This window comes from Theobroma cacao, chromosome 3 (assembly GCF_000208745.1).
Source record: "Theobroma cacao cultivar B97-61/B2 chromosome 3, Criollo_cocoa_genome_V2, whole genome shotgun sequence".
NCBI classification, from domain to species: domain Eukaryota; kingdom Viridiplantae; phylum Streptophyta; class Magnoliopsida; order Malvales; family Malvaceae; genus Theobroma; species Theobroma cacao.
In genome coordinates this window covers 23,542,460-23,644,038 of record NC_030852.1, presented here as the reverse complement: position 1 = coordinate 23,644,038, position 101,579 = coordinate 23,542,460, and the positions used below count along the sequence as shown (strand labels likewise).

The 101,579-nt window shown below is 32.3% G+C and overlaps 7 protein-coding genes, 1 long non-coding RNA gene and 1 other non-coding gene across 10 annotated transcripts; 6 read left to right on the top strand and 3 right to left on the bottom strand.

The window, feature by feature from the left end:
• Window positions 3,792-11,018, top strand: LOC18604856 (protein LONGIFOLIA 1). Its single transcript, XM_018118027.1, has 5 exons — window positions 3,792-5,040; window positions 5,703-5,773; window positions 6,112-8,196; window positions 8,273-8,423; window positions 9,932-11,018. Exons 1-5 carry the CDS (start codon window positions 4,896-4,898, stop codon window positions 10,765-10,767), a joined length of 3,288 nt encoding a protein of 1,095 aa, XP_017973516.1. The 5' UTR covers window positions 3,792-4,895; the 3' UTR covers window positions 10,768-11,018.
• Window positions 11,630-11,701, top strand: TRNAT-CGU. The gene has a single exon. It is a non-coding gene; the product is annotated as a tRNA-Thr (tRNA).
• Window positions 28,857-31,243, bottom strand: LOC18604854 (transcription factor TCP5). The gene is made up of 2 exons (XM_007037531.2): window positions 30,985-31,243; window positions 28,857-30,408 (listed from the first exon to the last, which is right to left on the bottom strand). The coding sequence occupies exon 2, from the start codon at window positions 30,375-30,377 to the stop codon at window positions 29,268-29,270; it is 1,110 nt and encodes a 369-aa protein (XP_007037593.1). The 5' UTR covers window positions 30,378-30,408; window positions 30,985-31,243; the 3' UTR covers window positions 28,857-29,267.
• On the bottom strand, window positions 44,307-47,489 carry LOC18604851. Its single transcript, XM_007037528.2, has 2 exons — window positions 47,021-47,489; window positions 44,307-44,615 (listed from the first exon to the last, which is right to left on the bottom strand). The coding sequence occupies exon 1, from the start codon at window positions 47,402-47,404 to the stop codon at window positions 47,024-47,026; it is 381 nt and encodes a 126-aa protein (XP_007037590.2). The 5' UTR covers window positions 47,405-47,489; the 3' UTR covers window positions 44,307-44,615; window positions 47,021-47,023.
• Window positions 55,277-57,820, top strand: LOC18604850. Its single transcript, XR_001926945.1, has 3 exons — window positions 55,277-55,460; window positions 55,536-55,597; window positions 57,521-57,820. It is a non-coding gene; the product is annotated as an uncharacterized LOC18604850 (long non-coding RNA).
• On the top strand, window positions 63,219-68,503 carry LOC18604848 (ras GTPase-activating protein-binding protein 1). Of its 2 annotated transcripts, none has more exons than XM_007037524.2 (9): window positions 63,219-63,363; window positions 64,068-64,253; window positions 64,683-64,980; window positions 65,068-65,294; window positions 65,387-65,561; window positions 65,808-65,929; window positions 66,032-66,091; window positions 67,337-67,400; window positions 67,977-68,503. In XM_007037524.2, the coding sequence occupies exons 2-9, from the start codon at window positions 64,068-64,070 to the stop codon at window positions 68,201-68,203; spliced, it is 1,359 nt and encodes a 452-aa protein (XP_007037586.1). In that variant the 5' UTR covers window positions 63,219-63,363; the 3' UTR covers window positions 68,204-68,503. The 2 variants fall into 2 exon arrangements, with proteins under 2 accessions (XP_007037586.1, XP_017973494.1); XM_018118005.1 differs by having other exon boundaries at window positions 63,220-63,363; window positions 66,029-66,091.
• LOC18604847 lies at window positions 68,825-70,147 on the bottom strand. The gene is made up of 2 exons (XM_007037522.2): window positions 69,689-70,147; window positions 68,825-69,317 (listed from the first exon to the last, which is right to left on the bottom strand). Exons 1-2 carry the CDS (start codon window positions 69,854-69,856, stop codon window positions 68,889-68,891), a joined length of 597 nt encoding a protein of 198 aa, XP_007037584.1. The 5' UTR covers window positions 69,857-70,147; the 3' UTR covers window positions 68,825-68,888.
• Window positions 70,359-72,864, top strand: LOC18604846 (mitochondrial import receptor subunit TOM5 homolog). The gene is made up of 2 exons (XM_007037521.2): window positions 70,359-70,600; window positions 72,498-72,864. The coding sequence occupies exons 1-2, from the start codon at window positions 70,514-70,516 to the stop codon at window positions 72,573-72,575; spliced, it is 165 nt and encodes a 54-aa protein (XP_007037583.1). The 5' UTR covers window positions 70,359-70,513; the 3' UTR covers window positions 72,576-72,864.
• LOC18604845 (ninja-family protein AFP3) lies at window positions 88,693-92,534 on the top strand. Its single transcript, XM_018116968.1, has 3 exons — window positions 88,693-88,852; window positions 89,178-89,812; window positions 91,915-92,534. Exons 2-3 carry the CDS (start codon window positions 89,230-89,232, stop codon window positions 92,334-92,336), a joined length of 1,005 nt encoding a protein of 334 aa, XP_017972457.1. The 5' UTR covers window positions 88,693-88,852; window positions 89,178-89,229; the 3' UTR covers window positions 92,337-92,534.

The window sequence follows — 101,579 nt, the reverse complement described above, 5'->3', positions numbered from 1 at the left end:
CATTAGGTTTGAATAAAAGATTGCCTATGAAAAATATTATAATAATAAAAATATAAAAATATATAAAATAAAAATAGTATAATAAAAAAATATATAAAATTTTTGTTCACTAAAATAACATAGAATTATAAACAATTTGTCTAATTATAAATGAAAAACATAAAAACTTAGAAAAAAAAATGTAAAGTATAAAAAAAAATAATAATAAGAAATAAGAATAGAAAATATGATAATAAAAAATATAATAAAATAAAAATAATAATTAATTAATAATAACTAAAAAATATAGATAATTGCATTAGCATAGCATATATATATATATATTGCATCATACATATCATTGCATATAAATATTTTTGTTTTCGAGTTTAAGCCCCGATGATGGGATCTTCTGAGGATCTTGCGAAGGCGGCTATTCCTCGAAAAGTTCCTTAGGTGAAAAGGTATCCCCGGGTCCCACCAGTATGATGGGAGGACTCGAGAGACATCTTTAATAAAAGGCTTTCGCTCGAATTAGGTTCATTATGCACAAAAACATTATTTTTAAATAAAAACGTACTATAACTCCGATGATGGGAATTATTCGTAAAATTTGCGAAGGTGAATTTCTCGGATAATTCCCTAGGTGAGAGAATACCCCGAGTCCCACCAGTATGATGGGCGGATTCGAGAAAATATCCTCGATAAAAAGTTATTCGTCCGACATTTTTTTCACACCATGCATCTTGCCTTGCATTTGCATTCAATTTTAAGGTCAAATAGGAGATAAAAATAAGTGAATAATAATTAAGGAAACATAGTGAAATTAAAAATTAAAGCCCAATAAGATAATCTAAAAATGGTACCGTTCATGGAACGGGCGTCCCGGGGGTGCTAATCCTTCCCCGGACGTAACCGTACTCCCGAACCTAGATCTAGAAAATCGTAAACCAGTTTCATGTTCTTTTCGGTGGGCTTAAAATTAATTTAAGTTTTCATCGATTAGAATCGAGTCAATAGGTGACGAATCGCACATAGTAAAAAAAGATTGGTGGCGACTCATAGTTTAATTTTTTAGTGAGTTTTCACATCCGCGTCTGGCGGTCGGGTTTCCGAACCCGCACGTTACGACACAAGTAGAACAAGTAAAACATTACTTCACGCAGAACAACTAGAGTATTATTCTATATGGAACAACTAATACAAGTAAAACAGTCACTTCACATAAAATAACCATTTCACATGGATGACAGTAAAAGTAATCCAGAATAAGTGGCAGGATTCATAGGTTACTTTCATATTGAGATGTTTATGAGAGTTTAGCTTGATGACTTAGATATGACGATAGTTAAGAAGTCTTCCTCTTAACCTTTTTTTGAAGTATAAGTGTTTCACATTTCTATCTTATTCTTACATACATGTTCACATGCACTTTCTTCTCTTGTACCTATTTACGTACAGCTTCTTCTTGTGTCTCTATTTATGTATAGCTTCTTCTTTTGTATGTTTCACGTATAACTCTTCTCTGTTACCTTCTACTCGAGAACAAGTCTTATTACACCTAATTACTTCAATAGTCACATAATAGGTTTCTAACCATTACTCGCCATTAATTCTTAGTAACGGTTACCCAACATTAAAGTTATTCTTAATAATATTATTTCATTACGTACATTAAAATCTTATTAAGTAAATGCTACTTTTGACACCGTATATAGAATCTTTACAATTCATTGGAGGATCTTCTCTTTGGCTACGAGCTAACACATTTTCCTCTAGAACTTCTCTCTCTAAATTATCTTTATAATTCTCTTTTACTCTCTAATTCTCTTCCACTTACCACAACACTAAATATTTCATGAACTACCCCGATCTTTCTCTCTACCGCCTTTGATACATTCTTTATTTCTTTACAACACTTCCTCTTCCTATCACAAAAACCTTCTTTACACATGGCTTCTGCAGCATGAAGGAGACATTGCTTTTATATATGACAAAGAGAGAAAAGGAGAAGGAATTAATGGGTGAATGGTGAAATACAGGCAGAAGGGGAGTGGTGGGCAGCCATGTGCTAAAGGAATCTGAAATAGCATTTTCTCAGTTATGTGCTTTGCTAGCTGATGGAAATTAATTTACAAGCCTTTTAAATTCCATTCTTAAATTTTGGGGCACTCCCAAAATATATACAACATTAGATAAATGGTACCCGCAAAGGACACCACGCATAGGCTAAATTTCCATGTGTTAGACACTTGCTCTCCATGGACTTTCCCAACTGACACCACTGCCCTTCAGCAATGAAACTGTTAATTAATCCCCCTTCTTATCCTTTCTCTAACAGACAATTAGTCTTTGACTTGAAAAAGAATTTTCAGCATCAACAATATTATAGTCATTGAAAAGTAACAAAAACTAGTGTAGGACATAGTGGCCTCCATGTATATATATACACGGTGATGTGAGCACCCTATTTACTGCCATTTTAATTTTTTTTTGGTTCCAACTACTTTATTTAAAATTTCATTAATTTAAACCCTCAAAGCATAATGAAATTAACAGAGAGAAGTAAAATATTTAAGAAAAAGAAACCTGCCTGCTATCATGGCCAGCCGGCCCTTGTTATCTTTCCAAGAATTGACAAATCACAAGTTCTTCACACTTTGGGGTTCTCATGTATAGTTTTGAAGGTTTAGCTCTTTTCCCTCGTCACCTTCACTGCTGTCATTATCATCTTTAATCTATTATTGATTCTTTTAGGGTAAAATGAATGATTTAGAGAGGTAAAATTGTGCTTCAGTTTTGGTGACCACAAAGTTGTAAATGTGGAAATTACAAGTTAAAGATTCACTTGTCTTTTGTTTTCATGTGGTTGATATTCTTGCAACCAAAGAAACAAAGGAATTGCTTGCCATACATGGTTCTTTAGGTTACATAAACATTCTTGCTCAACATATACCCTGGAATAAGAATGTAAACATGAACCTTCATTCCTATATCTAAGAATAAAAATCTACTCTGTTCTTGTAACACTTAATTTTTAAAGTGTTAATAACATTTGCTTATTTTCGTAGTATTGTTCTGTATGTTGTCTTCCCGCCTAATGCTATCATATTGCTGGTTTAATTAGTGTGAAGCACTTTTTTTTCTTTCTATTTTCTGCTTTTTATAATTGGCTTTAGTTGGCAAAGATGCAAGGACAATACAAGAATGTCCAAAGTCCATGTTCTTCTTTCCCATTTTTCTAAACCTTCAATATCTTAAATATATAATCTAACTCCAATTGTGCAAGTTGGATTTCATTACATGAGAAACACATATAACAACTTAAAGAAGTAGAAAACCATAAATCATCTCATTTCCTATTAAAATTTCCCATAAATTCATGCATATGTTTTGTAAACTTGTATTAAGTTGTACAGTTAAACAACAGCGTCCATAATTTGATGACATTAATAAGCGGCAGCTTAGAGCAGGGCTTGTTATATGTGATGTGAGGTGAATCTGTAGCTGAAAACCTGATTTGAGAGATGGGAGGGTCAAAGGCGAGAAGCAAAAGGGGCGTAGTTTGGAAAATCATTGGGTGACAAGTCTTTGAACAAGTCTACTTGTAGTTTGTAGGTAAGAGGGGGAATGCTTCTTTTCTTTCTTCTTTCTCTTTCTTTCTCTCTCCTGACAAAATCACATGCCATGCAGACAGCTATAGACCCACTCACATACTCATCCCACATGGATGTGTGAGATAGAGCCTGGATGACATCTGACCCACGAATACTCCCAAACACTCGTCTCTCATTTCTCTCTCTCTCCCTCACATACACAAATTTTTTTTTTTTTATTTGCAAACTCTCTGGCTATGTGACCACCACAATGGTTTTTTACATGGCATAATAACAAACCTTCCTATCTCTTCTGGATTTGTCTCAGGGGAACACCAAGACATTTCTTTTTAACTTTTTTTTTTCTTCTTGGATCTGAAGAGATTCCTTTTACAGTTTCTCTTACAATACTTTGTTTTAGTTTCTTAGAGTTAGAAGCAAACTGGAGTTAGTTTTGCTGCAAAGTGTTGATTTTGTGTTCATATTGTGAAATGGGGTACTGGGTCCCTTCCTCTCTTTTTTTTCTTTTTGGTTGTATTATGAGATTAACATAAGGCATTGTCTGGTTTGCCTGCGAATTCTCAATAAGGTATCTTTGATGTATATATTCATTAGAGATAATTTTATGGTTTATAAGTTGTTTTTCGTTTCTCTTGGAGTTTTGCTTGGTTGTTTGAAAAAGGTTTGAGCTATGGAGGATTTCATGGAAAAGCCAATAAAGGGTCTTAATGTTGATAGAAGAAATCTTGTGGGCTTTGAGTTTTGATTGCAAAAGACAATCTTTATATTGTGGGAGGCCAACTTTTATGGTTTTTGAGCGGTAATTAGTTGTGTAAAAACTGGGTTCAAAAGTATGAGGACTTTTAGACATGCAGACGGAAGCAATCTGAAATTTTGATGAATTCTGTTTTTATCTGTCCAGTGTTTGTAGTTAATGGGGGAAGTGCTTCAGTTTTTTTTTAAGGCTTTTTAATAAAAATATAATCTGTGGTTTGAAATTTGGACATTTTTGAAGGGTAATGGTGGAAGATGTAAAAAGAGACAAGAGAGTTCACATTTTTTGGTTCTTGAATTATATTCTGGTTTCTGAGGTATCTAATGGAATTGATTCTCAATTTGCTCCTTGAAGAGTTGCTGAGGCATCTGATAGTTCATACAGCATGGAAACTGGTTTTAATAGCACTATTGAATAGCCTTACAATCTGATTTTATGGTGAAAGAGGAAATAATGGTTGCAATTCTTTTGTATGGAGAAAAGATGATGAAGTTATAGGAATTAGGAAGTAGGAGGAGTATTAGGTTCTGATAGTTGAGGGGAAGATGGCTGCAAAGCTTCTACATTCTTTGGCAGATGAAAATCCAGATTTGCAGAAGCAAATAGGATGCATGACTGGGATTTTTCAAATCTTTGATCGTCATCATATGCTTACCACTAAGCGCTTGAGCCATAGGAGGCTTCCTGCAGGTAGTTCTCTTAGGGATGTTGCTTAATCTATAACATCTCCTCTAAAAGTAATTCTTATAATACTCATCACGATTGCTGCAATATACATATAAGGCTGAAATTGTGTCAATGCCTTTTTAATTTCAATCATTTAATTCATAGCCAGCATTGGCCATATCCAACAGCTTTAATATACATTTGCATCTGTATTTTTATGTTTCTGTCTAATTTTATTGTTAGGTGCTGTGTTTTAATGGAAATATTATGAAGATATTTATGATAATTTTATATTCAAGTATTACTTTTATGCAGCGGCCTATGCTCCAATAAAATGTCTTGATTTCAACTGCTTTCTATCTGTACATAGATGAATGCAGGTGGATTCTTCCAACTTTTGATCTTATGCTGTTGTCTGAATTCTTATTGAAGAGTTACATGTAGATGTAGATTAATTATTATACATTCTTAGGTGGCAAAGCATAACTATAGTTTTCTGATAAAGAATGTTGATTACCCCTTATTTCTGGTTGCTGATTTCTTCATAATTTTTTCAAATCTGAGTTCTTGTTTAAAGCACAATCTCATCCATTGCTTTTCCTTATTTGGCATTTTGTGAACTCAAACATTAAAACACAATGGAAGTGCAGTCTAAAGGACAATCTAATCCTTTCACACCCTTGCAGGTATTTCCTTCTTGAACAATGGAATCCTGGAAGAGGATTCAAATAATGCATACCATCGACAAGCAGCAACTGTAAGTCCCCCGCAATTTGATCTGTGTTTCATCTTCCCCTCCCCTTCCCTCCCCATTCTACCTCCTTTTTTGGGACATGTAAGACTGGTTGGTTTTGTGGATCATTTCTTCAGTAAATAGTTGCCTTTCTAAAATATAAATCATTCTCAATATTGATGATTCCATCCTGTGCCTGGGCTGTGACTATGTAAACGAGAAACTTTCCAAAATCTGATTGTGCATAGTTTTTGGCCCTGGATGGATGCTGAGTACTCAAATTGCCTCAATAAATACAAACAGTTAATAAGGTGATGCCAAGTTATTGTTAGAATCTGTCCTTACAGACATTTTCTTTTCAGGAAATGAATATAAACAGAAGCGGGAATGAGAAACAAAGAATTTCCACAGAATCTTCAAGAGCCTCTTTTTCATCCTCATGTTCATCTTCCTTGTCATCACTGGATTGTAACAAGACAGCTCAGCAAGATGCCTCTTCCTTTGACAGAATCCTTATTCCTGAAACTCCCTCTAGGGAACCAGCGATGAACCAACTAAGTACTTCTCCTCATTTAGGGTCAGCATGCCTTGACCTTCGAGATGTGGTCAAGGACTCAATGTATAGAGAAGCCAGAGGACTATCGGTTAGAACAACAACAAGAGAGGAAGTATCAGGCAGTACTGTGAAGCATAAAGGTTCACCAAGGCCGTTTCCACTTCCTACATCAGTGGATGGGTCTTATGGTGCTGGGATCAATGGAAAGCAAAATGTTCCTGCTGATCTGAAGGAGTCTCTTAGAGTACTTGCACAACTTAGGGAGGCACCTTGGTATTACAACAATGAAGCTAGAGAACTTCAAAGCTCATCACATGAAGCAAATGGCTCAAGGAATTCAATATCAAGGGATGCTCCTCGATTTTCTTATGATGGAAGAGAGATTAATCGTTTATCGTTTGAATCACGAGAAACCTTCAAATCAACACCAAAGCTTAAAGAGCTGCCAAGACTTTCTTTGGATAGTAGAGAAAGGTCGATGAGAGGTTCAAATTACCTTACTAAAAGTTTTCATAATAGTGGCAACTTGAACAGCAGAGTCACTGATCCACCACAATCACTGGGAGGCCAGAAGCGCCCTCCTAATGTTGTTGCCAAGTTGATGGGCTTGGAACCATTGCCAGATTCTTCCTCAGCTGGTGATCGGCAGTTGGGTGTTATTAAAACCTGCTCTGTTGAAGATAACAATCCTTTCTCGCGGTCACTAAGAGCAAATGATCTGAACAGGCGAACCAGAACTTCTAACTCTTCAAGAAACTCATTGAAGGAGCCAACATCACCTCGGTGGAAAAACCCTGATTTGGTCATGAAGCCTATTTCCAGTTCAAGGTTCCCAATTGAGCCAGCACCATGGAGACATGTGGATGGAAGTCGAGGTTCACAAAAACAACCTCTCAAACAATTTAAAGTTCCAGCCAAGACTCCAAACTCTTTCCCTTCAGTTTATAGGGAGATTGAGAAAAGACTGAAAGATCTAGAGTTTCAACAATCTGGAAAGGATCTCAGAGCTCTTAAACAGATACTAGAAGCAATGCAAGCAAAGGGACTCCTTGAAAGTAGGAAAGAAGAACAAGCAGCAAACTTGGTGACTCAAAGAGACCATGAACCAAAATGTACAAGCCCCGGTCAGAATCTGAGAGGCCAGCGAAGCCCACAGAACACGCGAATCAACACTTCAACTACTAGGGGTTCAGATTCTATTAGACCATATGAATCTCCGATTGTGATCATGAAACCAGCAAAACTTGTTGAGAAGGTTGATATTCCTGCTTCAACAGTAATTCCAATAGATGACTTTTCCAGGCTCCCCAAGATTCATGGTGGGGGATCTGTAGATAATAAAACAGGTTCGATAAACAGTCGAACAGTTGGAGATCATACTGCCAGAAACAGTCGTAGAGATTTTGCTGCTAGCTCTAGTGATAAGAGAGCTAGTAGCAGGAGTATTAAGTCCATACAGTCTTCAATCAAACCTTCAAAAGAAAGCACTGCAACTTTAGTAAAGAATTCAGGATCTGTAAGCCCAAGACTGCAGCAGAAAAAGCTTGAGTTGGACAGGCGATCTCGTCCACCTACTCCACCATCTGATCCAAGCAAACCCAGAAGGCAACACAGCTGGCATTCGTCGGAGTCAGGTTCCCCTGCTGGTAAACATAGACCAAAATCTCACAACATACTGCAGTCTGATGACCAGCTGAGTCAGGTAAGTAATGAATCACGAACTTCAAGTCACCAAGGAGATGACACTTCTTTGCAATCAGACTGCAATATTATCTTGGAGTCCAAGTTGGATGTGGAAGTCACCAGTAATGAAAGATCCATTGAGATCAATGGTAGTCAAAGTCCATCCATGAAGGCTGCCAAGTACTCAATTTCCGGCATCATGCAGAAGGTAGGTGATCTTAATATTCAGCATTTATCCAATTGTTCGTTTTGGTTACCTTACCTATTATGTTTTGCTTTGTTAGAAATCAATTGCAAGACTGGTTGAGGATGGATCGGTGGCAGAACTTGCTATGGTTGCTCTAGAACATCCAAGTCCGGTTTCCGTTCTTGACACCTCAGTATATACAGATGATGCACCATCCCCAGTAAAGCAGATACTAAACACTCCTGGAGGTAATTATTCTGTTTTCCAAGAACACCTGATTTGGACATAAACTGTTGTGAATTGAATGAAGATGCAAATGTTGTTGGGTTGACCCCTTTTTTTTTTAATTTTCTTTGTCAAACATTTTGTTGCAAGAGTAGACAAATTTAAAGAGCACCTACCAATTATTATTGTTATGAAAAATTGCCCAAGAAACAACAAAAATAAAAATCCAGGGAAATCAAGCAAATAGAAACATACAAGAATTTTCATGGTTTGGCCTTTTGTCTATGTCCAAGAAATGAAACAGTCCTACTATTGAGAAATTAAAATACAATAAAATCTCTCAATAGTTTCCCCTAACGAACCAAAGATCCCATATACCCCTTATACACACTCTCTCTCAATAGCCTCACAAAGAACACTCACCCACACCTACTCTAACTCCACTTAGAGCAAAAGACAGAGTTACAAGGTGTTCCCTCTCTAGAGCTCCCAAAAGCGCTCTTTCACTTCTAAAGGCTAAAGACCCACTTTTATAATACAAAAGTTCAAAGTAGAATAGAATTAGGACTCAATGTGCGACAAGAAATTTAAAACTGTACAACTGCTCAAAGTTGTCCACTGACGAAAATTCTAATCAAATAAGATTTTGAATTCCAGTCAATACAAAACTCAACAATCATCTTACTACATATTTTTAACATGATTCTTTTGGAGTGGGTTTTTTTTTTTTTTTTTTTTGGAGGGGGGGGGGGGGGGGGTGGTGTTGTTTGCACGTTAATTCAAGTTTACCTCTTGCTCCCTGTTTAATGTGCATTGTGTGGGATTTGATCCTGCATCATTTTAAAGTGAATTTTAATCCATGTTTCCTTATCCAGTAACTTTTCTAGAAAATTTACATTTAGCTACCAAAATTTGTAGTTTTCTGACTGTAATGCATTTCCACTGTGCATATGCACATGTTCATTGAACATCCAGGCAATAACTAAAAAGTGCACAAACAAAAAGTAAAAAGAAAAAAGAGGAAAGAAGAAAGAAGAAAGAAGGAAATTATATCATCATCATTTTTCATTGTTGTTTCTGCCATTGCTATTGTTGTCATGGAGTAAATCTAAGTACTTTTGGAGCATTCATACCCTTTCCTGCCTGCATGATCCCAAAAGAGAGAAAATAATAGTGATGAAATAAACAAATTGAGCAAATAGAAAGAGAAAGAAGTTACTCATCGGCAGCATGAATATATTTCCAATATTATCTAACGCAAGGTCTGGTGCCTCTAGGTTATATAGACAGATTGCAGTTGTATTGGGATGCATAAAGTGCAGGCCATCAACTTAATTCTATTTAGCTATGAGTCTTATATTGGCTATAAACCAAAACTGCCCTGTGCACACGTTTAAAATTATCTCTCTATTAGCAAATGGTGATTAAATTAAAAATGAACAAATACTTCTAATCTCGTTGTCGTTTTCTTATACTTAAAGATGTGAAGGGATCTATGAACTATATCTCACTTGAATATTTATTATGTCAGGTAATGGTGCTCAAGGTTTCAATGACAATCACAATGAAGAGCAATGGAACCCTGCAGATAACTGCTTGTCTAACAACGTGGGCTCTGGTCTTACCTCAGAGATTAGTCGCAAGAAACTACAGAACATTGAGCATTTGGTTCAAAAACTTCGAAGACTGAACTCCAATCATGATGAAGCCAGTACAGATTACATTGCGTCACTTTGTGAGAATACAAACCCTGATCACAGATACATTTCTGAGATATTATTAGCCTCTGGCCTTCTACTGAGAGATCTCAGTTCTGGCTTGACAACATTTCAGCTCCATCCATCAGGCCATCCCATCAACCCAGAGCTGTTCTTTGTTTTGGAGCAAACCAAAGCAAGCTCCATACTATCAAAAGAAGAGAGTAACTCTGGAAAGGTTCCCCATTCAAAGCCAGACCATGAGAAATTCCACCGAAAGCTTATATTTGATTCTGTTAATGAGATTCTTGTTGGAAAGTTAGCTCTAGTTGGGGCCTCTCCAGAGCCTTGGGTAAAGTCTGGAAAACTAGCAAAGAAGACCCTCAGTGCACAAAAGCTTCTAAAAGAATTGTGCTTGGAGATAGAGCAGCTTCAAGCCAAGAAATCAAAGTGCAACCTGGAGGAAGAGGAGGATGGTCTGAAAAGTATCTTGTGGGAAGATGTATTGTGTCGGTCAGAGAGTTGGACAGATTTTCACTGTGAGATTTCTGGGATGGTGCTAGATGTTGAAAGGCTGGTCTTTAAGGATTTAGTTGATGAGATTGTGATTGGTGAAAGAGTTGGTTTACGAGCCAAGCAAAGTAGGCGGCGACAGCTGTTTTCCAAGTAAACTATTTGCAAAATGTCTTCTAATTCTTCTTCATTCACCTTTGTTCTTCCTCTGTTTGTTATGATTTAAATTTTTTGATTTTGCGTGAAAGCATAATAATTCGTGGATCAGAATTAAGAACTGCAGTCCTGTGTTATATCATAAAAAAGTTACCTTCTCAGATTATGACATATACATATTTGTAAGAACAAGTATATGAGATCCTTTGTATATGAGGTCATGTTTTATGCTAATCTTATTCCTGGTGATCAGCTTATAGTCCATGTTTTGTGCTTTGTCTTGTAAGCTAAAGCACAATTTAAAGTACCATTTCAATCAGTGACCAAATTTGGGTTACTTTACTTTGTAAGAGAAAAAAATACAGCACTGGAGAAAAGTGCAAAAAGAGTTGCCATTTCTGAAATGAAAGAGAGTAGTAAGTTCCCTACTAATATTTCCTTCTTCAAGATGGGAAAATTTTCATGCAAATGCAGGTCACTGTCCTACTTCAAGGGGACGGCGTGTTACAGTCATGTAGCAATACAGCTCTTTGTCATTTATCAAGCAGAAGGCACAAAATTTTGCTTTTCTTCCTCTTGTAAGTTCATTTCCACCCAAGAACGTAAAACATTGGATATGTACAATTTCTTTGCTGTATGCAATTATTTGGATAATTTAAAAAAGATTATTATTATTCTTTTTTTGAGAAAAAAATTAGGTGATTATTAATTCCAATAGACTAGTGATGTCTTCAATTACTTCAATAAGCCTGTTCTTTTTGTACAAAAAGAGCATGCGCAAACGATAGCGAGAGATATGTTAGAATTGATATTTACCTATATAGTGGAAATATTGCAACAATACCCTTTACAGCATGGTGATAGCCTTCGTAGCATAGTGGTAGTGCGTTCGCTTCGTAAGCGAAAGGTCGCGAGTTCGATCCTCGCCGGGGGCTTCAACGGATGTTTTTGGGCCTAAGAAGAGGTTGCTTTAATAGGTTTTTTTGGGCCTAAGAAGAGGTTCGACTAGCTCGGATAATTTTTTTGTTTTATTGATGAAAAAAATCATTAAGTATATATAACAATTTTTCTAAAAATAAAAATAATATTTAAAATATTTTGTTTTCCATAAAATATAATTTTTTTTGTTTTATTGATGAAAAAAATAGTTATGTATATATAACAATTTTTGCTAAAAATAATACTTAAAATATTTTGTTTTTCCATCATGAAAAATAAAATTGGTTCCCTTTCTAAGTGTCAACAATTTTTATGTAAATTTAGTTGAAATATGTAAGTTTATCACTAAATGTCAAAATATGTATTTTTTTAATACTTAAAATATTTTGCTTTTCCATGAAAAGTAATCCTTTTTGTTTTATTGATGAAAATATAGTTATGTATGCATAACAATTTTTTGCTAAAAATGATACTTAAAATATTTTGTTTTTCCATGAAAAATAAAATTGGTTCCTTTTCTAAGTGTCAACAATTTTGACATTGGGGTGTTGTAAAGACACTTAGACGTTGTAAAAGTCACTAATCGTGGCCAGGTTAGAAACCCTACTAAAGTGAATCACCAATCTTGACAAAATTGAAAACCCCATTAAGGTGAAAAATAACAAAAATTCCACTTGGGTTGGCTAGGTCAAAGATACTAAAAATCTCTTACTCTTTTGAAAGAGCCTAGAGAAAATAAACACTTTTACTTAAGAAATATTCTTTATTAATTCTCAACTTGAATGTCTTATAATTAAGTCTAAGGGTCCTATTTATAGTATTATAGGCGTACATCTTAATAAAACTCTACTTCTAGTTGTCTAATACAATTAGAATAGTTAACAAGAGACTTAAATAAAATACAACATGACTAGCCTAATTAAATAATAATCCTTAAAATTATTAAAATCCTAATAAAAATAAGGAAAGAATCTTAATCTAAATAGAATAAAGAAAACAAATCATAAATCGACTAAAATTAGAAAAAAACTAAATTAAATAAAATTCAATCCTAGATGCTTCTGCATTAAATTTTTAGGCCAATAGTTTTTAGGTGAATTTAGTTGAAAATATGTAAGTTTATCTCTAAATGTAAAAATATGTATAATTTTTTTCTCTCACAAAGAAAGTGTAGTGTAGGCTAAAATTGATTTGGAAACCTAAACATAACTTGGAAAAAAGGATTTAGTGTAGACTAAGATTGAAATAGCATATGATCATATTTATTTGCATGGATGAATAAGTTGATTTGTGTATAGGATATGAATATACCTATATACTGTATGTAACCAAAATTAGAGTCTTAACATAATAAATCTGTTTTAATTTCAATTTACATAGGAATATAATATTTTGATTAAAATAAATATTTTTATAAGAATTTCGGGAGAACCTTATAAATAATTGAAGACTCTAGGCTAACAATTTAATCCATTAAAATAAGTTAAGAGAGAGAGAGAGGTAAGATTTAGATGAATTATAAGGAATATTATAATCCTAGGCTTATTTAGATTGATTTTTATTTAATTATTTTTGTTGTGATTTTTGGTTTAGTTTGTTGTGATTTAGTTTTATTTAATTTTTAGTTTAATTAATGGATTTCGACTGTTTGGATAAGACTAAATTGTTATAATTTTAATACTTAACAAAATTTAAGATCAATTCTTTGTAGGATCGATATTCTGCTTACCGAGATATTATCTGTTCGATACATATACTTTCATAGGTAAAAAATTAGACAATAGACTGCTACAGATGCAATGGAGGTCCGGTTCATAAGGGATAAGATTTGCAAGGACCACCTCAAGGACTTATTAGGGGATGAGTGCGAGAAGGCCAAGAGGGAAGGAGGCGACCTCAATATCGATCTCGTATTGACGAAAGGTAAGTTACAACCCGAGATCATTGCTGAGGTATGGGACTAGTTAATTGATGATGTAGTCTAAGCCCTAGTGACAGTCACGCTCCTGCAAGGCTAGGCAAAATTGCCTAATCAAGAAAGACGACAGTGTGCCAAAACATAATAGCGGTTCCTTGCTTTTCACCCTGCAACAAAAGCGACTAGTATGTGCTTTTATTTTAATACTACAAAAATCATTTACTTTAATAATACAATTGTTTATATTGTTAACGTGTTTTTATAATTATAGAAAGAGGAAAAACAACACCAAGTCACATTCTCTGAGCTTTTCGAATGCATTTACAAGTTACAGAAGGGTACCAGAGAATTTGTGGACAACAGGACAAAGAATATCTGTGTAAGTAATGCGTGTGTTTATATATATATTCGATATATATATTGCTTACCGATTAAATAACTTAATAATTTTTAATTACATTTTTATTTGTAGAAATTATACGCTTTGGCTATATCGTAGAAGTACAGTGATGAGCTGTCAACCTAACCGGATTTTGATCCAAAGGCATGGACTGAGGCCATTGAAGAGCACACCGGCACTAGGACCCACATTTACGGATTTGGCATCAGAGTCCCTGCTTCAAGACTTATAATTACATCTGTGACGTTTGAGTTTGTTTGTGGCCTTACCGTTACACCACATCCTCTAAATCCTATGTTTGAGCTCGAAGGTTATAGGGATTGGTTACCAATGTCAAGGACTTGAAAACATCTTTTAACAGACTTAGTGGCTTGTTGATGGAGGTAATTGGATCAAGGAGATTGTTAGACACCTCCAGGCCTTCCTCATTACAACCGTCAACTCCGCAACCTCCACCATAGCAATAATAATAGCCATCCCCACCCCTTTAGTGACATTTGTATTTATATTGGATGTTTACATTTGGATTATTATAAGATGTTTACAATATTTGTATTACATTTTCATTTTATATATATATATATTATTATTATATATTATATATATATATATATATATACATGGCAAGGCCNTATATATATATATATATATATATATATATATATATATATACATGCATTTTTGTGTTTGCTATATGTTAATTTTATCAATAACAACATCATATAATGATTTTATTATGAACATGAGAAAATTTGATCCCAAAAAAAATTGTTTTCTATAGGTATTACTGACGGATTTCATCATTTAGCAACGAAATCACCGACAGAATTCATTCCTTACTGACAAAATTGATATAAAATATTGATGGAATACCGATGAAATTATTGCCATTTGTCATCTGATAATGCTTGTAAGCTTCCAAGAATGATTTATCAGTAATTTCGTCGGTATCTTTCAATGGAATTGCCAACTAAATAGTTTCATTAGTAACCACCAATGGAATTTTCGATGAGTTTAAATTTGTTGATATTCTTACCGAAGGAATTTACCAATTGATTTCGTTCTTTACCGACGACATTCTAGTTTACGATTCCAAGTCTTTACCTATGGAATTCTTGACAAAATTTTTAGTCGGTAAGTTAAGTTATCGACAAAATATTTTGTTATCGATGGATTTGCCTTTATCGATGAAAGTATTTCTGATTGACAATCGATGAAAAATTTCGTTGAGAATTTCGTCAATAATTTCTGTTATCGATGGAATCATAAGGATTAACGACAAAAATTTTCGTCGATAATACTTTGTTTTTTTTTTGTAGTGATTCCAACAAGTTTACTCACACCCTTAACCTTTGGTAAACACATAATGTTTTTCCAAATGTTTGACATTTTTTCCTTTTGAGTGCATGGTGGTAACCAATGTAACATCCATCCCCACCCACCCACTCATATTTTTCACACAAAAGTCTTTTCCATAAAGCTCCCTCATCTTTACCATATCTCCATAACCATTTACATAATAATCCCAAATATTTTTTGACCAAACTAGCTATCCTTATTCCTCCACTCTTCTTTGTTTTGTGCACCTCACTCCATCTCACTTTAGCTACTTTTCCTATTCTCATTGCCCCTCTTCCCATAAAAACGCACTCCGTATAGCTTCTCTAATTGCCTCAAATCCTCACAAATGTTCTTTTCTTCTTGTATTGTTTTCATTACACATTCTTTTCTTTTGTAATACTTTATCATGGTGTACTTTAAGGACTGCAAAATTGATCTTGTTATTCTTTCCAAGAATGATGAATACATTAAAAAGGCTAATCTTCAATGTGAACTTCATGAAGGCTTATGATTATATGAATTGGGCTTTTGGAGCGAGTGATGCAAAAGATGGAGTTTGAGTATCGATGGAAAAAATGGATCAAAGCATCATACTTCTTCAGTTTTCATTTTGGTGTTTGTGAATGATACACCCACGAGACAATTCAAAATGGATAATGATTATGACAAGGGTGCGCTTTTGCCCATTTTCTTTTCCATTTGGTAGCAAAAGGTTTTAGTGTGCTGATGAAGATGGCGATTGAGGTTGAACTTTGCAAACCTATTAAAGTGGGGAGATATGAGTTCAATATATCACACATTTAATACGCTAATAACACCTTGATAATTTGTAAATTAGAATTTGAGAGCTTACAAAATGTTAGAAGAGTGTTAAGGTGTTTCAAGGAATATATCTGGATAGAAGATTAACTTTCAAAAAAATCATTTCTTCGGAATCAAGGTGAGCAATTAGGTGGTAACAGAATGGGCAGACATGATTTCCTATAGGTTAGGTAACTTACTCGTCAGATTTTTAAGTCTCTTTTTAGGGACAAACTAGAGCTCCAAAAAATTTGGAGGTCGGTGGTAGAGAGAATGGGAGCAAGGCTAGCATGTTGGAAGTTTATGATGCTATCCACGGGTGGAAGGATGACTTTAATCAAATCGATTTTGAGAAGTTTACCAATCTTTTTCATGTCACTATCCCAAATCCCATAAACAGTGAAGGAAGAACTATACAAAATACAAAGGAGATTTTTATGGAGTGGTTTGATCTTCTCAAGGCAAAAAATTCATTAGATTGATTGGGGAACAATGGGTGAGGAAAAAAATGGTGGGGTATTAGGTATAATTGATTTTGGATTAAAAAATTGAGCATTGTTAAATAAATGGATTTGGAGATATGGTAGTAAACATAATAGCTTATAGAGGAACATTATCATTTAGAAGACAAGTTACCCTCTTGAAAATCTAATATTGACAATTACAAATAACAAGAAAAGCTTTACTATATGCAAATATATTATTAATCCAATATACCTGGACAATAGGTACTTCCAATCGATAGCTTAGGGGTTTAGTTTGATGATTGGGAAAGGAAACAAGATATCCTTTTAATAGGAAGAGTGAATTAAAGGTAAGGTTCTACAACATGAGTTCTCGAGAATCTTTACCTAAATAGTAAATAGGATAGGCAAGGTCAACAATTACAGGAAATTGGAGAACAATATATGAAAGTGGGATATTGAACTGGGGAGAGAATTATTTGATTGGAAAATTGAATAGTGGATAAAGTTACATTAGGTTCTTGCCGTCATTTTTCTAGTAGAGGAGAAATTTGATAGATTTGTGTGGAAAGGTGCCAATAGAGTATACACATCTAGCTATTTTTATAAAAGCAACTGGGAGGGAATCTTGATGAAAAATTAATATGAAAAAATATATGGGTTTGTTTGGCTCCACCTCTTTTTTACGTGCAACGTGGCATAAAAAGTGTGGGCCATGTTGTATAATTCATGGGAAGTTAGTTGGATAATGTCAAAAGAGTTGTTAAAATACCTTTTAGCTTGGAATGCAACAATTGGAATGGTGGGAGTATGATAACTCTATGATATAGAGTTATTTGTTCTAAATTTTAGCTATTAAATTGCAAGGTTCTTGAGTTTCAACATAAGATTTAGGTGTTTTTAGTTATTTATTTAATTATAGTTAATTATGTCGGGTCAATTGAATTTAAATTATTTTAGGCTAAGTTAAATGTTAAATTGCTTAAGAAAAGTTACTATTGATTAAATTGTGCTTTTGAAGGTGCGCTTTGAAGGACTTTTAATTGAACTAGGAGAGTGCATTCTAGGTGTAGACTTCCTTCGCACATGTTTTGGTATTTCGACCATAACTCTCTCTACAAGACTCCAAATGAGATAATGGTTAAACCATTGAAAAGCTAAAAGGTAGAGATACAACTTTTATTTTTACCACTTTGCTTAGTTCAACTTGAAATAAGGAGAAAAATGCACCACAAATCGATGCTGTGGCACTTCAAAGTAGTGTCACGATGCCTCGGGTTTGTAAAGACGCCTTTTCGAAGTTGAGAGTTCGAATTGGATTGAAATTGTGTTTGTGAGCCTTATAAATACATCTTTATGAAGCCAAATTGAAAGGGAGGCTAGAGGGAATCGGTTTTAGGTTATTAAGGTCAACCATGAAAGATTGGAGATTGAAGATCACCAATCTCTAGTTTTCTTGTTTCTTTTGTTTGAGATAGCTAAACTCCACTGTTTTATGTTCTTTATTTTCATTATCATTAGTTAATTTCTTTTCTCTAGGATTACAATTGAACTCACATATAATTTAAATTTTTAATCTGTTTCTTACTTATTTTCAATGGAATTGAATTGTTTATTCCAATTTATTCTTCATGCTTTTAATTGTCTAGCCACCAATTAAATTGATATAGAAACCTAAACATAACTTGAGAAAGGGAGTTTAGAGTAGGCTAAAATTGAAATAACATATGATAATATTTATTTGCTTGAATGAATTAATTGATTTGTGTATAGAATAGAGATATACCTATGTGCCATATGTAACTAGTATTAGAGTATGAAACTAATGAGTTTGTTGAAATTTCAATTCACATAAAGATAATTATTTTGATTAAAATAGATATTTTTATAAGAGTATCGGGAGAGTCTTATAAATAATTGAGGACTCTAGGTTAGTAATTCAACCCATTGGAATAAGTTAAGAAAAAGAGGTAAGATTTAGATGAAGTGTGAGGGATATTGCAATCCTAGGCTTGTTTGACTTGATTTCTATTCAACATATTCTTGCTTTGAATTTTTAATTGTTATTAATTAGTTTTTGTTAATTAATTTCTTGTTTAATTAGTTATTTACTTTTGCTTGTTTGGATAAGATTAAATTATGTTAATTTTAGTAATTAGTAAAATTTTATATCAATTCTCTGTGGAATCGATACTCTACTTACTATTATATTATCTTTTCGATACGTATACTTGCATGGATAGAAAATTTGAACAATAAAGGGGGTATGGTGTGGCACATGGCATTATTGACGATCCTTTGACCAGTTTGGCTAATGAGAAATGAGATTCTTTTTAATATAAAAGTTTGGGACAACTTACAAGTATATGATATTAGAAGGTTAAGGGTGGTATTGTGGATGAAAGCAAAATGGTCGAAAGAAAATATATCCATAGTGGAGATGTTCAAGCAGCAAATGCTTGCCAAGGTAAGGAAAAATAGACACCAAAGAAGAGGGTGGTAGAATGGAAGTAACCCAAGGAGGGTTGGCTCAAATTTAATGATAATGGGGCGACAAGGAACCCATGGGATGCGAGAATAGGGGGATTGCTACGAGACAACAATGAATTAATAAAAGTTTAGTTTTCAAAATCAATTTGAAAGGGTGATGCTAATCTAGGAGAAATTATGGTCATTAAGGTGGCTTTTAAGATCCTTGCAACATAAAAGTGAGTCAAGTCCCATGGTTTAATGATGGAAAGTGATTCAATTAATGTAGTAAAATGGGTTTCTAAAACAGAGTTAGTTGTATGGAAAGTGCAGAATATTAACATACATATTGAAGATCTTAAGACACTGATGAATAGTTAGGAAATAAAGCACACATTCAAAGAGCCAAATGGCATTGCAAATAGCTTGGCAAAAGCGGGAGTGCAAAGGCTGCAAGACATGTTGTTGGTATATGAAGAAGGGTATCCATGGTACTTCCTTGAAAAAAAAAAAAAGAAAAATGGGGAGAGGAAAGGAATTTTCATCTTGTTGTTAAAGTATTCCTTGAGAAGGGATTTTAGGAAGAACAAGGTTGAAGGTGGGGTATATTAGGAAAGAGAGTGGTGGATTTGCAAATTATTGATTCTTAATGACTATTCTAAAATATGTTGTTAAGGAATATGTCTTATTGCAATTCTGTTTTTGAGTGTGTAGTTTAAGGAAATCAAAAGAGTAGGTAGTGTAAATAGGTTTTGAGGGGTTGATCAACAAGTGATGAACGTCAATTGACAATTGGATTGTCATATTTGGATCTAACAAAAGATTATTTGTTAGTCTAAGTTAGCATTGGCACTGTTTATGAACTGAAATTCATAAGGGTTAGGTGAGTAGGGAGAGGGAAATGTATAGTCAAATTAAGCTTGTGGGGTTGCTTTGCCACCTCTCATGAAATGAGATTCTTGAGCCAAGTGAGGTTGAAGGGGGAAGAGAGTATAAGTTAGGCTTGTGTGAGAACTCATTATTTTTCTCTTAATCTGAAAGGCATTTAAGCTAAGTAAGGATTAAGAGGATAAAAGTTTAGAGTAAACTTTAAAATGTACGCCAAGGTAGATTTGATTTGCAGGTCCTAATAGTTTGGAAGACTCGTTGAATGGTAAATTGGAATGGGGCAAGTAAAATGATTACATTCTTGGAACAAAAAGAAAAAAAAAATAACGAAGAGAAAGTGATAAACTACTTTGTTCTTGAGCACCTTTTAAGAAAGGCCACTTAGGGGTTAAAATAGTTTTGGTAAGGAATATAGGAGATAGAGAGGTGGATGGCTAGTGGTTAAACCTTGTAGGATTTAACAAGAAAACCAGATTCGATGGCTCAACAAAAGATGATAATGGTTGAGTGTTGTTTGTCAATTTGTGTGCTTTTGTGATTCCATTATTGAATATTGACGTTGTAGACTTGAGAAAGTACCAGACTTGCTACCTTGTGTGATCTCTTTTCCTTTTATCACGAAATGATAAATTTGTAGGCTAAGTAAAAAAGTGATTTATAGAGGTGTTCACTGAGACTGAGCGTTAGGTGATAGTTTAAGGCAATTGAGTGTGGTGATATATTGATAAGAGATGTAAATACATTGTCGAGATAAGATGTTTGTCTTTTACAGGGTATACAAGACCTTGCTAGTTGACCCTGAGTCTTGGTGTCTTTGAAGATGGTAGGAAACCATATGTTTCGAGAGGTTAAATTTTGTGTTATGCATTTAGTGCCCATATATGATGTGATATTGAGATGTGGACAGGGGCTAAAAATGTCTAAAGTGGATCAAACTTAATGCTCGCCATGTAAATTGTTTTCTCGTTAATGATATCAAACCATCTTTCAAAAAAAAAAAAAACTAATTATAGTTAAGCCTTTATAAATTAATACACTTGGAACCATAAAAATTTATTAATGAATCGAGATACTATTTAATCGTTAAATTAATAATTTATTAATTTATCAAAAGTTTTTGGAAAGTTATGAAATTTGGACCTCAAATCTAGAGAAGATAAATGTTTTAGATGCAATAAATCTTGCTATCTCGGTTTGGACAATAGATGTTCAAGCAAGTACAATTGCAAATTGTTTTCAACATTGTAAAATTAGGTTTATAGATAACATGACTTCAAAGAATTTGGATAAATACTCTAATGATGAAGGCATTCAACAATTGTATGTTTTAATCAAAGAGTTGAAGCATCATGATACAATGGATGTTGAGTGCCTTTCGAACTACTTAAGAGAAAACAAGACAGCTTCAGAGTTGTTGAGTGACGAGCAAATTATTGAGAATGTTATGGAAAATGACAAAGAGAATGAAGTTAAAGATGATAGTTCTGTACTAAAGCCTATCTTGCACAAAGATGCATTTAAAGCAACAATCACATTGTATAATATTCTCTTGCAATACGAGAATACTATACCAGAGATTTTTAATGTATTAAGAAAATTAGAGATGAGGTATAAGGAGATGTCAATTTCAAGAGAAAATAAGTAATATTAGAGTCATATTTTACAATTTAATTGAGTCTGTATATATGTAATTTTGATGTATTAGAATATTACTAATTATATATCAAGTGGAACCTATGTATTTTTTTTAAAATGTATTATCTTACAAATTTAGCGAATTTTTAATTTATCACATTAATTTCAAGTCGAAATTGATCAAAAATATTATTTAATTGAGATTATTAATTTATAAAAATTGTATTGTAATTTATATATTATGCAAATTAAGAGTTGTTCCTCCGTGAAGTTAAATCCACGCTCTATGTGAAGCGAGTGGAACATGAATTTTGTTCTAACAGTACATCCAATTCTCTATTCTTTTGTAGACATTATAAAAATTATAATTTTATTAATTAAAAATCATAAACAAAAAATAAATAAAAATGACAAAAATAATAAAGAAAAAAAGGGGTGGAGAGAGGTACGACTGGCAGGGTACGGATGCACCCTGCCAGGCACCTCCCTCACCCTGCCAAACGTGAATTTAGTGGAACGTGCCCCCTTTAGAGGCCAAGAACCGAGTATAAAGGAGAGGGGGCACTGTAACAATCGAGAGGGGGGATCCTGCAAGCCAAAGAAAACAAGCACAACCAAATATTCCTAAGTCTCTAGCAGCCACAACAATCCACACAAAAAAAAAAAACCAAGAAAAATACATCAAAAAGAGATACCAAAAAATAAAAAAAAAATGCGTAATGAGAGGAGGAAAAAGCGGATCGGTAGAGAGAGAGAGTGAAAAGGGGCTCGAGTTTACGTCGATAGGAGAAGAGTGAGAGAGAGGAAGCCCTATCGGCGTTGGATCTGGTGTTTGGGTTGTCGCCGGTCAGAGTGGGTAGAGGGAGAGAAAGAAGATGGCATTGGATCTAGTGCTTGGGTTGCCGTCGGTTAGCGTGGGTAGAGGGAGAGAGAGAAGCCGGCGCTGGATCTGGTGCTTGAGTTGCCGTTGGTTAACCTGGGTAGAGGGAGAAAGAAAAGCCGGTGCTGGATTTGGTGCTTGGGTTGCCGCCATTTAGCTGGTGAAATCTTAGAAAGAAGGTAGAGAGATTTATGTCTAGAGAGAGAAAACGGTGAAGCAAATGAAGAAGAGAGAAGGAAAAGAATGGTTTTATACTTAAGGCTTTGTGGCAAAACGACGTAGTTTTGGGAGAATTCAAAAAAAAAGAAAAAAAACCTTTCCCAAGCATTCGAAACGACAGCGTTTTGATCTTTGAAGGAGACTGCTAAAGTGGGTCGACCCAAACCCCAGAGGAGTCATTGGTTTCCTTGGACGTTGGGCTTCAATAGTCCAAATTCGATATGAACTCTTTTGGACCTTACTGTTTGGATTGCTATTGTGTTATTGGTTTATTGTTCATTGGGCCATTTAATTTTTATTAATTTAGTTTTTGGGTTATTTGCCTATTATATTTATTGGGCCATTTATTTTTAGTATTAATTCTAATTTAGGTCTCTAAATTTTAAAAAGGCTTGCTTTTAGTTTAATTCAAGGTCACTAATCAAAATAATGACTTATTATTTAGATAGTATCGATGATGAGATGATTGGTCGGGGACGCGATAAGTTGTAATCTCGGGCTAATTTTTCTTAGGTTCGGAATCTGAATTAAGGCTCCACCAGTACGATGGGAGGGCCTCCATTTCGAGATCTCAAAATTTTTAATAAATAAAGAATTCGACTATACAAAAAAAATTAATTACTTAATAAAAATAACAAATAAATAACAATAGATAAAAAAAGAGGATAAAAATAATAAATAAAAAAATAATTCAAATATACAATAAAATAATAAATTTATAAAAAATGCAATATAAATAACAATTAAATAATAATAAATTATAAAAAAAATATAATAAAAAATAATAATAAAAAATCTAAAACAACAAAAACTAAGCATTAAATATCAAGTGGCACAAGCTATGAATTAATAAATATTATAAAAAAATACGAAGACAAAGATAAGAAAAAAAAGAATTAAATATAGATATATAAAATAAGATTTTAGGTTTTAGGTTTGGATAAAAAATTGTTTACGAAAAAATATAATAATAATAATAATATAAAAATATAAAAAATACAAAAATATAAAATAAAATAAAAAAATATAAAATTTTTGTCATTAAAGTAACATGGAATCATAAACAATTTATCTAATTATAAAAGGAAAATATAAGAGTAACTTAAAATAAAAAATGTAAAGTATAAACAATAATAATTAGAAATAAAATAGAAAATATGATAATAAAAAAATAAAATAAAATGAAAATAATAATTAATAATAAAAAATGGACAATTGCATTAGAATAGTATGTACATATATATTGCATCATGCATATCATTGCATATAATATTTTTGTTTTCAAGTTTAAGCCCCGATGATGGGATCTTCCGAGGATCTTGTGAAGGCGAGTATTCCTCGAAAAGTTTCCTAGGTGAAAAGGTGTCCCCGAGTCCCACCAGTATGATGAGAGGGCTCGAGAAACATCTTTAATAAAAAGGCTTTTGCTCGTATTAAGTTCATTAGTAACAAAAACATTATTTTAAAAAAAAAACGTACGATAACTCCGATTATGGGAATTATTTATCAAATTTGCGAAGGCGAATTTCTCGTATAATTCCCTAGGTGAGAGAATACCCCGAGTCCCACCAGTATGATGGGTGGATTCGAGAAAATATCCTCGATAAAAAGTCATTCGTCCGACATTTTTTTTTTATCTCACGCCATACATCTCATCTTGCCCCCCATTTGCATTCTATTTTAGGTTAAATAAAAGATAAAATAAGAGAATAATGACTAAGAAAATATAGTGAAATTAAAAATTAAAGCCTAATAGGATAATCTAAGAATGGTACCGTTCATAGAACGTGCGTTTTAGGGGTGCTAATCCTTCCCTGGGCGTAATCATACTCTCGAGCCTAGATCTAAAAAATCGTAGACCAGTTTAAGATTCTTTTCGGTGGGCTTAAAATTAATTTAAGACTTTATCGATTAAAATCGAGTCAATAGGTGGTCAATCGCACTTAGTAAAAAAGATTGATGGCGATTTCTAATTTTAAATTTTTGTAAAGTTTTTACATCATGTCTGGCGGTCGAGTTCGTGGACCCGCACGTTACGACATCTTTAGTATTTCAATTCCAAGAATAGGACCACAAATAGGGGAAGAGAAACCTTTTTCTTTGATGCCAACTTTAAAGGGTCCTTTAAATCAATAAAATCCCAACTGGCAAGAGTCCTTTATTAATGTTTTCTTGGATCCTCAGACAATCAGACTCAGACTGTTCAATTTTACTCTGTCCATCTCAGAAAGAATTGCAGATTTATATTCTACTGTTACTGTATATCATGCCACCGTAACGCTGCTTTGAAACGGAGTCCACTTATATAATACAGCAGTTCTACTTAATTAAGTGGCCAAGGATCGAGCAAGACTTTTGATTCGTCTTTGTGGTTTTGTGTTTTTTCTTTCCTGAGCTGATTTATGTTAATTTAAAGTCACTAGAAGAGTTAAGTTCTAACAGCGTTGTGTTATATGTTGTCTTTGATGGGTGTTTGGGTTTTCTGGCTTCTGATATTTGGTTCTGGCTAGGGTTTGAGAAGTTGGGGGGGAGGGTCCCTTTTTTTTTTGAGAAAATGACCTTTGATAGCAGGCTGTTGATACTGAGGCTAAAACATGTGGCGCTTTCGTACAGTAGGTCCGCGTGCATTGCTCCATCCGCGTGAAATAGATAGCGCTTGTGCCTATTGCCGACGAAAGAGAGGTAACCCTTTTTTCTTTCAATTCCAAGTCCACTCACATGCTTTGAATTGAGTTCAGCAGAAAGAATATTCAGAATTTTAATTTTTGCCGACAAGACAAATTCAATCAAATTATCATTCTTTACAGGTTGCCATGAAAAACTATGATGGATTATATTCTGCCTCCGTCGTGTACTACGGTACAACATTTTAGGTAAGATAAGATTAATTTAAAGACGAAAAAAATAATATATACATACATATGTATGTCTATCATTATTTTTCATAAACAAAATTTAAGTCCAATTACTTTTCCATTTAATAATAACATTAACTGCATGTGGAAGTGGAGTTTCATTATTAATTATATTTTATTTAGCATTACATTTATGATCAAATATAATGGTTTTCAATTAACTAGTAGTACAACTGGAAATGCAATATCAGGTAGAGTTTATGTTGTAATATGTAGTATGAGTTTGTATGGCAATAAAAAAATATTATCCTCGAGAATGTATTAAAATAGTACAATCTGATAGGAGAATTTATTTTTATTAATTGTTGTGCCTGGCTCAAGTGTCAGAACACTCAGAGCATGCCTGCAGCTCAAACCAACTCCGCCAGCCCACAATTACTGTTTTTGGCATGATTTAGTGCTGTAAAATATAATTTTGGTTGCATTAATTACATGTTTTATGAGCACTCTTCAATCTTTATCATAATGGATCCATGGAAGACAATCAAGAAAAACGTTCATTTTAAGTCTCGTATGAAAAGTTTTGTAATTGTAATTAATCAAGCTAGTTGGTTAAGAGATGTGATGCAGACAGCTTATTATGTTGTAAATATTAATTACAAGTAATAAAACTTATCCTCCCTTTTGTTAAACAAAAAACCCCACTTGAATCAAGTCCAACCAAAAAGGAAAAACTACAAACAATTAACAAAAATGGGACTAAGCTTTAGGTTCGATTTAACCAAAAATATATTAGTAGAATATCATATAAATTATTAAAAAAAAAGATTAGTTACAAAATTGTACTGCATCTTAAATTTCATTTTTTTCTCTAAAATTAGATATACATAAAATCTTTTTTCTCGGTTACTTATCACATTAATTCTTGTCTACTTCAACTTACATAGTTTAAACATAAATTTGCAGAGACGTATTCAAACCTCCCTCATCTTTCTAGAGCAGTACTGTTCTACTACCACGTTGGATGACTTTTGAAAAGTTATATCTGTAAAGTAATGGAAAAAAAACTATCGATTTAAAAAAAAAATGATTGTGCATTACGCGAAGATTTGGACTACTTAGCTGGTAGAAAGGTATGGTGACCTAATAATGACTGCTAGAGCAACATCAGGCTCAACGTTTACCTCTCTGAAGTTTCCTTCATTCCACCAAGAAGGTTTTTCTTTTTCTTTTTTAATTTTGTAATTTTTTTATATTACAGTAAAAACAAATCCATTACAAAAAGAAAGCTGCATGGTACAACAAGCCATTTGCTTGAACCAACAAGGCTTTTGAAGTTTTTTTTTTTTGTTTTTGTTTTTGCATGCAGACACTGAAACTAACACGAAAGTACAAAAAAGAAAAAATGATTTAAGGCATGCAAAGATTCATTCAGAAGGCGCAATTGCATATACAACAAAGGTGCGGATGATGAGAAAGAAAGAATAATGCAATCTCATGCATATAGAAAATGAAAGAAAAGGTTTATAGGAGGATGAGAAAGACTTATTGTTATTATTGCTTGTATAATTCATGTTCAATGGATTTCTTACAAAGAAAATATACACAATAAAGATGCAGGGAAAGAGAAACACATGCATATACTACGAAGGTTTGGTTGGAAAGTTGTGTTATTTGCTTGGGGGTGTTTGTATTAAGGGTTGCTTTTCTGCTTCTTCTTTTATTTTACTATATTAGCAGTCCTCTACTATTATGTTAACTTTGTAGGATTGATTTTCATACGAAAATTTATATATATAACGTTTAACAAAGCATGTAGTTTGTTTAATCTAGCTTGGCTCATGCAACTCCCTGTGCACTACGGCTACGTACGCGCGAACATTTTCCACACACCAGTGTAGATTCGGTTTCCCAACTAAACCCAAATTAAGGCCAATTAATTTGTTGGCGTCCAAAGCTTAAACTATGGAGTCTCAGCTCAGCTCAGCTCTATCAAACAGTGACGGCACCTATTAATCTACCCTATCTTATACTTGCATTCAAGTATAACCCTAGCATACAACTCATTTCCGGTGTGTATTTAATTTAAGGAGGGCAATGTAAATTCAATTCTTTTAAGAGAATATTTGCACTTATTATTGAAACAAATAATTGGTTGTTATATATTTACTTAAGTGTTAATGTAATTTTCAACAAAATGTAGATTTTTATTATTATTATTTTAACTTTAAAATTATTACCACAAATTAACTTGATTTTTAACATTATTTTTGGAAATTTGGCTAGCTACTAAAAAATTCCATTGATTAGTTAGTAAATATTTAATATAGGTAGGATGTGATTGCTATACAGCACATAATCTGCTACTAGTAAATCATACTAAAGGAGTGGTTTGAGTAAAAATATTGTTGAATATAAGCTGTGGTGGTTTGTAATATACATATTTTCCAATTGTTGCTAATTGATAATACTCTACCTAATTTCTTTCTTTCTTCCCCTGTTAGGCTCTAGATATACTTTTAAAGATAATTTATTATTATTATTATTATTGCTCTCTTAGGTTTGACTTGGCATGTTAGTAGAAAAAAAATCGGATGATATATTTGATATTAAAATTTTACATTCCTTCCATGTTCAACAAATGAGTAGTTTTTAGTGTCAAAATGTAATAATAATAATAATAATAATAAGATAATCATTAAAAATTAGTATAAAAAAGTACAAAGATAAGTGTTCAACATAAATAGATGATGTAATTTTACAATGTCCTAAAAAAGTAAGGAAAAAGAAAATGAGACTTGAATTTTCGTCTATATTTCTTAAATAACACAAGATGGTATTTGTGGTAATTAGTAGTAGTTAGTAGTTGTTCAATGCATTGTACTCCTATATAGATAAATTTTCAAAAAAAAAAAGATTTATACTATATAATTCACTTCTAATCATGGTTGTTGTTAGATAATTTCATTACCAAATACCAATCACTCACAATTAACTTAATTAATTTGGTATATATATATATAAACAGACACATGGAGAGTATAGAGAAGATCATTACTTCTATGCTTATATATATATATATGAACAATTAATATGTTTGAATAAAATTAATCATCAAAGTTCTATGGAAAATGGCTTTCCCATGAGAACTAATGTATTTAAATAAAAGCATTTCCTTATGTATATGACAGTGATTTGCAGTTATTGAAAATGCATCCAGGCTAACGATATCTATTTATGAAACGAGCGTATTATATATATATATAACGAAATACAGAAAGTTAACACACAAGAATCAATATTGCCATTCTGTAGAAAATTAAAGTACAAAATAACTTTCATTTCACCTACCTAATTAAAACTCTGTCTATAAATAATAATAATAATAATAAGAATAATATGCATTTAGAATAGCCAGAAAGTATTATAGCACCTTACCTGTATTGTAGAATTAATTAATCCCACCTAAAGAAGTTGAAAATAACTGTCAACTGTCAAGGCAATTTCTCTTCTTTCTTCTGGTTGATACATTCAACATATCCATTCTGATGTATTTGAAACAAAATGTAATGACCAGCAAAACATATGAAATACCTCTAATAATTCTGCCAAATTCATGCCGATCCATGAATGCAGTCCAAGAAATCAAATTATATCAATTTGAAGTCTTGAACCAGCCACCAGGATCTCTTTCAAGAATCGATATTATCCTCATCTGCGTGACTTTCATCATCATTTTGTGTATGAGTTCTGAGGCCAGCATTTACGTTCAATGAGAAAGGCTTCATGGAAGGACTCATTGTGACAGAATTTGGTAGAATATGTTGGGAACTTGAGCTCAGTAATTGGAAATGATTGATTTGCCTGGAATCACTACTATCCCCTGGAGTAGTAGTAACATATGGAGGATATGAGGGAAACAGTGAAGGCATTGTTGATGGTGGACAGAAAAATAGCTGGGGTGCATGCGCAGATGGAAGAGCCAGTGAAGATGGCAATGGCACAGTAGTGTTACCATGGAGGAAATTTTCAGTTTGGGACAGAAATCCATGATTTCCAAATTGGGATAAAGATAGGCTTGAAGGCTCCCAATGGTAGTAGGAATTGAAGGGCATGGCAGTGTTTGACAAGCCAGGTAATGAGGAATGATTGGCTACTGGAAAATGCTTTTGAGATGAAGCCTGTCCACTATAATCACCAATTCCATCTTGATTTTCATGTTGTTCAGTTACTTTGATCCACTTTCCCTTCTCCGCAGCAGTCGTACTTTCCCTTTCAACTTCCTTGCTTTTTGCTCTCAATGCGGCGTCCATATCCCAGTATCTTTTTGCCGCTATGCTTGGGTCTTCCCCGTCCTTCATGAACATAGAATTTGCCTCAAAGAAAGGAGCAAGAGAGGATTGAGAGGAATTTGATTCATGGGGTACTAGCATTTGCTGATGGAACTGACCAAATCCTGGTGGCATCTGAAGTGGTGGAAGCTTATCAATATCAGTTTTAGTAGCATCAAGCAACCAATCAATTACCTTGCTAGGCTGACTAAGCCCAAGCCTTTCTTGCAAATCATATAACTGAATTGCAGTAGGTACAGAAAGCCTAATCCGCCGGTCCCTTAATCCCCTTATAGTGCAAACTTTGCTATGCCTATCTTTTCCTCCAAAAGAACGCGAAACTCTGACAATCCTTGGATTTCTAAATCCTGACCACTGCCTTGAACTTGATGACCCCTTGGAGAACTTGCCGTCATTGGTTTCTCCCTCTTGCTTTGCTTGAAAATCTTTTTCCCTTGGACTTGAGATCATCTTACTCCTCTCATCATTCAAAAGGTATCATCTGAAACAAGCAGTAAATTAATCTGTTAATCAGTAAATGTTCTATCTTCATTTTTTTTTCCTTGTAACTAGTTACCCTAAATTGTACCAACTTGAGAAAAATTTTGCTACAAGATTCATATAATTAAGGATATGAATATAAGGTCAACAGCTAGCCAAAACTATACAGTAACAACCGTACTACTTGATTGTTCATGAATATTGAAGGATGTTTCTGCACTTCCGGAGACATATATACAAAATTTCAAGGTTCTAGGTTTCTTCCAACCTAGATATATGTATATAGTCGGTGAAATCAAAGTTCAAACGAATAGTTGAATTAGGTTTTCTTTGAAAATTGTATTTTTCATAGAGCTTGTTGCTCCAATTAAAAGTTGAGTGAAATTCCCAAAAAAAAAAAGGAAAGGAAGTTTAAGGCAATACAATTGAAGCTAGAGACAACTGAAATATACGTTGATCAAATCAATTTGATTCATGAATATCAAATCATAGAAACAGTTTCTAGGAAAACGGTTAGACAAACCTTATTCCTGTACTTTTTATTCTAAAAACCAGACGGATGCACAATAAAACTTACAATAAATTAAGAGAAAATGTTGCACAGCTTGCAGCAGATCAGTTTAATTTGGTTCTTGACTGTCAAGGCTGAGGATGGAGGGGAAGGAGAAGTAGGAGAAGGTCGCAAAACTGGAGAAGCTACTTTAACTATTCTCTTCAGCTTAGTCTTAGCTATAGAACTGCATAGAAGGGCATAAGCTTAAAGCAATAATTCTGCTGAGAATAAACCTAGCAAAGAATTCACAGCTGTAGGAAAGAAAAGATGCCGGAATTTTACTGCAACATGTTGCATGGTAATGGAAAAAGAAAAAGGTATGGCGCATCGGCGTCCATGTGGCATCCACACGCGTTGACACATCAATTGGAAGAGCAACATGTAAATTTCATAAATTTTTCATACCACATACTGAACAATCACTAGTTTAATTATTGGTATGTTGGTCATCTTTGCGTTTTCATTCAAGTTTTGAGTAGCACACAGGGTAGAAGGTGAACTTCATATTGGGGACCATTCAATTCATACTAGAAAAAGAGGGCTTATGCTTTATCGGCAACTACAAATGGCTTTATAATGCATGCCTAGCTAGCTGAGTAGAAAAATTTTTTTTAAATAAAAATAAAAATGGGAATTAGCATAAATTTATTTGAAACCTACCCTTGGATGTTGTTTCTCTTTCTACCATACATATTGTTTTATCAACATTTTAATGCTACATTAAAAAGTTAACTTTAATTCAGCAAATGAGACTTCAAACCTGACAAGATTAATTTTATCTGCATAATGTCTTTGGCCTAGGTAGTATAGGAAATAACTTCCTCCCTCTTATTCCTTCTAATCAGCTAGACTTTCATGTTGGGGAAAAGGAGTTGTAAGTAGAATTAGTTTCATATGGAAGGAAAAGTTATTAGATTTGTGGTGTATGCATGGTGGAGTTTGGTTAGCAGGATTACATCATAGATAACTTGGCTACGTTGTAGAGGAGGGACCAACATATATATAGCTTCTTTAAAGCATCTACAGTGAGTAAAAACAAGGACCACACCCATCTAGGGAAGCACTGAGATTTGCACGAGACAACTTGGACTTTATAACTCTAGTGATTCATATAACTTCTATTTCAATACAATACACTATACGATATGTGCACTTCACCATTTAACTTCAGTTTGCAAAGGATTTCATGATTTCTTTTTCTCATTGGAAAACGTGTTTTTAAGTTCAGGAGACAACACTTAAACGTACATTCATCACTGTAGAAATGATATGCCTACGTTGAAATTTTATAATCAAAGGCATTTGTCAACCAGAGCTGGGCGCTCCTCCCAACTATCTAGACAACATCTCATGGAATATGGAGTTTAAAAGACGAAGAGAAAGACCTGAAAAACAGTGCTTCCCTTTGGAACCGAGACGAAAAGTTTTCGAAATGAAGAACTCTGGGTTTGTCGCATACCTGCCTCTAAGCTTTACTTCAAGAATATGGCCTTGTAATAAGGAAGCCAAAAAGATTGAGGCACCAGCATTTACATGCAGCCTCTAACAAGAAAGAGATAAAGTTGTATCTTCGTTTTGAGAAATTGCATGTGTAACTGTTAGCATACCAAAATGCTTCCGATAGTAGTGAAAGATAACACCAGCAATTGAGATAATGCCACTTTTCTTCATTCTCTGCTCTCGATCTACATATAAGGGAAAAGGGGTTCAAACATTTATCCAGAAAAAGAAAAAAAAAGGCGATCAAACAAAAGAAAGAAACAACATCCAATAACATGATAACGTAAAGACTCCAGAGTGTGTATGTGTATTTATGTTTGTGCGAGGCGAGTGATGGGGAAAGGAAGAGAGAGAGATAAGACTGCAACCCTTTTGTTTGAGTAACCTTAAGAATCTAGGAAATGGGAATCTTCCACCAAGATTAAAGAAGCTCTAAATCTAATAGATCAGTGCAGTTGCAGTTGCACCAGTTCAAAAGCTGAACTCAACTTTTTATACCCTATTATTCTATCGAGACAAGAAAAAACCTAACAATTTTGATGAACCCTATGAAGTCTAAACCTGCCGCAATCCTCAGCTTTGCAGGTAAAATTCAATGTTCATTGGCAATACATATAGAATCTAGACAGCAAAATGACCCTTCTACTATTTCTCAAGTGAAGAGGCAAAGCCAATATGTCTTTTAGTAGGGCTTCAAGCCTTTAAATTTTGTTAAAGAGAAGTGGAAAAAAAACAATGAACTCTAAGGACAATGCCTCTTTATTTCACATGTATAAACGTTTGTTGAAAGTACTTAATGATTTATTGTCTCCCTATTTTCAGGTTTGTAATCAGACTTTGTATTTATAAATAGAAATTTGTCTTGAGTTATCCCTTTCTTGCAGGAAAAAAAATGGTGGGCATCACGAGAAAGGATTTACGTACTGTGCTCTGATTTTCTTTCAAGGCACCTCCATAATTATCAGATTAAATTGGTCCCAAATCTCAGACAGACACTGTTGCATGTCTTTCACACAGCCATTAATCTCCTCACTATGAGTTGAAATTTAGTGTTTCTCCAAAATAGAAGGGATAAGACATCTGATGCAAGTGCTCGAATCACGAGCATAATCACTTTAGAAATATTATTTAGTCTTCTTTTCAAATGATTTCAGGATTCATCTTGCTATCAAAATGTACAAACTTGAAGGAACCAAGTTAAACTTATGAACCAAAATGAAGAATTGTCTTAGTTGATTGAATGCTTGTAATTTTAAGGCCTAGCACATTAAATCCTCTAAAACATAATTAATTACAAATAACTTTTCTTCTTCTCAAGAAAGCTATGTGTGTAACAGTTAATTTTAATTGAATTACGATGAACTCAGATTGGTCAAATAATACATACTAAGCTAGGTTGGCTTTAATCGGCTACCTACTATCTAAAGTGAAGTACCTAACCTGCTAAACCGCTAAACCTGTCTAAGGTATATGGTTAGTACTTGAGACAGGTACAAAGCATAGCTATAGCTTTAATAAAATTTTCTTTTTGGATAATTAGGTTTCTTTTAAAATACAACTTTCAGCTAGCTTTATCTCCTAGACTTGATCAATCTGTTAACAGCAACTACTTCGACGGTCTCTGCGAAACCACTGTTGATGGTAACTTTGATTGCGTAAAGCAATGCTGCTGAATATTAAATAGCCCTCAACTCCTCGATTGAATGCATCCAAATTATTTAAAAATGTTAAACCTGGTGGTAAATTGATTGCATAAGCCTCTGACTGAAGCACACATTTAATTCAAAATGAAATAATTAATTAAAAAAGAAAACCACAACTGACACAATATTCATTCCACTCTGATCAGATGCAACAACAGGGAAAAACGAGTATGCCATCATGTTACTAACTTATTATGCTAATCATGAAAATCCCAGATAAATATAATTCCAATGATGCAACAAATCAGACAGCTACAAGTATTCTTCATACTGCTGCCAGATCAGTATAGAAATTGATGGTCGTTGCAAATTATTCATCCCGGCCAATTTGTACTAAAAAAAATTAAGCCCGGCCAATAGCTAGTGCATATGCGATATAATTATTTGTACTGAGCTATTTCATCGATGTACTAGCACAAATTAAAGTGGTAGATGAACTGTGAGCAAATAGATTCTACATTTTTTTCATTCCATTTTCTTATATAAATCTTCAGAGGATGTGGTAAGTTTTCTATTAATGATCACAAATATAACTAACCCAACCAAAACTGTATCCTGATCTGATTAATGTACTCTCTTTTTGTTTGCCCCTATCGACGAGCTTGCATTGATATAACCTTGAGTACTTCTTGATAGATGCCTCCAATCGTTGGCATCAAATTTTAATGAGTTTAATGATTTGACAAAAGTAGACTAGCAATGAGGGGCGCATCTGTTTACTTAAAGTCAGATCAGTTGGTTTATTTAAACATAATGTAAAATTGTGCTAACTAGTCAGGGGCTGAAAGCTAAAAATATCTTTGCAAATGGTTTGCCATTTGGTTGAAAGTTTTTACTGGTTTTGTGTCAGTTGTGCCTCATCTAATTAATTTGGAAATTTTGTCACTCCTGTTTGCTGCCTGACTCTAGCCTTATCTGGTTTGAGTTGGACTTTCCATGGTGCCTGGTGAGTGGTGATCTATGTGAGAAAACAAAGAAAGAAAGAAAGAAAGAAAGAAAAAGCCTGGCTGAAAATTAACTCCAATGAAGTAGGCCTGGCCACCAAAACAAACAAAACTGAAGGAAGAAATGGCAGAAAGGAAGAGACCTTAAAACACTAAAAACCCCTCTTGTAGTTTTAGCTTACTATCACTATCTATGATCTCAGCTATCATCATCATGTCCCAGTTATTGAGTTTTGAGAGAGAGAGATTCATATTCTCATGGCCTATTGGAAGAGGAATAATGGAGTGGATTTGGGTGGGTACACAGCAACATAGAATATACTAACAATATATATAGATGAAACGAATCATCCAAAGCACATAGCATGGGAAAGATCTTAGGGGTTGCTAATTTAAGAGGCACATCTAATCCAATTCTTTGGTTTCCTTTCCTTCTTTATATTTCTGTGTTCCGTCCCTTTCTCTTCTGAGGATGCAGTTATTACTCTCCTATTCGCAGCGAAAGCGACCGCGCCAAACCCTAGAAGAAGAAGATAAAAGAAAAGCAAAGTCGATGGAAAAATGCGTGCTGCCTGCGTCAATAATACAAAAGGTCCGCAGCAGCACAGAAAGTAAACTGCACCTTCAACTGTCAGTGCGAAATGCTAATCCCCATGTTCACGCGCGCAAACACTCACTATGTTCACGCCGATATGGACGAAGGCCAACACGCGTGACATTATCCGCTTGCAATCCCTAGTACATGTAGGGCAGCTGTTTATTCTCATAGTCGGCCTGCTTGCCTTCCAAGGCTGAAAATGTCGTGGGAGGGCCAGAGGATATGACAGCAACAGAAAACGTGAATATTAATTCAGTGATCTTAATCTTTACGTAACATATTTTGGCATCGCCTGCTGTAACGTTCTTGCTCTTTCCCTTTAACGTTGCTTGAATTTTAATTTTTACACAAATTAGTCAAATAATTTCTCATTTGAAAAAGTGGTGTTGATCCTAATTTTGACATGGTGATCTTTTTAGTGCCTCTGGATGTTAATTGTATCTTTCTGCGGTGTCATTTATTTATTTTATTTTAGGGATTGTCTATTTCTTAACTTAGGATTTAGGTGTTTTGTTGGGTTGTTATTAGTGTTTGTATCAGATTGTTTTTGTTTTGCTCTGAATCTTTTGTGACGGTAACCTGGGGTTACAGAATTAGTGTTTAAGTAATCTGATTTTTCTATTATGTACGATACTTTAATAAAATTTTTGGTTTGCAAAAAAAAAAATTCTCATTTAATGCATTCTATATTAGCATCTAACTATATAGTTTCATAAACAAACATACTTAGACCCTGATTATCTTATAAATATTAAACGTTTGCTGAAACGTTGGCTTGGCTGGAGTGTAACTCAAATTTCATATTTCTGCGACAGAAGAAATATGCAAGAAAGCAGCTGAAAAAATTTAGAATGGGTGAATGTAAGCCTGTGTCTACTCCTTTAGTTGCTGGATGCAAATTTATTAAGAAAAATGGAGGTGCTGAGGCTGATGCTACATAATACAAGAGATTAATTGGATGCTTGTATCTCTCAGCATCAAGGCCTGGCATCATGTTTGCTACCAGCCTTCTCTCACAATTTAAATGCAGGCTCCTTTTGATATACATTTGACAGCAAAAAAGAAAATACTAAGGTATGTGAAAGGAACATTAAGCTTTGGTCTTAAGTGCAACAAGATTGAAAGTAAAGGGCTTGAAGGGTACTCTAATAAGGCAGGGAGTTTAGAGGACTCAAAAAGTATCAGTGGATTTTGTTTCTCATTTGGAAGCTTTGTGTTTAGATGGAACTCAAAAAAGCAGAATATAGTGGCTCAATCTTCAACAAAGGCAGAGTATGTTTCAACTGCTTCTGCTTCTGTAACCAATCAGGCTCTGTGGATAAGGAAGGTACTTACAGACCTAAAGTTTGAAGAAACTACTCCCACTACTATATTGATTGATAATCAATCAACCATAGCTATGGCTAAAAATCTTGTTGAACATGGTAGAACCAAGCACATACGAGTTAAATACCATGCTATAAGGGAAGCTATTAAGAACAATGAAGTTCAGGTAAAGCATTACAGTACTAATAACTAGTTGGCAGATATCTTTACGAAAGGACTCAGCAAAGATAAGTTTGAAGTACTAAGATCAAAGCTTGGAGTCTGCAAATTCAACTTCCAAGAGGTGTGGTTCTCCTCCTCAGTGTGCTACGCACGTGTTTCTTTTTATTCCACTCTTTTATTTCTTTTGTTTAGCAGATAGTTTGCCTCATTTCTTGTAAAGGCCACGTGGCTTATTTCTGTTTGTCTTTTGTAATATTCCAAACTTGTGTGTGGGTTCCATTAGTTTGTTTTCTCTGTATTCGTACTGGTATTTAAACCCAACTGTTAACCGTAATGCAATTTCTATTCCCTTTCTTCTTCATTGGATTCTTTATCTTTTTCTCTAGTTCATTATTTTTAATCCTTTAAAATTGTGTCATTTTTTTTTATTTTTTTTATAATTAGGAGATGAGAGATTCGAATCCTACTCTTTAAATAGAGAATAATGTACTAACCAATAAATCAAATGCTCGAGTGTTTTTAAAATTATGTCATTAACTCTTGACAATCTAGCAAAACCGTCCCAAGCATTCAAACCCTATACATTAGCCTAAATGAGTAAAACCCTATATATCGACTTCTACTACCAAACCTTGTGAGTCGGTGGCAGTCCCGTCTTCCTCCTTTAGTTAGTTGTTTTGACACTCCTTGGAGAAGAGAGAAAATCGACAGCCTCTCACCCTAGCTAGTACTAGGCTTTGCAAGCATAAGTAGTTCTATTTTCAATTGTTTCCAACTGTCATTCATGTGGATTACCACAATTAGAAGCTAGACATGATTGGGCAGCCTGTGATTTGTGACAAATTAACCAGGCTTGGTGCACACAAGGATTTCGATTCTAAGGCTTGGTGACCTTGTGATTTTCGACATCCAATGTACAAAGCTAAAGGAATCTCCTTCTGCTAGTTAGGATTTTCCATACTAAGTTAACCTAAGATTGATCTTACTAATGAGAAAAATTTTTAATTTTCACTGTGTTATTTAACATGATTGCATGACTTTTTTCAACAATTAATACATTAAAGTTACTAAGATGTGTAACAAATCAAAAACCACATGTGAATGAAATTAATTAGACTTTTTCATTCAAAATATGTTTGACTGACTAATTACAAAGATTAAATTTCCCCCGAATAAAAAAAAATACAGAATTCAGCATCTTTAAAATTTTATTTAATCAAAAAACTGTTAAAGCTGAAATTTTTGAACAAAACAACAATATTTATTAAGATTATTTGGAAGCAAGAGAAAGCGTGGCAGTAGGAAGGAGCTGAGAATTGGCGTTTATTGAAGAAACATCTTGTGGAGCATTGGACCATTATAAGCATATAACTATATGCCCTGCAAATATATATATATATATATATATATATATTAAGAATAANCTATTAATAATCTTTTATTGTTAACCAATGACCGAACAGGCTATCGATCTAATTGTCTACTCCAATTATAAATATATATATAATTATATATATATATAATTAATTAACGTTTATCATATATATAATTCATAAAATATTAAATAAGTTTTTGAATTTTTTTTTATTTTTTCTTATATGAATCTATATTCTTTTATTATAATCAAATAGATTCGTTGACAAAAATGTATCACTTGTATCATGTAACCTTAACGAATGTTGGTCGGCTAACATGTTCTGCACACGTGAATGCTAATACGGCTTTTCTGATATAAACTAAAAAGACTAATTGAGTGGAAATTTTTTTTTTCAAGATGCGGTTTATTCCAATCCAATTTTACAGAATTTAAAAAGTTACGTCATCTACCATGACGAAAGATGTCAATTGACCATGAATCTAATAGCCACTAATATCATGTGCATCATGGGATATTTTTTGCCAACATAAGAATTTATTTGAATACAATCGAAAGATAATGATTTTTTAAAAAATTTAAAGTAGCTAAAGAGCTTATAATTTATTTGAAGTAATTAATGAATCCGACTGATGAAGGAGGTAAAAGCTGGGTTTCTGTTGTGGTCCATCACTTATCACTTTGTGAAAAAGCCTTAGAAGTAGAAGCCACTGCAGTCTGCATTCACCATTGACCAACTGCAGCTTAAATTTCTCCAAAATCAATGTACTTTTAAGTTTTCTGTGGGGTAAATTTATGTCTTTTCATTTCATTGTCTTGCTAGTTTAGTATTTTTTTTTCTTTATTTTTGTTGGAATAATAGCTCATCAATTTATTAATCCACTTCGGGAGAAGACATTTAAAAAAAAAAAAGGGGTTGATGCAAAAAAGAATTATTTTGAAATCTGAAAGCGTAAAAGTTTGGAACTGAAGTTTGGAAATTATTATGCATATAAAAACATAGCTTAGGCATGAAATTAGCTACAGCTGGCAGCGGGTAGAAAAAGTAGTGTAGCTTTAGTGGCAGAGGACGGCTATTTTGCATAATAGTGTTAGCAAGCAGATGGATGGGTGGTTAGAGGTTTGATCACCCCAATGAAATTATCATGGCCTTTTTTTTTTCTTTTTCTAAAGAAAAAATCTTGGTTTAAGGATAATTAATTAATTTGTAAAAAAAAATTATATTATGAATATTTTTGTAAATATCTATTTATGTTATCTATATCTAAATTTGAATGTAAATTAGATTTGATCAATATTAAGATTTAATCCATCTAATCTCTTAGTATTATCTTACAAATTTAATCTAGATAAAAGATTATTAGCCTATAAATAAGCTCATTCACTTCATTTGTAAATATATACATGAATAAGATCTTTTTTCTCTCTCTAAATACTTTTTTTCTTCTCTTTCTTTAATTGTTTTTTTAAGTTATATTTTCATAACATGTAATCAGCAAGATCTTCTAAACTCTCAGGTTTGAAATTATTTTGTTTTCATCATTTCCATCATTTAAAAGGATTTCAAAGATTGGTTTTTAATTTCTGATTGTAACAAATCAGATAAGTGACTTGATATCTCTTTCGTATTTTCATTCCCTAAAATTCAACCTTAATATGACTTTTGCTATCTTATAGTATATATTATATTTTATCCCTTGCTATTAATGAAAAATCATAATGTCCATTCTCCGAAGTAAATGGACAAACGAGATACTAATAAAAAATTATAAATTCATCAATTCCTTAAAGTGAATGTGACATCATTTAATAATTATGATCACCATAATAATTTACACTATCACTATTCTAAGAATAATTTTATCACCAAAAGTGGATGGATAATTTTACCATCAGAATCTAAGAATAATTTTACCACCACGAGTGGATAGATAATTTTACCATCAAAAGTGGATGGGTACCTTAACTCACTAAAAAAATGAATAATCCACCAGAAGTGGATAACCAATCATAGGTGGATCACCTACCAAAAATGGATGGATACTTATAACCTACCAAAAGTGGATGGATACTTTCAACCCATCAAAAGTGGATGAATAATGAAAAGATAAAAATAGAAAGAATAAAAAATATATAAAAAATGTATTATCATTGATGTGGCATGAAAGACCATTGGTCACGTACCTGTTGTACGTCTTGAATTTTATCAAGCATAACTGAAAACTAAAATATCTTGTGATGATTTTAACCATTGCCAAGTTGATATAGCACATCAAAATATTTATCCACTCTAAAAAGAGAATTGATTATATGATTGGAAATGAAAATATCCAATGTTGATTTTCTTGTCCTAAAAATGAACTGATATTTTGATTGGTAATGGAAATATCTGAGAATGAACTTAATAGTAATTGGTATATTTTAGTATAAATATATTATGAAGATGCTTTAATATGCTCTTATTATATTTAAATGATATATTCTTATTAAGTATTTTAATTATGTATTTAATGTTCTTTTATGTTAACTTGTAAATTTCTTATTGTATATACCTTATTTTATTAAAAAAAATATGAATATTCATCTTGTTGGATCCAAGATCTATTATGTATATATATGTCTAACAGACATTGCTACAACGCACACTATATTTAAAAAAAGAAAATATTCTTTCCACTTGACAACGAAAAAAAAAATCAATGTCAATACAATATTTAGTAATACAAGATTAATTAAAAGTTCCGAAAGAGCTCATATTTTACTACCTTGGGGAATAAAGTTTATAATAAATAATGTATTATTTTCTATTAAGTCTCAAAAAAGTTTATTAAGTTTTAAAGATATTCGTCTAAATAAATATCATATTGAGACAACAAATGAAAGATACACTTAATACCTCTATATTACATTTATTATCTCAAGTAGAAAGTGTGTGTTGAAAAAAAAAAATTACTCACTATGTTCTCTGGATTAAACTACCAAAATATTAGAATAATTAAAAGCCATAATAAGTCAAAAGTTTACTAATAATTTTAATGTTTGGCATGACCGGTTAGACCATTCTAGATCAATAATGATGCCAAAAATTATTAAAAATTAATATGATCATTCATTAAAAAACCAGAAGATTTTGCAATCTAATGAAATACTCATGTGCTACTTACTCTCAAGGTAAATAAATTATACGACTATTGCCAGCTAAAGTTGGGACTGAATTCCCTACGTTTTTTAAACTTATTCAAGGTTATTTGTGGATTCATACATCCACCATGTGAACCATTTAGATATTTTACGATTTTAATCGATGCATCGACTAAATGGTCAATGTGTACTTATTATCAACTTGCAATTTGACATTTACAAGATTAATTGCCCAAATCATATGTTTGGAAGCATATTTTTGTGATTATGTAATCAAAACAATTAGTCTTGATAATGCTGGTAAATTTACATCTCAAGCCTTTAATATTGCATATTAGTTGAAATAATTATTGAAGAACCTGTTACTTATATTTATACACATAACGGTTTAGTAGAATCGTTTATTAAATACTTCCAACTGATTGTAAGGCCATTACTTATGAAATTTAAACTCTCAATTTCTATTTGGGGGCATGCCATTTTGAATGTGAAAAAAAAAAGACATTTTTCGACCTCGTGAGGATAATGAAAAACTTCTTGATCTTGAAGTACCATATCTTAGTCCAATTAGAGTATTGATGTATCTTGCTAGCAATACATGACCTGATATATCATTTGCGGAGAATTTATTAGCAAGGTATAATTCTTCTCCAACTCGAAGACATTAAAACGGAATTAAACATATACTTTGATATCTTCGAGGAGTAATGGATATGGACTTATATTATTCAAATGTATTAAAATCAAATTTAACTAGTTATGCATAAGTAGAATATTTATCTGATCCACACAAGGTTCGATCCCAAACATGTTTCTTATTCATATGTGGAGGTATGACTATTTCATAGTATTTTATAAAACAAACTATAGTTGCTACTTCTTATAATCATGCAGAAATTTTAGCAATTCATGAGGCAAGTTGTGAATGTGTCTAGATTTGTAACTCAACATATTCGAGAAATGTGTGGCTTGTCAACCAAGAAAGAAATTTCAACAACATTATACGAGGATAATACTGCTTTCATAACACAATTAAAGGAAAGATATATTAAAGGCGATCGAACAAAACATCTTTCGCCAAAAATTCTTCTTCACTCATGATCTCCAAGAAAATTGTGATATTAGTATTCAACAAATTCGTTCAAGTGACAATCTAGCAAATTTGTTCACCGAAGTCATTCTTATTGCAACATTTGAAATGTTGGTATAAAATATTGAAATGCATCATTTTAAAGATCTTTATAATGCAGTCATCATGGAAAGTAAAATACACATTGTACTCATTTCCTTCATCAAAGTTTTTCCCATTAAGTTTTCTTGATAAGGTTTTTAATAAGGTGGTATTTCAAAAATGTATTCTTGAAAAAAATTATGTACTCTTTTTCTTTCACTCGGATTTTTTTTCTTATGAGGTTTTTTCCTAGTAAAGTTTTAACGAGGCATATTCTTGATACAATGAATATTGAACAGAGAGTGTTATGAATATTTTTGTGAATATGCATTTATGTTATCTAAATCTATATTTGAATATAAATTAGATTGGACTAACATTAGGATTTAATCCATCTAATCCCTTAGTATTATCTTCATCTCGTAAATTCAATCTAGATAAAAAGTTATTAGCCTATAAATAGACTTATCACTTCATTTGTAAATAAACACTTAAATAATATCTTCTTTTTTCCTCTAAACATTTTCCTTCTTCTCTTTCTTTAATTGTTCTTCTGAGTTATATTTTCATAACATCTTATTACTTGTTAGGTTTGAAGTTATTTTCTTCATTCAAGGAGAAGTAGGCTCAATCAATAAATCCAATGGCCCGGATTTTGTTTACCAATTGGATCCATCAGCCTTTGGGCCGCCCTATAGCCTTACGACTACGCAGAGAAAGAACTAAGAAAGGTCAAAAACCAATGAAGATCTCCTCGACACCACGTGAAACGGAGGAAAATATACAAACTCAGCATTCACCAGTTGATAGGGAGATGATTCCATTTAATTGCAATGCAATGGTCAAAGACCAATTCAACCATGTTACTTAGCACAGAGTTTAACGCAGTTTCTTTGCTTGGTGATAGTTTATTTGCTCCACTACTACTAGTACGGCAACCTTGTTATTGGTAGACCTTTGTGCTTTTCTTCCTTGTCGCTTACCTGACTTTGCGTGGCTGGATTGGATTTGAGTTGCTGGGACTCTGCTTTCTCTTCTTAAATTAATTAAAATTGACTGAAAAAGAAAAGAGGGGTAAAAGAAGAAGAAAGAATCCAATTTAGTTTACAGCAAGAAAAGAAAATCCCCTGTATTTCGAAATTTAGCATTGTGGCTCTCTCCGTAGTGCCTAGATGTTTTCTTTAGCTCCAGCACTCATAAACACCAGTTTAATACGGTATCCAGATCTATCCCAAACATTCACAAACACACAGCAGTCATATCTTGGAGGAAACATTAGCGCAAGGAGAGTATGCAGTATGATTCTCACCATTGAGGATGGAGCTGGGCGGGAGGAAAATAGAAACAAGAGATTTAGCTCAATGGTTCTTTTCTTATTGCAGGACAGCAAATAGAAACCAGATGCTCATCATCCTACTTTTTGTGATGTTATGAAACCTTACGCCAGATTATCATATTTAGAAAATCATACAAGCTTGAAGGAATCGATTACATCATTCATCACTCAACTGCAGTTGCATTTGGATTTATACAAACATGTCAATTAACAGAGTAAACCAAACAAATAAACAAAATCCAGGCAACTGTCCTTATTAATGTTGGACACCTCATCCTCTTTAACTTCAAGAGTCTCCAGAAATTTCTATGTTAACATGGCCTGCATTGTTCCACGACAGCAAGGGAGTGAAACAGAAGGAAGCAGTGAACATTAATTTCGCCACAGGTTCCGAGAGGCCTGCTCACATGCCAGACATATTTTTAAAGTCAGTAATATGAGCTTGGTAACACCAGAAGGCAGAAACATAAGACACAATCTCAATGAGATTAATGGTGCAAGGAATCACATATGGATTAACACAACAACTAAGCCTCATCCGTACTACATAAGGTCAGCTACATGGACCATATTGGAATCACATATGGATTAACACAACAACTAAGCCTCATCCGTACTATATAAGGTCAGCTATATGGACCATATTCTTTAGGACCATATTTACCCTTTATGACGATATCCACAGTAGAAAAAATGAAGTCCTTTTTCATTCGTTCAAATATGAATCTATGTTGATATAAAATAAACATACAAGTCAAGAAAACCAGGCGATAAAATGTAGCGCATGTCAATATCTTGGATGGCCACATACAAACAGTTGTTGAAGAATAAAAGGATCTTCTAGCATGTGGCCACCAAGTATTGGGAACATCACTATCTTTGTAGTATATGGTTGATGAAAAATTCCATGAAATACACATGTATCCTCCATTAAAGATGATAGAAACGCTTGATTGCAATATACTTTTCATTGTAATTAAGAGAGAGAGAGAGAGAGAGAGAGAGCACCTATACTCTATAAATCCAATCTCTACAAAATGTAAACAACAAGAACATGCAGAAGGGTATATAACCATTTTTCTGAGAGCATTGGAAGTTCAGAAATGAAACTTGGCTGCATCTGACAAGGCTATCACAAGAAAGATTCACCATTTCCAAGATCAAGAACTGATACCATAACTGCTTTGCTAGCAAATGCAGGTACAAGAAACTTACTTTCTTACCCTAAAGAATGCAGGCGGGATAGATGCCTTCGAATTATTGCAGCAGAAGGTTTTTTGGGGAATGCCCAGGGAAAATTATGACTCGTGCTTTTTCTTTTTCTTTTAAATAAATGAAGACACTGCAGTAAAGTGCACCAAGGAGGTGCTAACCCATGTACAAGGCTAGCTGTTACTTAACGACAAAGGTGTTTTACAACAAACGTGAATTAGAAGCTAAAGATACAAGCATTGTAAAGGCAATATGCATATATAATAGGATCAGTATTTTTTCCACTTCCTTTGACATCACATGATGCTAGAGTTTAGCAAAATAAAAGTATCAAATAGTGCTTAATGAATTAAACAGCTTTTTTTTCCCTAAAGAGAGAGGACATTTCACCACACATTACCACATTGTTTCCTACCTTCCTTTCATCCAATCCCACCACTACACAATTTTCTCAAGGATCCATCTTTTAAATCATACAAGTCAACAAAGAAACCAGAAACATTATCCAATTTATGCATACAGAGCAAGGAACAGATATTAAGGCAATTAAGCTCAAAAAGCATATACTACTTTCTAAGCAAGTGAGGGCTCTATATTCTAGGAATCAATTGCAGTGATTATCTCCATTTCTATCTACAAGTTCCAAGAAGAACAGTATATAATATATGTTCCAAAGGCACATCCCGATGAAGATGAATTTGATGTTACCAAGCCATAATCCAAATTTGCTAATAGATTGAGATGGATACAAAAGAAAAACCATGAAAAACTTATGTTAAGAATGAACAAATGCACTGTCAAAAACTTCGAGCACATCAAACAAAATACAATATCTTAGAAGTGTTGAACATTAAGTGCAAACTTTAACATCCATATACCAATATTTAAATCTAATGATAACCCTAATTCTACCCCAGATAAAACTGTCTTAAGCCTAATAGAAAAGCAAAACCTTCAAGACCACATAAATCAAAATATTGGCATAGGCATCCTCAACCTTAAGCACCAAATCACCCCTACTCACATACATACCTACTAGAACCATCCATCCTCATCAAAACCAAAACCATAAACATTAACAAAGCAGTATCTTCCATCTTGCCAAGAAATATTGCCCCAAAACTCAGAGAGAGACAGAGAGAATTTCCACCAGGCCCTAATTAACTGCTTCAAACTCAAATCAAAAGAACATCACTCCACATTTAAATTCAGCAATCTAAAGCCTTAAATATGTATTCGTCAAGTCATTATATCAATCAGAAACCAAAAAAGTAATTAATAATCGTAAAAGTATGTAATCTAGCTTCAATACCCTCACTTTCTTCATAATTATATAGCTCATGATCAAGCCTCAACCAAATTCCACCCAAACCCCAGCTGCTCAAAACCCCAAATCATGCATACCAGTAGTGAGAAACCAATCACTCACATCTCAAAACAAAAAATTAACCAACACCCAAATCTTTAAAACTGTTAAAATTCATTCAAAAAAAAAAAAACAATACCCACATCCTAAAAACATAAAAAACAGCTGAATGAAACCTTAAGTTTAACATTAAAAAAAACCAATTTAAGAATTTCCAAAATCTGACCTATTACTGGTAACCTCCACCAATGGCATTCTCATCCTCTTCAACTTTAGCAGTCAAGTAAACCCTAGGAAAATCGTTGACATCAAAGGTTTTCTCTTTCATCATCTTCTCCACGTCAGCTTTCTTCAAGATGGTACGGCGAATCGGGGGGCGGTTGCGGCGTTGATCGCGAGAGTAATATTTGATGTCGAAGACGGTTTCGGGGTTAGAGGTTGGGACAATGGGCTTTTGCAAAGTGGTGGCAGGGCAGCGAACACGATACTCCGTCGCTTTTGGCAAAGCGTTTTTGTATTCTGGGTCGGCGCAGGGTCCGGTTATCTCCCATGGCTTCTTAACGTAGCGTTTCAGGCTTTGGAAGAGGGAGCTGCTTGCTTTGGGAGCCATCGCTAATATGCTTGAAGAGAGACGGAGGAACTCGTTTTGGTGAAATACTAATTTCTTTGTTAAAATTAAATAATAATAAGATAAATTATCCTTTTATTTTCAATTTTGATTGTAATTTTACACAAATTATTAAATTTTTAAAATAAACGCTCCACTCCAAAAATTTCTTTCCTTCTGTACATAAATCTTGTTGTTGTGATAATAATTTTAAAACAATTTTACCTTTGTTAAGTTTTTTTCTAATTAAGAAAAAGATATTCAAATCTTAATTTTTAAATAGGAGATAGGTAATATAACAATCAATAAACAAAATGTTAGATCTATTGTTGAAACACCAATATGACACTTTCTATGACCAATTCTAGTTACGACCAACATCAAATCAATGCTTCAATGACTAGATTTAGCAGCGACCAATGCCAAATCGACGTTTTATTATGTTGGTATCTTTTAACGAGTTAGAGAAAAAAAAGAAAATTAAAAATTTTAAAAATAAAATTATATTAATAATTTAAAATTTTATATTAATAATAAATTATTAATATTTTAAATTTTAATGAAAATAAAAATTAAAATATTAAAAGAGGAAAAATGAAAATATAGAAAAAAAAATAAAGAATCATAATAATATTTTAATAATAAATTGTTTTTCAAAATGAAATAAAAGTAGTACAATTATATCAAAATAGCACATAAAAACGCTTAATAAAATTGTAGCACTGACTTTAAGAGAATATTAAAAATATCATACCAATAAAATATTGAAAACTCATATTCATAAAAAAATTCATTGATCGATATAGATTTACGATATATATGAATGATGCTAACTTATCATTCCTTCATTCAAATATTTTTAATGTGTTGATAATAAATTATTAATATTTTAAGAATAAAATATTAAATTTAATAATAACTTATTGTTAAAAATCAATAAATTTCAAAAATTTAAAAATTTTAATAAATTACGATAAAAGATATTTTTATCATTTCATCTTTTATTATTCTAAAGCTATATTTATTAATCAAACATGTAAACAGCAAAATAATATTATAATAATAATTATATTTCATGAATCAAATTATATAATAATTATTTTATTTATTTTTTATAAATTAATTATTTTGTTTTCTTATTCTATTTCACAAAACAAACTTATCTAACAAAAAATAGAAAAAGAAGTCGATGTCGGTGGATGGCGACGACAGAAGAGTAAAGAATGTATTCAAAAGAGAAAGAGAGGCAAAGCGTCGGGTAGAAAACGGAAGAGAAGAAAGGAAAGGAGTGGGTTATTGGTGCTTCAAGCTCAGGAGGTCCAGCAGCTCCAGCCCAGATTCGATGTCCCCTTCACCCAATTGGTTTTTATTCTTAATATGTTTAACGTTATTTGAATAAAATTACATATCTTTTATTTGTGCATATAAAATTAAACAAATGATAATGATAACAAAAAAAAATGACTATTTGAAAGTTCCTACTATGATGAAAATTTCTTTTGAAAATTTTTAGTGACATCTTTTCAAATTTTTTAAGATTAAGTAATTTGATGGATTCCATCAAAATGTGGGGGAAGCCTAAAAAGTTATACTAATATGGGAATTTATTTCAAATAATCATAAAATATTTTAAAATAAAAATAGCATTAGGAATAAATAAAAAAATTATATCTCAATGATTAAAAAATAATGAATTTTGAAAAATATTTTGTATCGTTGTTTTATTTCTTATTTGCATCATATACTTTTAAATCATAATTGTACAAGTAAATTTTGTTTGAAAGCCTTATACAAATAATAAAAGCATAATTTTAAAAACACCTCTAAACTATTTTAAAAAATTTAATAAAGCCCTTATACTTTTATTACATTCAATCAAGTTTATATATTTTTATTTTGAACTAAATAAATTTTTATATTTTTATTTTGAGTCAAATAAGTCTTTATAACTAATTATTGACTTAGTTAAAATATCATTTATCATTCAATACCAAATGGTGCTAACATATCATAATTAATGATTATATGGTACATTGACAAATCATAATTAATGATAGTATGGCATGATAATATGGTGATGTGGTATCTTTCACCATTCACATCAACGACATATCAATGCCATATGGATATAAAATGACATATAATATTTTTATTAATGGTAAGTAGTTAACTATTAATTATAAGAGTTTATTTGAAATAAAATAAAAACATAAGAGCTTGATTGAATGCAATAAAGGAATAAAGATTTATTTGAATTTTTTTTAATAATTGAAGGATTTTTTTTTGAACATTATGTCAATAACAAATTAAAATCCAAACAATGATAGAATTTCTTAAGAAAATTATAATGACAAACTTCTTCAAAACTTATTAGGTGAGGAAATACGGGGAATTTAAAACAATGCCATTAAAAAGATTTTCATTCATTGTTACATAAATTTGACAAATATTTAACATAATAATTTAAGAGATAATTAAAATAAAATTAAATTAATGAGAGAAAATTAGGTTAGTGTAATCAAAACCATAAAATAGAATTCTTCAAGAAAATAATAAAAAATACAAGACCTAAAAAGAATAAAACAATAAAAAATCATTTCATAAAATATCAAATTTTTCAACAATGAAACCTATTTTAAAAGAAGATTTATATTTGATGCACTGACAGTGTATAGTTAATGCCACCTTATTATAAAATAAATTTAAAACTTTAAAAGACTTAAAAATAAATATTAATATTTAAAAATAATAATAATAATTTTTTCTCTCTCCAACTCCACCTCATCCAATCTCTTCCTCTATTTTTCTTCTTCTCCTATTATAATTTCAAAACTCTAAATTCTTAATTTTGATACTTAATGATAATATTTATTTCAATCTTCTTCTTAGTTTACCATTTTCTATATATTATGATTGTTTATTTATCACTTTTATTTTATTAACAAAAGAGGTTTTTTGAAACTCACACTATGAGGACATCATTTTAAAGTTTCATCATGATAATCTTAAGGGACTCATGCAAAGAAAAAATGGATTTTTGTTCACAGATTTTTGTTGAGGGTTGTTTTTTGGGTTCATCTTGTTAGATTTATTGCTTCAAATTGAATCTAAATTTTGAAATGACAAACAATTGTTAAAATTTGCTTTTCAAATGATCAAACAAGACAAAAAGTCCTTGAAATGGCTTAAATGAAAACGCTAAGTGTTTTAGATTAAAAATAAGCAAACAGCTCTTTATACAAAATTTCTACCTTGTATCTATCGACAGATAAAGAACATCTATCGATAGTTGTTCATATTTACGTATAGGCTTCAATGCCCAATGTCATCTAACAATAGATTCAAACCCGAGAGCTCTTGGAAAATCCCCTGACTTGCATCTACCGATAGATGAGAGCAAAAATTCCAAAAATAAAAGGTCATCTATCGATGGATCACAAAATTTATTGATAGATATAGTGGCTGTGGGAGCCTAAAATGAAAAGAAAAATAACTATTTTCGCATTAAATGTCCTTCCAACTACCTCAGAAGCTTCAACAATTATAAATACAAGCTCTCACCACATTTATGAATGTTGGAAGACTCTAAAACACAACTTTAAAAGAAGATTTCAGCTCAAATCATTCAATACTCTTTGTACTCTTCTTCTAGCATTTAAGCCTTTTATTGTATCATTTAGTGAGCCTTTAAGAGGCATTTTACCTGCACTTTTATTTCTGTCATTATATTCACTTGAGTGGTTAGACCTTAACCAAGATACAAAGTAGAATGGTTGTGCTTTAACCATAAAAGGCATTGTATTGAAAGGTTGTGCTTATCCACTAAAGGCATTGTAGTGAATCTTATTTTTATAGTGGATTCTAAATTCCTTAGCGAATCTAAAGGAGAAGACGTAGGCAAGGAAGTAGACCCTTTATAAAAATTATTGTGTTGATTTTTTTCTCTCACTTTTTCAATCTCATTTGTGTTTATAATTTCTCTTATTTCATAAGAAATCAATCATCTCATTCATTCTCAAAAAAGAGATTTAACTTGAAAGAATTTTATTTTTTTGAAATTGAAAAGAAATTTTCAAAATATTTACCATAGTCCAATTCACTCCCTCTTGGAACTAATCACATTAAGCTTATTGAACTAACACATCTATTCATAGATAAAGGGGGTTGTGTTGGGTAGATTTTTGTTTGATCTTGTTTAATCTCCAGCAAACCTAGAATATGTGGACTTGCTAGGTATTGAAAGAAAGCTTGAGTTCTACCCATTTTTTGTGTGTTGCAAGTTGCTATACAAGTTGGGTAATTTTTGTAAACAACTTGCTACATTTATATTCCCATTTGATCTTGTTTAATCTCCAGCAAACCTAGAATATGTGGACTTGCTAGGTATTGAAAGAAAGCTTGAGTTCTACACATTTTTTGTGTGTTGCAAGTTGCTATACAAGTTGGGTAATTTTTGTAAACAACTTGCTACATTTATATTCCCATAAGGCAATTATATTTCTTTGGTGCCTTTTCCACCTTTTCCAATTGCTTTATTCATTTCATTTAACTTACTTCAAGGCAAGTCAACCATTGCTGAACAAATCAAAGATTTTACCTCATTATCTATTACCATTTTTTGAATGTAATTTTAAAATAAAAGAGTGATATAAATATTAAAAATTAAATTAGAAAGAAGAGTACAATAAATATTACTTTGAAGAATCAAAGTTAAGAATTTAGGATTTTAGTTTTCAAAAAAAAAATTAGGATTTTGAATCTATTATTGTTGAGGGGAAAAGAGGAAATGATTTACTAAGAGAGGTAAAGAGATAAAAAAAATTGTTTATTTTTTAAATTTTTTTAAAAATTGATAATATTTATTTTTAAGTCCTTTAAAATTTTAAATTTATTTTTTAAGAAGGTGGCATGATCTTATACCCTGACATTGTATATCCATACATTATCAATGCATCAAATATAAATCAATTAAGAAAAAGATTAATATTTGATCCATTGACAGTATATAGATTCTATACACTGTTAACCCACCAAATGTTGCCATTTCATTAATGAGACAACTAAAATTCTTCAAGAGCTTAAACTTAAATATTAAAAAATTTTAAAAATTAATTAAATAAAAATTAAATAATTTCTTTTTTTCCCTAAATGTAATTCTCAAGTTTTTTTTCTTGTTCTTCAAGAGTTGAGTCCCTAAGAGAGAGTATTATTGAAACCCTAAGAGAGAGAAAGTGAGAATTCTCATGTCCTTTTTTATTCTTCAATAAGCATATTGAATCCCTAAAAGAAAAAGTATTGCTAATGTAGTATTCGGCAATACAGAATTAGGATTCCGAAGAGAAGTGGAGATGTAATTGAAGGAATTAGGATCCCTAAGAGTAGTGGAGATGCAATTGAAGAGAAATTGGTGAATACAGGAAAAATTTCTGATCAAATGGTTGGGATGATATTGAATCCATACAAGATGATTAGGCATATCTATTATCTTAAAGTACTGATCAAAAGGAAGCTGCATCTCCTATAATAAATTCTTCAAAGAAAGAGATCATGGCTACAAAGGATGTAGGTGAAAAAATTCACAACAAACCCAGAGAATCGTTGAAAGCAATATTTTACGATTTGCAAATGCCATAAGCATGGAAAGTGAGGTTAAGGTGGGGGAAATTAAATACTTTTGGGTCTTATTAAAAAAACTTTTGAGTCTCAATTTTGAATAAGTCAACCCATTGAAAGGGCTTAACCAGTAAATTGGAATTGAAATACTTCCCAAGGTTATGTTTCGAGTTTTAACATGTGCTACCAACGTTGCAACTTTTACCCAAGAACGACAAGGTAACAAGACATATGATCAATTAAACTCAAAGTTTGCAACTAAAGTAAAATCATAGGAAATATAACTCTAATAAAATTCTACTATAAAATTTATTTATTAAAAAAGCACAATTTTTTTATCACATTGCAACCATAAAAGAGAAAAAAAAATACTTTCAAATCTTTAGTTGCACAATTTTGTCAAACCTATTTTTAATTGAGGAAAAAAAGAGAAAAAGATGATGGAGTTGCAAAGAGATAAAAGAAGATGAGAACAAGAAAATGTCGAGAAGGAGTTGGAGAGAGAAAAAAGAAAATTATTATTTATGTATTTTTAAATAAAATTATTAGTATTTAGTTTTATTTTATATCTATTTTTTAAAAAATGTTTTAATATTTATTATTAAGTCCTTGTAAGTTTTGATTTGTTTTTTATTAATGAGGTGACAGCATTTAGTGAGTCGATAGTGTATAGAAGTTATAAATTGTCAGTGCATCAAATATAAACTCTTAAAAAAATAGTCATTTTCTGAACACTTTCTAGGTGAGACAATTTTTTTAACGTTAATATTTGATGTACTGACAGTGTATAGTTTTTATACACTGTTAGCTCACTAAAATATGACACCTCATTAATGAGATAAAATAAAAAATCTTTAAGGACTAAAAATTAAATGTTAAAAAGTTTAAAATAAAATATTTTCACTTTTCTATTTTTCTCATATATTCTTTTTCATGTTCTCATCTTTTATCTCTTGCCAACTTCATCATCTTCTTCTCCTCTTCTTCCATTAAAATTAAGTTTTGCAAAATTCTACCACCTCAAGAGCAATTTGTAGATTGTTTTCTTATTTTTTTTATTCTTTTCTTATTCTTTTTTAAAGGAATTGAGAAAACATATCTTAAAAAAATGAGAAAACAAGATTTAAATATATAAATCTTATAAGCAACATTTTATTAAGTTAACAATTTTGCTTATAATTAACAAGATTAAGCCAAAAATTATTCTTTTCTTAGAAGCCATATCTTTTTTGAGGAGCCATATCAAACCTTCCTTTCTCGTGGTGTTGCAAAGGGAATTCAAGTAGTTTATTTTGAAACTCCTGTAAAATCGTTAGTAACATCCCATCATATACGATTGACTTTCATTTATAATCTTGAAAATGTGGGGTAGTTAAAAATTAAAATGCTTATATAACATATCATATGAACAATGATTTTGGTTTAAATACCAAAAAACATGTGATTTAGTTTAACATCTCATATTTAAATTTATTAGCATTTTGGGTTTTAGTAAAGTGGTGAAGTAACACCTTAAAAAATTTTTGGTTTTGATAGGGATTAGGAGTTTTATGAGTGCATTCTAAGAAAAAAAACCCTAATGCTTATGGAAAGAGAACAATTTTGGACTTAATATGTTATTTATAAGCAAAATTGTTGACTAAATAAAATAATACTAATAAAATTTATTTATTTGAATCTTATTTTCTCAATTCCTAAAGAATAAGAAAAATTACTCTTGAAGTTACAGAATTTTACAAAACTTAATTTTAATGGAAGGCGAAGAAATAAAAAAGAAGATGATGATGTTAGAGAGAAATAGAAAAGAGGAGAACAAGAAAAAGAATGGTTGAGAGAGATTAAAAAATAAAAATATTTTATTTTTATTTAATTAATCATTATAAATTTTTAATATTTAATTTTAAGTTCTTAATTTTTTTTTATTTTATCTCATTAATGAGGTGGTACATTTTGGTGACTTGACAATGTATAGAAATTATACATTGTCAGTGCATAAAATATAAATTTATTTTTTTAAGTCCTACCAAATTGTTTTAAAGTGTTAAGAAATATTTTGAAGATTAATAGTTAATGCATTAGTAATGTATAGCTTCTATACATGATCAGGTCACTAAATTTTGATACCTCATTAATGAGGTAAAAAGAAAAACTTAAAAAGGCATAACAATAAATATTAAACAGATTTTATTAATTAATTAAAAAATAAAATATTTTAATTTTTTCCTAAATCAGAGTCACGTTCTTTTCCCTCTTTCAGTTTCTTTTTCTTTTGCCTCTTTCAATTTCTTTGTTAAGCTCTCCCTTATTCTTACCAAAAAATGATTCCAAAGACGGAAAGGCATGGATTGACTGGCAAGTGCTCATACGTTCAGTTTAATATCCCGTCACTTATTTGGTCACTGCTCTTGAGATCAATTTACCCAAACTCGACGGCAAGACTTAAAAGGTGAAATTTGATTTTGTTTTTTCTTTTCTATTAATTAGTTGGTTTGGTATTCATTTTTTGTTTTTTTTTTAGTAGGTGTATAAAGGATGGAAGATTTGGTAGACTCTGCATTTCAAGCAACTTTGGGCAAAAATTTGGTATGCTGAATTTTAGGGTTCATTTTGTTTGTTAATGTTGGTGGTTTAAATTCGATTTGTTGAATTTTATGTTCTCATGGTGATGTCACTATCAAGGAAATTGGAGATTTAGAAAAGATGAAGAAATTAACTTAGTATTTATGTGCTTGTGTTTGCAATTACTAATCTAGCAGTTGGGTTTGATGGGAAATGGCTGTCAAATCTAAAAAGAAAGTTGCTCAAATTAAATAGTTGTGCGAAATCTGACCATTGATCAAGTAGAGGAAGTTTACATGAAATTGGCTTGAAAGTATTCATAATATTTGTTGGAAAAATTCCATTTTAAGCACACCAATCATCCTTAAGCTATTGCCCAACGTTCAATTTCATAGTTGAACAAATCATTTGTCCTATCAAAAACTTGGTACTTTCACGTTTGTCTAATACAGGCGAGTAATTAATAGTGTTAGCTCTTGCTAATGCGTCTAATGGGTAGTAGCAAAACTAAGTTGAGTGAATTAAAATTAAAGGAAATGGAAACTAAAGTTAAACGTAAAAGTAGAGGAAGACATGAAGATCAAGAGTTGAAAGAGCAGCTTTAATGGGCTAGAACTATGCAACATTAATGTCAAAAGGCCATTTTAATACTTTGTAGTCTAGTTTACTTGACTACGTTGACATTTCAATTTTTTTTAATGCTTTCACATTGAGTTTCAATTCAAAGACATGAAAGCAATAAATAAAAATCCTTTTTAGTTGTAAGGGATTTGCTTTTCTTCTCCAAATTGTTGACTTATTAGATTGTTTACGATGAAGAAATAAGGTTGCTATGGTATAATGTCTTACCTACTTCTGTATTTTTTATATTGTCATCTTTTGAATCAACTATCTTTACTTTTTGTTACCTTCTTTTCAATAGTAAATGTTCAGTGCAAAAATTATTGCAAATGTTTGTTACATACTTGTGCATCTTGGTTGTTGACTTCAGATATTTCCTACAGAATTCGTTAAGATTGAGACTTATGGTACTAGCTTGGTAAGATATTGTTGAAGGACTAAAGTCTTTACCAAGATTGTAGAGTTAGTTGTAAGTGACCAAAATGTCTTAGTAGGTATAAAAGTTTTCAAAGCTAGCAGCTTTGAAGGTAACCACTATGAAGTTAGCAATCACAAGGTCAAGTTTATGAATTTTTTATCCTACTTCATCTTTGATTGAGTTGTGATTTCAATTTCAGAAACACTAATAAGGGACTAGCTGTAAATGCACAATGCATCTATAACACACTAGTCCATTCTGATGTTGAGGCCAAGCTGAGGCAACTTTTAGTTGAGTTGGGAAATAATGATAAAATACTTTGGATTGAAGTCTACGCCACTATTATGTTATTAAATTATTGTTTGATGATTTGAGAAACCTCTATTTAAAACATCTATAGTATTTCTATTTCATGCATTTTAGCAGGATTACATACACCTTCATAAGTATATTTGGAGAACAATTGAACATGCTGTATATGGTCCCAAAGTATGTTACTATCACTAATATATAAGTTTAACCTGAGTGCACTGTCCATAGTTTGTTTGCAAAAGCATTAAGGACTAAGTTCGTCTCTTAATGGATAAATCATTTAGGATCTGAAAGTGTCAAAGCAAAAATTAAAATTCCTTTTCTGGTGGACATTTTAGATTTTAGGAAAGAAAGAAATAAGGGCAATCTTTGTGTACTATACTTTGCACTGGTGGGCATAATTCATACTAATTGTAGTTTCAATATACAGCTAAGAGGTAAATTGCTTTTGGTATTTTAACATTTTTGTTAAAAATGTTAGTTTAGAATCATAAAAGATAGGCTTTGTATTTTATTTATATTTTTTTATGTCGGTGACTTGAAAAGCATATTGACTTTTATTGATTTTGATATAGTTACAATTTTTTTATCTCAAGGTTAGCGTATACAAATATGGGAGGTTATTATTGACTCTGCTGCTAGTGTGCTTGGAATGTGTGATCTTCACCAGTTCAGCCTGATAACCTAATTAATGTTTTTGAACACTCGATGATTCAACTCCAAAAGTTTGATTTCCAAAACTCTTGCCTTGTTCATGTATGAAGACAACTAGTGGATAATATGTATTTTTTAGAGTTTTAGTTTGTATTACTACCCATGTTTTCTCTGTAAGTGTTTGCATCTGATGACTAATTCAAGATTATCTTTTTGAAGGAAAAAACAGTTTTAACATTGAAGTTAGACTTCTGTCCATTGTTGTTCTGTTGTCCTTTTTACTAAAAGGCTAGTAAACAAACTTGGAGATCTAATCCCCATTTTAGTCCTAATGGACTTTACAGAGAAATCCAAAGACATTAAAATATAAACCCCAGTGACTTCAAATACTTATTTACTATACTACCAAATTCAAGTCTTGTGCCTAGTTGTTTTGTTAACAGTACTAGATCAGAAAAATTTTAATAGCACATTGGAGCTCTTTCCAATTCACAATTGAGCTCACTTCTTTATCTTGACCTTAAATTGACAGAGAATAACACACTTACATACTTCCATTCACAAATTAAGTATTTTAAAAAAAAACGAAAATACAAAACACAAAATGCACATCCTTTTGCTACAAAAATAGCTATGCCTTAGTCCACTTCATTATCTGACACCGTAACAAGACCTAAATCCCAAATCTTAAAAAAGAACAAACCCTTCGTCTTACCTATACACAGATCAAATCAAAATCAATCCAAGAGACCAATCAAGGATACCAAATTCTTATTTGAAAATTGAACATTACTTATAAACAATATTTGGGTAGCATTAAGAAAAAAGTAAAAATGTTAAACAAATGAAAAACTTGAACATTACATAAGCATCAAATAGTTAAATCCATCAAGCATTAACGAACCATTTTTCCTTGATTTCAATTTTGAGGTGCACTCGAATCTTACATACATAAAAATATTGACATTATCCATATTTGTAATAAGATAAAGAAGGAATTAGTTACAAAAATTTAGTCTTTTAAATTTTAAAATAACTTAATTGACATGTCTAAACAAAGTAAAGAATAGGTAGAATTATTAAAGTAATGAATTACTTGATAAGCATAAATAGAATTAACATTTTTAGTAACATTAAAATTCAACATTATCTCTTGATTAGGACACCTTCAAAACAATTAAAGAAAAAAGTTATAAAATACTAAAGTTGTCTAAAAACAAAGTACTTAGCACTTACAAACCATATTGAATTAATTAAAAAAAAACTATACTAGATTTCAAAATAAAAGACATTACCTTGATTGTTTTAGTAATAGGCAAGTACGTTTTTTGTATGACCTTTATGTTTGCATAATGAAAATTTTTTTGAACTATTTTTTTTTTACTTTAAAGCTCCTTTCATTCTTAGAGATTGGGGACATCCTTTCGTAGTCACATGAGAAGGATTAAGCAATGTTATATTTTGACTCAAAACATGTGACTCATGATCTTTTGAAGCAACATCTTCATGACCATTCTTGTTTGTCAATACATTGGTTCTACTAGTCTTCTCATCTTCAATCTTCAATGCATCAAGCTCTTCAAATAGTCATTGTAAACCTCCAATAGCCACATCATAATGTTTCTAAGATCTTAAAGCTTTTTCTAAAAGCTCCAAAGAATGAACCATGACACTATTAAACAACATCATTGAAGACTTAAAAGCATTATTTTTGAGTTTCTCATCCAAGATGCTTTTGACTTCTCCTCTTTTAGCATCTCCACCGATTTAAAATGTAATAGTTAGGTAATGAGTGCACCTTCTTCTTAATGAAAACTGTCAATTGATGCCAACAAATGATACCTACAAACTCAAGCATGTGACATGAACAAGCTATTGATGAGCTAACAAATGTTATAATATATTCCGGTTTCTTTTTGCCAAACTCATGCACTATATATTTGTACATGTCATCATTTATAACGATCTTTTCAGCAACATATTGTTGAAAATGAATCAACTCATCTTGAAATTTTCTGAACATATTTCTTGTGTACTTGTTTGAAGCTTCTTTCTCCATTGGATACAATGTCTTCAAAATTGGTTTTGAATTCATTGTTTTGAAATTTTTCTCCTATTCTTTATTGTATCTTTTCATCAAGGGTCGTCTCATATTGAATCACAAACTTACTCATTGGTGTGCTCGAATTGACATAATCTTTAAAATATTTGTTCATAGTTTCACTCTTCTAAGTAGTAGATATTCTAACACAAAAGCTACTTCGTACATAAGCAGGAATCCATTTTTCTTGAATAGCATACAACTTTTTGAACCAATTATTTTCCTACAAATTGTACTTCTCAATTATCTCTGCCCATTTTGATTTACATTCATTTGGAACTAATGCATAATGAATGCTCTGAAAAATTCTATTCTTGAAATCATCAAATTGGTGGTAAGCGTGATTGAGATTTTCAAGAAATTTTTTTCAATTTGCCACATGTAATAATGATGTGTAATATTCAGCAAAACCTTTGCAATTACATTAGCAATGGTTGTATCTTGATCTGTAATAATCGATTTTGGGGGATGTCCAAATATTACTTCTAACCAAGTATTTAATAACCAAATAAACGTTTCTTCTGTCTCATCCCATAACAAAACACAACTAAATAAAATGGATTGGTGGTGGTGATTAACTCCAGTAAAAGGAACAAATGGCATTTTATACATGTTTGTCATATAGGTTGGATCAAAAGCCACAACATCACCAAAATACTTATAGGTCATTCTCGACCTAAAATCAATCCAAAAATAATTCGCTAGTTGACCTTTCGCATCCATTTGTATTGCATAAAAAAATCCCAGACTCTTGGACTGACATTCTTTAAAGTAAGTAAGCATTAACTGTGCATTTCCTTTTTCAAACTGTTTCTGTCTTTTATTACTCAAATAACTTTGAACATCACGTTTAGTTAAACCAACCATATCAATGCCACCCAATTCATTAGCTAAAACAAACATGATTTTATTAGAATGAATTCCTAAATCATCAAGCATACCAATCAAATTCCGTTGAGTTTATATCCTTTTTCTATGAACACATAAAAATTGAGCAATTTTTGGAATATCAAGCTTGTGAGTATGATCTCTTATGAATCTAGAAACTAACCATTTCTCTTCATTTTTTTGGAAACGTAAATTATGGCTTTGCATCCAACTCTTGTCTTGTCAGGTGGTGCTTGAATTCTATCTTCCCTTTCGAGATTTTTTTTTGCACGATAACCTTCCTACGAACAAACAAATTCTTGTCCGATGATCACTTATGTTTTCCAAGATTTTGTTATGCGATGCTTATGAATTCCAAATCTTGTACACTTTGCATACTTAGTACAGTACTCAAAAGCCTCTTCCAATTATTGAAACTCCATTCCGACAAGTGGTTCTAAAACCTCTTGAATATTTAATCTTTCATTCTCATGTTCATCATCATTTTTTCCACTCAAATCTAATAATTTTTCACAATCATAATCTTGATCAATCCCATCACATTGAATTCTTCATCAGTATGAGTTGCCATTATGAACCTATAACAAAAATTTTAAATTATATTTTAAGTAAAATTAAACCCAATCTCCACTAAGAACCACAAAGTTCATTTTATGTTCAAAAATTTCAGTCTAAACTTTATAAGTTCTCCAAAAGTTAAAATAACAATTTCTTGAATGAATATGTTTGCATAGCACAAACAAAATTCTAAGAAACTTCAAACAAACCAATCATCATACGCTTCAGATTAAAAATGTCAATATATTCAAATGCAATTTAATGTCAACTCTAAACTATTGTTTGAAAAACAAAGCAATTTTAAATTCCATAAACATAATCAATTTTGTAATATTTATATCAAAACAAAGCCATTTTGAATTTTTATTTTAGTTGAATTAATCTATAAGTTTTATCTTTACTGAGTCTTCTTAATAGTTGATAGAAATTGTGCTTTAAATTGGTAAGGCTAACTGAAGAAGACAATGGATATTTTGTTTTGGAAGTCATTGGATTTCCAAAATACTTTTTGTTGATCGAATTTAGTTCATTCAAGTGAGAGGAAGAAGCTAAATAATTTAAAAAAGGAAACCTCATTTTATGGAAGCAAGTAAAACCAAAGGGGTGAAAAGATGAGGCTTTAGTTGCATAGAGAATGTGCACAAACTAGACAAAAGACCTAATCATCATTTCTTTAATGTAGAATTAAGCAAGTAGGAGATTATCTAGCTAGTTTATGACTTATCTTGGATGCACCGTAAACACACAAACCATGGAATTTCTTGAATATATTAGTATAAATTATGTTTTCTTATTAGGATGACCACTAACACACAAAATTTCATGATTGCAAGTACAAGTTAAGTTTTTATCCTAATGGTCCTAACTGCTAATAAAGGCATGCAAAGCTCCCAGAAAATAGCAGCTAAGATCTAAATAGTCTGGGCTATTAAAAGAAAAAGACAACTAAATAGGCTAAAATTATATCCCAGATGAGCGCAAATATGGAATTATAAAATGCATTAAATACCTTACTTTATCGCTAAAACTGAAAACTTGACAGAAGTTGTAAGTGGTTTTAAGTAAGGATCATAAAAATATGCGATTTATGATGTACAACTAAGAATTAGGGATAAATGTTTCATCATGGGTGATCGTAAATTCATGAATAATGAAAGAACATGCTATGAGACAAAATCCATCAGCATTCCAACTCGATAGCGATTCATATTAGTCAACAACCAAATAACACCCAACTAACAAACAAAAAAGAATGCATATAACCCTAAATTAAATGTAAAGTTAACTTGGAAAAATATATAACTAAAATCAACAAGTAAAAATTACCTTGAAATCTTTGATTATACTCTTACTCTTAAAGTTGCACAATTTTATTAAATCTAATTTTATATCATTTTGGATAAGAAGAAAAAGAAAACATTTTAAATGGCTTGGTGAAGAAGAAGAAAAAAATGTGACTCTGATTTGAAAAAAAATCCAAATATTTTATTTTTAATTAATTAATAAAATCTTTTCAATATTTATTGTTAAGCTCTTTGAAGTTTTTCTTTTTACCTCATTAATAAAGTGTGAAAATTTGGTGGCTTAACAATGTATAGAAGTCAGTACATCAAATATTAATTCATATTTTGGTTAATTAAATTGAATCACTACATTTTTACTGTTATTTTATATAATGAAAAAAAATTGAATATAAACATTTTGATGAATTAATTTGTATTTTAAAAGTAAAAAAAATGAAGAAAATGGTGCTTCATAACGTGGGGATTTGTTAATAAAATTTCAACAATTTCTCCATAAATTTTAGGAAAACAATAACGATAGGTATTAAAGATTATCACTGATTATAATTAATTGTAAATTTATTATTCAAATTGAGGAATCATTCTTTAATTAATCTAATTTAGTTCATTATTATTGTCTTCAAAAGATTTAAAAAAAATTATGATTCACTTTAAAATTTTTCTTTTTAAAAAAAAAATACCTGCCGCAAAGCGGGGCACCATATTAGTTTCCGAAGAAAGGGAATCTATTTTCTGTTTTTGGTTTATAATTAAAAAGAGCATAAAGAGAAAAAAAAAACGATTTTAATATTTTTATTTCAGTATCATTGGCCTTGCTATTGTCACTTACATTTCCTGCTTCGCACGCCTACTGTCTCTTCCTTTGGGCTTCTCTCTCTGCTTTTTTCTAACCTCGCAGATCTCTCCTCTTAAGCTCCAATCACTCACGAATCAGGTGCTTCTGATCTTACTTTTCCCATATATTTTATTCCAATTGATCTCCGTTTGATCGTTATAGCTATAGGCACAGTATTTGATTGATCTGCTAATTACCCTCAAGATCGTGCCTTTCAGTTGAGTTTGGTTGTTAAATCTGCTTCGTAGTCTTCATTTCTATAAAGGGATTTTTTTGGGTTTTCCTTGTTTCTGTTTTTTGATTAAAGGGTTTGTTTTCACTGTCTTAATTGTATTTAGATATAAAGAGCTATGGCTTTTATTTAAAAGAATTTATTTTCAATTTTGGGTTTTTCTGGTTATTGTTAGTATAGTATTTAATGGTTGAACACTTACATAGAGAACTATTAAATTACTATATTCTTAATATAAACATTTCTTAGACTAATAAACCAGGCTTGATGGTGAAAAGCGTCTGTTTCTTCCATCTCTAGGTCTTCATGTTCTACCTTTTATCAGTCAAAGTTATGTAGGCGGTTGAATATCTTAGTTTCCATTCGTTTAGCTTTCTATGTTTTTGTGCTGTGTAAACGTTTTGTTGATCTTTACCTCTATGTGATCATTACTTACAAGAAGTATTTTTCTTTCATGTTTCTTTTGGTTCTCATGAAAGATGGGGCAGCAATCCTTATTTTTCATTGTAATCATGTAGCTGGTTGTCTCTATTTGCATTTCTATAAATTGATTTCTTGAAACTATTTGCAGATGGCCATGCAGGAAGGAAGTCCTGCCAATCCTCCCAGTGCTCAAGTTGTTGGAAATGCTTTTGTGGAGCAGTATTACCATATTCTTCACCATTCGCCGAATCTGGTGCATAGATTTTATCAAGATTCAAGTTGTTTAAGTCGGCCAGATAAGGATGGCAACATGACAACAGTAACAACCATGCAAGTAAGTTTGTTAGACGTTAAAATTATTTCCAATATGTATACTTGAGTACATAGCCTCTTTCCTTTTGGACCTTGGTTATTCCTGTTGGCTTGAATCCTGCTTCATGCAGGAGATGGAGCAGTTAGACTAAGTTGATAACAAGTTGTTGAGGATAATTGCAGAGAATATTAATAATTTTTATTGGAAAGTTAACTTAGAAAGGTGCAGAAAACAAGGGAAACCTTGGGTGAAGCTTTGTATGTTTATGAGATGCATGCACGTAACTGAAGTAATGGAATTTTTTCAAGTGTATGTTTCTGGAGACTCTGATATTTGATGCAGTATAAGAATTATTAAATTTGATAGACTTGGATAGACATTTTCTTAAAACTATAACTTAGCTTGAAAATGGTTTAAGTGACTAGTGTGTTGATATTTGCTTTGGAGCAGGCAATCAATGAGAAGGTACTATCGCTGAATTATGAGGACTATACAGCAGAGATAAAAACTGCAGATGCTCAGGACTCGTTTGAGAAAGGGGTGATTGTATTGGTGACTGGATGCTTAACTGGGAAGGACAATGTGAGAAAGAAATTCACACAAACCTTCTTTCTAGCTCCACAAGACAAAGGCTACTTTGTCTTAAATGATGTTCTCAGATACGTTGAAGAGAAAGAGTTGCACAACTCTGTTCCAGTTAATGGCGTCAGTGAACAGGCTTCAACATCTGCCTTGACACCAGAACCAGGTTTGGCCTGGTTCTTTTCTTATCATGCATTATGGTTGTATTTGCTTTACACTCAAATCATGGAATTGCTTTAACTTTTGCTTTCAGAGCCCACTTATGATCCTCTTGTGGTGGACCCAGTGACTCACGAAGAAGTGGAAGATATTAGTAATGGTGCTGAAGTTTGTGACCCCTCAGATAAGGAGGAAGGATCAGTAATTGAGGAAGAGGTTTTTGTACCCCAAAACGTTGCGAGTCAGAATGAGAGTGTTGCCACTGTTGATTCAGTTCCTGTGGTTATAGAGGATGCTCCAAAGCAATCATATGCTTCAATTGTCAGTTAACATTAATAATTTTTCTTTTTCCATTCTTGTTTTGGTGGTTTTTTTTTTTTATGTTTTACTGAACATACTGAATTACATATTAGGTCAAAGTAATGAAAAGTAATACAGCATCTACTCCAGTCTATGTTCCTAGCAATAATGTGAGGGCGGCACCTGCAGACCAACAGTCAATTGCTTCTGCAAAACCTGCTCCAGCACCAGAGGCAGCAGTACCTAACAGTGACAATGCACCTGAAAGTAGTAATGACAATGAGGAAGGTAATTGCTAACTTATTTACTGCATGCTTGCATGTTAATAGAAGCACATTTGTTCTCTTCATGGTGAAGTTAGATCCACATCGTTTATATTTTAACGAATAAACATATTGTTAAAACAGGTAAAGGAGGCATACATGGTTTGGCATGGTTAATGTTATGTCATCTGTATTTTCATCTCTGAGATATCTTGATGCATATTCTTTCTTGTTTTAAAATATAAGGCTCATTTATTTGTTCTTACCAAAGCTGAAGGACACTCCATATATGTACGAAATTTGCCTTACGCTGCAATGCCTGCACAACTTGAGGAGGCATTTAAAAAATTTGGGCCCATTAAGCGCAATGGCATCCAAGTCAGAACTAATAAGGTTTTGATTAACATATCAATTTGGCATCTCATTCTTAGTTGACATTTCTAGCTCAAGTTCTCAGTTCTTACTGTTTTGTGTATTTCTTGCCTCCTGCAGCAGGGATTCACTTTTGGTTTTGTTGAATTTGAGATGGCCAGTTCAGTGCAGAGTGCACTTGAGGTATTGTCTCGTACCTTTTATTTCCTGTTATGAATAAGGTGCAGTATTAACACCATCATGAGTCACTCTTCTATTCAATCACTAAATACATGCTATATGTCTGGCAAGTTCTGTTAAGTTATTCCTCTTAACAACTAGTGCAAGTTTACTCTAATGGTGAACTGAAACAAACTCTCTTCAAGTTTACAATTATGTCACCACCCCCCCATCCTCTAATTAATAACAAATACTACTAAGTTAGAAAATAATAAACAAGAAATAAAACCCAAAACAAGATCAATTTCTTTTAAGTGACAGTATAATTGGATGAGATTACCTGCATGTGGGTTTTTGGTCACTCAAACAGTATCTGATTAGAGGACTTTATCTAGAACCGTCTTCAAGAAAACCCTACCTTTTGTGTAGGTAATTAGGTCAGCTGGTCTGAAAGATTAATTCCACCATGTCTCCTTTCATTCTTCTGTTACTTTTGGACATTCTATAGACATGAAACAGGTACCTTGTATTGTTTTTTGTACATTTACATCTGATATTTTTCTTAACCTCATATTAATTCATTTTTCAGGTTGTAACAAATTCGTAGCCTTGTTGAATTAAGTTGGAAAATTGAAAGCTTAAACCAATTAAACTTTAACTTGTGTTTTATGGAGGTCATAAAAATTTCACATGAATGGATTTACACGGTCTACAGCTAGAAGGTCTTAAATCTTAATTACCCATGTCATCTCTTATTTTTTGCATCTCTCTCAACTGCATCAGAGTTTTTGTTGCAAAACTTAACCATGATATTAGTCAGGGTCCTCGATTTTACGTTGAAATTATGGAGATGTAATTGAAATTCAGATAACGCTTTCTAAGTGAACTGTGTAATTAATATCAAGAATATCACAGTCAAGTTGAGACCAGATTCACTACTCATGGTTTCTCTTAAAGGTGGGGTGTTGTACTGAAAACTTAAAGAAATGACCATTTCTTTGACGGCTTCTCTGTTTAAACAGATTGTAGGTATTTTATTTTAATATGATTTTCATCTCATCTTGTTTCTTTATCTTCAATGTGATATCATTGTTTGTTAACAGCTTTTTGTATATCCAACCTCAAATTATCCTGGTAGAAGCTTAAGCATATTTCTTTGTCACCAACTGCATGATGATTTGAAATATTCTTCGTGTTAATTTCAATCTGCCTCATCAGTGTTTCTGTCAGCATATTTTTGAACTTATGGTTGTGCTAATTGCATCTCAGGCTTCACCAATCATAATTGGGGATCGTAAAGCTGATGTGGAAGAAAAGAGGACAAACACTCGAGGTAATTCAAATTTTAGTTGGGAGAATGCATTTTAGATGCTGAAATTTTATTAAAATTCCAGTTTTTTTCCTACATTTTTTATTTTGCCCTAATTGAACTTTCAGTTTATCAAATATAGTCCTGAGCTGAGGAAAGATATGGTCTCAAATAGGTCACTATGGCTCAATATGATCCATAAAGCAGGCCAGACATAGTGAGAAAAGACTTAGTTTGTTGTAGTAATTTTAACCCTTGGTCACATTTGTTTGGTTACTAACAGAGATATGTAATGGTTATTTCTTATTGGGGAGGGGGGTGTTGTTCCTCATCTTTGTTCTTATCAAACTTTCTTGCAAATACTCCATATAATCAGGAATTTCCATCTAATAGTTTCAGCTAATTTGGATGGAAGTTTGAAACTTGAAAGTGATACTGTCTGAATATAATCAGGCTACCAATAAGCAAAAAAAATTGTTTCTTTTTAAATGCATTTTCTTCCAATAATTTTTTGTTATTCTCATTTCTTTCAAGTTGCGAGGACTTGAAGGCAAGTTTGACATTAGGATAATAACCTGAGAAAAGTGCTGCTTTTTGCAGTTGGTAGCAGTGGGAGAGCAAGGTATTCTTCAGGTAAAGGTGGCTTCCGGAGTGACAGTTTCAGGGTTCGAGGGAACCTTGGTGGTGGCCGAGGAGGCTATGGCAGGAATGAATTTAGAAACCAGGGTGAGTTTTCAGGACGACCTAAGGGTTCAGGTGGACGCAATGGAGATAATTATCAGCGGGCTAATCATAATGGAAGGGGTGGCCGTCAAGGTGGGGGGTGAAAGCATGATTCTGTTTCTACTTGGACGTTAGCTGAGAAAGTGACCGGATGATTTTTTTTTACAGTATAAACGAAGGGAACGAAGGGACTAAGGATTCAAGTTTTTAATTTTCATAAGTGCAACTGTTTATGAGGAGACCATTGGGATTTAATTTTCTTCTGAACTCTTTTTTCCTCCCTCCCTTTGAGGCATCTCATAAAGCTTACGTGACATAGGGAAAAGGTGTTTTGTTCAAGTATGTATTAAGGATTCTTTGATCAAAATTTTTGGTATTATCATGATGTGATCTTTCACCTCTAACCTTTCCTCATTACGCACATTTACATGAAAAATTGAAATGACTGCTTCAGTGAATTAACCATAATCGCTGGAAGTTTGACCAGGCACGTTGGTGTTGCTAAACGTCGCATCTCTGGGAATTTCTTCAAGTTTTCAAGGTGTATCTGCGCATTTCTCATTGGTCTCATGACTTGGGAGTTTGATTAAGCATTCCTTTGTGATTTTGCTGCTCACTGACTAAGATCTAATAAAGAAGCATGAGTTTTTTGCAATTATATTCTGTTAGTCCCAAACGCAGAACTTGCAATGATATCACAGAATATGGAAGCCCCTACTAAAAGATTATACCATAAACCATTACTTTTACTGGGGAGTTTCCGTTATGTCTGCAAGTTGGATACCAAATTTAGTTTGATTTCTGCAAGTTAGATACAAGGTTCCATGCAGCAAAAGCTGCTGATCCACCGGCTACACAGATTAGAGCCACCACAACCTGCAACACCACTTCCCCGAGGTTGTCCTCAGGCACAAGGTAAACACATGAAGGACCCAAAAGCAGTAACCCCAAGCTGAGGGTCAAGAGTGCCCCTGGAGTTCCAGGGTCTGTTGCTGCCGACAACACTCCAAACTCTTCCGCCTTGGAGAGGAGACCTAGTTTCTCTATCGAAGATAGAGATAGCCCAAACTTCTCGGCCGCTGATAGCAGACCGGCTTTCTCAGCTTTGGTTAGCAGTTTCAGTTTCTCCACATTTGTCAGTAGCTTCACTGGTGGTGCGGCCACAGGGCTGTTCCGTGGCCCTGGCTCGCCAAGCGGGAAAACGGTTGAGTTCGAGCTCTGCATTCATCAACTTAGAAGCTTTGTGATTGTTGATAATTCTATTAGCTAGGGGACAGATTCATGGAATTCAGGTTATTCCAACCTTATCATCAGTTCTCTCTTCTAAGGAAGTCATTACTAGCAATCATTAAGGTGTTACAAACAACTGAAAGCAATATATATAATTTAGCCACATTACTCTGACATTTAATCAGCTTAGAGAGACGAGAACAAGGAATTTAGGCAGGAGCAGTGACAGAAGTTACCATTTATTAAGCCATTACTCAAAACAGTAACTTGTTGAAGTCAAATTAAGCCATTGAAACTATCAGGAGTGAAGCCAGGAAACAGTAATATCCAAAAGCATATGGGGATTGAAAGGAACTGACCTTTCTAGAGCCAACTGTTTTGGCAACAGAAGGCAAGGGTTTCTGTGTTGCCATGGATTGAATGCGAAAGGGTGAGGAAGTAGCAGAATTTTGTGGTTTGGGCTTTGCTATCCTGGAGGAACAGACAAATGGACTTCCTTTGCTGCTATAAACAGCTGTGGCCTCCATGTCAGTTTTTCTTCTGAAAGTCTTTCTCTCTGTGTCTCTGGGGATTTTTGCTTGGAAAAAGAGGCCTTGTTTCCTGAAAGCACCAGCCCCTGAAATGAATGGACACAGAGGATCATGGATTGGCTTTGGGAGGTTGGGTATCCATGTGGCAGTCAATGGTTGGCTACTCTATTTGCATGTTGCTGAATCAGGAGGCTATTTGGGACTCTGGTAGGACGTAGGAGTCATTTTCCAATTTGCTTATGGCCATGGTTTGGTGGAAATCTGTTCTTCAGTCAAGGAGGCCATTCCTATCCCCCTATTTTCTTTTAAAAAAAAAATCAATAATACTATTATAAATGAAATTCCACTAAAAAAAAAAAGGTTGATTTTAAATTCAAAAAAATATTTTAAAAAAAGGTTTTTTGTCCTATTAAAATTGAAAATAGAAAAAATGGAAATTATTTTCATTTATAACTTTAACAAATATAGTAATTTGTTGAAATTATAATTAAGAACTGAACTAATTGCTTTCCCCACGTGTTAATTAGAGTTAGAAAAGGGCTCCTCCGTTCTCTGTACAACGAAACCCTAAACCCCAACAAAGAGGAACACACGACACCCCTCGGATTTCAAAGGCCAAACCAAAAAAAAAAAAACATTTTCTTCAAAGCATCAATGGCGGATCCCGTGATCTCTATCGATAAGGTCAAAGCCTTCTGGCACTCTCAGGTCCACGATGAAGAAAAGTGGGCTCTCAACATGGTATTTCATTATATTTCTCTTTTATTTTTTTCCTTTCATGGTTTTCAGCTTTTTTTTTTTGGGGGGTCTGTCGTTTGATTTAGTTGGATTATATTATGATTTTGATCATGATTCTGTTTTTCTGGTTTTTGGTTTATGGGCGTTTGTTTAGAAATTGGATTGTTACTCCATTGATCTAGGAAACGAAACAAAGAGAAGAAAGGAAAGAAACGGGGAAGAATATGAATATTTTGGTTTTGAAGAATTTAACTTATTGGCATCCATAAAAGGATCACAAAGCTAGAATTAATTCTTAGTTTATGGAAAGTTTGGAATATTTCATTATTTGGGACCTTGGAAAATATAATAATCTGTGCACAAAAAATGTATAGAACATGAGCTCTTGGGACACTAGAGTGTTAGTGTTCGATTTAGTTAGCTATCAGTGTCTTAGCTGTTTAGGCATGACCCTCATCCAAATGAATTGCTATGACTTAACCCAGTTATGGTTAGTTGATTATATGAATGTATCTGTCACTGTTGTATCTTAGTTCTTTATTGAAGTCGTGGATTGGTTGAAGAAGTAGAGAGGAGTGGAAAGTGTTCCCAAAGGTGCAAATTGTTGGTGAATATTGCATGCAACAACAGATGAAACTAAGACAATTTTATAGACGCTGGAGAAAAGTCTTTGGGCATGAACAAAATGAGGAGAGAAGTTTTGTGGAGGATAACTAATGCCTCCATTCGTTGGTTTTGTTGTTTGCATAATTTTTCTTTATTTTCCATTCATGGGGCAAGCAATGGGTTTTGTGGCTGACTGATGTATCCAGTTGATTATCATCTCAGGCCTCATTGGTTTTGTTGGACACTTTCCTTGAAGTTATTTGAAAGAAAGTGATCTCCAAGCTTTACAAGCTGGAAAGTTTTCAGAAGATGGTTTTGAGTGAAAAGCTTTAACAGATGCTATCTTCTCTCCCAAATTGATTACAAACATTCTGAGAAAATTTACATAAAGCAAAATGGATGTCATTTGATTTTCTCTTCATTTTCTCTCAAATATGCTAGAAGGTGTAAAGAATATTAAATAGGAGAAAGGGTCCTATGAAAGGCTTGAGGAATAGACATCAGACATCAAGAATGTAGCATTGCAGAATGATAGGTCAATTTACATTTATCTGTTGGTGAATGAGCAGCCTATTGGCTGTAGCATTTGAATTTCTTCCTTTTTCCCTTCTGAAGTTTTGACCCTTAACCAGCCTTTCCTGTTCTAATGGTCAATGTTATGGCGTTCGTCCTCCATACTTCTGACTTCTATGGGCTTGGTGGGGGGGTGATCAAATATGTGTGGAGAGCCTATGGGCAGTGCTATAGGCTCATAGCTTATTGGCACCAGCATGATCAGACTTAAATTACTGTTCATTTAAGATGGGCATTATTTGTTGTGGTCAATTTTGACTGCAGAAAAAATGTTGCTCAAATTGCTTGAAGGAGTTTAGACTTTTGCTGTAAGGATTAAGTTATTGATTTCTTTTTTGTTGACCCAATCACTTAGGTTTTAAAAACAAGAATTTGATTGTTTAGGGATTTATGAGTGACATCAAGAGAATAGGTCCCTTATACATCTGAAATGTGTAACAGTTCAACTCTTATTCTATGACACTTGTAATGTGCCTACACTTTTGCCTTTTATTCACAATATTCTTTAGAGAAAAAGTACTCTTCAGGGCAGTAGTGGAACTTGAACATGCTTTAAAAGGTTTCTGTTACCAACTCATTTTATTAGTTGCTTTTACCTGAAATGTAAGTTCTCTTCACAAGTTGCTGTGTACAATCACTTGTTTGATCTGTACTTTCATGTATGTTAACAGATTGATTTGTATCCTGAAAAATAAAGTATCTTTTTCACCCCCATATGCAGAAACTGCTGCGAGCTGCTGGGCTCTTTGCTGGATCCATTTTTCTAATGCGCAATTATGGTGATCTTATGGCGATATAAGGAATTAAAGGATGGATTAAGATCTGATTAATCTCATATTTTGTTACTGTGATGGCATGCCATAGTCTTCTACGCCACAGCTATTTGGAAATGCATGCATTTGTTACTTTTGTGGATGAAATTTAGGAAACCACTTGACAATCTCCCCTCTGATATGCTCAGTTGATGATTTCAAACATTTTTAGTAACTTTTATTTAGCATGGTAATATATGCTTCTAAATGTTGTGGAATTGAATGAAATGCGCTGATTCTGATGAATGCTGAAATTGCTTTGGATGATTTGTTATAGACCTCTGATGCATGTATGCCTGTTAATTCGTCATAGAGGATTAGATAGCTTCCCTAAGATGTCAGTTGTTGTGTTCTAAGTCTAATCCAACAATGTTGGTGGATGAAGCAGCAACATTTATTTCTCAATTTGTTTGGTTTTTTGGTACTTTATAAAGTATAAATCTGAGGGAAGCTTTTGGTTATGTCCGACCGAAATTTTACTCCACTGTTTATTTCCCCACTTGGCCTGAAACATTTGAAGTGACTAGTTGAGGCCAACCAAAATCGACAAATCTGCCCACACAACTTAAACTTTACTTCAACTTAGCTATCAAATGCATGCTTTACACGTCGGAAATATCTAAAGCAGGATTCTCCCTCCACAGCACTAGTTCCCAGCTCATGCACAACTTGCGTCTATAGTACACTCGTGTGTTCTGTCCTTTAGTCCATATGAAAGTTCATTAGGTTTTTTAAATTTGAACCGCATAAAGAAAGGCACCTATCTCGCTTCTCACAATCCTCGCTCTCTTTACACCAAAATTTCAAGTCAAAACTTTTAAATTGATGTCCTATAAAAACAATTTCACAGTTCAAGCTTGATTTTTGCATTATCTTAACAATAATACTAAGGTATAATCTGATAGTATAATTATGTAATCGACTGAGATACGTTTTATGATTTAAGTATTTATAATTTATAAAAAAAGATTCTTTATTTCTATAAAACCTGTATAATAAAGTTTGTAAAATACCTGTATATGCTTTGCAAAATGAATTAAAAAGAGTTATAATTATAAGATTCCTATTGCGTCAAAGTATTATTTCTAAAATGTTCCTATTTGATGTTTTATCGTGAAAAATAGATATTTATGAAGTATAGTGACCGACACGTAATTATATTCTTCACTTGTGAAAACAACTCTAAAGCCATATATATTCATGTTTGGCACGTAAAATTGGAGATGAAGATATGGTTCTTTAGGGTTCTAAATTCGAACTATACCCTAAAACCAAAATGAAAACATTATATATAATAAATTATACTTAATTCAAGGTCCGTTGAAAAGATTGTACATGATTTTTAATCCACGACTCTAGCAATGAGAATAACAAGTTCACCAATTTTACTGTTGAAATTCAGTACAACAGATCTTCCTCCCTCTCTACAACTCTCTAATTGATGAGAAGCTTAATGTATCAGAAAAGAAGACTTAGCTTTTCCTTTATATAGTGAATTTCTAATTTCACCCATCACATGATTTGTAATATTTAGGGCAACCTACACATGTCTATACCATTAAATCCACATAGAATATTGAAATCTAACTCAAGTTTATTAAATCATATTCTAAACTATAATATCTAACGTAATTTATTAAATCATATTATGAACTATAATGCTGTCTCATTATTCAAACCAAACCAACTTAGCTTGATTTTGACAAAACAAAAAATGTAACTCAATACTTATATACAGAAAAATCTAACAAGAATCAAGTAGAAAAAGAAAAAGAAAAACCTACGTTTCAAGAAGCCTATACTTGATTTCTTACGTACATGAATGAAGTTAAATTGAGATAAAGGTTCATGTAAGTCGAAAAATGTAGATTTTTGAACATGGGTATTTTAAGTAATTCACAAGCAATGTTAATTTGCTTTGGTACCCCCAATTTGGGAGCAGCATGCCTTATTCACACAAGTAAGAACAAGGCTATAAATCAAAGTGTACTAGCTGGGAAGAGTACGTTTTGGGCAAAAGCATTAATGCATTACTTAAATAACTTTTTAATTAAATAATAATTAATTAAAATATTATGATACATTTAAATATTTATTCATTGGTTGGTATATTATTTCCTATCTAAAGAGCAAGATCCAAATTCCTCTTCTTTCAATTTAAAAAAATAATAAAAAAATTAAAGCATTATGATGAAATAAAATAACCCAAAAATGAGTGTATGTTATTGGAAAAAAAAAAAGGTACTTAACGGATTAATTAATTAAGACAATTACTAGCAAGTTGAACCACAATTATATATGCATTTGGTATTGCATTTATGACCTAAAACACAATAAAACATAACTCTACTACTCCAGCAATCCTAAAATATTTTATTTATTTATTTATAGTGAAACAATAATGAGATTGCTAGGTTTGGACAAAAGTGAATTTATTAAGCAGTGAAAGTAGGAGTTATGAAGTCAACCATACCAAAGTTGCATTATTTTCTTAAAAACGTGACACTCGAAAAAATTAATTTATACTCAAATTTGATTATAATCAGAATTCATAATGATTAATTTTTAAATCTTAGAACGTTAATTAGTTTAAAATTTTAAATAGTAATTTAAATTTAATCTAAGTTTTCATACTATTTGTAAAAACAAAGAAATTTATTGCACAAAGACATTCTAATTCAGATATTTTAGCAGTTCATAACTTAAAATCTTTCAATTATTGAAAAATATAAATAAATTAGGGTAAATTACAAAAAAAAAAAAAGTCACTTACAATTTTCAATTTGGCACCTACTTATCCTTTAAACATTTAAGTCCTCTTTTCTTAATTATCATATATTATACTAAAAATAAGAAAGCAAAGAGGCTGGCTGGCAGAGATTTGTTGTTAGGTGACATAATCCGCCCGTGGGCATAGCAACAAAAACTTTTTCCCCACTCTTTCTGACAGGCAACCACTTTGGGAGACAGCTGGATGATGTCATCAACTCGCGGCCGCTGTTCCAACGCGTTTGCATGCAACTTGACAAACTTGCCTTAGCTGTTTTGGCCTCTTATCTTTTCTCCACGTGTACTTCTGAAGGTTTCCATTACACGTGGCGTCTTCCGTTACGTCCGTACTTCCTCTATTTGTAGACTCTGCAACTTGGGTTCCTCGTTCGGGCCCCTACATAGCTCTCTAACGTTTCCTACTTTCCCTCTCTTTTTTTTTTTTTTTTGTTTTTCCATTTCCTCGCGACGGTTTTTCAAAGGATAGCCGTAAGCCTCGAACTTAACGGCGCAAAACTTTGTTGGCTGCTTTCTGGTGTGGTTCGCCACATCGAAAATGTGGATGCTCTCATTCGATTACTTATGTAAAACAAAAATAATTCCCGTATTCAAGTCCACTATTATTGTTTTGGTATAATACATGTAAAAGGTGTTCTTGTGATAAGAAGAGAAAACGTTACAAATAAGTAAAAAAATATATTAGTAGCGACGGAGAGAAAAATCGAAACAATTTTAAAATACTGAATGTCTAAGAAATAATAAGAAAAAAATTAAATAAATAATTTAGAGAGAGGAGTTCTGAAGGAGAACATGTTAGCTCTCCGAGCATAACCCTTGTAAGGCTCTATATATAGTGCTAAAAATAACAATTATTCAAGAATAAGTTTTAATGTATCTAATGAATGACATTATTATGAAGAACTTTAGTATGAGTAATTGTTATTGCAATTGAATATAATAAGACTTATTCTCGAGTAAAAGATAATAAAGGAGAAGTATAGTGAAAAGGTATAAAACAAGAAACTGTACATGAATAGATATACGAGAATAAGTTAGGAGAGTAAAATATTTATACTTCAGAAAAGGTTAAGAAGAAGACTTTTTAACTACCTCCACAACTGAGCCACTAAGCTAAATTCTCCGAAACATTCCAAGATAAAAGTAACTATAAATCCTTTTAGTTATATTGGGTTGCTTTCATTACTATATGTGTGAAGTGATTATTCTATGCGACGTAGTTGTTTTGCGTGAAATAGTACTTCACTTGTTCTAGTTATTCTTCGTTAAATAATGCTTCCCTTGCTAAAATGGTTTTGCATGAAGTAATGCTTCACTTGTTCTCATTATTCTTTGTATAGTACTACGTTGTAAAACAATTCTTTAAGAAAACAAAAAGTAACCAAAATTTACTATCTACATTTTACCCCCTGCATAAGAATTTTTTTTCTAAAAAATAATTCTTATATATTAATTTAGAGAAAAGTTGTATTTTGTATTATAACAAATTGTACTGTAACACCTTAGGCAACACGTAGTAACACCTCAGCCAATAATGCCTAAGGCAATAACACCTTAGCCAATAATGTCTTAGGTAGTAACATGTTAGTATCTTGTATAAAGTGTAATGTCAATATTTTGTGTAATATTTGTTTGATTATGTAATAATATATTTTTCATACAAAATAAGATTTTTAAAATACAAATCATAAGAGGAAAGTTACTCTTTTTCATAAAAACATTGATTCTATGTGGCTTATAAATATGAAGTTACTATGAATAATTTTTTCATTCTAATTCAAAGTAAAACAAATTTCCAAGCAAAACAAAATTTAGAGTAAGGTCTATTCATCAAATCTTTTTTTTTTAGCAAGTAAGTTTTTCTTTCTTCTCCTTGTAATTTCTTAGTTGTATTTTTTTTTTCTCTTTGTAATTTCTTACTTGTATTTTCAAAAAAAAAATTGTATTTTTCTTACTTGTTGCCCCTGCATGAAAATTTTTTTTAAATTAAAATAGGATAAAAGAAATTTTTCATACATGAGATGAGACTTTTTGATTGAAAGAGACTTGCAAACAAACAAATTGTTTGATTTTAGATATATAGTAGCGCTTTAGATCAAGAATTTTGTATAAATCTTAATTGTGTTGAGCAGTTTAAATTTTTTTGTTATATTTGTCTCAAGAATATTCTAAACCCAAAAATAGTGTTTATCAAATAAAAATTATTTAGAAAAATATTTGTATGTATATCTTTGATGGGAGCCTTTTAAAACCTAAGAGAAGAGAAAAATAAAGGAGGCTTAAGCATCTTTTAATGGGAGCCTTTTAATACATCAGAGAAGAAAAAGATAAAGAAGATTTAGCTATGTAACCTAAAGTGCAAAAAGATAAAAAAAAAGTTAGCATACAAACACTAGAGCTTCATAAGGCGTACACTAGAGTTTTCAAAACACTAAAAATTTTATGATTTTTTTTTAATTGATGCTTTTCTTAATATTGAAGCTCACAATACTCTGTGAGTTTTGTTATTTGGAGAGCCACGAGCTCTTTTAATTAAAGCTCGCATTTTTGCCGCGAGCTTTTTTAAGGGGATCTCGTGGCACATGCCACAGTGTTCTTTTAATTGGAGCTTGCGATAACCGCAAGCTCTTTTTTTTTAAAATATTGTATTATTTATTTATTATGATTATTTTTTATTATATATAATAATAACAATAAAATCTATTTTGTTGTTTTGTTATGATTATTTTGTTGTTTTATTTTGTTGGTGTTTATATGTTTTTCTTAACACTTAATAAATAAATAAAATTAGTACAAACATGTATATTTATTTCTTTTTCCATGATCATGTTTGTAGGCTTCTTTTTTCCTCTTCCTCTATACCTAAGACGCATTTTTGTGAGACCCTGTCAAGCTCGATTAAAAAACGATATTATATCGAGTGGTACAACTAAGTTAAATCGAGTCTTGAACTAGTTCAAATAGAAATTCTAAGAGAAATTTGAAAATTTTGAAACCCACATAATGGCTTAGAATAATGATTCAAAGTTCAAGATCCAGTTTAGAATCCATCAAGAAAATTGACCGATTAGGGATAAAACGGTCATTTTACCATTTGATGATAAAATGGAGATTTTTAGCCAAGATTTGATCACATTTGACCAAGAATAATTATATGAAATAAAATTATGATTATTGGAGTATAAAATGGTGTTTAGCAGTGAAAAATTGTGATTCTCGGTAATTTTAGAGCATAAGGGTAAAATGGTAATTTTACCACTAGAGGACTAAACGGGAATTTTTATAAAACGATTTTTGCCCCATTTTATTAATATTGATCAATATTAGTGTTATTTGAGGTTGAAAAGTAAAAATAATGTGATTTCGGTACATTTCAGAGTATAGGGGTAAAATCGTAATTTTTTTTATCCTAGGGGCAAATCGGTAAATTTTTCGCCCCAACACTTGTCAAGACCAAGGGATTTTAATTGTGATAGGATTGGATAAATACCAGAATATTTGTGGTGGAAAATTAAGAAGAAAAAGTCAAAAAGTTAAAAAATTAGGCCAATAAGCATGTGACACGTGGCATGATTGATTATTTTATTATTTTTTATAGAAATCAGCCCATTAAATCCCCAATTCTCTCACCATATTCGGCCTAGGCAACCAGCAACAAGAAAAAAGGAAGAACAAAGGGAAAAAAAAAGAAAAACCTAGGTGAAAATTCAAAGAAAAAGTGAAGAAATCAAGGAAACAAGTTAGGTAAGTTAGAATTTCTTTAGTTCTCCTTGATACCTAGCTTACTCATGCTTTTGTTCTTGATTTCCATGGTTGAATATTGAGTTATCATGATGAATTCAATTCTGAAAAATGGGTATGGAAGAGGAATTGTTGTTGGAATAATTTGATTTTAGATTATGTTAGTGTTTAGGGATAGTTAAGCATGGTTATGAACAAAAACACAAAAAAAATATTCAATTTCTCTAGGGTTCCTTGTTGGTCGAACCATGAGGGCTGAATATCAATGGGGGATTGTTTTTATTTCAAGGAAAATGGCATGGAAAATGATGAATTAAGGTGAAACGGTTATGTAGAAAAAAATTCGATGCTAGTGCACCAAATGACCAAATTTTTCTATAAGGAACTGTGAGGGTTCTAATGCTGAATTTGGCTTTATTTAAATGGTATGTGGTAAATTAAGGTATTAGAGGAGAAATGAATTAATTTGGAGGTGATTTGGACACAATCGCCAATTAATCGGGTGATCGGTCGAATTTAATCGATACCGCGATTAAGCGGTAATCGGACGTATTTTTGCATTTACATATCAAGCATTAGTAATTTAAATTAGTTTATATCAATTTAGGGACAATATAGTAAATTCTTTGACTTTGTTATTTGTCAAGGTAGTGAGACGTCCGAAAAAGGCAAAGGAATTGCGTTTGAGGACTATTAGTCCGAGTGCACCTAGAATCCGAATTTTTGATATCGGTGAGTGGACTTGCATTTCAAACTTGTTTTGGGGAATATGAAAGATTCTATCCAATTTGTCTTAGAAAATGTACCTTGGGAACAAGCTTTTGTTAAATGGTTTGATGTTGTGATATGCGATTGCTATGGATTCATGTATTATTGCAATATGATGATATATATATGTGTGTGTTGTGCATGATGAATGATATTGTGTATAATGACTGTAACCGTGTGTGTGCACGATGTGGGGGGATGCACATGCCGGTGATGATGGTGGCGTGAGAGATAGATGATGATAGTGCTCGTGTGCATGATGTGGAGGGATGTACACGGTGGCACTGATTGTGCACGATGTGGGGAGATGCACACGATGGTGCTGACTATGTGCACGATGTGGGGGGATGTACATGAGCCGGGTGTGATTATGATGATATTGATGTTTGTCTATCAGATTATGCATATCTAGACTTATGAAATGAAAGTTCATGAATGTGATATATGGTTGACATATATGTGAAATTTAATACATTGCACTTTAGGAATTTTCATGAGTTTTATGTTGATTTTGTTGGTTTAGTAGGATGGCCTTTTTGTTGAATGAAGGGAAACTTTTCTCTTGTTGTTCTGTTTCGCTACAGCGAGAACCTTTCTGTCCATTTTGCTAACTTGTGGGTTTTTGCCATATTTCCCATTTCTTTGGTACCATAGTTGAGCATGGATTTTTGTAAAGTGATTTAGTTATATGGGGTTTACATAAGGGGTTTAAAAGAGCTAAAATAATTGCATGGTTTTGAGAAAATGAATGCATCATGATTTCGATAAACATTCCTTATAGTATGCTTGTTCCCTTCTTGTTCACTTACTAAGTATTGTACTCACATTTTATAAAAATTCATGTTTTCAGATCAGGTGACTATTGGACCCTAGATCAAGGAGTCCCCGTAGTGCATATCCTAAGTATGTGTCTGGCATTCGATAGTAATCTCTTTTATTGTAAATGTCTCTGCTAGAAGTCATGGGTCATTTTGTATTGTGAATACAATCTAACAATGTGAATATGTGTATGCAATGTAAATTGCTAAATACATGACTGGTATAGTGCATGTATATTATTATCGATAATGTCATTGTGTTTTGGCTATGTTCACACCTGGGAAAAGGTGTGTGTGTATGCATGATATGATAAATTTGTTAAGCAAAGGTAAATGGATAGGCTTGCTTGGGCTTAGTGAGCTATGCTCATTGAGCTCATGCACCGGTCATGGCCCAGGAAATTAGGTTGTGATAGTTTTTCTCTAAAGATCCATTATGATGAGTCAGAAAATGCTGCAACAAGGAAAAAAACCACTGCACATAAAATGAAGAATAATAATTTTGAAGTAATTCTTCCAAGAAAATTATAATAGGAAAGAGTGGTGAATTTCCTCCTATCCCTGAAAACTAAGAAGATGAAATTATTAAAGAAAGAAGAGAATATCGTTTTTGGGAAGAAGTCTATGCCAAACAAGTTGACGAACATCCTTCTGAGACTATTGGATATGATTGGAATAGATTATACTAAATAGCACCTCCTTATAAAAGAAGTGGTATTCTAGGACTATCCATTCTGAAGTTCAAGTTTGAGCATAGTGAGTTTTCACTTTTTGCAACTAAGTTAGGCTCTAATTCTGAATTTGTTCATGGCTAGAATGAGTGAATAAATAAGGTGTTGAAGAATCCTACTTATGTTAAACTTCTCTAATCTATTGGAATACTTGATGCTATACGTGTCACCTCCAAGCTCAATATTCGTAGAGAAAAAAAGATGGATGTATGGTGTGTTATTCTTGCAAGGTGAAACACCTTTTCTCATACTATGATTACAGCAAGGGAGGAATTTACCTTTATTTTGGAAGATGTGTGTGTTCTCTTAGAACTTTCTTGCATGGGGAAGCATGATTTTCACTCTATCAAGCTTTCTGAAGAAAAGATATGTATTCAAGACTTTTTCTTTGATCTACTCACGAGTCTGAGTAAAACTTCAAAGGTTGCATGGTTCTCCAATTGGGTCGGGGTTTTTTTTATAAAAAGTTCAGTGTTAAGGGAATTGAAATTGGTATTCCTGAGTACCCAAACCATGAGCACGAGCTAGTGGCTTTAACAATCTTTTGGTTGGCACGACACATACTCCTATGGTGTCTAGATAATGGTATTCCTCCAGCAGTTATTCCTTTAGCAATAAAAATTATCAAGGGAATACGTTTTTCTCTTATTCTACTATATTTAGGATCTCTATATAAAAGACTAGACTTGTACCAACTAAAAACTGTCGAGTCAGCTAGATGTTACAAAGTTTTAACTTATGTGGATGCCTCTTTCATTCAAATATACCTATGGGAAAGGTTTGTTATTTGCACTCCTGTGTCCAATGCATATCTTTTTGCATCTTTTTCTGTAAATAACCCTTTATCCATGAACAATTATAGAGCTTGGGCGTGGCATGATCAACTCTCGAAAGGTAATGTTCTTAAAGTGATGGATGTGACAAAAGAAATCAAACCCAAACCTTATGTGCAACCTATAAATGGATTTGGTGGTCCTGAAATTTATTATGATTGTCACCTTCTACAATCTGGAAGAATGAATTCACAAGGTATTAACTTTTGTTCATGGGTTCACAGTTCCCAATTTCCTTCTATGATTAAGAGTTCCACTTTAGGTGGAGATAGAGATTTTCTTTCTATCGAGGTATATTCTCATTATAGAGTGGCACGCCAATTTGGGTTTGACCAACCAGCTCCGCTTGACTTTTCTTCATCTATCAGTTTTTCTTCTTGTATTTCTACATTTCTCATGGTAAGACTTCAACTCCATTTAGATAAACTTAGGAGTTATACTATCTCAGCTTTTGATAGAGTTGGTATCCACACTTTTGGCTAGTTTGCTTATTGAAGGGAGTGTCTTGAAGAATAAAGATCTTTTATTATGCATTTAGCTAATCTCAAAGCTTGTTTTTACACTCCTCCTATAAGTAATACCGATGTATCCTTGCACTGGATTTCTCTTAAAAAGATAAGAAATGTAAATGAAGAAGATAATGATGTTTTTCACGCTCTTACTCATCAAACAAAATATGTGCATCGAAAGTAAGTTCATCATTTACTTATTTTTCTATTTTTTTTAAATTCAATTCCTCATTATATATTTTTTTTATAGAGAGAAATAACTATAAGAGTAGAACTTAACTCGATTGAAGAGGAAGAGACTTTTGAAGCTGAGACTGAGGAAGAAACTGTGACTCTAAACGTAATGATGAAACAGATGACGAGTCTATTGATGTCGTTGAAGCTGAAGTTGAGGGTGTTGCTACTTATTTTAAAATACCAAATGTATTGACAGACCCCTTTGATGTTTCCATTGATTTGGATGCTCTATTCCCCTTTCACATTAAAAGTTCCAATATAAACCAAGTAAGAACAATATTAAAATGTTACTTTAGTTGATGTTGTTTCATTTTTTTTTTTGAAATTGAGATTATTCTTACACCATAGGCTACTCAAGATAAGGCTATTCCTGATACTAAGGTTATTCCCAACACTGACGTTATTCCTGCTATTGAGGTTGCTCTTGATGTTAGGGTTGATGCTGGAGCTATTCTTGATGTTGTCATCGATAATGTTGGAGCAACTCCAAATATTAAGGTTGTTCATGATGTTTGAGTTGTTACTAATGATGCTAGAGTTACTCCGATTAATTCTCATGCTCCTTCCTCCCCAATGTTAGCACACAAAGATGCCAATAGTATTTCTAGTACTCAAGTAGCACATACTGAATAGAGTGGTAGGAAAGTTGACTTCCATGATTTTCAAATTTCATCAGAGTTCGTGGAATACTTGGAGCATATTTTTAATATAGAAGGGAAATTTTGGAGTATCTCTTTTTTTAACAACATGGATGTCATTTGTTTAATAATGGAGGTATTGGGTAGAGTTTTAAGGATTTCCTATTCTCCTAATGAATACTTCACCAAAAAAATTGCAACTAGTGTTACACGATTTCGACGACGCTTGTAATATTGGATTCAAACTTGAATGCCTTAATGATTGTAGATCTAAAGCCAAAACTTTTCTCAACAAGTCTTCCTTGGAAAAAGAGTTAGAAGACATTGCAACAAAGATAGCTTCAATAAGAAAGCATGAAGCTGAAGTACAAGAATAACTAAATATCTATGTCAATAGTAGCTCTTTTTTATAGAATATGTAATTGGTTAATCTTTTGAAAGCTTATTTGAGCTAGTACTTTGTCGTTACTATATCGTATCTCTTTTTCTTTTTGTAATAATAATAATATTATTATATGCCTGTTGTGTACTTATTCATATGTCACATTGTATGTGGCCAAAGGGAACTCTCAAATTTACATCAAGAAGGTTAACCTTAACCTGACGTGAGGGAGATTAATTTAACCCGTTAAATAAGTAATCATAAAAGCTATAGCTAATTTGTGAGTAATAAGTTAAAGCTAAGAAATGAGCAATAAAGCATGCGGCCAATAACATGACATCATTGCAGTTAAATTATAAGTGATAAATCTAGTGGTTGGAATATGAATGATAAATTATAGTCAAAAAATGAGAAATAAAGCTTGCTACCAATAGAAAAATATCATTGCAGCCAAAATACGAGTGATAAAGCTTGCGACTGAAGTAAGAGTGATAAACTATGGTCAAAGAATGAGTGATAAAGCTTGCAACTAATAATATAATATAATTACAACCAAAATATAAGCAATAAAGATAGGCTAAATATGATTTTTTTTAATGTCAAATTGCAATTCATAAACCAATGAAGAGTTAAAGTCATAGAAATATCATACATGAGCGGGAAATGGGTTGTTTTGGACTATATTATTCTCAATCGATAATTCTCCTGCTTGCATCTTCTTGTGGAATAATTGATGTAAGCCTCTATATTCCAGAAGTGATAGTAGAACTGTGCATTTCTTCCGGTAACATAAAGTTTTTCCTAGTAAGGTTTTACCTAATGCAATCATTCCTCCCTAGTGGAGTTGCCAAAATGTAAAGAAGGTTCTTGTGATAGAGAGAGGAAGTGTTGCAAACAAGTAAAAGATGCATCAGAGGCAACAGAGAGGAAGATCGAAGTAGTTCTTGAAGTACTAAATGTCATGGCAAGTAGAAGAGAATTAGAGAGATAATTTACAAGAAGAAGATCTAGAGCAAAATGTGTTAGCTCTCTGAGGTAGAGCCCCTCTAAATGAATTGTGAGGCTTTATATATAGTGCTAAAAGTAGTGGTTACTCAAGAATATGTTTTAATGCGCCTAATGAATGACATTATTATGAAAAGTTTTAATGCGAGTAACCATTACTATAATTGGGTGTAATAAGACTTATTTTTTAGTAAAAGGTAATAAAGAAGAGGTATACGTAAAAAGATATAAAAGAATGAGTTATACGTGAATATGTATATGAGAATAAGATAGGAAGGTGAAACACTTATATTTTAAGAAAAAGTTTAAAGGAAGACCCCTTAACTAGCTCTACATTTGAGCCACCAAGCCAAATTCTCCGAAATATGCTAATATGAGAGTAACCCATGTACTCTGACACTTATTTTGGGTTGCTTTTATTGTTATCAATGTGAAGTAGTTATTTTATGCAAAATAGTTATTCGGCATGAAGTAGTACTTCACTTGCTCTAGTGGTTCTGCTTGTTGTAGTATTTCACTTGTTCTCGTCATTCTTTGTATAGCATTACATTGTAAAACAATTTTTTAAGAGAATGAATAGTAAGCAAAATCTACTATTTACAATATGTAAAAAAATTTTAAATTATTCATGAATATTTAAATAAATTTTTATACTTTCATTGTCTTCAAAATATCTATTATCATATTATATTATGTGATATTGACATGACATACTAATATATTATAATTGATATTGATATAGTATGTTAATATATCATAATTGATGATAACGTAACATAAATTTATCACAATAACATGATCATGTGGTTCTTTTACCTCCACATCAATATCATGTCAGTGTTATGTAGATATAAAATGACAAGTGACATTTTGACAAATAACAATTGCTTAATCATTAGTTATAAAAGTTTATTTGACCAAAAATAAAAATACATGGACTTGATTGAATATAATAAAAAAATAAAAACTTATTTGAATTAATTTAATAGTTTAGAAGCTTACTTAAGCATTTTGTCTTTTTTTTTTCATAATTTTCGATCCATGTGACTGGTTAATTATAATTTTCAAAAAAATATTTTAGTAATTAAGGACCGAATCTTAATTTGAAAATTTTATATTTGAATATTGAGAATAGAAAAATAAGATTTATTAAATAAATGATCATATAAATATCAAATTTGTCTTTAAAAAAGCTTTAATAATTAAAAGCTGAAAAAAAAAATTGCCACCCACACAAATACTTTAATACAAGATCTTATTTGAGAAAAAAGAAAACAAGCCGCACATTTGAGGAATGGTAAAATTGTGTAGTTGTAGAGGGACAAACGACATCTATAATAACTATATTTAAAAGAAGCCCCAAAGGGCTCCCTTGCTTGACACTTGGCTCCGTCTAAGTAAATCTGTCTACCGACATTGTTACAAGGAAAGGGCGTAAGGATCATGCTATTGGTCATTGCCACTCCTCTCCCCCTACGCGTCATCATCACGCTCCCCTACCACCACAATTGCCACCTCTCAATTACAAATCTCATGTTGTTTCGATTCAACTTTTTTCTTTTCTTTTTTTCTCCATCCATATTTTCTTTTCCCTTTCCCAGCATCCAATTTAAATCTAAACACATCTACATAAAGTTTATTACAATTATTAACATATTCAAAATTTTAACATTTTAAAAAATTGAAAATAAAGCCCAAATCCAAAAGTCAATTACTTTGTAAGAGGTTCACTTCTAGGTGAAATGACATTTGTATTGGTTTTAACTATTTGACAAGGCCAACTACTCTGTCAATCTCATTTTATAAATTTTTTAATAATATAAAAAAATTCTTGACAACTTAATAAATGAAAATCAATTAAATTCAAAATATGAGCTTGCTTACTTTTATTTCAGTATTTCTTTTATGATAACCATATAAAGGTACACGAATCTCATAAAATTTTCAAAGTGAATGTTTTCAACAATCAAAAAATATATTTTCTCTTAAACACACATAAAATTTGACATTACTTGAATACCTCATTTCAAGTCTATCTTATCATCTAAAATTTATAAGCATAAACAAGAGAAAAAAGTTAAAAAAAATGAGTAGCAAAAAGAAGTAATATAATTTGTACAGTTACACTATTTTGCTTCATCATTAGCAAACAAGCACATAGCTTATTATACAACTTCAAATCACTAAATCAACTTGACTATTAAAAAAATGAAACGCATACATGCATTTTAGATCACTAAATCAACTTGACTATGAAAAAAAAAGAGAAAATACTTGCATGCATGTAGGCGCTCTATTTAAGCTAATAAATAATCTTAAGTGAGCTTTTTACAGCAAATTGAGAATTGAAAATTACGAATAACCAAAAAGAGCTTGTTATGTTTAAAGAAAGTTCTAAAGGGTTTTTGACTTGACACTTCACCGTGTTCTTAGTTTGACATGTGGTAGTTGGGGCGTGGGCTTGAGGTCAATGAGATTGGTTTGTGGTTAGTTGGGCTTTTGGGCATGAGTTTAAGGTTTGGGGTTGGATTTGGATTAGATTTTTTTTCCCTCACAATTGATGTTCTAGATTTTTTTCAACTTTTTACATGTGATTATTTATGAAAAATAATTTTTTTTATTTCATTATTTATTACTCTCATATCATTTTTCAGTGTTAAATGTAACTAATGTAATGGGGTGTATATAAGCTAACTAGAGATACGGTTTTGAGAGAGTTTGAGTTACTACATATTCTATGTTTTAAATATTAAATATAACTAATGAAAAGTGGTGTATATCAGCTAGTTAAAGATAGAATTTTGAGAGAAATTGAATTACTACATATTATATTTTTCAATGGTAAAAGTAAAAAGTGATGCTAACTAAAGATAGAATTTTAAGAAAAACAAGTTACTACATATTCTATGGTAAGTTTAGAGATTTTATTTAAAATTTTGTTTTAACATGAAATTGTTTATAGGGGTATTTTTATATAAAAATACCACCACAAATATCATAATAATAACTACAAATAACAACAGTTATATATTTTATACATATCAATATATTAATAATTAAATATAATAATATAATTATTATTATATATCTATTTTATAAAATATTTGCAACTCAATTAAAAAAAATTTTACATCCTAAACGCATCGCAAGGCTAAACAGGCTAGTGGTCCCGTTGTAAGCGGCTTCCAAGTTATTGAATGATAACTTGCGAGGCAAAAATGCATAGGTGTAGCACCATAGCTGCTTAGGATACCATAGTAGAGAAGCAGCCAAACCCAACCTAGTGTACTTTGCTGCATGACAAGGTGTGGCATGCTTTTGACACGTGTCTCATGCTTTTGAAATCATAAGACTTAGTAATACTTTGACTTGATTGTCCTACAATTGTAGTTGAAATTACAAACAAACCCCAGACAATGAGGGAGGTTCTGAGCAAGTGTCTTGCTTGAAGTCCCTTTTGAAACGAGAGTCGGTGCTACTTGCAACACTGAGAGACAGAGAAAGAGAAGAGAGACAGAAGCAGGGGGAAGAGTAACCGTACTTGACATCTTCCTTTTCCTTTCTCTCTCTCCACTGATTACCACGTGTGGTCTCTCTGAGCTGTGCTGTCCTTTTTATTTGTCTATATAATAATCACAACAAAAGTGCTCCCCATATGGTTATCCAAGAAAACAATCACTCTTCTCTTTCTTCTCAATTTAATCTCTTCTCTCTGTCTCTCTCTCTCTCTCCAATCAACTCTTCCATACTCAGTCGCATTCAACTCCTTTGCAGTATATAGCAGTTGCTGCATTTTCATCACTTACATTCCCCATGTAAGCTTGTCTGGGTTTGCCACCTTTCTTACTGTTTCTCTCATTATCTTCTTCTCCTTTTTTATATTGTTATTATTTTCAGCTACTGTATAGTTTTTCAGCTTTGTATGCTCATTTCTACTGATATTTCAGCCTGCTTTTCTTTGTCAATTTTACTCTAGTTTAATGGCTTGCCCTTTAGTATTCATCTTGTTAGCTTTTAGTTGGTTCCTCTTAAATTATCAGTCTTTCTCCTTTTGATTTTGGCCTTTCTGCTGAAATTTATGAATCTATCCTTTCACTGATCATTTCTCTTCCTTTTTCTTTTTATGTTTCCTTTGGATAGAAGGTGGAACCTAAGAGTACTTATTTCAAGTTCAGTTCTTTAACTTTTTCTAATGGGAGAAGCAAAAGTAATACGAGACAAGGTTGATCAAACCAACTTTTCATTTCAAGACAAACAACAACCAAGGAACTTTCTTCAAAGATTTTCACCAGACCAAATTAGTCGGAAACAAACCCAATCCAACCCCAACAAGAGACCCCCAGAACTAGACCTCAATCTAAGGCTCTCACTTGGAGGAATCTACAGTGGCAACACCAAAGAAAAGCCTTTAACTAGATCATCTTCCATGGCAGGAGTGGTAACCCTTAATAGAAGTTCTAGTGAGTTCCAAAAGTCATTGCCAAAAAGTTTTCTTTCATTGGCAAGGTCTTGTTCATTGCCTGCACAAGTAGAAAGGAGTAAGAGACCGGTGAATGTGAAGGAGCTAAGGATAATGAGGAGAGTTGAGGCCAAGAAAAGGGTTGTAGAGAAGCAGAGGAATGCCAAGAAAGCCAGTGAGAAAGACAAGTTGGTAACAGAGGGACCACCATCTTCACCTTCTAAAATTCCTGCTTGGGCAGCAGCTTCTGCGGCTAAAAGTCCTGCACTCAATAGGGCCATTGATAAGATAAAGGAAGGTTTCCGAAAATTGGAAGGTATCATATTCTCCTTACCCTCTCTTTCTTAGTTTCTAGGAGTTAGTGGTGATGATGGTTTTTATTTTGTATGCTATAATTCTGGCATTTTGTAGGCTTGGAAATTGTAATGTTGGATTACTGTGGGATTCTAGCTGTTTAGAGACTTAAGTTGCTTTGTTCTTTTGTTATATGTAGAGAAATTTGACCTATAATAATGGTTGGCAATTTCTTTTTGGTTAAAAGATTTTGAAATTTCATTTCTTATTTTGACCAATTTATATAGATTTTTTAGCCAAAATATATGTATTACCTTCCTATTGAATTTTGTTTGAACAGATAGCTGATAAGAAAGGAGTAGGCAACTATTTGTTTTAGCTAAAATTAAATACAATATAACTAAGATAGGCAACAATCAGTACTTTAAGAATTTATGAAATAATACTTGGTATCTTGTTTGTTATGCACTTGACAAATTCACTGTTATTCTGCATATATAGTTTTGGACATAAAACTAAAAGGAAACTTTTAATGAACCTCGAGGGAATTTCTGTGCATTGACATGCAAGATGATCCAAGAATCTAAATCCTTTTAGTGGCGAACAGAAGAAATGTTTGACTCTGATCTTAAGTTTATATGCAAGCCAGCAAAAACAAGAAAGAATCTGAATCTAACAATGAATTGATCACAAAAGAATGACCAAAGAATCTTCATCTTAGTGACATTAAAGAGTACAAATTGATGAAATCAGACGTTGAATTCTTCTAAAAGCCAACAAATTATAAGAAAGAAGTCTTAAGGTTTATATCATGTATCTACAGAAACAGAAACTGGTAATATGTAATAGACTATTTAAACCCTATCACGTGTTGGTGAAAGAGAATAAATACATTATATTAATGGTCCGATCCTAAAATCCAAATTGCCTAAGTGTTGCAAGTATCTCATGCATGTGATATTCACATAATAGGGGTCAAAGTCTTCTACCATTGCAGGATCTCAAGCGTTTTGAATAGAATTTTAGGTACTGTAACATGTTCTATGAATTGGACAGACACTTTGTTTCAAAGGAGAGTATGTATTCATTAAAATTATGAATCACTTTTGGTGATTTTCTTAGAACATATTGATTGATTCAGAAGCGATGGTACTGAAACCCTTAAAGCAGAAATAGATGATGTAAGAAGTTTCTATCTACAATGCTTATGAATCAGCTCTAGGTCTCTGATGTATTTACTTTCCTAGACATTTGAACCCCAATTCTTTGCCAGTATGATCAATTTGACATACCGTAAAAGTTTATAGACCTTAATGGTGCTTGCTTTTTTGTCATTCCCTCCTAATCCTGTATACGTGCTGCACTATTTTTTTACATCTCTACCTTGTATTACAGATAATGCTCTTGTACACCCAAGGCAGAAGTCTTGATTTCTCTTCATAATTGCATAATTCCTGATTTATCGCTTTCGTTCCTCTTCATAATTGTTCTTTGAACATTTCCATTTTCTTTTCTTATGATGTTCTTTTGTTGTTTTTTAAGAGTCCATTTTAAGATATGGTTTTAAAATTCAGAAAAGCACATTATGTCCATATATAGAGATGAAGTACTGCCATCAGTGCATTAGCAAAATTGCTGAAATATGGCAGACAAATAAAGTAAATGCTGGATGAGAAAGAAGAGAATCTTCATTGCCTGTCCTTGCAAATATAATTGAGGAGCTCTATTATGAGAATTGAATCTATATATAAACCTCTCATAGTGACAGGTGGCCAAAAGGTAGCAATCAGCAGTTCCGTCTTCTTAGATTCAGATGGAACCTACAAAACAAGGTTTTCACATGAACAATAGTTATGTATTACTTTTTGTCCCTTCAGATATATGTTGTCCTTGTCCTTTTTAGTCTGATCACCATCAGTAAAATGCTGATTCAAGTTACATCTTTATAGCGTGTGTGTTCTCATGTAGCTTACTCTGTGGAATGGACTTGGCAGTGAAATTTCCCTGCTTTCAAAGCATCGACATGCCTTTTTATTTTCTTGTCACGTATCACTTAGTTTTTCACCATCTTTGGATATTTTTCCCTAAATGATATCTAAATTAGATTGCATAAATTGAATGCAGGACTAGAAGGCTCGGGTACATCTAACGGTCCAAGCGAATACAAATCAACCTCCAAGCCAATAAAGGCAGAACCAGCGATCACTTTTGAGACAACATCTGATGAAAAATCTGTCAAGCTCAAGCCTGCTGAAACTAAGTCTGAGAATCCAACAAAGAAGGCTGAACTTTCTAATGGTTACATTCAAGATTATGGGATGAATGTGATGAAAAAAATGCCTAGTGTAACTACTACTGGAGATGGTCCCAATGGGAGGAAAATTGAAGGCTTTCTATACAAATACATGAAAGGACAGGTGAGTATAGTTTGTGTTTGCCATGGCAACTTTCTTTCCCCAGAAGAATTCGTCAAGCACGCCGGCGGCAAGGATGTTACAAACCCCATGAAGCATATTAATGTTTGCTCAACTTCTTTTTCCTTCTAAGATTAATGGTGGTGGCTTTGGTCACCCCTACTTAAGATAGGAACCAATACCTTGAGAAGTTGGCCTCTTTTCTTATTTTTGTTCTTTCTCCTCTTTTTGTTTGGAGAGAAGGAAAATAAGCTTTCCTTTTCTTTCTCCTTGTTTAAGGACTCTTAAGTAATAACTTTCTTAGAATGAAAGCTTAGGCAGCTTTATTCATCTTGGCTTGGCGATAAGTGGGTAGTGTTACGGGTAGCATAGCTTTTGCTTCGGAAGTATGTGAAATCTGAAGAAGGAAAGAAACACAAAACAGGAATTCTTAATAATTTACAACAGAAACAATTATTTTTTGTCTGATTTGCATTTGGACAAAAGTGAAATTGACCCAGCTTGATTGACTTTAAAAAATTCAACAACTCAAGACTTGAAACTAAAATCCAAAACTCATTTGAACTTGAAGAATATGATTGCCACCTTAGCATCTAATGAAGGTGACCCAAATTCATCCAAATCAAAGGTGATCCAATTTTGTTAAAAGTCCAACTCAACAGGATTGGCAATAGTAAGAAGCAAGGTGAAAATTTGATAAGTGTTTTTATGTAGATCCAGGAGGTATAACTGGTGGAACAAGAAAGTTCAATTGAAAGTGAGGGATGCTTCAAAAAAAAAAAAAAAAAACTTGATTGACTCTCTGCTAACAATGGAGGGTGCTGGAGTTGTGTGCAAGATGTGCTGGATTCCAGATTCTGAGGAAAGAAGAGAGTTGTGGGAAAGCATTAAGAGGAAGGCTAATCTACCGGATGTTCCATGGACGTGCATAGGAGACTCCAATGATGTCAAGGATAATATGGAAATAGATGGGAGGCAAGTTCCAAGGCAGAAAGGAAAATTGATTGCTTTCAGGATTTTATAAATGACTGTAAACCAATTGATCTCCCTTTTTAAGGATAAATGTTTGTCTAGTATAACACAGTTACTGTTTATTGTGTGGATCTTATCTTGGTTTTAACCTGGACGACATTGCAAACTCTATTTCTTATCTTAAACTGCTAGCGGTTTATATCTTATCATTACTCCGCCTTCACTAGTGCCGAAGGCAATTACTCTGTGAGTGAGCCAATCTTAAACCTATTGACATACTTTTTTTTTAAATTATTTAAAAAAAAATCAAATAAGTTTTTATTCTTTTATTACGTTTAATCAAATTCTTATACTTTTATTTTGAGTCAAATATATTTTTATATTTTTATTTAAGTTAAATTAACTCTTATAATTAATGGTTAACTTAGTTGAAATATCATTTGTCATTTTATATCACGTGGTATGTTGACATATCATAATTGATGATGATGTGGCATGATAATATGATCATGTGATATTTTTTTGCCTTCTACATCAGTGTCATATAAGTATAAAATGACAAATGACATTTTAACTAATGATAATTAATTAATCATTATTCATAAAGGTTTATTTGATTTAAAATAAAAAAATATAAGTGCTTAATTGAACGTAATAAAAGAATAAAGATTTAGTTGAATTTTCTTGAATAATTCAAAAGTTTTATTGAACATTATGTCTAATGTTTATATCTTATGTACCAATTACTATATATAGACATATATGATATTACAATGGAATAAAAATGCATAAATACTATTAATCTCCCCAAAATTTGACACAAATGATCAAATAAAACAATCACCATCTATGAAGTCCTAAATAGCTAACATGAGTCATACGTGCATCCCTTGGAATGAGTTTAGCCAAAAGATTTGCAATCATATGACTAGTTGAAACATCTTTCAAAAAAAAAAAGATGACTAATTGAAAAACGTTGTAGGATAACTTCTTCTTGCGCAAATAAATCTCTAATGAAGCTATTTTGCATGCTAATGTGTTTCCATTCTATTATGATATTCGAGATCTTTAATTAAAATAATTACAGTCATATTATCATAATGAATGGTCACTCGAATTGAGGTGTAACAAGTTACATCAAGATATTGAAAAAAATTGCCTCAACCAAACAGTTTCTTGTTTGGTCATTGAACAAGCTATAAAATCTACTTCTGTAGTGGATAAAGTAGTGCAAGATTGTTTCTTGTTGCTCCATGAGATAGAATCACCATTGAGCAAGAATGCATACCCTAAGGTTGATTTGTGCTCATCTAAACCACATCCTGAATCAGCATCACTATAGTCATTTAAATTTGGTTTGAACCTTGATAGCATAATATGTAATTCATAGTTCTTTTAAGACGGCGTAATGTCATTTTGATTGCTTTCTAAGAGCAACTCAAAGGATTGATTAGAATTTACTAATCAAACAAACTGCAAAGCTAATATAGGTCTAGTACACGTCGCGAAGAACATGAGGCTGCCAATAACACTTAAATAAGGAACAAGAGCAATTGTTTTTGTTCTTCTAGAGTCTTAGGTGCCATGTCACGACTCACTCAAGGTTTTGCCTTTTATGATAAAAAGCATCGGTTGATTTGCAGTTATGCATCTGGAAACGTCAAGAAATATGTCACTTAAGACAAACCAAGAATTCTCTTTTAACAATCCTTTAGGATCTTAGCTTTGAGCTTATAATTTGTTTCACCCTGGTCTTTTATCTCCAAATATGACAACATTTACTTTTTAGCTACAACAATCATCTCCTTATCATTTCCTACCAATAATACGTCATAAATATGTAATGACAAGATGATAAAACTTCCTTTGGACCATTTAATATACACATAATAATCTTCTTCAATCATCATAAATCTATTATGAATAATGACATGATTTAATTTGATATAACATCATCTGAATGATTACTTTATGCCACAAATAGCTTGTTTGAGTCTACAAATTGTAAAGGGGTTTTTTTGTGAAAAGGAGAAGAAGCTTTGCAAACAAGTAAAATGGATGTATTAAAGGCAGCAAATAGAAAGATTAAAGCAGGTCCTAAAGTACTAATTGTTGTGGTAAGTGGAAAAGATTAGATGAATAGTAACGTAATGATTGAGGATAAGTAAAGAATTGGCAAGTGATGGAGTGAAACTAAGAAGCACCAAATAGAAAAAGGCTAGAGAAAGAAGCTCTGGTGAGAATGTTTAAGCTTTGGAGCCAAGAAGGTCTTTTCGATAAATTGTGAAAGCTCTATATGTTGGGAACGATATGAAAACAAAATAATTGATCATATCATACACAGTGGAAATGAAAACTATAAATTGACCTAGATCAGGCCATCTACCATGGATCTCTTTGGTGGTTTTAATATAAACAAAAACATCAAGGATGTGGTCTAAAAATTTTACTTAACGAAGTGATGTAGCAATCACGATGGCAAAAACCACTTCAAAAAACACAAAACAACACAAGGAAGTGGAAAAAGCAAAGCCACCAAAGTGTTTGGCTTCTAATGATCTCACACACGATTGCACTTGAACCTTCACCAAGTGAGAGCTTTCAACTACGCCTTGTGCTAGCAAAGTAAACAACAACTTGTCCTTTTTTCCCACTTACTTTTTGGCTAAATCACAAGAGGATTTCTACTCAAGGAATTCTCTCTTAAGGAGCGGTAGTTAGAGAGGTTTTTCTTTGTTAGTTTTTTTAACAAAACTAAAAAAAAAACTATGTATGAGGAGTAGTTAAAAATGACTTTTATACCTAGGTCAAATTAACTCCTTTAATTATGATTAAGGTCTTAGTATTATAACCATTTATAATATTGGCCCAATACTTAATTAAACTCTTTTAATTAAGTCCTTGGAGATTAAAATTCAAACTAACCTCTTTTGTTTGTTTGCAATTAAGGCTTCAATATTATAACTATTTATAATATTGGCCTAACACTTAATTACATTATTTTAATTAAGTCCTTTGGAGATTAAAACCTAGTGTATGATTTAAGTCCAACATAAATCGTCACACTCCCAATTTAATCCAAATGCAATTTATTGTGTGTGACCTATTAAGTTTCTAACATATTGGCAATAAAATTGAATTATAATATTTATTAATTAAATTTAAATGAATCATATTCATTATATATTAATTAAATCAATTTCATAAACTAAGATTGGCATCTAGCAATGCATCATGGCTACCCAATTATTAAGAGAGTCACAAAGTTTTTTGACAACCTTTCAGTGTACAATCTATCAGTGTAATTAATTCCTCATTATATATCTCAGAGATAATAAGAGTATGGTGCAATGTCTACTATCATTGATCTCCATATTCGTTCTTGAAATTAGGTTATTAGCTTTGTAGAGACTCATTAAACTTCTTTCATAATTTTAAAGTCGCCTTGGCCAAGGACTTCAATAAGTTAATACCAACCAAAAAACATTAGGATATGTACCCCGAATCACTTGGGATAATGATTCTTCTCTTAACCACTCATTTGCCTTCACATGCATCATGCTATAACCAACTATATCTTGATTTGGCATCATTTGTAGGACCTGTAAAGATATGATCAAATATATAGCACTTCGCATATAAGACAACCTAATGTCTTAAGTCTAAGAAGTATTTATACGACTGATACATGAAAAATATTTGCATAAACACTAAAGTGAGATATCAAATGCATTTCTCATGTCGAGTCATATTCAATGAACTTGTTCCAAGAACAAGCACCTACATTTAGTTTCAAGTATCTCTATACTTCAACTTATGAGATCGGTTACTTACATCTAAGTAAGGAATATAGCATATACTAGTCTTTAAGCATCATCGATATCTAGTCTCAATGATACATCGACTAGGAACATTTAGAGATTCTATTTTAATGCATAAGGATCTCATAATTATAATCCGTTACAATTCTTTTGCAAGGCATATTAATCTCATGGACTTCATTCAATAAATTTATGATGATAATAATCAATGTCTTATTGATTAATGAAAACCTCTAATCATACAATATGAATGAAATGATTGCATGGTTGGAACTAAGTCTTGACCAATCCAATTAGTTGCAAGGCTCATTCCAACATTTTCCCATTAGCACAAAGCCAATTGCAATCTCATCATATATGGATCCAATCCATCTAGTAATCATGTTTCTAAGAAGACTCGTTTATGCCATTCAATGTGGTTAATTACTTTTATATATCTGTGTGATGTCCAAACATCTTATCATACTAATATATTTAGATCCAATGAGACCCAAGTTCTATTAGTATGACTCCATTATTACATTAACAATGTTTAAAACCCTTTATTAGTTCCATGAACTAATGATCTAAATATCTTTTTATTGGAGCCCTTTTAATAGGATGTATATGACTTTACTTATATACAACTATAGTCCGTTTTTGCTCCTTGTATGCATCATATGCATATGTCACATTGTGTTGTGCCATTTGGCGTTGTAAAATTTTACAGTTTCTTTGTATACATAGTGCATCCTATGCAATTGTATCACCAAAGAATCAGATTCATTCCCACTAACCTTCTTGTGTGTATTAGATAAATACACTTGTACATTCTACACCGATGCTTCTTCTTCCTCAGTGCCAAAACACGGAGATACCAATAGTGCTTCTAGCGCTCAAGTAACACGTACTAAACATAGTGGTAGGAAAGTTAACTTCCATGATGTTCAAGTTTCATCGGAGTATGTGGAGTACTTAGAGCGTATTTTCAATATAGAAAGGGATTTTTGGAGTACCTCTTTTTTTAAGAATGTAAATGTAATTTGCTTAATGATTGAGGTGTTGGGTAGAGCTTTAGTGATTTCAATGACTCCTATAACATTGGATCCAAACCTAATTACCTCAATGATTGTAGATCTATAACTAAAGCTTTTCTTAACAAGTCTTCCTTGGAAAATGAGTTAGAAGACAATGCAACGAAGATAGCTTCATTGAGAAAACATGACGCTGAAGTGCGAGAACAATTAAATGCCTTTGCCAATGACTCTTCTTTATAGAATATGCAATTGGCTAATCTTTTGCTTTTCTTTTCTTTTTTTTTTTAAAAAAAAAACTTATTGAGCTAGTATTTTACTAATCTTATCCTTTTTTCGTTTTGCAATAATAATAATGTTATACGCACATGTTGCGTACTTATTTACATTTCTCATTATTGTATGCACCTAAACGGGAACTCTAAACTTTACATCAAGGAGGTTAACCCGAACCTAACGTGAAGGAGATTAATTCAACCCTTTCAATACATAAACGTAAGAGTTGAGACCAATTTGTGAGTAATAGGTTAAGGCTAAGAAATTAGCAATAAAGTGTAACGCCCCAACCTATGTAAAGGAATTCAAGAATGAAAACAAGGTTTGCCTAAAGGTAAATAGAAATACATATGGTTGATGAGTGATTGCATCTATACATATATGTCGCGAACTATTATTGCAATTGTGATTGAAATATGCTGAATTTATTGAGTATATGTTATGACGCCATATGTGCACATGAGTTAATGCATGAAAAATCGTGTAATAAGAACTTGTAAAGCATAAGAATGTTTAATGCCAAAGAGGCAGAAACTAAATAACCATATGTGAATATGTAAATATGTATTCATATGCATGATAAAATAAGGTAAAGTATGTTGTCAGTCATTAGAACATGAGATGTGAGATGTAAACATATGCACACTTGAGCTTGTTCATATTGAGTATGACTTGTGCATATTGGACATAAATAGAAAATGAATGAATGAATATACGCATGATGAGAGTTTGCATGCAGTAAAATAGAAACAGACCATAGTGGGGCTTAACTTGATTGAAATTAAATGTCCAAAGGATTGACAAGGAATTGATTATCCTTGGAGATGTATTTTGATGAGTTTAAAGGTATGTTTGATGATTAAACTATGTAAGGTCAAGTGGAAATGTTCTTGGCATTTGAAATCCTTGAGTTTATAATGCTAAGTTTCTAAGGATAATAAGCAGAATCCTTGGAACTGTGATTTTAAGTTTTCAAGGATAATAGGCAGAATCTTTGAATTTGTAGTACCAAGATAATACCCAATATCCTTGTGTTGTGGTTTTAAGTTACCAACGATAATATTCAATATCCTTGAGTTGTAGCTTCCAAGGTTATGACTTAATATGCTTGGTTTGTGATTCTAAGTTTCCAAGGATAACAAGTAATATCCTTGAACTGTTGTGTATGTCTTGGACAAACTTTGGAAGAGAGACTAAATTGAAAAGCATGAAAATGTTGAAGGACCAAACTGAAAATAAAAAAATTAGAAGACCAAATTGAAAATAAAAAAAGTTAAATGACCAAATTAAAACTAAAAAAAATATTTGAGAGAATAAATTGAAAAGAAAAATAAGGTAGAGAGTGAATTATGTAAATAAAGTAAAAAAAGTAAGGGCTAATGGGTAATTAGCCTAACTTGGGTGGACAAACCAAGGTTACCCACTTTATTATTCACACCTAAGTATAGAACGGAGGCTATTACAAGGCTTTCATTCTTTTATTCCACTTTGTTATTCATGCTCCTTAAGTTGTTGCAAGCTAACTTGTTTTCCTCTTGCCCGAATGTTCTTTAGGCTTCTTTCCTGATGTTTGAACTCTAAAAACCAATAATTTAAGGCTAGAAAATGGATAATTGATGTAAGAACAAGCTCCCTTAGTGCATGAGCTCTAGTTTGAGCGGTTGAAAATTTTACTTTGGTTATGTTGCAGCAAGCTATTTTCCTTGGTTGGAGAAATTCTAGAGGTTTTGTTTAGCTAAATTTAAGCCACCAAGGTAAAGGTTAGAATGCTTGAATGTTTGGCATAAATTGTGGTTTAAAGATGATAGTTGAAATATAAGAAATTAGTTTAATTTAGTAAATCAATGCTGAAAATTTATGAATGTTTATGAATGCCAGTGAAGTGCTAGAAAACATTAAGAAGCTCAAGGAGTAAGCTGGAAAAGAGGTAAGCCTTATGTGAATTGTGTTCCTAGCAACATAATTGAACTAAGTTAGAGTTGAGATGTAGCAAGAATGTGTTAACAAAATTTCAAGTAAAAATGAGCTTGAGAAATGTTGAGTACTTGAATATGTATTGATTATTATATCATGGTTTAATGCTAAATTGCATTAGAGCTTAAAGTCTAGTAGTTAAAGAGCTTGAATAGTTGCTGTGATAAGCATGATTGGCTAAACTACTATGCAAACAGCCATTAGGTGAGTGGGTATTACATCCAAATAGTTTTGGAAAAGTATGAAATAAGGTTTTCAAAGTATGATGTTATGTAAATAATTTTATAGAAAAATGCATGGGAACAAACCGTTTTAAATTGAATTCTATGTTGTTATGTGAACCCAAGGTGAGGATGAATGTTCATACACATAAGCATATGTGTTTAGCCATATAAGTATATGCTAAGTTATTATTGGTTATGAATTGATGTGCACTGAAGGGCATGGTAGCTTAGCTACATGTCATGTGGATATAATGATTGATGACTAAATGCTAAGTTATGTAGACATGATGTTATGTTTTATTCGATGTGAATGATATATTATGTAATTGTTATGTTTGATGATACATTGCATGGCCGCAATGGGGCCACATATAAAACTGGGATTATGTAATCAATGGTGAGGCATTGAAAGATGCCACTGGTGTACAAAAGGAGTCAGAGTACTTGATTGAAGTAAGGGTTGAAGTACCCTAAATGTGCATTTAGCCTTGGTGGAGCCAATAATATCATAGGAAATACGTGCATAATGATGAAAGTTAAGTATGCATTTTGCTATAATTTTAAATGATGTATATAATGTTTATGTATGTTTTGATGGGTAAGACCTAATTATTTTAAGGTTTATGTAATGTTTAAGCACGTTTGATGAGTAATACCCAATTATTTAAGGTTTACGTATTCAAGTAGAAAACCAAGAAAGGTAAATGACAGTTAAGGCTATAAGTGCAAAAAATAAATATAAGAAAGGCTTGGATAGCCCTGAAATGTATACATATGCATAAGATTCCGCACTTTAGATTGAGATATTGAACTAAGCTAGGTAAAATTTAAAAGCCTCCTAGGAAGTCCGCCCATTTATTATCTTTTAGCACATTATAGTTCATTATTGTTGAATTTGCATGTAAGTTACGAGCTTGACACCAACAGATGAGTTAAAGTTATACAAGTAAGTTTTATTTGGTGGAAACCTAAATGCATCACGGTTTTGTTTAGGAAAGATGTGCATGTTTTCAAGAAAATGTACATTATTTATAAACTTTTAAAGTTGTTGCTTATTCCCCTCTATATCCTTAATTGAGTAATTGTACTCAAGTT

Coding starts and splice junctions, on each gene's coding strand:
- LOC18604856 (XM_018118027.1), top strand. CDS start 4,896: ATGGCTGCAAAGCTTCTACATTCTTTGGCAGATGAAAATCCAGATTTG. Junction 8,197..8,272: donor TTTCCGGCATCATGCAGAAG/GTAGGTGATCTT, acceptor TTGCTTTGTTAG/AAATCAATTGCAAGACTGGT. Junction 8,424..9,931: donor GATACTAAACACTCCTGGAG/GTAATTATTCTG, acceptor TTATTATGTCAG/GTAATGGTGCTCAAGGTTTC.
- LOC18604854 (XM_007037531.2), bottom strand. CDS start 30,377: ATGATCTCAAGTCCAAGGGAAAAAGATTTTCAAGCAAAGCAAGAGGGA.
- LOC18604851 (XM_007037528.2), bottom strand. CDS start 47,404: ATGGCTCCCAAAGCAAGCAGCTCCCTCTTCCAAAGCCTGAAACGCTAC.
- LOC18604848 (XM_018118005.1), top strand. CDS start 64,068: ATGGCCATGCAGGAAGGAAGTCCTGCCAATCCTCCCAGTGCTCAAGTT. Junction 64,254..64,682: donor CAACAGTAACAACCATGCAA/GTAAGTTTGTTA, acceptor GCTTTGGAGCAG/GCAATCAATGAGAAGGTACT. Junction 64,981..65,067: donor TGCCTTGACACCAGAACCAG/GTTTGGCCTGGT, acceptor TTTTGCTTTCAG/AGCCCACTTATGATCCTCTT.
- LOC18604847 (XM_007037522.2), bottom strand. CDS start 69,856: ATGGAGGCCACAGCTGTTTATAGCAGCAAAGGAAGTCCATTTGTCTGT. Junction 69,318..69,688: donor AAACAGTTGGCTCTAGAAAG/GTCAGTTCCTTT, acceptor TGATGAATGCAG/AGCTCGAACTCAACCGTTTT.
- LOC18604846 (XM_007037521.2), top strand. CDS start 70,514: ATGGCGGATCCCGTGATCTCTATCGATAAGGTCAAAGCCTTCTGGCAC. Junction 70,601..72,497: donor AAAAGTGGGCTCTCAACATG/GTATTTCATTAT, acceptor CCCCATATGCAG/AAACTGCTGCGAGCTGCTGG.
- LOC18604845 (XM_018116968.1), top strand. CDS start 89,230: ATGGGAGAAGCAAAAGTAATACGAGACAAGGTTGATCAAACCAACTTT. Junction 89,813..91,914: donor AGGTTTCCGAAAATTGGAAG/GTATCATATTCT, acceptor AATTGAATGCAG/GACTAGAAGGCTCGGGTACA.